This window comes from Aotus nancymaae, unplaced genomic scaffold, assembly GCF_030222135.1.
Source record: "Aotus nancymaae isolate 86718 unplaced genomic scaffold, 86718_ANA_hifiasm-v0.15.2.pri h1tg000064l_1, whole genome shotgun sequence".
In the NCBI taxonomy this organism is placed as follows: domain Eukaryota; kingdom Metazoa; phylum Chordata; class Mammalia; order Primates; family Aotidae; genus Aotus; species Aotus nancymaae.
The window spans coordinates 9,373,594-9,517,772 of NW_026988479.1; the positions used below are offsets into that span (position 1 = coordinate 9,373,594).

Sequence of the window (144,179 nt, forward strand, 5' to 3'; positions counted from 1 at the left end):
TTTTCAAAGACTCTCTGATACTTATCCTAATGTCATCATGTTCTAGCCTAATGAGTAATTTCCTTTTTTTTCTTCTTTCTTTTATTTTTATCTTCTTCTTCTTCTTTTTTTAAGATACAGGGTCTCACTATGTTGCCTAGTGGGACCTCGAACTCCTGGGCCAAACAGTCCTCTTATCTCACATTTTTCATTTGTTGTTGCTGTTCTTCTTCCCTCTCTCCCTCCCTCCCTTCCTTCATTCTCCTCCTTCCCCTCCTTTTTTAAGAGTTAGGGTCTTGCTACATTGCCCAGGCCAGTCTCAAACTCCTGGGCACAAGTGTTCCTTGCACATCAGCCTCCCAAGTAGCTCAGGGACTACAGGGGCACACCACCACACCTGACCTTTTTATTTTGATGTAAGAAACTCATTACTTCAACCATTTTCTTAAAAATAGTGCTTTGTAAAAAAGATTTACAAGATAGAATCATATGTGGAAAATAAAAACAGACCAGAAATAAAACTCAAACACACTTGCCAGACCAGTACCTTTTGACAAGTATTATTAGCCAATAAAATATCCATTGTACCAATGTATTCATTGCTGAAGTTTCATTATATTATTGGCAAAAAGTTCACATGTCATTAGCAATTATGTAATAATTGATCATTACAATAATTAAAATAAGTACCAAAATAGTATGCGCAGGCTCCTACTTATAGAATAAGGGGACAACTTTCTGTCCCCATATCCACACCCTTGGGTATGGTCTTCAACTAAAATGTCAGACAATACAATCAAGGGCAAGTTACATAAAAAGAGCTATAACCTTTGCAAAAATTACTTTAAAAGTACTTTAAAATTTTTAAGATAAATGTCAGTATGTTAGTCAATAGATCTCCATTATTCATAATAGTGACTAGATCTCCTTTAAGAACTCTTTTTTTCTGTTGTTTGTTTTTTGAGACGGAATTTTCTCTTGTGGCACAGGCTAGAGTGCAATGGTGTGATCTCGGCTCACTGCAACCTCTGCCTCTCAGGTTCAAGAGGTTCAAGAATAAAGCTGAGAAATATTGATTGCTTATTTAATGTTATATCTGGTCTATGATGACACTGAAACTGTAGTATGTAAAGAGCTGAGCACACTGCCTAGGACATGGTAACTGTATAATGAATGTTAACTGTAATTACTTTTTATTATTATATTTTTTCTTTCTTTTTTTTAGATAGGGTCTCAACCTGTTATCTAGGCTGGAGTGCAGTGATGCAGTCTCGGCTCACTGCAAACTCCACCTCCAGGGTTCAAGCCATCCTCCCACCTCAGCCTCCTGAGTAGCTGGGACTTTAAGCATGTGCCACCACACCTAGTTAATTTGTATTTTATGTTGCCCAGGCAGGTCATGAACACTGTGGCTCAAACAATCTGCCCACCTCAGCCTCCCAAAGTGCTGGGATTACAAGCATAATCCTGAAATGCTTGAAGTTCTAGTCACCCTCAAGGAGTCAAAGAGAATCCTTGAGGATTACAGACATGAGCTACTGTCCCCATCCTATTATTAGACTTTTCATTCATGACATTTATTAAGTCTACTATCTTCCTAGTCAATACCTGATACAATAAATCAATAAATTTTTGTTAAACTGAATATTTCTGTTATGTAAAAGTAACCTATACAGCAATTTTCCTGCTAGTAAAATATCCTAAAAAAAAAAAGAACACATTAACTCATAATGCTTACTTTTCAATAAATTCATCTCTAGTAAAATACTCATGATGCAAAAGATCACTAGATGATATCCTGTCAGCAAGATCAATTTGTAATCAAGCCTAGAAAAGGAAAAAGATTTTAATAAGTGAGCTCTCAACAGGGCTCCATATGGTAAAAATTAAATTTATTCGATAAATTAAGAAGTAATTATCCAGATCAAAAGGCATTCTTGAAAAGATGGAGTTAGACCACAGGAATTTCTGGTAGTAAGTTCTGACTGTTTATTTCCCTAAGGAATTTGCACTTGCAAAAGATTATTATAGGTTAAATGTCCCATGATTCTAGCCAAAACAGAGGTCAGTCTGTTTCTGCTGAAATTAGCAAAATTTAATTAGACCATTTTGATCCTCTTTTCTGCCCTGTGAGGTGGAAAGTTCATGGATAATCATTTGCATTTTACAGATGTAGAAGCATGATTACTAGTTTGCCAAACATGAGTTTTAACCCATGTTGTTTTATTCCTAATCCAGTGCTCTTTCTATAGCATAATACAATTTTGCAAATATTCAAGTCCCTAAATCTTTCAATAATCCATTATTAAAACAGCTCTTTTCTGTTTCCCTGCCTTGGTATAGAAACAAACAAAAAATGGAAGGAAGTTTTGAATGTTAAGTTGTACATAATAAATTTATATGTAGTTAAATAACAATAATTATAAATAGAACATATTTCTTTAACTAAAATATTAAAGACAGATTTTGAATAAAAGGCATCTGCTTTATAATTTTCATTCTTCCTGTGAAAGGAGGGAAAACATAATAACAGTTAACTTCTTTTTTGTAGAGATGGGAGTTTCATTATGTTTGAGGCTGATAAACTCTTGAGTTCAAGTGATTCTCCTGCCTCAGTCTCCCAAAGTGCTGGAATTACAGAAGACAGTCACCATGCTTGGCCTTTTAAAATTTTTTGAGAGACAGCTTCTTACTCTGTCACCCAGTCTGGAGTGCAGTGGTGCAATTATAGCTCACTGGAGCCTTAAACTCCTTGGCTCAAGATATCCTCCTGCCTTAGCCTCTTGAGTAGCTTAAACTACAGACACATGCCACCATGCCTGACTAGTAAATTTTATTGATGCTTACTACATACCAGACAATGTTCCAGCTTTTTTCTTCATTCCATCCCAACAACAACCCTACAAAGTATTATTATTACCCTCACTATACAGAGAAGGAGACTGAGGCCCAGAGAGATTAAGTAATTTGTCTAAGATCTCATAAGCACAGGAGCCACAACTAAAATCCAACAAATCCAAGATAATTGTATATAATATTATGTTTCTGTTTATTTCAAAATGCATATTCAGGTTGATTCAAAGAAAAAAATCTAGCGATCTGCTGTACAATAATGTGCATGTAGTTAAAAATACCATACTGTACACTTAATAATTTTGTAAGAAGGTAGATTCCGGCCGGGCGCAGTGGCTCACACCTGTAATCCCAGCACTTTGGGAGGCTGAGGCGGGCAGATCATGAGATCATGAGGTCAGGAGTTCAAGACCAGACTGGCCAACATGGTGAAACCCCGTCTCTACTAAAAAATACAAAAATTAGCTGGGTATGGTGGCTCATGCCTGTAATCCCAGCTACTTGGGAGGCTGAGGTAGGAGAACTGCTTGACGGGACCAGGGAGGCAGAGGTTGCCGTGAGCTGAGATTGCACCATTGCACTCCAGCCTGGACTATAGAGCGAGACTCCATCTCAAAAAAAAAGAAGGTAGATTCCATGTTAACATTATGAGTTTTTTTTAAAAACCAAAATAAAAAACACTGATTTACAAAAGAGAATTATTAAGTCTATCACCTACTTAGTGATGTGGCAATACCTAGGTCTTTAAAACTGCAACTACTTAAAAATATGTGCTTATTTTAGAACATAATAGTAATGTATCACTAAAATGTAATAAGAAAAATGCTAAAAGGTCTGACCAAATCATAGAGGCAAGCAAATTAGAGGCAGTCCTTCTGTGAACATAATTCAGGGAATTTAAATATATGCCCTACTTTGGAAAATGTAAAATATGACACTTTGGGAAACAGATTGGCAGTTTCTTTAAAAATTAAACATATGCCTACCCATGACCCAGCCATTCTGTTCTTAGATATTTCTGCAAGAGGAATGAAAATACATTGTGTGTTCCACACAAAGATGAACAGGCATGTTCTCATGGCAACTTTATTTGTGAGAGCGAAAAATGGGAAACAATCCAAATGTCCATCAACAGGGAAGGGATTTTTAAAAATGTGGCATAGTCATATAATGAACCACTACTCTGCAAAAAAAGGAATTGCTGATACATACAAAAACATGAATGAATCTCTCTAAACCATTATGCTGACTGGACGAAGTCAGATATAAAAGAGTACCTACTGTATGATTATGTTTATATAACATTCTGGAAAATGCAAACTAATCTATGGGAACAGAAAGCAAATCAGTGGTTATCTGGGGACAGAAACAGAAGAAAAGACGAATTGTAAAAGGACACAGTGAAATTCTGGAGAGTGATTTAGATGTTAGGTTGTGTGTGTGTGGCTGTGTGTGTGTGTGTGTTAGGTATCTTGATTACGGTGGTGGTTTCATGTGTGTATACATGTATCAAAACTCTTCAAATTATACATTTTAGGTACGTGTAGTTTACTGTCCATAAATTATACTCCAATACCATTGTTTAGAAAATTTATATCTAGGAAAAATACATGCCCTACATCAGATATTCAAATGTATTTTAAAGTTACAATAATAAATCAAAGTTGTACTACTTCTAGAATAAAGAGAAAAATCAATGGAACAGAAACACACTACACATGTATAAGCATTTCGTCTAAGATAAAAGTAGCATTCCAAATCATTGGATGATTCTAATTGTTAAAAAAAAAAAAGCATATTGCAAGTCTTGCAAAAGTATTACAAAACTTATGACAAAAGATTAATGTGTTTTTTTCACAAATCAATAAGATAAATATTTTAGTTGACAAATAGGTTAAGGATTCCTTTCTCCTTTTTTTTCTTTTCCTTTTTTTTTTTTTGAGATGGAGTCTTGCTCCTGTCACACAGGCTGGAGTGCAGTGTGCAATGTCAGCTCACTGCAACCTTCACCTCCCAGGTTCAAGCAATTCTCCTTCCTCAGCCTCCCAAGTAGCTGGGATTACAGACATGCACCACCACACCCAGCTAATTCTAACTCCTGACCTCAGGTGATCCACCCGCTTCGGCCTCCCAAAGTGCTAGGATTACAGGCGTGAGCTACCCCACCCGGCCTCTGTTTTTCTTTTATTTTAGACAGAGTCTTGCTCTGTCACCCAGGCTACAGTGCAGTGGTGCAAGCATAGACCACTGCAGTCTCAAACTCCTGGGTTCAAAGGATCCTCCTGCCTCAGCCTCCCAAATAGCTAAGACTACAAGTGGGTATCATGACACCCTACAATTTTGTTTGTTTAGAGACAGGATCTCACTATATTGCTGAGGCTGGGTCTGGAACACCTGGCCTCAAGCCATCCTCCTCCTGCGTTGACCTCTCAAAGTCCTGGGATTACATGCATGAGTCACCATGGCTGGCCTAAAGATTCTTAAAAAAAGAAATGGAAATAGACAATGAATATTAGCATAATGTTTCTCTCTCCTGTAATGACATAAATACAATTAAAAAAAAAATACCTCCCAGCTACTCAGGAGGCTGAGGCAGGAGGATTGGTTGAGTTCACTAGCCTGGGCAACATAGCAAGACCTCATCTCAAATAACAATAATAATATCCAATGCTAAAGTAAGAGCGAGGATATACATAAGAAAAAATATCTATGAAAGAAACAGCAAAATATCAAAACTTCTAAAAAATATAAATCCTTTGGCTTACTAAATCCACTTTTAATATATGCATTTTCTAAGACAGAGTCTCACTCTGTTGGCTAGGCTGAAGTGCAGTGGCACAATCACAGCTCACTGCAGCCTCAACCTCCCAGGCTCAAGCGATCCTCCCACCTCAGTCTCCCAAGTAGCAGGGACTATAGGCGCATGCCACTGTGCCCGGCTAATTTTTTATTTTTTGTAAAGACAGAGTCTCCCTATGTTTCCCAGGTGGGTCTTGAATTCCTGGGCTCAACTGATCCTCCTACCTCAGCCTCCCAAAGTGCTAGGATTTATAGGCATGAGGCACTGCTCCCGAAACCTCTTCTAGTAATTTCTCCCAAAGAAATAATAAAACAAATGCATATAGACAAGTATAAAAAAAATTTCATTGTCATATCTTTACCAATAGTGGGGGGAAAATGAAAAGTAATTCAAATGTCCAAAAACGCAAAATTAGATAAACTAATTGTATAGTCGTATAATGAAATACTATGCAACCACTGAAAACTATCATATAGTTCCTTGTTTATTAACATTGTAGTATGTTTAAATATACTGGTAAGTAAAAATAAACAAGTTATATAGGAGTGTGTAAAGTAAGACACCTTTTTAAAAGCATAAATTTCTATGCATCTATTTGGTTGGGAAAACTTTAGAAGCCTATAAACCAAATTGATAATAGTAATTTTTTTCTGGTTCATGTGAATTGGGAAAATCTGAACTTCTCTTTTTTGCTTACTGTGTATTTTATATTTCTCTATAATTATTATGTATTTCTTATATTAGGTTGGTGCAAAAGTAATTGCAATTCTTGCCATTACTTTCACAATAAAAATAAATAAATGAGTTTTGTACTAAATATGTTGGTACATTTATTACCTAGTTTAAAAAAATTTTGTGTTTTTATTTTTATCATTTATTGATTTATTTTTGAGACGGAGTCTTGCTCATCACCCAGGCTGGAGTGCAGTGGTGTGATCTCAGCTCACTGCAACCTCCACCTCCAAGGTTCAAGTGATTCTCCTGTCTCAGCCTCCCAAGTAGCTGGGACTACAGGCACACACCACCGCGCCCAGCTAATTTTTGTGTTTTTAGAAGAGATGGGGTTTCATCATGTTGGTCTGGGTGGTCTTGAACTCATGACCTCAGGTGATCCACCTGCCTCAGCCTCTCAACGTGCTGGGACAACAGGCATGAGCCACTGTACCCAGCCAGTTTAAATAAAATGTAAATTTTGACCAGGAACAGTTGCTTATGCCTATAATCCTACTTTCAGAGGCCAAGGAGGAAGGATTACTAGAGGATAGGAATTTGAGGTTGCAGTGAGCAATGATCACACCATTGCACTCCAGTCTCGGCAACAGAGTGAAACTGTAAAAAATAATTAACTAATTTTTTTTTTAATGGGGCCTGGCACTGTGGCACATGCATGTAATCCCAACATTTTGGGAGGCTGAGGCAAGTCGATTGTTTGTGCCCAGGAGTTTGAGACCAGCCTGGGCTACGCGGAGAAACTCAATCTCTACAAAAAAATACAAAAATTATCTGGCATGTTGGCATGTACCTGTAGTCCAGGCTACTCGGGAGGCTGAGTTGGGAGGATCAGTTGAGCCCGGGAAGGCGCAATTTCAGTGAGCTGAGGTCACACCATTGCACTCTGACCTGGGTGAAAGAGTGAGAGCCCATCTCAAAAAAAATAAATAAATAAAGGCCGGGTGCGGTGGCTCACACCTGTAATCCCAGCACTTTGGGATGCCGAGGCAGGTAGATCACCTGAGGTCAGGAGTTCGAGACCATCCTGACCAACATGGAGAAACCCATCTCTGCTAAAAATACAAACTTAGCTGGACATGGTGGTGCATGACTATAATCCCAGCTACTTGGGAGGCTGAGGCAGGAGAATCGCTTGAACCCGGGAGGCGGAGGTTGTGGTGAGCAAAGATCACGCCACTGCACTCCAGCCTGGGCAACAAGAGCAAAACTCTTGTCTCAAAAAAAAAGTGGGGGGCCAGGCACGGTTGCTCACGCCTGTAATCCCAGCACTTTGGGAGACTGAGACAGGAGGATCATGAGGTCAGTCAGGAGTTCAAGACTAGCCTGGCTAACATAGCGAAACCTCGTCTCTACTAAAGATGCAAAAATTAGCCAGGCATGATGGCACGTGCCTATAGTCCCAGCTACTCGGCAGGCTGAGGTGGGACAATCACCTGAGCCCAGGAAGTGTGCCATAATTGCACTACTGCACTCCAGCCTGGATGACAAAGTGAGACCCTGTCTTAAAAAAATTAAAATTAAAATTTTTTTAAAATCCCATAAATCTTGAAATTGTAATTTCAAGACTAACCATCATAATGTTCTGGTGGCCAAAGCAGATCATCAAATAATTAAACTCTCATTAAGTATACTCTTTTTATTTTGAGACAAAGTCTCATTCCGTTGCCCAGGCTAGAATGCAGTGGTACAATCTCGGCTCACTGCAACAACCTCTGTCTCCTGGATTCAAGTGATTCTCATGCTTCAGCCTCCTGAGTAACTGTGATTACAGGTGCCTGCCACCACACCTGGTTAATTTTTTTTGTGTATTTTTAGTAGAGATCGGGTTTCACTATGTTTGTCAGGTTGGTCTCCAATTCCTGATCTCAGGTAATCTGCCTGCCTCAGCCTCCAAAGTGTTGGGATTACAAGTGTGAGCCACCATGCTCAGCCTTCATCAAACATGTTCTTGAGCACAGCTATCTGGCTATCTATTCTTATTTTCTTTAAAAAGAAAGGTGGTTGGCGAGACACGGTGGCTCAACGCTTGTAATTCCAGTACTTTGAGAGGCTGAGATAGGCGGATCATGAGGTCCGGAGTTCAAGACCAGCCTGGCCAAGGTGGTGAAACCCGATCTCTACTAAAAATACAAAAATTAGCCGGGCGTGGTGGCAGGCGCCTGAAATCCCAGCTACTCAGGAGGCTGAGGCAGAGAACTGCTTGAACCCAGGAGGCAGAGGTTGCAGTAAGCCCAGATCACACCACTGCACTCCAGCATGGGCAACAGAGAGAGACTCTGTCTCAAAAAAAAAAAAGGGCCATTTCTGAGTAAACAATTTTCTATTTTCAAATGCTTTAAAAAACCAACTGACTCAACTCTATTTAAAAGTTCTTATATAGAGGTGCGAATATTTGTAGAAGCCTAATTTAAAAACAACTTTTGAACAAACTGAAGTACATTCCTAATGCACTATTTTTCTTAGCATCAACCGTCAACATATGGCTTAGCTATTTGCATCCTAGCAAAGAATTTTCTACCTTCTTTATCAGCCCAAGGCACCCATCTGCTGCTATCAAAACAATATGCTTCCCTGTTCTTATACAGAAAAGCAAAATATGAAAATTAAGCAGAATTGATCTGGTAATATTTATTTTACACATGTAACTCATGTTATTTCAGTAATACCTACCTACTTTCAAAATGATTTTATGGAGTAAATCCAAATCAGAGCTACTAGGAAGATAGGGTTTTCCAGTGGGCATCTCAATGATCATACAGCCCAAAGCCCAGATATCCACAGGTCTCAAACAGATCAGAAAAAAAAATCACTTTTTCATGTAGAAATATATAAATATATTCTTAAAAATACGTTTAAATAAGGCCAAAGCCAAAGAAACAAGTGGTATCATTTGTAAGTTTTTCTTGTAGACCATATACCAGCTTTATAAGAATTGTTAACTGCTATATTGGTGAGGCTACAGGAAAGAAATAGTCCCATGTACTGTTCTGGGAGTATAAACTTATACAACTTATTTGGAGGAAAAATTGGCAAAAGCCACCAAAATTTAAATTGCATATACTTTTGATTGTATAACTTTATTCCTAGGATTTTATCCTAAGATATACTCACATGTGTATACAAATATAAATATGAGAATTTCACTGCAGCACTGTTTGTGGAAGAAAAAGATTGGAAACAACCAAAACATCCATCTGTAAGGGAATGGCTAAGAAAATTTTTGTACAACCACACAATAAAATATTCATCTGTTAAAAATGATGAGGTAGTTCTATCTATATATGCAGAAATAGAATGATCTCCGAGATAAATTATCAAGCTAAAAAAGCAACATTCATGAAAGAAATCAAAGATCTAAATAAATGGAAAGATACTCCATGTTCATCAATACTGCATGTTACTCAATCTTGTCAAGATGTCAGTTCTTCCAAGCTTTATGTAAAGAGTCAATGCAATCCCAATCAAAATCCCAGTAAATTAAAAATTGATAATTATATGAGGTAACATACATATGTCAATTGGCCAAATTTAGTCATTCTACAATGTATATATACCTCAAAACATTATGCTGCATACAATAAATACATACAATTTAATCTGTGAATTTAAAAAAAATCCTAGGAAATTATTTTGTAGATATTGACAATTGATTGCAAAGTTTATATGGAGAAGCAATAGACTCAGAACAGCCAATACAATATTGAAAAGAACAAAAACTGACACTACTTGACTTCAAGATGTTGTATAGAGCTACAATAAGCAAGATAGTACGGTGCTGGTGAAAGAATAGCCAAACAGATCAAGGGAACAGAATAAAGAACCCAGAAAGAGACTTGCACAAATATACTCAACTGATTTTTAATAAAGGAACAAAGGCAAATGAATAGGAAAAAAAGATAGTCTTTTCAGCAAATAGGGCTGGAACATACAAAAACCGAATCTAAACACAGACCTTACGCCTTTCACAAAAATTAACTCAAGATGCATGATAGACCTAAATATAAGATGCAAAACTGTAAAACCTCTAGACAATCACATAGGAAAAAATCTAAATGGCCTTGGTTTCGGTTAATGAGATTTTAGATACAACACCAAAAGCGTAATTCATAAAAGAAAAAATTGATAGGAGGAACTTCATTAAAATAAAAATTTCTGCTCCATGAGAGATAATGCTATGCAAATGAAAAGACAAGCCACAAATTGGGGGAAAATATTTGCAAAATAATATAGAATTTGTATCCAAAACACATAAAACTCTTAAAATTCAAGAGAACCCAATTAAAAAATGGGCAAAAGATATGAACATACATCTCACCAAAGAAGATATAAAGATGGCAAATAGGCAAATTAAAAGATGCCCAATATCATATGTCATCAGATAATTCCAAATTAAAACAATAATGAGTTACCACTACACACCTATTAGAATGCCTAAAATCCAAAATACTGACAACATCAAATGCAGGTGAGGATGGAGAGCAACACGTTCTCTCATCCAATGCTGGTAGAAACACAAAATTCTACAGTCACTTTCGAGGACAATTTGACAGCTTCTTACAAAGCTAAACAGTCTTACCATACGACCCAGCAATTGCTCTCCTTGGCATTTACCCAAATGAGTTGAACACTTAAGTCCACACAAAAACCTGGACATGAATGTATATAACAGCTTGCTTCATAATTGCTAACACATAGAAGCAATAAAGATGTCCTTCAATAAGTGAGTGGATAAACAAACTGTGGTACATATATACAATGGAATATTATTTAGCAATAAAAGAGAAGTGAGCTGTCAAGACACCAAAGAAAAGGAGGAACTTTAAATATATATTGGTAGGTCAAAGAAACCAGTCTGAAAAAGCTACATACTGTGTGATTCCAACTATATGACATTCTGGAAAAGTCTAAAATATAGTGACAGTAAAAAGATCAATTGCTGCCAGGAGTTCTAGGAGAGGGAGGGAAGAATAAAAATGAAGCACAGAAGATTTTTAGGACCACAAAATTATTCTGTATGATATTATAATTATGGATACATGACATTCTACATTTATCAAAACCCAGGAAATACAACACAGAGTAAACTCTAAAGTAAACTATAGAATTTAGTTAATACTATTATATCAATATTGGTACATCAACTGGATGGAACAAATGTACCACACTAATACAAGATGTTAGTAATAGAGAAATGTGTGGAGTAGGGTGGAGGAGACATAGGAAACTACAATTTCTGTTCAATTTTTCTGGAACCTAAAACTGGTCTAAAAATTAAAGTCTCTGAATATAAGCAAATAAAAAGTGGCAGGGCTTGGTGGCTCATGCCTGTGGTCCCAGCTACTTGGGAGGCTGAGGCAGGAGGATCACTTAAGCCTGGGAGATCAAGGCTGCAGTGAGCCATGAGTATGCCAATGTACTCCAGCCTGTAAGACAGAGTGAGACACTGTCTCATAAAGAAAGAAGAGGGGGAAGGGAAACCAAGATTTTATACTCTATATATAGTGTATGCTCCTATTTCTGTTCAAAAGGAAGGAGATGGAGAACTATGTGTATTTATTTGTGTATATTGTTAGATAATGAGCAAAGAAATTAAGGAATTAATTATAGTATACACGATTTTTCAGATTTACATTATAACCATGGATGATATAATAGTAACTTATAAGCTTGCTTATTTCACAAGTTTTATTTAATGAATATTAGTAAGTTTTAGTGAGAATAAATAAAATGAAGACCAAGTTTTGGATCTTTTGGTGAATACATATATGTGTATGTTCAGCTTTAACTGTTGTTTGGTAACAGTTTTCCAGAGTGATTGTACAAGTTTACATTTCCCCACCAGTGTATGTGAGTTGTAACTGTTCCACTTACATTGGTCTTTTTTTCAATTTAACCATTCTGGTGGTTATATAGTGGTACCACCTTGTGATAAAGGTTTGTATGTTTCTTATGACTGATAAAGGTAAGAGCTTTCACACTTTAAAAAGCCAAGTTTTAGCCCTCAAGCTTTAAGTTAATTATTTTTAAGTATTCTCTCCACAGAAGGCAATTTCTATGCACCTCCTCCACTACCAAAAGAGACACTAAAAACATACCTACACAAAGCAGTTCACTTTTCCCCAGCTTGACCTTAAATTTCACAGTACAGTGTAGTAAGGTAAGCCATTATCTACGGAAACTTAAAGCATTATCTAGGCAGGCCTTTCAAAGAGCAACAAAGGACAGACCATGTCTAGTTAATTATCATTGTAGCAGCAATCTTAAAGGGCCCCCCTATTTTCTGAAATATGAGCAAGTCCTAGTTAGCTATAGAGAAAACCTCTCCTCACTTCAACTACAACATTTTGCAGAAAAAGAGATGTCCAATGAAAAAAACAAAAACAAAATTAACCTACTAAGGAAAGTAAAGGTATTATACTCAAGACTTAGTCAAGAAAAGTAGATCTAAAAAAGCTTAGATCTAACATGTAGAGGTAAGGGAGAATTAAAAAATCAAACAGGGGTATGATCTTCTAGCATGACAAAATGAACAGATCAGCTGACCTACTCTCTTACTAATTTATCACTGAAACTAGTAAAACTTTTTTTTAAGACGGAGTTTCGCTCTTGTTGCCTAGGCTGGAGTGCAATGGCACAGTCGCCGCTCAGTGCCAGCTCTGCCTCCTGAGTTCGAGTGATTCTCCGCCTCAGAATTATTTTTTTAAATACAAACACTTAAAGCATGTATGTATGTATGTATAGAGAGAGTCTTTATAGTCCTGAGGCTAAGCATAAAATGAAGATTTATTTATCCTCCAAAAACTATGCAATTCAGTATAAGAAAGATGAGTCTGTTGTATTTTAAACAAGAAAACTTTTCCTTCCCCACTCTCTGCCTAGTGAGGCAAAGACTCCACTCTATGGCTCCCTCTTCCTCCAGCTCCCAGTTGAAGAGCTTTCTTCCCAGGACGAGTGCAACTTCAGCATTTCTCATAACTCTCCCAGCTACCTGTTGCTGAGGCTAAGTTCTGGGTGATTAGTGTCAAGAGGAGGGAGACCCTCTTCCAACCAACCCCTGTTCATGGAACAATGGTTCTACAATGAATGCAGTGCACAGAGAACACTGGGGCCCAAACTACACTTGCCTCACTCATAAGGCAGAGGTTTCATGCCAGGAGAAGCAAGCTTAGGGGACCTCAGGTTGCTGCTCTCCATATCCCACTAAGTAGTCAGCTCTTAAGAGCAGGAATATAACTTAGAGAGAAAAGTGCCATGAATTCAACCCAGATCCAGAAACTGAGCTCAGAGATTTTCCCTGGGGGAAGAAGCAAGCCATAAATTAGATGGCTCCTAATCTCTTTCAAAGGAATTAACATCATTTGCAACAGAATGTAGAGAAGTTCCAGCCTAAATGTGTTCTCAACAACAGTACAGAAGGTGGTGAAAGGCAACTGGGTGGAGATTCATCAATTTAATGAAGCTACAGTCTAGAGTATAGGCCAGCTAGCTTGTGGGAAAGAACCATGGAATAATGCAATTAGAAGATGCTTTCCTGGGGTCAGGACAAATATTAAATAGTGAGCACCGAAACTACTTCTTCAAAGGAGCCACAATTTGATTGGAACAGTTTGTAGAGCTATTTAAACCCCAGGGCAATGTTGAAAATAATGGAGCAATAAGCTATCAATGAATGGAGTTTAACAGCTAGGAGTAGCCATGGAAAGAAAGATAACCCTACCAATACCACTGTCATCTCAGATTGACTGTTGGCCTACCCAAAGCTGTGCCTCCCTGAGGAGCAACTAAAGAGGTTTAATACTGTGTGTTGGTTGGCGGGGAGGGGAGTGTGGCTGGAATACTGACTCCATGAAAATAATTTAGCCAGTCACTGATACAAACAAGCAAATAACAGTAACAAGTCACAGAAGGAGGGGTCCCACACCCAGAGTTCCCACAATACATTATCTAAAATAGTCAAGTTCCAACAAAAATTACATGGCATGCAAAGAAATCTATGAGATATGACCCATACACCAGAAAAAAAGCAGGCAACCCAATCTGTCTGCAAGAGTAACTAGGCTGGGTGTGGTAGCTCACATCTGTAATCTTAGAACTTTGGGAGGCTGAGGCAAGCAGATTGCCTGAGCTTAGGAGTTCGAGACCAGCCTGGGCAACACAGTGAAACCCCGTCTCTACTAAAACACAAAAGAAATTAGCCAGGCATGGCAGTGTGCACCTGTAGTCCCAGCTATTCGGGAGCCTGAAGCGGGAGAATTGCTTGAACCCGGGAGGCAGAGGTTGCAGTGAGCTGAGATTGGGCCATTGCACTGCAGCCTGGGCAACAGAGCAAGACTCCATCTCTAAAAAAAAAAAAGAAGAAGAAAAAAAGTAACTACATGTTGGATTTGGCAGAAAAATATTTCAAAAGAACACTTATGAATATGTTCACAGAACTAAGGGAAAACATGATTAAAGAAGGAAAGAAAGGTATAATGACAGTGTCATATCAAATATTAATAGAGAATATCAATCAAGATATATATATATATGTATGTATGTATGAAGAAGAACCTAGTAGAAATTCTGGAGTGGAGAAGCACAATAACTGAAATTTTAAAATTCACTAAAGGAAATCAACATTAGATTTAAACAGGGAGAAAAAAAAAAATCATGAGGCCAGGCATGGTGGCTCACACCTATAATCCCAGCACTTTGGGAAGCCAAGGCGAATGGATCATCTGAGGTCAAGAATCCAAGACCCAGCCCGGCCAACATGGTAAAACCCCATCTCTACCAAAAATACAAAAATTAGCCAGGCCTGGATGTTGGGAACCTGTAATCCCAGCTACTCAGGAAGTTGAGGTGAGAGAATCCCTTGAACCCAGGAGGCAGAGGTTGCAGTGAGCCAAGACCGCGCCATTTGCACTCCAGCTTGGGCAAAAGGAGCAAAACTCTGCCCCCCACCCCCTGCCCCAAAAAAAAGAATTCATGAACTTGAAGACAGACCAGTAGAAATTATGTAAGCTCAAGGATAGAAGATAAAAGGAATGAAAAAAATAGCAGAGACTCAGAGAAATGTGAAACACCAAAATATGTATGTATACTGGGAATACAAAAATGAGTGGGGAGAAGAGAAAAATATTTTGTAAAATAATGGAGGAAAACTGCCCACATTTATTTCAGAACAATAATCCACAAACACAGGAAGCTCAACAAACTCCAAGAGCAATAAACATAAGGAGATCCACAAACAAATACATCATACAAGATGAAAATCTTGAAAGCAGCATGAGAAAAACAAAATCACCACTTACAAAAGAACTTTGGTAAGATCAACAACAGACTTCTCAAGAGAAACAATGAAGACCAATAGACAGTGGTACAACAATTCAAAGTGCTCAAAAAACACCTGTCAACCAAAAACCCTATATCTAGCAAAGATACCTTTCAAAAATGAAGGTGAAAGTAAGACTTTTCAAGATAAACAAAAACAGAGAATTTGTTGCTAACCAACCCAACTCACAAGAAATATTAAGGAAGTTCTTAAGACTGAAAGCAAGTGACCCCAGACAGTAATTCAAATCCACAGGAAGGGCAGGTATAGTTGCTCATACCTGTAATCCCAGCACATCTGAGGACCAAGGGAAGACTGCTTGAGGACAGGAGTTTGAGACCAGCCTAGGCAATATAGTGTGACACTGTATCTACAAAAAAATTAATTAGTTGGGTATGGTGGCACATGCCTGTAGTCCCAGCTATTTGAGAGGCTGAAACAGAAGGACTGTTTAAGCCCAGAAGATTGAGGATGCAGTGAGTCATGATCACTCTGCTGCACTCCAGCTTGGGTGACAGAGTGAGATGCTGTCTCAAAAAAATTAAAAATCCACATGAAAAAACAAAGAACACTGGTAAAGATAATTATGTAATTATAAAAGGCAATATAAATGCATAATTTTTTCTTTCTTCTCTTAATTCATTTTAAAAAGCAATTATATGAGAAGACTTCAAAAAGTTCATGAAAATGGAAATAAATGATAAAAATAAAATATAAGCTTTATTCTCATTAGCTGGGCATGGTGGCACATGCCTGTAATCCCAACTACTTGGGAGGCTGAGGCAGGAGAATTGCTTGAGCCTGGAAGGTGGAAGTTGCAATGAGGTAAGATTGCATCACTGCACTCCAGTCTGGGTGACACAGTGAGACTCTGTCTCAAAAAAATAAAAAATAAATCATAATTATACTCTAAGAAAAAAATTAAAATGTAAACTTTATTCTCAATGTAAGATCCCTAAGGTTCAAGATACTTTTGTAAGCAGTAATACCAGCCATTTAGTACATCTCTAAGGAACTGAACGTCTTGGGAATTTAACCACATCAATGTAGTCCTTTTAACATTATTAACTAACTAAAGAAAAATGGGTGCCCTTTATAGACTTTTTTAAGATTAGAAAATAAAAAGAATCAGAAGGAAATAATCAGAACTGTAAAGTAGATGCCTAATAATTTCGCATCAAAATGTTTATAAAATTGCCCTTGTTTGATGAGAAGAATGAGCTGGAGCATGGTCATGATGGAGAAAGACACTCTGGTGAAGCTTTCCCAGATGTTTATTTTGCTAAAGCTTTGGCTAACTTTCAGCTGGGTGTAGTGGCTCATGCCTGTAATCCCAGCACTTTGGGAAACCAAGGGAGGCAGACTGCTTGAGCTCAGGAGTTCGAGACCAGTCTGGACAACATGGTAAAACCCCATCTCTACAAAAAATACAAAATGTAGGTGGGCATGGTGGCACATACCTGTAGTCCCAACTACTCAGGGGGCTGAGGTGGGAGAATCACTTGAACCCAGGAAACAGGTTGCAGTGAGCCAAGATCCCACCACTGCACTCCAGTCTGGGTGACAGAGCCAGACTCTGTCTGGGGAAAAGAAAAAAAAAAAAAACTTGGGTAATTTTCTTGAAACACTCTCACAAGAAGCAGATATTAATCTTTGGACATCCAGAAAGTCAACAAGCAAAATGCCGTGAGCATCCAAAAACAAACAAACAAACAAACAAACTGTTGCCATGACCTTTGCTCTTGACTAAGCTCTTCTGCTTTGACCAGCCCACTTCCAGCCCTTGGTAGCCAGTGCTTTGTCTTCAGGATCACACTAGTAAAGACAGGTTTCATCACCTGTTACAATTCTTCAGAGAAATGTTTCAGGATCTTGATGTCGCCTGCTTAAAATTTCCATTGAAAGCTCTGCTCTTCTCTGCAGCTGATCTTGGTGCAGTGGTTTTGGCATCCATCAAGTGGAAAGTTTGCTCAACTTTAATTTTTCAGTCAGAATTATATACACTGAACCAGATGAGATGTCTGTAGTGTTGGCTATGGTTTCTACCTGTATAATCCTTCAATTAGGGCAATCATCTCCTTCAATTAGGGCATGAACAAGAAAAATGTTTTCCTCACAAATTGATGTGAGTGGTCTGCTACTGCAGGCTTCTTTTTTTTTTTTTTTTTTTGAGACAGAGTCTTGCTCTGTCACTCAGGATGGAGTCCAGTGGCATCTCGGCTCACTGCAACCTCTGCTGCCCAGCTTCAAGCAATTCTTCTGCCTCAGCCTACTAAGTAGCTGGGATTACAGGCATGCACCACTACAACCGGCCAATTTTTTCTAGTTTTAGTAGAGACCGGGGTTTCACCACATTGGCCAGGCTGGTCTCAAACTCCTGACCTTGTGATCTGCCCACCTCAGCCTCCCAGAGTGCTGGGATTACAGGCGTGAGCCACTGCACCCAGCCAGGCTTCCTTTTTAACATCGTTTCCTCCCTTCTTAAAATAAGTTATCCATTTGTAAACTGCTGGTTTCTTTGGGGCATTGTCTCCATAAACTTTTCATAAAGCCAACCAAGCCTGTAATCTCAGCACTTTTGGAGGCTGATGCAGGAGGATTGCTTGAGCCCAGGAGCTTGAGACTAGTTTGATCAGCACTGCAAAGACCTTGTTTCTGTATTAAAATTTTAAAACATTAAAAATTGAAGAAAAAAAAAAGAACTTTTCATAAAACATCAATGCTTCCACCATTCTTCCACTCAAGCTTCATCATGAATTTGATGCTTGTTCTTACTTCAATTTTAGCAGAATTCATATTGTTTTGATAGAGGCTCTTTTCCAACTGATGTATTATCCTTCTTAGTGTCTCAAACTAGATCCTCTTCAGAAATGTAACAAGTTAATATAAGTTTATTTTGGTGCAAAAAAAAAATTAAAGCCATGCATAGTTTTTTCATAATATGCATTTCCATAAACTTTTTGAAGACCCCTCATACAAAATAATATGCAAGACATTACAGCTGCCTCTACCTACTAGGGAAGAAATAATATTCATACAATATATTGTTGGGCCGATAACATTACAAATGTAATATGTGTAATATATTTGCCAATGATATCAAAAAGGAAGTGAGAGAAAGCAAAACTATATTGAGTTTAGAGAAATGACTATAAAGAAAAAGTAATAATAACAACATATTATTGGGTTTGCAACATTACTAGATGTAATATGTACAACAAATAAACCACACAAAGATGGAAAAGGAAATAGAATGATATAAGAATAACTTTTCTATATCTGTATCACTGGAATTAAACTAGTATATGTAGAAACTTACTAGTTGATTCTGATAAGGTGTAAACCTTAGAGCAACCACTAAAAAGAAAAAAAAACCCAAAAATATAGTAAAGGAGGGGCGTGGTGACTCACACCTGTAATCCCAGCACTTTGAGAGGCCTAGGTGTGTGGATGACTTTAGGTCAGGAATTCAAGACCAGCCTGCCTGGCCAACATGGTGAAACCCCATCTCTACTAAAAATATAAAATTCAGCCAAGCATGGTAGTGGGCACCTGTAATCCCAGCTACTCAGGAGGATGAGGCAAGGAGAACTGCTTGAACCTGGCAGGCGGAAGTTACAGTGAGCTGAGATCGCACCACTGCACTCCAGCCTGGGTGACAGAGACTCTGTCTCAAAAAAATGAATAAATAAAAATAATAATAACATTAAATGTTAACAGATTAATCCATCCAGAGACTGTCAGCCTGGAGGGAAAAAAAAAACTCATGATCTAACTATATGCTGTTTAGGGAAGATATACTTTATATTCAATATATAAACATTGTAAGCAAAAGTTGTGAAAAAGATATATTATGCAAACAACCATCACAAGAAAACTTAAAAGACTGCCCTAATATCACACAAAATAGACTTTTAACAAAAAAAAGTTACTAGAGATGAAGAGGGAAATTTCATAATGATAAAGGGGGCAATCTATCAGAAAGCTATAATAATGATAAACATGTCTAAACCAATTACAAAATCAAGAAGGAAAGAGAAAATATGAATGACATGATAAACAAGTTAGACCTAATAACTCTCTGCAGAACACTTCACAGAACAATAGAATATACATCTATATATTGTTCTCAAGTCACATGGAATGTTCTCCAGGAGAGCCCATGTGCTAGGCCATAAATAAACCTCAGTAAATTTAAAAGGCAGAAATTACACAAAATATATTTTCTTACTACAGTGGAATAAAATTAGATATCAATTACAGGAAAAATTTTGGAAATTTACAAATATATGGATATTAAACTATATTCTACTAAATAACCAATGGGTCCAAGGGGAAATCAGAAAATACTTGGAGGCTGGGCACAGTAGCTCATGACTTTAATCTCAATACTTTGGGAAGTGGAGGTAGGAGGATCACTTGAGTACAGGAGTTTGAGATCAGCCTGGGTAACAGCGAGAACTTGTCACTGCGAAAAAAAAAATGAACAAAATTAGCCAGGCATGAGGACACACACCTAAGTCTCAGCTACTTGGGAGGCTGAGGTGGGAGGATCACTTAAGCTGGGGAAGTCAGGGCTGCAGTGATCTGAGATCACACCACCGCACTCCAACCTGGGCAACAGAGCAAGATCCTCTCTCAAAAAAAAAAAAAAAGACAAAAAATACTTTGAGATTAATGAAAATGAAGACACAACATACCATCATTTGTGGGATATAGTAAAGCAGAGAGGAAAATGAATAGCTGTAATGCCTATATAAAGAAAGATATCAAATCAGTAACCTAACCTTCCACCTTAAGACACTGGAAAAAGAAGAGCAAACTAAACCAAGCAAGCAAAAAGAAATATTTAAAAAGTAAAAGTTCATGAAATAGAGAATAAGAAAACAGAAAATCAATGAAACCAAAGCTATTTTTTTTAAATCAACAAAATTGAAAGACATTTAGTTAGAATGACCAAGAACAAAAGAGAGAAAATTCAATTTATTAGAATCAGAAATGAAAGAGGTGACATTACTACTGACTTTACAGAAATTAAAAGGATTATAAAGGAATAAATAATTGTTTGCCAACAAATTAAGATAACTTAGATTAAATGAGGTTTCCCAGAAAAACACAAACTACTGAAACTGGCTCAAGAAAAAATAGACAATCTCAATAAACTTTTAACAAGTGAAAAGACTGAATCAGTTTATTTAAAAAAAAAAACTATCTGCAAAGAAAAGCCCAGGCCTAGATGATGTCCCTACTGAATTCTATCATTTAAAGAAGAATTAATACCAAATCTTCATAAACTCTTTCAAAAAATAGGAGGAATACATCCCATCTCATTTTTTAAAACCAGTACTTCCCTGATACCCAAACCAATAGAAAAAACTACAGACAAATATCTTTTATGAATGTGAACACAAAATTATCAACAAAATACCAGCAAACTGAATCCAGCATCACATAAAAAGAATTATGCTACCGGGCACAGTAGCTCACACCTGTAATCCCAGCACTTTGGTAGGCAGAGGTGGGTGGATCACCTGAGGTCAGGAGTTCAAGACCAGCCTGGCCAACACAGTGAAACCCCGTCTCTACCAAAAATACAAAAAATTAGCTGGGCGTGGTGGCTTGTACCTGTAATCCCGTGCCTGTAATCCCAGCTACTTGGGAGACTAAGGCAGGAAAATCAGTTAAACCCAGGAGGCAGAGGTTGCAGTGAGCCAAGATGGTGCCATTGCACTCCAGCCTGGGCAACAAGAGTGAGACTCTGTCTCAAAAAAGAAAAGAAAAGAAAAGAAAAAGACTTATGCACTGTGACCAATTGGATATTGGTTCAACATCCAAAAACCAAGAAATGTAACATAATACATCAATAGAATAAAACCAAGAAAATTTTCATTTTGATCATTTCAATAGACAAAGAAAAAACATTTTATAAAATCCAACACCCTTCATGATAAAAGCACTCAACAAACTAAGAATAAAAGGAAACTTCCTCAATCTGATAAAGGGCATCTATGAAAAATCCACATCTAATATCATACTTAGACTGAGTGCTTTCCCCATAAGATTAGGAACAAGACAAGGGTGTCTGCTCTTGCCACTTTTTTTTTTTTGAGACAGAGTTTTGCTCTTGTTGCCCAGGCTGGAGTGCAATGGCATGATCTCAGCTCACTGCAACCTCTGCCTCCTGGGTTCAAGTGACTCTCCTGCCTCAGCCTCCTAAGTAGCTGGGATTACAGGCATGCACCACCACTCCTGACTGATTTTGTATTTTTAGTACAGATGGAGTTTCTCAGTGTTGGTCAGGCTGGTCTTGAACTCCCGTCCTCAGGTGATATGCCCCGCCCTTGGCCTCCCAAAGTGCTGGGATTACAAGGGTGAGCCACCATGCCTGGCCAATGCTCTCGCCACTTCTATTCAACATTGTACTGGAGGTTCAAGTCTGCACAATTAGGAAAAAGAAATAAAAGGCATCCAGACCAGCAAAAAAGCAAAACTATATCTACTCACAGACGACATTATCTTCTATGTGGAAAATCCTAAGGAATCCACTAAAGAACTATGAGAACCAATAAGCAAGTTCGGAAGGTTGCTTGATATTAAGAGTTAAGGATAAATTATTTAGGCAAATAGTGAGGGTATGGGATCCTCGGTAAGGTTTTCCTTTTAGTGAAAAGCAGCCCCAATCATTTTCTTTTCTAACCAAGAGCAGCCTGTAGAATCAAGCTGCAGACATAGACACACAAGCTGGAAGCTTGCACAGGTGAATGCCAGCAGTTATGCCAACAGAAAAAGGCTACCTGGGACTAGGCATGTTCAAAATGATGGCTCCACCTTCCCTTCTCTTTGCAAATCATGTAAGGAGAAGACAATATGGCTCCAGCCAGGCAAAGACTCCTTTTGCATAATAATATTAGGGTAGGGTAACCAGCCTTCCTCTTGCACTATGTAAATGTCACACCTGGTGGAAACAATCTGTGGGCCCTACGTAAACTGGACACCACCTCGTCAAGCTGCAGGCCAGATTCTCCTTTTGGAGGACCCTCTTTCTCACTAAGGAGAGAGCTATTCTTTCTCTTTCTTGTGCCTATTAAACCTCTGCTCTTAAACTCACTCCTCGTGCGTGTCCATGTCCTTAATCTTCTCGGCACGAGATGACAAACTCTGGGTATTTACCCCAGACAATGACACCACTTCAATATAAGCTCAATATACAAAAGTAAGTTGCATTTTTATGCCCTTGCAATGAACAATTTGAAATGAAATTAAGAAAACTCCATTTGTAATAGCATCAAAAAGTGTAAGATATTTAAGAATAAATTTTACAAAACAAGTGTAAAATGTATGCTTTGAAAACTACAAAACATTGTTGAAAAAATTAATGGAAGATCTAAATAAATGGCAAAACATCCTAAATTCACAGATTAGAATAAGAGTTAACATTTTTAAGACAGCAATAACCTCTAAACTAATCCACAGATACAATGTAATCCATATCAGAATCTCAGATGTCTTTTTGCAAAAATCGACAAGCTGATCTTAAAATTCATATGGAATTGCAATGGACCTAGAATAGCCAAAACAATCTCAGAAAACTAAACAAAGTAGAAAGACTCACACTTCCTGATTTCAAACTTACTACAAAGTAGTAGTCATTAAGACAGTGTGCAATGGCTCATGCCCATAATCCCAACACTTTTGGAGGCCAAGGCAGGCAGATTGCTTGAGCGCCATTCAAGACCAGCCTGGGCAATGTGGTGAAATCCTGTCTCTACAAAAAATTTAAAAATTAGCCAGGCTTGGTGATATACCCCTGAAGTCCCAACTACTCAGGAGGCTGAGGTGGGAGGATTGCTTGAGCCTAGAAGGTAGAGGTTGCTGTGAGCCAAGATCATGCCACTGCACTCCAGCCTGGGCAAAAGAGTAAGACCTTGTCAAAAAAAAAGAAAAGAAAAAAAGGAAAGAAAGCATATTGCTGGAACAAGGACAGCCTTGCAGATCAATGGAACAGAACTGAGATTCTAGAAATAAGCCCTTATGAAACCACCTTTGCAAAATTGTGACTGAGACAGTGAAGGAGATCTAACTTAATCAGCTCTATCTTGCTTCTAACCTTCAAGCTGTCCTTGTTCATTCCTGGACACAGGCTAGACTAATTTCATATACAGTTTAAGACAAAGACGATAACAGCCCTTTCCCAAAGCAGACTTACTTCCTGCCTGGGGACCAGATTGCCTTTGTAGGACTAACATGTAGAGTACAGTAAATTCCTCTTCAAAGAACAATATGTCAGTATATTCAGTTTCCCTGTTCTTTGTTCTCCATTTTAAAGTTTAACTTCCTCGTTCTTTACATCTCCTTGCCCCTGGTTTCAGTGAACAACCCCTTCCTCTCCTCTATCACCTGCTCTGTCCTTGATCATTTTTAGTCACCTGCTCTGTCCTTAGTCACCTGCTCTGTCTTTAGTCATCCTTAGTCACCTGCTTTGTAACCGTTCTTCCTGCCAAAACTATTCACCCTACCACTCTGGATCATACCCCTGCTTTCTTTAAAAATAGCCAGTCAGAATTAACTTAGACTGTGCAGTCCAATCCTAGCCAATAGGGGAAAGACAAAGCAGTAGGGACTAGCTGTATCAGGGATAAGACCCCCTTCCCCTCCCCGTCCGGTGTCTTGCCCCATCCACAAGATGCACCTTTCTATAGAAGTAAATTTGCCTTGCTGAGAAAATTTATGTTCCAGTGCTATTTCTTTTGTGGCACCAAAAACTTGTGGCCACAAGATTAGAAATCATGGTTTAGGAGTCACACAGCTAGAGGCTACAAGATTCTGACCCTTCCTAAACTGCTCCTAAGATCAGTGCTTGAGATATTTTGCAGACCTTGCACTTGATGGATCAGCTGGCACCACCCAGATTGATAAACCAGCTCATCTGATCTTGTGCCCCACCCCAACCCAGGAATTGACTCAGTGAAAGAAGACAGCTTCGACTCCCTGTGATTTCAAGCCTGACCAAACAACACTCCCAGCTCACTGGCCTCTCCCACCCACCAAATTGTTCCTAAAAACTCTGCTCCCTGAATGCTCAAGGAGACTGATTTGAGTAATAATAAAACTCTGTTCTCCTGCAAAGCCAGCTCTTCATGAGTTATTCTATCTCTATTGAAATTTCCCTGGCTTGATGAATTGGCTCTGTCTAGGCAGCAGGCAAGGTGAATCCCTTGGGCAGTTACACTTACATCCATGGGCAACCAAATTTCAACAAGGGGCCAAGACCATAATGGGGAAAGAACAGTATTTTCAACAAATGGTGCTGGGACAACAACTGGATAGCCACATGCAAAAGCATGAACTCTCACCTTATAGCACATACAAAAATTAACTCAAATGGATCAGACTTAAATGTAAGAGCTAAAGTCATAACTCTTAGAAGAAAATGTAACTGTAAATCTTCATAACCCTAGATTTGGCAAACAATTTTGAAATATGATACCAAAAGCATAGGCAACCAAATAAGCAGATAAATTGGACTTCTCAAAATTGGAAACATTTGAAAATCAAAAGACATCATCAAGAAAGTAAAGACAAAACCCACAAAATGGAAGAACATATTTGCAAATCACATATCTGATAAGGAATTTGTATCTAGGATATGCAGAAAATTCTTACATCTCAATAATAAAAAGACAACTCAATTTAAAAATAGGCAAAGGATATGAACAGACATTTCTCCAAGGACAATATACAAATGGATAATAAGTACAAAAAAAAAAAGACATTCAACCTCATTAGACACTAGGGAAATGTAAATCAAACCCACAATGAAATACCACTTCACACCCATTAGAATAGCTGGAATAAAAAAGTGAGGCTTCAGTGTGGTGGCTCACACCTATCACCCTAACACTCTGGGAGGCTAAGGCAGGAAGATTGCTTGAGCCCAGGAATTCAAAATCAGCCTAGTCAACATAGCAAGACCCTGTCCCTAAAAAAGAAAAAAATAAAAATTAGCCAGCCATAATGGTGCATGCCTGTAGAAGTAGGGCCAGGTGTGGTGGCTTATGCCTATAATCCTAGCACTTTGAGAGGCTGAGTAGGGAAGATTTCTTGAGCCCATGATTTCAAAACCAGCCTGGGCAACATAGGGAGACCTCATCTCTATATAAAAAATAATAGCCTGTAATCCCAGCACTTTGGGAGGCCGAGGCGGGTGGATCACGAGGTCAAGAGATCGAGACCATCCTGGTCAACATGGTGAAACCCCGTCTCTACTAATACAAAAAATTAGCTGGGCACAGTGGCGCGTGCCTGTAATCCCAGCTACTCAGGAGGCTGAGGCAGGAGAATTGCCTGAACCCAGGAAGCGGAGATTGCGGTGAGCCGAGATCGCGCCATTGCGCTCCAGCCTGGGTATCAAGAGCGAAACTCCGTCTCAAAAAAAAAAAAAAATAATAATAATAATAATAATAAAATTAAAATTAAAAAAGAAAAATTTATAAAGATAGAGAGTAGTGATTGCTTAGGGTTAGGGAGGGGGTTTGGAGGTCTAGGGGTGTCATAGACAAAGGGTATGGGGTTTTTACTGAGTTGATGAAAATTGTGGTGATGGTTGTACATATCTGTGAATATACTAAAAGCCACTGAAATTTACTTCAAATGGATGAATCATATTATATAAAAATATCTCAATTATGCTGTTTTTAAAAACAAATATAATATGGCTGACACCAGGCCTAGGGCAAAAACATGTAAAAAATGAGCCTGGACTACTATCTTGTCAGTAAGGTCACAAGGAAAGTATCAAATTCTACATACTAGGTCCTGTTAAAAGGACTTGGGAAGCCCCCTTGAAAAGGCATCCATTGATTTTGAACTTCAGTAATAATAATAATTGCGTCCAGGTTTAGACTATGATACCCAAAAGTATGGTGCTTTGGCATGACACATATTTTGAACTGAAGGAGATTAGAAGGGCCTCAGAAACAAAATGTCTCTCACCTTCTCCTGCCCTCCTTTCTCCCTCAAGGTGTATCACAGAAACCAGGATTTCTCTTCCTCTTGCCCACCTCCGGAGCAACTAGAATTCCTCTTCCCCAAAGCAAGCCATAAAACATAGAAAGGTCACTCTCTGATCTACCTCCTTTGATAACACCCTCATTCCAGAGAGCTCCTTCCCACCACACCTGGAAGGAAGGAATGCAAAACAGAGGCGGAAGAATCTGAACAAACGGGCCTTGCTGTGCTTATTACCATTAGATCTTACTCCTTTTGCCCAACCGCGTTTCTCTACAACTATCCACTCCTCTCAGAAAATTTAGCATAAAATCAGACTGTGTTCTCCCTGGGTCTTTGGGTTTTCATTTATGAAGACTTCTATGTCACATAGAACTTTGTTAAACTTGTCATGCTTCTCTTGCTAACCTGTCTTTTGTTATACGAGCATTGGCTGTGACTCTTGTTACAGATAGGCAAAAGGTATTATCTTTCTGCCCTGATAATTGCAATACATTGAAACTCATTAAATATGTTTAAGTTCATGAGTTTATAATGATATTTCCAAAAAAATTAATTGGTTGCCTTTGGAGGTCACCTTTTGGAGCCAATTCTTTAAAATGTATGAAAAAAATCAAGTATTTACCCAGTTTCTTCATATGAACTATATCATTAGGTAACCAAATAAGGGGAAATGTCTATTTATGAAAGTATTCAAATAATACATTTTAAAAAGATGATAAAGTTAAAATAACACCATTTTAGACATCCCAATGAAGTGATGGATCTAGTCATTAAGCATCAATGCTTACTAACATCACAAAAAGAGACATTCAAACATGCACCCTCTGATGAAAGAAGACAGTAACACCTACAGTCTTGCCAAAGGGACTGAACCTCAGACTAATCTGCATCAGCTGCTTATTTGCAGAAAATACAAAGGACAGATAAACACATTGAATTCCCCTATGGGAATGCAATCAACAACATTCAGATTGTGAGAAATTCAACAAAGCAAATGTTCTGAACTCCTCAACATGTAAGCTGTAAGGGAAACAAAGGGATAGAGAAATTCCCGTAGTTTAAAAGATAGCTTAAAAACATATTAGGCCAGGAGTGATGGCTCACACCTGTAATCCCAACACTTTGGGAGGCCAAGGCAGGTGGATCACCTGAGGTCAGGAGTTCAAGACCAGCCTGGCCAATGTGGCGAAACCCAGTCTCTACTAAAAATACACAAATAAGCTGGGCATGATGGAGGGTGCCTGAAATCCCAGCTACTAGGGAGGCTGAGGCACAAGAAGCACTTAAACCCAGGAGGTGGAGGTTGCAGTGAGGCAAGATTACACCACTGCACCCTAGCCTAGGCGAAAGAGTGAGACTCCATCTCAAAAAAAGAAAAACCAAATCTTGGCCAGGCGTGGAGGCTCACACCTGTAATCTCAGCACTTTGGGACGTGGAGGCAGGTAGATAACTTGAGACCAGGAGTTCAAGACCAGCTTGGCCAACATGGTGGAACCCTATCTCTACTAAAAATACAAAAATTGGCCAGGTGCAGTGGTTCACACCTGTAATCCCAGCACTTTGGGAGGCCAAGGTGGGCAGATCATCTGAGGTCAGGAGTTCAAGACCAGCCTGGCCAACATAGAGAAACCCCCTCTACTAAAAATACAAAAATTTAGCCAGGCATGGTCGTGGGCACCTGTAATCCCAGCTACTTGGGAGTCTGAGGCAGGAGAATCACTTGAACCTGGGAGGCAGAGGTTGCAGTGAGCGGAGATTGTGCCATTACACTCCAGCCTGGGCAAGAGTGTGAGACTCCATTTAAAAAAAAAAAAATTAACCAGGTGTGGTGATGGGCACCTGTAATCCCAGCTACTCAGGAGGCTGTGGCACGAGAATCATTTGAACCTTGGAGACAAAGGGTGCCATGAGCTGGTATGCCACTGCATTCCAGCTGGGTGACAGAGCAAGATTCATCCTCAAAAAAAAAAAAAAATCAAATATTTTTTAAATAAAGGCAAGGCTAGTTTTGTTGTTGGCAATGGTTTAGCGGTTTTTTTTTAGAGAGAGAGTCTCTCTATGTTGCCCAGGCTAGATAGATTGCAGTGGCTATTCATAGGTGCAAACATAACACACTATGGCCTCAAACTCCTGGGCTCAAGTGACCCTCCTGCCTCAGCTTCCTAAGAAGCTGGGACTACAGGTATGTGCGATGACACCTGTATGGCTAGAACAAGATTAGTTTTGACAAATTTACCCGTAGTAATGAAATAGGATAATATTAGGGAAAACAGAAACTGGGTGAGGAATATATGGAAACTCTCTATACTATCTTTGCAACTTTCTTGTAAATCTAAAATTATCCCAAAATAAAGTTTACTTAAAAAAAAGGGGCTAAGATGGCTATAAAAACAAAACAATAATAGTAAGTGCTAGCAAAGACAGGGAGTAACTGAAACCCTCACACTCAGCTAGTAGGAATGTAAAATGGTACAAACACTTTGGAAAACAGTCTGGCAATTCTTCAAAGATTAAACATAGAGTTACCATATGACCCACAATTCTAACTCCTAAGTATATACCTAAAAGAAATGAAAACATATGTCCATACAAAAATGAGTATACAAATGCTCATAGCAGCATTACCCATAATAGCTAAAAAGTAAAAACAACCCAAATGTCCATCAGCTGATAAAAGGTAAATAAAAAGAGGTCTATCCATTCAGTGGAATATTATTCAGCCATAAAAAGAAATAAAGTACTGGCTGGGCATGGTGGCTCATGCCTGTAATTCCAGGACTTTGGGAGGCCGAGGTGAGCATATATTATATAATTTTCCCTATATGAAATGTTCAGAATAGGCAAATCCATAGAGAATGAAAGCAGATAGGAGTGTGTCTAGGCCTAGAAGGGTTGGGAGGACATGGAGAGTTATTACTAATGGATACAGGGTTTCATTTGGGGGTGATAAATATGTTCTAAAATTGACTATGATTGTGGTTGTACAACTCTGTGAATATACTGAAAACCACTTACGTGTACGCTTTAAATGTATGATTGTATGATATATGAATCATATCTCGAAAAAGCCTAGATTAAACTAAATGGATGCACATTTGGGTGATAAAACTATCTTTAAAATGCAAGGAAATGGCCAGGCCTGGTGGCTCACACCTGTAATCCCAGCACTTTGGGAGGCTGAGGCAGGAGGATTGCTTGATGCCAGAGTTCGAGACCAACCTGGGCAACATAGCAAGACCTGTCTCCATTATTTTAAAAAATGTAAGTAAATTATTACAATAAAAGTCAATATCGTGGTTGCTTTGTAGGGAAGGGGGCATGTTACAATTGCAGTAGGGCACACAAAGGGTTTTCTGGTGTGGTGGGCAAAATTCTATTTTTGATCAGGTGGTAGAGCTATCCATTTGTTATGTGTGATATTCTGTGTCTCTGTTTTCTTTTACAATAAAAAGGTTTTTAAAAAGGACTCACTAGCAAATTTGTTTCAAACACAATGTGAAGTCTCCTAGAATCCAACTTTACCATGGGCAAGGCACCAAGTTTGGTTATGCAGAATACAAGAGATTATGCTGATTCTCAAGGAACTTAATTTTTACTGGGAGGTTAATGAAAAAGAGTTAGAGAAAGAACTAGCCCATGTTAATATTAACTGGCACAAAATTTACAGATAATGTACTAAAAGATGTAGAATAGGATTGAGGGGCTAGGGAGTGTATCAGAAAAGGAATTTAAGCTACAGTATGAACAGAGGGTAAAACTGAGACAGAGAGATCTTATGTAGGCTACATTATGCCCAGAGGCAAAAAAGAAATGAAGAAAAAACGTTTGAGGACTTTGAATAAGAGTAGATAATATAGTCTGGCTGCAGTGGCTCACACCGGTAATCTCAGCACTTTGGGAGGTCGAGGCTGGTGGATCACCTGAGGTCAGGAGTTTGAGAGCAGCCTGACCAACACGGAGAAACCCCGTCTCTACTAAAGATACAAAATTAGTTGGGTGTGGTGGCACATGCCTGTAATCACAGCTACTTGGGAGGCTGAGGAAGGAGAATCGCTTGAACCCGAGAAGTGGAGGTTGCAGTGAGCCGAGACGATGCCACTGCACTCCAGCCTGGGCAACAAGAGCGAAACTCTGTCTCAAAAAAAAAAAAAAGTAGATAATATTTATTGAGCATATATCACATCATTTAATCCTCACCACAAACCTATGAAGTGAGTCCTATTATTATTTCCATTTTATAGGTGAAGTAACTGAGGCACAGAGACAGTCTATACAGTACATCAATGGTAGGTACAGTTGAAAAGGTACCCTGGGGAATGGATTGTGAATTCAGACCACCTGGGCTAGAATCCTGGTTCTGTTCTGCTATTAACCAGCTATGTGACTTTAGGCAAATTACTTTATCTCTGTGCCTTAGTGTTCTATTATTTAAAATGAGAATGCTAATAGTGGCAACTTCATCGTAGGGTTGTTGTAAAGATTAAATTATTTGATGTATATAAAGCATTTAGAACAGTTTCTGGCAGAAGGTTAAAACCCATTAATATTGGGCCAGGTGCAGTGGCTCACGCCTGTAATCCTAGCACTTTGGGAGGCCGAGGTGGGTGGATCACCTGAGGTCAGGAGTTCAAGACCAGCCTGGCTGTCATGGTGAAACCCCATCTTTAAAAAAATAATAAAATAAAAATAAAAATAAAAAAACCATTAATATTACATATTATTATAACAGAATAATAATTTCTAGGAAAAGCACATGAGAATTACCCCCAAGTTTTCTATTAAATCAGGTATTAAGTTACATACTTTTATCTCTTTATGTTCAAGATTGATTATTTGTATTTTAGGTTGCTGTTTTGTGCTAGACCAAGATCATGCTACTTTTGAGGCACCTAAAACAGTACCATTTTAAAGTAATTTTTCCAGGAAATACTCGGCAGTTCCTACTGCAACACTGGCAGAGTAAGGTAAATGATTTCAAATCTTTGCAGAATGTAGAGGCTGAAGATAAACAGAGGAGGGAACTCTGCAAAGGGTATGGCACAGCTTAAAGCAAATATAGATACACTCTGAGGGATGCCTGCATAGGTCTTCTGGGGCTGTGGCCATTCAACCCATGAGAGTTGAATGAGCATAGCAGCAGCAGTAGCCAGCAATGCAGATACCTACAGGATCTATTACACTACCTTTAAAGGTGTCCCTCTTGTTAGCACCAACCTAGATGCAGAGGGCAGAACCTGTCAGTATTAGAGGTGATGGATATACAAGAATATACCAAGGGATAAAAGAGATACCTAGGAGGCTGGGCACAGTGGCTCACGCCTGTAATCCCAGCACTTTGGGAGGCTGAGGCTGGTGGATCACCTGAGGTCAGGAGTTCGAGACCAGCCTGACCAATATGGAGAAACCCCGTTTCTACTAAAAATACAAAAATTAGCCAGGCATAGTGGTGTGAGCCTGTAGTCCCAGCTACTTGGGAGGCTAAAACATGAGAACTGCTTGAACCTGGGAGGCGGAGATTGCAGTGAGCCAAGATTGCGCCATTGCGCACCAGCCTGGGCGACAGAGTGAGACTCCATCTCAAATCAAAAAAAAAAAAAAAGAGATAACTAGGAAAGGCTGGCAGGATCCCAAAATATACATACTTTCCGTAAGAAGTATCTTTTAATACTAATTCTGGAGCTCTATACCAGCGTGTGGCCACATAGTCCATATAAATGTCCCCAGGAGCTGCTAGTGTTTGTGCAAAATGAAAATCACAGAGCTTAGTAATTCCTGACTGGGATACTAAAATCTTCTCAGGCTTTATATCTCGATGTATAATCTAAAAAGCAAACAGCATACAAAATATATTAAAATGAGATTTCATTATCCAGAATCTCTCAAAATTTATACTGAGAAAATCTAGTTAATTAAGGTAGTAAAGCTATTTCCTTACCACATGCAAAGGGTTAATTACACAATACAAATATAGTTACATGTTTTCAATTCTTGTCCTATCATCTCAAAATAAAATGAAGCTAAGAAAACAGGCATAATACTAAAACGGCAAATCACATTCCTATAAGAAAAACCAAAAGAGCTTCATGATGCTGGGAATGGTGGCTCATGCCTGTAAACCTAGTACTTTGGGAGGCCAAGGCAGGAGGATAGCTTGAGGCCAGGAGTTTGAGACTAGCCTGGGTAACAGTGTGAGACCCGTTCTCTAAAATAAATAAATAAATAAATAAATAAAAGAAAAAAAGCAAGAAAATAACTTAATGAAATTTTACTTTCCTTTAACCTATGTCCCACTCCAGTTCCTGTCCTTTCATGTCCTTCACAGCTAAACCTCTTGAAGATATTATCTGTACTCATAGTCTTCACTTTCTGACCCAGTCACCCAAGATAATGTAACCTCCTCTTTTGCTCCTACACTGCATTAAACTTCTCTAGCCAAAGTCATCCACATTTTTTGCTACATCCAATAGCCACCTCTCCATCCATATCTTACTTGATTTCTTACTGTAAAAATATTGCCAGCTATTCCTCCATTCCTGGTTTCTGGGACCCAAAATGTTCCCAGTTTCCTCCTATCTACCTGGCAGCTCCTCTTTCTCTGTCTGTCCCTAAAATACAGAGTCCTTGTCTTAGGCTTTCATCTCTTCATATATATCACGTTTCCTGGTCAATTTCATGTACTCTCTTTTTTGGGGGGTGGGAGGGTCATTTTTGTCACTTGGTTATAGGGACAACACTCTTGGGCTTCTCCCTACCTATTGGCTGCTCCATCTCAATCTGATCAATTCTTTTTAAGAAATTATTTTTTAAAGAGATAGGGTATTGCTCCATAGCCTAGGCCAGAGTGAAAAGGCACAATCAAAGCTCAGTGCAGCCTCAAACGCCTGGGCTCAAGCAAGGAGTGCTGAGGCAATCCTACCACCTCAACCTCCTGAGTAGCTAGGAGTACAAGTGCGTGGCTGTAGCTGCACAGCCTACAGTATTAGGACTACTGGCTAATTTAAAATTTCTCTGTGTGGAGACAGGTTCTGATTATGTTGCCCAGGTGATCATGAGTGCTGGGCTCAAGTGATCTTCCCGCCTCAGCCTTCCAAAGTGCTAGGATTCTAGGTGTGACCCACCACACCTGGCCTTGATTTTTAACATTTTAATTGATAAATTAAAATTGTATATATTATGTGCATGTTGTTTTGAAATATGTATACATTGTATAATTAGCTAAGTCAAGATAATTAACATATGCATTACCTCACATACTTTTTTTTATAGTAAGAACACTTAAAATCTACTCTCAGCAATTTTCAATATAGTCATTGTTATTAACTAGTTACCATTTTGTATAATAGATCTCTTGAACTTATTCCTCCTTTCTAACTGAATTCTTGTATCCTTTGACCAACACCTCCCCAACCACCCCATTCTAGCCCCTGGTAACTACCATTCTACTCTCTACTTCTATGAGTTGCGTTTTTACAGATTCTGTATGTAAGTAAGATCCTGCAGTACTTGTCCTGTGCATGACTTATTTCACTTAACATAATGTCCTCCAGGTTCATCCATGTCATCACAAATGACACGGTTTCCTTCTTTTTTTTTTTTTTTTTTTTTTTTTTTTTGAGACGGAATTTCGCTCTTGTTAGCCAGGCTGGAGTGCAATGGCGCGATCTCGGCTCACCGCAACCCCCGCCTCCTGGGTTCAGGCAATTCTCCTGCCTCAGCCTCCTGTGTAGCTGGGATTACAGGCACGCGCCACCATGCCCAGCTAATTTTTTGCATTTTTAGTAGAGACGGGGTTTCACCATGTTGACCATGATGGTCTCGATCTCTTGACCTTGTGATCCACCCGCCTCGGCCTCCCAAAGTGCTGGGATTACACTTTCTATTTTTATGGCTGAATAGTGCTCCATTGTGTATACATACCACATTTTCTTTATCCATTCATCTTTAATGGACACTTAGGTTGATTTTGCATCTTGACTATTGTGAATAATGCTGCAGTGAACATGGGAGTGTAGATTTCTCTTTGACATACTGATTTAATTACCTTTGGATATATACCCAGTAGTGGGATTGCTGGATCATATGGTAATTATATTTTTAATTTTTGGAAAAGCCTCCATATTGTTGTCCATAATGACTGTATTAATTTACATTTGGCCCAACCGTGTTAAGAGGATTCTCTTTCCTCCCTGTCCTTGCCAACACTTTTCTTTCTTTTTTTTTTTTTCCGAGACAGAGTCTTGCTTTGTCACCCAGGCTGGAATGCAGTGGCGTGATCTCTGCTCACTGCAACCTCCTTATCCCGGGTTCAAGCGATTCTCTTGCCTCAGTCTCCCAAGTAGCTGGGATTACAGGCACATGTCACCATGCCCAGCTAATTTTTGTCTTTTTAGTAGAGACGGGGTTTCACCAGGTTGTCCAGGCTGGTCTCAAACTCTGACCTCAAGTTATCTGCCCACCTGTCTCCCAAAGTGCTGGGATTACAGGTGTGAGCTGCTGTGCCCAGCCATCTTTGCCCATTTTTTATTTTTTAATTTTTTTAAGGACATAGGGTTTCACCATGTTGCCTGGGCTAGTCTTGAACTCCTGGACTTAAGCTATCCTCCCACCTCGGCCTCCCAAAGTGCTGGGATTATAGACATTAGCCACTGCACCTGGTCCTTTGCCCAATTTTTAATCAGGTTATTTGTTTCCTTACTATTGATTTATTTGAGTTCCTTATATATTCTAGATATTAACCCCTTATCAGATGTATGGTTTGCAAGTATTTTCTCTAATTCTGTGGGTTCTCTCTTCTCTCTACTGATTATTTCCTTGGATATGCAGAAGTGTTTTTTGTTTGATGTAATCCCATTTGTCTGTTTGCTTCTGTTGTCTGTGCTTTTGGCTTCATATCCAAAAAAATCACTGCCCAGATCCAATGTCATAGAACTTTTCCCATGTTTTCTTCTAGTAGTTTTACAGTTTCAGATCTTACATTTAAGTCTTTAATCTATTTTTAGTTGATTTTTGTATATGGTTCATCTATTCTTACAGCTTTAGTAACTATCCATATATTACTGATAATTTCAACATTTCTATGTCTAACAGATATTTCTCCTGGTTTCCACAAGAAATGAAAGTCCACAATAAATCCCAAAAAAACTGAGTACAGGCCCTTTAAATTCAGCAAATCTAAAACTAAACACATCCTCTTCTCCTCCAAACCTACTTGTTCTCAACAATCTGCTATTCCAGTGAATGGAACCACCACTGACTCCATGATGCAAGTCAGAAACCAAGGGCATTTTTCTCCCTGCCCACACTCCCGTAACCTATCTACTGCTCTTCCTAGTTCAGGTCTCCTCAGCTGTCTCACAAAACTAATACACAAGTTTATCAACTGGTCTCCCTTAATTCACATTTGTGCTCTCCAATCCAGTCTCCACAATGAGGTCTTAATACTATTTTACAATCAGATGTGTGATCATGCCACTTCTTTTTTTTTTTGAGATGGAGTCTTGCTCTGTTGCCAGGCTGCAGTGCAATGGTGCAATCTTGGCTCACTGCAAACTCCACCTCCTAGGTTCAAGCGATTCTCCTGCCTCAGTCTCCCAAGTAGCTGGGACTACAGGTGCCTGCCACCACGCCAAGCTAATTTTTATATTTTTAGTAGAGACAGGGTTTCACCATGTTGGCCAGGATGGTCTTGATCTCTTGACCTCATGATCCGCCCGTCTTGACCTCCCAAAGTGCTGGGATTACAGGCGTGAGCCACCTCACCCAGCCCGATCATGTCACTTCTTTGCTTCGAGGTTTCCTCATCCTGCAGGATAAATTTCAAACTCCCTAAAATGGCTTAGAAGGCCTTGTGAGGTTTGGCCCCTACTTACCCTCTTAACCTCGGGACTCTATCTCAAAGGAAAAAAAAGGTATCACTTCACACATTCTGCCCACTATATACCCACTGACCTCCTCCTCAGTGTTCTAAACATGGGGCAGAAAGATCTACAGATCCACCCACTTAATACCCTGACAGTTTCACTTGCTTTGTCACCCGGGCTAGAGTGCAGTGGTATGATCATGGCTCACTGTAGCCTTGACCTCCAGGTTCAAGCAATCTTCCCACCTCACCCTCCAGAATAGCTGGGACCACAGGCATGAGCCACCACACACCCAGCACATCTTAAAATTTTTTTGTAGAGATGAGATCTCACTATGTTGTTCAGGCTGTTCTCAAACTCCTAGGCTCAAGCAATCCTCCTGCCTCAGCCTCCCAAAGTGCTGGGATCACAGGCATGAACCACCATATTCGGCCCATTTTCCCTTTCTAGCAACTAACACTATGACTACATTTAGAATTATCTTATGCTTGAAAACCAAGCACTCTCTGAGTTCCAACTTTTAAAATTCTATGTTTCGATGACATCCTCCTTGGTCTTTCATCATCATGTTGAGACCTCCATAAAAACAGTTATCTCACTCCATTTGTTTAGGCTTCTTTAATATTTCTCATCAATGTTCTGTAGTTGTCAGTGCATAGGTCTTGTCAGATTTTCCTCAATGTTCCTGAAAATATGTGATATTCTTTGGTGCTACTATAAATGGTATTTTTAAATTTTAGATTTTTGTCATTAATAAGTGAAAATACAATTGACTTTGGCATACTGATCTTGTATCCCACAATTTTCATAAATTTAATAGTTCTATTAACTTTGTTGTAGATTCCATAGGATTTTCTATATAGATGATTATGTCATCTGTGAATAAAGACAGTTTACCCCTCAAAAAAAAAAAGGTATCATTTCATACCCACTAGAATAGCTACAATAAAAAAGACAATGAAAAATATTGGGAAGAATGTGAAAAAACATGAAACCCATTGCTGGTGGGGATTTAAAATGATACAGTCACTTTGGAAAAAAGTTTGGCAGTTTCCTTTAAAAAACATAACTAGGCCGGGCGCGGTGGTTCACGCCTGTAATCCCAGCACTTTGGGAGGCCGAGGCGGGTGGATCACAAGATCAAGAGATCGAGACCATCCTGATCAACATGGTGAAACCCCGTCTCTACTAAAAATACAAAAAATTATCTGGGTGTGGTAGCACACGCCTGTAATCCTAGCTACTCTGGAGGCTGAGGCAGGAGAATCGCTTGAACCCAGGAGACAGAGGTTGCAGTGAGCTGAGATCTCGCCACTGCACTCCAGCCTGGGCAACAGAGTGAGATCCTATCTCAAAATAATAAATAAAATAAAATAAAAAACTGTACCTCAATAAAGCTAGTAAAGAAAAATAGTTCAGAAATACATGTTGAGTGAAAAATAAATACTTTTTTAAAAAAAAAAAGAAGGCTGGACATGGTGGCTCATGCCTGTAATCCCAGCACTATGGGAGGCTGAGGTGTGTGGATCATGAGATCAGTAGTTCAAGACCAGCCTGGCCAACATGGTGAAACCTTGTCTCTACTAAAAATACAAAAATTAGCCGGGCATGGTGGCATGCGCCTGTAACCCCAGCTACTCAGGAGGTTGAGGCAGGAGAATTGCTTGAACCTGGGAGGCAGAGGTTACAGGGAGCCAAGATCGTGCCACTGCACTCCAGCCTGGGTGAGAGAGTAAGACTCGGTCTCAAAAAAAAAATTGATATAGTTCTTTGCCATCATAGAACTAACAGTCAATTGGAAGAGAAACACCTTACTGCATATAATCACAAGTAACACAAGTGCTACAAAGGAAAGGAACATAGCATTATAATAATTTAAATGGAGACATGACCCAGTGACAGATTAGGGAAGATGTCCCTGGGGAAAACTCCACTTTCATTAAGATCTGAGGGATGAGCAGAGGTAAACTAGGAAAGATTGGAAGAAAGAGAAATCCAAGCTGGGCGTGGTGGCTCATGCCTGTAATCCTAGCACTTTAGGAAGCCGAGGTGTGTGGATCACCTGAGGTCAGGAGTTCAAAACCAGCCTGGCCATCATGGTGAAACCCCATCTTAGAAAAAAAAAAAAAAAGAAAGAAAGAAAGAAAAATCCAAGAAGAGAGAATCATATGTGCAAAGGTGTTGTGTTAGGAGGAAGCATGGTAAAAAAGGTATTTATTGAGGCTAGGCGCAGTGGCTCATGCCTGTAATTCCAGCACTCTGGGAGGCTGAGGCGGGTGGATCACCTGAGGTCAGGAGTTCAAGACCAGCTTGACCAACATAGAGAAACCCCATCTCTATTAAAAATACAAAATTAGCCCAGTGTGGTGATGCATGCCTGTAATCCCAGCTACCCAGGAGGCTGAGGCAGGAGAATCACTTGAACCTGGGAGGCAGAGGTTGCAGTGAGCTGAGATCACGCCATTGCACTTCAGCCTAGGCAACAAGCGCAAAACTTCGTCTCAAAAAAAAAAAAGGAAGTTATTTATTGAAAAGTTATATCGCAATTCTGAGATGATTTCAGATGAACTCATTGATTTATTGTTATAAGTTTCTCTTTTATAAACAGCAATTAAAATTTTGGAAATCTTTCTTTTCACTGTCACTTTCCTCTTCTGATCCCCTAATTCCATTTAACAAACAAATGTATGCATGCATATACATGTGTACACATATCCATAAATATAAATATTTGTTATCTGCTTCCCAAACACAATTAGACTTTCCTCATTCTTCAGTATTTCCTAAGCACAAGCTTTAAGAATTAAAGCTAAACAGCTTTACACTAAGCTGCTGTGGAGAGACAGCATGGTAGAAAGGAAAGAGTATGGACTGTAGAAGGAATCTAATTCCCCTCTTCCATCAGTTATTAACTGTATTACAGCAGTCGCCAACCTTTTTGGCAACAGGAACTGGTTTTGTGGAAGACAGTTTTTCAACAGACCAGGCTGGGGGATGGTTTCAGGATGCTTCAAGTGTATTATATTTATTGTGTACTTTATTTCTATTATTATTACATTGTAATATACAATAAAATCAGCATACAACTCACCATAATGTAGAACAGGGGGAGCCCCGAACTTGTTTTCCTGCAACTAGATGGTCCCAACTGGGGGTTATGGGAGACAGTGACAGATCATGAGGCATTATAGTCTCACAAGGAGTGCACAACCCAGATCCCTTGCATGCGCAGTTCACAATAGGGTTCACACTCCGGTAAGAATCTAATGCCTCCGCGGATCTGATAGGAGGCAGAGCTCAAGTGGTATTGCGAGAATGGAAAGCAGTTGTAAATATGGATGAAGCTTTGCCTGCTCACCCGCCACTCACCTACTGTGTGGCCTGGTTCCTAACAGGCTGCAGACTGATATTGGTTGTAGCCCAGGGGTTGGGTACCCCTGCTGTTATGGTATCGGGAGATTCATTTATTAACCTGTGAATTTGTTTCCTTGGTTACTATTTATAAATTCTCATCGGTGGCTCATGCCTATAATCCCAGCACTTTGGGAGGCCAGGCGGGTGGATCACTTGAGGTCAGGATTTCTAGACCATCCTGGCTAACATGGTGAAACCCCATCTCTACTAAAAATACAAAAATTAGCTAGGCATGCTGGTGGGTGCCTGTAATCCCAGTTAGTCAGGAGGCTGAGGCGGGAGAATCACTTATTTTTTTTTTTTAAGATGGGGTTTCACCATGATGGCCAGGCTGGTCTTGAACTCCTGACCCCAGGTGATCCACCCACCTCGGCTTCCCAAAGTGCTAGGATTACAGGCGTGAGCCACTGCGCCCAGCCAGAGAATCACTTAAACCTGTGAGGTGGAGGTTGCAGTGAGCTGAGATTGTGCCACTGAACTCCAGCCTGAGTGACAGAATGAGACTCTGTCAAATAAATAAATTAATTAAATTAAATAAAGATAGGTTGGTCGCAGTGGTTTACACTTGAAATCCTAGCACTTTGGGAGACCAAGGCAGGCTGATACCCTGAGGTCTGGAGTTCAAGATGAGCCTGGCCAACAAGGTGAATCCCTGTCTCTACTAAAAATACAAAAAAAATTAGCCGAGTGTGGCAGTACATGCTTATAATCTCAGCTACTCAGGAGGCTGAGGCAGAAGAATTGCTTGAACCTGGGAGGTGGAGGTTGCAGTGAGCTGAGATCATGCCACTGAACTCTAGCCTGGTGACAGAGCTAGACTCTGTCTCAAGAAAAAAACAGAGTAGGAACCAAGTATTTTACTTAAGGCTGTATCCCCAGCACCTAGTATAAAAAATGTTTATCAGTAGATACTCAATAGAAATTCTCACTATTTCTTAAAATATATCGATATATCTTAAAGCAATTCCCATTTCTAAATTCAGTTATTGACAATGGCACTTCTCTGGCTCTCAGTTAAAAATACTGCAATACTACGAAAAATACAAAAATTAGCTGGGCAGGATGGCAGGTACCTGTAATCCCAGCTACTCAGGAGGCCAAAGCAGGGAGAATTGCTTGAACCCAGAAGGCAGACGTTGCAGTGAGCCAAGATCACACCACTGCACTCCAGCCTGGGTGATAGAGCAAGACTCCGTCTCAAAAAAATAATAATAATAATACTGTAATAAACTCTCTGACTTCACCCTTTGTTTTCAACCCTCTCATATCTAATTAGTTCCCAAGTCCTGTGATTTTCCCTCTGAAATCTTTCCATCCTCTCCCTCTGCCATCTTTCCTCTCCTTCCCATTGCTACTATCTTAGTCCAAACCCTTAACCACCCACACGTCTAGACTGTCACAACTTCCCACCTGATCTCTCTGGGTCTCTGTCTACTCATATCTTCCACTCTTGCTAAAATAAAATCCGGTTTTGTTTTCATCCAGTCATGGCAATGCTCAAGAACCTCCAATGGGTCAGGTGTAGTGCCACATGCCTGCAGTCCTAGCAACTTGGGAGGCTGAGGCAGGAGGACTGCTTGAGCCCAGAAGTTGGAGGCTACAGTGAGCTATGATCATGCTATTGTACTCCCATCTGGGCAACAGAGCAAGATCCTATCTTAAGAAAAACAAAAACAAAAAAAACAACAAAATCTTCAATAGTTCCCCAGTATGCTCAGGAAAGAGTTCACCCTCTTATAGATAAATTTCAAGGTTCTGGAAAATCTCTCCCCTGAGAACCTGTGTAATCTTATCTTCCTCTACCTGTTGTTCCCTGTAACCTGACTTAACAACTCTCTCTGAAGTTAAGAACAACTTGGACACAGAGGGAGGTGGGGGAAAGTCTCTTGGGTAACTGCCAAACTTCACCCTCATACAATGGGCCCCAATAAAACAGTGTGCCTTAATAAGCACATTCCTTTCCCTTCAAGTGCACTAAGACAGGGAAGCTAAAAGCAGACTTGGGGGATATGCCTGCAGCTGCAGAAAGATGGATGGGAAAAGACACCCAGCTCTCCCTCCCAAATAAGCACAACAAAGAGGCAAAGAAGCAGTCTAAGTGTCTAATAAACTCTCCCACCCTGAATCCTTAAAAACTCTTAGTCTGTAAGAAAGTGAGCTCTGACCTAACTTGGCCAGAAGCCTCTCTCAGGTTTATTTAAAATAAACCTATCCCTGTTGACTGAAAAGTCACCCTTTATGTTTCTCTCCTCTTTCTTTAATTCTTACAGTGGTGTGAGCCTGTAGTCCCAGCTATTCAGGGGGCTGAGGCAGGAGGATCACTTGAGCCTGGGAGGTTGAGGCTGCAGTGAGCTGTGATTGGGCCAATGCCCTCCACTGTGGGCAACAGAATGAGTGAGATCCTGTCTCAGGAAAAAAAAAAAAATCTGTGAAGTGCTGCGCCTATAGTCCCAGCTACTCAGAAGGCTGAGGCAGGAGGATCACTTGAGGCCAGGAGTTCATGGCTGCAGTGTGCTACCATTGTGCCTGTGATTAGCCACTGCACTCCAAACTGGGCAACATAGAGGGACACGGTCTTAAAAAAAAAAAAAGTGGCCAGGTGCGGTGGCTCAAGCCTGTAATCCCAGCACTTTGGGAGGCTGAGGTGGGTGAATCACGAGGTCAAGAGATCGAGACCATCCTGGTCAACATGGTGAAACCCTGTATCTACTAAAAATACAAAAAATTAGCTGGGCATGGTGGTGCATGCCTGTAATCCCAGCTACTCAGGAGGCTGAGGCAGGAGAATTGCCTGAACCCAGGAGGCGGAGGTTGTGGTGAGCCGAGATCGCGCCATTGCACTCCAGCCTGGGTAACAAGAGCGAAACTCCGTCTCAAAAAAAAAAAAGCCTGACAGGTTAGCTTGTGAAAGTTATGGGGGTAGATAGGGCCTTGTAGAGCCTGGTAAGGAGTTTGGATTTCACTGCCTGGAAGTTCTCTCTTCTAAACCACTGCTTGGAGTACTGAGTAGTCCTGGCTGGGAGGCAAGCAGGCATCATAAGAGATGCAGAAGAAATGAATATTAAAATTACTAAACTTGGCCAGGCACAGTGGCTCACGCCTATAATCCCAGCACTGTGGGAGGACAAGGTGGGCAGATCACCTGAGGTCAGGAGTTCAAGACCAGCCTGGCCAACATGGTGAAATCCCATCTCTACTAAAAATACAAAAATTAGATGGACGTGGTGGTGGGTGCCTATAATTCCAGCTACTCAGGAAGCTGAGGCAGGAGAATTGTTTGAACCTGGGGGGCAGAGGTTGCAGTAAGCCAAGATCATGCCACTTCCCTCCAGCCTGGGTAAACAAGCGAAACTCTGACTCAAAAAAAAAAATTACTAAACTTATAAGTCATAGTAATCTGTGAGTTCCCTTTTCCTTGGATGTAATGTTTAAAGAAAAAAAAATTTTAATAAAAAATAAAAATCTGTGAGATACCACAGTATCATTTTACAGATGAGGAAAATGAGACTCAGAGAGGTTAGATAACTTTCCCAAGATCACAGAGTCACCTTTGGTCGCACAAGTTGTGCACTGCAGAAGTTGTGTGTTTTTTCATAGTGAAAAACCAGTAAGGTCAAAACTCAGGATGGTCTGATTCTAAAGACTGTATGCTCTTAACTGTCACGTTATACCGTAGCCTCCCCATGGATTCAGCTGGCAAAGAAATTACAATCTGAATTCTAGTTGCTATCACAGCCATATTTTTCAAAGTCACAAAATGAGATGCATTATTAGCAAGTCAGACAGGTAGAGATTAAGATATCAAATCTATAAAACCCTAGGATATACAGTTGTGTATGTGTCATCTACCTAATAAAATTACTTCTGGCCAGGTATGGTGACTCATGCCTGTAATCCCAGTAGTTTGAGTGGCTGAAGCAGGAGGATTGCTTGATCCCAGCAATTTAAGACCAGCCTGGGCAATATAGAAAGACTCTGCCTCTAAAAAACAATTTAAAAAATTTAAAAACAAATAAAAATATTATTTTTCAGGCTTTTAGTGTTATTTCCTGAATATATATCTAATTTTCCAAAAAGTAGAGCCACAATGAGAACAAAAGAAGCTCCATAAAAACCTGTTGAGCTGGCCAGGCATGGTGGCTAATCCCAGCACTTTGGGAAGCCGAGGCAGGTCGATAACCTGAGGTGCAGAGTTCGAGACTTGACCAACATGGAGAAACCCATCTCTACTAAAAATACAAAATTAGCCTGGCATGGTGGTGCATGCCTGTAATCCCAGCTACTTGGGAGGGTGAGGCAGGAGAATTGCTTGAACCCAGGAAGCAGTTGCAGTAAGCCAGCCTGGGCCACAAGAGTGAAACTCCATCTCAAAAAAAGCAACAAAACAAAACAAAACCCTGCTGAGCTAAACACTTAGGAGGCAATGCTAAAGTCAACATTAAAAATCAGAATAGCTGATCTCTTCTTTTCCTTGATTTTTCATAGGTTAAATGACAATGCCTCATACCTCTCAGCCACTTTATACCTCCTTTCTTCCCCTAAAGGCATCCACATTAATTAGCTATTACCCTGGCCTAATTTCCACTTCCTAATGCTAAACCTCCCTTAATTTGAGCAGCTCTCCATTAAGCCACAGCCTTGACTTCCAATGTTTTAATATAATTCCTCTAATAATGGTGGCCCAGTTGATTATTGATTCTACTAAACATAATTATTGATACTGCCTTTACCATCCCACTTGGTCTACTTTATAGTTAGAATTACTGAGTGCTCAATATTTTTGGTTCTGAAACTAAAATATAGTGCCCCCACCATTCCCTATCCCATTTTCAGGATGTCTATTATTATTGTATAGAAAAAGAATGTTAGCAATCTTCATGAAAATAAAACAATGTATAAGGAGCATTTATGATTCATACTCATCCTACAATTTGTCTTATTCTAAAGCACTTACATTATTACTGTGAAGATATTCAATTGCTCAAAGGATCTGGAAGAGGTATTTTCTAAGTCGTTTACTCTCTAGTCCATGACAATAATGTTGTAACTCATCTAGTAGTATGTGGTTAATAAATTCAAATACCTAGTAGTATGTGGTTAATAAATTCAAATACCAAATGAATTTTCTTTTTCTGTCTAAAAACTTCAATCAGATTGACCAGGTTTTCATGATGAAATCGTTATTGACAAAAGAAACAAAATAAATTTTTAATTATTTCAAGCATAACAATTTGTACATATAACACCTAAAATTTTGAGAAAAAAAAAAAAGTAATATTCTCAGCTTTGTTCCATGCATTTCTTTCTTTTTTTTTTTTTTTTCTTTTTTGAGATGGAGTCTCACTCTGTCACCAGGCTAGAGTGCAGTCGCACAATCTTGGCTGACTGCAACCTCCACCACCCTGTTTCAAGCAATCCTCCTGCCTCAGTGTCCTGAGCAGCTAGGATTACAAGCGTACACCACCACACCCAGCTAATTTTTGTATTTTTAGTAGAAACAGGATTTCCCCATGTTGGCCAGGCTGGTCTCGATATCCTGACCTAAGGTGATCCTCTTGCCTTGCCTTCCCAAACTCCTGGAATTATAGGTGTGAGTCATCATGCCCAGCCTATGTTCCATGCATTTCAACTGAAATTTCTCAACCAGTTTGCTTCCATTCCTATTTTAAGAAAATTTTAATACATTTTATAATCAATATTTATAGGACAAAGTGAGATATATTATTTTATGTCAAGTTGGTATTTGGTTGCTTGTGAAAATAACTTAATGTATATAACTTAGTATTCTGTTGAGAGATATCTTGCTATTTTTAAATTTGGTTTGTGGTTAAGTTTAACACCCGAAATTTAAAAGGTCCTATGTTTTCAGATGAGCATGGATTTCAACACGATTAAGTATGTGATCTGAATTTATATAAGTTAATTATTCTTTAATTTTGATCCTAAACTCTAGAAAGTAAACCGTAAGTTCTAGGGGACATCATAAATTCATTAGACTATATCAAAAGAACATCAAAATATCTGCAAAATCTTCAGATATGTGAACTACCAATTTATAACCACAGAAAGTTTACATAATTATATAATTATTTGCGGGTAAATGTTTGTTTGTTGTCTGTACTCTTATTAAACAACTAACCACCTTTTCAGACTGGTAACAATTATTGCTAATTTTAAAATGTCAATGATAGCCATGTATCAGCTTAGGAAACAAATGAGATTTAATGTTGTATGCTACTTATTTTATTTTTTATCACACTGACTTAATTACAATAAGTTCTGAAATATTTAACCACTTCGTCCAAACTATCAAAAATATATGTTTATTTGGCTAAAAATGAAGAAGTACTTCTTTAAAAAAAAAAAAAGAAAAGAAAAGAAAAGAAAGACTCTTGCTATATTGCCAGGCTGATCTCAAACTCCTGGCCTCAAGAGATCCTCCTGCCTCAGCCTCCCAAGTTGCTAGGACTACAGGCATGAGCCACTGCTCCTAGCTTTAGAAAACTATACTTTTATGAAAATATATTTGCCTTTATTCCAATGGCACAATGTCAATTATTCTACTTCTCTGTAACTGATGAAGAGATGAAAGTCCTTAAAACATGACTAGAGACAAACATCCAAAATATAACACCAGATTCCTTTCCTTTTTGCTCCAAATTTCCCTGGTTGGCAAGATGCCAGAGTGCTGAAGCAATAGCATACTGGCAGCAGTGAAAATAACTGACTGCTAGCTGGGCACAGCAGCTCACGCCTGTAATCCCAGCACTTTGGCAGGCTGTGGTGGGCAGATGACCTGAGGTCAGGAGATCAAGACCAGCCTGTTCAACATGGTGAAACCCTGTCTCTACTAAAAATATAAAAATTAGCCCAGCATGGTGGTGGGCACCTGTTATCCCAACTACTAGAGAGGCTGAGAGAGGAGAATTGCTTGAACCTGGGAGGCGGAGGTTGCAGTGAGCTCAGATCACGCCATTGTACTCCGGCCTGAGTGACAAGAGTGAAACACCATCTCAAAAAAAAAAAAAAAGAATTGACTGCTTTTGGACACTACAATATTAACTCTCTACTTATGGAAAATTATGGTTTCCTATCCAGTCTTTATTTTAAAGGCAAAAGCAGTGAAAGCAGGGAAGGGTTAATGTGAATAAGGATTATGGAAGATCCATTCAGGGATGAAGAATTAGGTACAGTATTTACTCAGATAAACCATGAAATGAAATCCCTAGAAATGCTCCAGTACCCCTCTTCAAGTTGTTTAATTTTGTTTTTCTCCATTACTAGACAACTTTTTTTTGCAGATATTCTCACTAATTGCTCATTTATTTAATGAAATTCTAGCATAAAAATTTAGTTCAAATTAAATCATGACAAGTTTTTTAGACTAAGAATATTAACTAATCCAAGAAATCTCTAGTGAAATTAGATTATATCAAATTTAATAAAAAGCCAATGAGAGCCAGGCACAGTGGCTCACACCTGTACAGCACTTTGGGAGGCTGAGGTGGGCGGATCACCTGAGCCAGGAGTTCGAAACCAGTCTGGGCAACATGGCAAAACTCCGTCTCTACTAAAAATACAAAAATTAGCCGGGCATGGTGACACATGCCTGTAATCCCAGCTACTCGAAGGGTGAGGCACAAGAATTGCTTGAACCTGGGAGGCAGAGGTTGCGGTGAGCCAAGACTGTGCCACTGCCCTCCAGCCTGGGCAACAGAGTGAGACTGTCTCGAAACCACAACAACAACAATAACAAAAAGCCAATGAGAATAGTTAGGGTATCTCAAAATTATCTGCATAACAGTTGTAAGAGTAAAATGCACATTCAAGTTCCTCTCTGTATTGTCACATACTCGTTACAATATGTGACAATCAATTTACTTAATCAATTTACAAATGGTTAAGTAGAAAAAAATAATGAGTTTAAGTGCAACAGTTGAAGAAAGAGCAAGACATACTGCCTGGGGGGAAATCTCCTTCTAATTAGATTTTCATTCCAGTGCACAAAAACTCCCTTATTTATAGTATTATTATGTTTCAGGTCATCAGGACAGAACTGATATCTTTCACAAAATCATAACATCTTTACTGACTTTAACTTTTCATTGTCTAGAAATAGAGCTGGCTGGGCACGGTAGCTCACGCCTGTAATCCCAGCACTTTGGGAGGCTGAGGCCAGAAGTTTGAGATCACCTGAGATCAGAAGTTCAAGACCAGCCTGGCCAACATGGTAAAACACCGTATCTACTAAAAATACAAAATTAGCCATGTGTGGTGGTGCATGTCTGCAATCCCAGCTACTAGGAAGGCTGAGGCAGGAAAATCCAGGAGGTAGAGGTTGCAGTGAGCCAAGATGGCACCATTGCACTCCAGCCTGGCAACAAGAGTGAAACTCTGTCTCAAAAAAAAAAAAAAAAGAAAAAAAGAAATAGAGCTGTTTGTTTGTATTTATTTAATTAGAGACAGAGTCTCACTCTGTTGCCCAGAAAGGAGTACAGTGGTGCAGTGGTGGCTCACTGCAACCTCCCCCTCCCGGGTTCAAGCGATTCTCCTGGCTCTGCCTCCTAAGTAGCTGGGATTACAGGTACCTGCCAACATGCATGGCTAATTTTTTGTATTGTTAGTAGAGACAGGGTTTCACCATGCTGGTCAGGCTGGTCTCAAACTCCTGACCTTGTGATCTGCCTGCCTCCACCTCCCAAAGTGCTGGGATTACAGGTGTGAGCCACCGCACCTGGCATAGAGCTGTTCTAATAATCCACAGATGCCTAATATATTTCCTGTACTTTGAAAGCAAATTAGGCCAGGCACAGTGGCTCATGCCTATAATGCTAGCTGTTTGACAGGCCCAAACAGGAAGATCGCTTAAGCCGAGAAGATGCAGGCTGCAGTGAGCTATGGTCATGCCACTGTGCTGCAGCCTGGGCAACAGAGTAAAGTGCTGGGATTACAGGCGTGAGTAAGACTCCATGGAAAGAAAAGAAAAGAAAAAAAAAAGAAATGAAGAAAGAAGAAAGGAAGGAAGGCAAGCAAGCAAATTGATCCACTATATCTCATAGACTTACAAAGAAAGAAGAAAATATTATTTTTGTATCAGATAAAGACAGATAAGAACATCTGTTGCATACAAAACATCTATACTACATCGTCAAGATCATAAACCTTAAAGAATGTAGATTCCAATAAATAGAATATATACATATTTCAATATTTTTTAAATCATTGGTTTTCTACCCAGTCTCCAAAGAACGTTAATGCTCCTTTCTCCACATTCCTCAGTTGTTTCCCCTGGGTTGAACTGTCACACCTTCATAGGATTCTATCCTCTTCCCTGATCTCTCCTGATACTGTTCCTCATCTCTAAAAGCCTACTGGTCATTTTTTCTTAAATGTACTCCTGTCACCTCAAATTCAACATTTCTAAAATTGAAGTAGTTCCCAAACCATTTCTGGGTCTTCCATATTTCTATCAATTGTAGCAATCACTGAACCTAAAAGAGACCTTTGACTCCTGCCTTTCTATAGCTTTCCACACTCTTTCGTGTCTTCTTTTTTCTTTTTTCTGAGACAGAGTTACTGTCACCCAGGCTGGAGTGCAGTGGCAGGATCTCAGCTCACTGCAACCTCCACCTCCTGGGTTCAAGTGATTCTCGTGCCTCAGCCTCCCAAGTAGCTGAGACTACAGGAGCACACCAGTACACCTGGCTATTTTTTTTTCTTTCTTTTTTTTTTTTTTTTTTGAGATGGAGTCTCACTCTGTAGCCCAAGCTGGAGTGCAGTGGGAAATCTCAGCTCACTGCAACCTTTGCCTCTGGGACTCAAACGATTCTCCTGCTTCAGCCTCCCAAGTATTTGGGACTAGAGGCATGCGCCACCACACCTGGTTAATTTTTTGGTATTTTCAGTACAGATGGGGTTTCACCACGTTGCCCTGGGTGGTCTCAAACTCCTGAGCTCAGGCGATCCACCAGCCTTGGCCTCCCAAAGTGCTGGGATTACAGGTGTGAGCCACCATGTCTGGCTTTTTTTTTTTTTTTTTTTTTTTTTTAAGTAGATACAGGGTTTCACTATGATGGCCAGGATGGTCTTGAACCCCTGACCTCAGGTGATCCACCCACCTTGGCCTCCCAAAGTGCTGGGATTACAGGCATGAGCCATTGCACCTGGCCTCATGTCTTCTTTTACAATATACCATGTTCTAACTTTACTCTCCATTCACATTGCTGCATTTTAGCAAGGGCCCTCAGACGTTTCCTAAAATTCATTAATTGAAGAGAACCTGTTTTTACTCTCAGTCCTCCAATCCATTTTGCACAATAGCGCTAGATTAAAACTTACATTTCTTTACACTGAATTCAAAACCTTCACTGACTTTCCACCTCTTAAAAATCAAGTTTTGACTTCTTAGCTTAAAAGACTTTAAAATTTACCTCCAATTTACTGTTCTAATGTACCTCTTTCCAATTCCACTCAGAAAATTCTACAGGCAAATGTCTTTGCTTTTTGTGCTTTCCACTTTGCCCTTTATCCTTTGTCCCTTTTTAGTTTCTTTGAGTTTATGTTGTTCCTCTAACCTAGAAAACAGTTTCTCCCTCTTATCTAGACCCTCCACATCCTTCAAAGCCTAATTCATGCCCCATTTCCTCAAAAAAACTTTCCCTACAAGGGAAAGGACTTTGTGTTGATTTCCTGGCATTTATTACAAGCCACTTTTTATTCAGTATTACTTTTATATACTCTCCTTTCTGATTATAGAAATCTTTAAGAGCAGGAAGTATCTTTTACCTCCTTAGAGTCTCACTACTACCTAGCACCATGCCTTGCACAAAGCAGAAATTTTTATTAAGTATTATACTTGAATATTTCTGAATAATTATTAAACAATATTGGCATAGCTTTTGTTACATACCCAAAACACATATATCTTGTTTAACTACAAAATTACACAATGTAGACAAGATAGAGTATCACTCTTGTTTTTATATAACATGAATCAGTACATGTGTGAACTAAAATATTTCATGCAACTTTTCATTCCATAACAATTTTTCTTTTGACTTAGATGATTAAGGCAAAAGAAGCAAACCTTTAGAAACTTTCTCTCATCGCAATTTTGTTCGCATATTTTTCTGGTCTCTGATAAAATATCTTAATGGCCACTATCTGCCCAGTATTCTTACGTTTCTATTTCACGACTGTTCCGTAACTTCCCTCTTCCACTTTTCCAAGGGTTTCATATATCTCCATTTTCAAGCTGGGCTTTTACTACTTTATAGAAATGAAGAAAGAAAATGGAAAATGTTAAACGTTTATACTTTTATTTATTCAAACTAGATAATCATATCCACAATAAACCCATAGTTTCAAATAACAGAGCCATTAAACAAACAAACAAAGGAATCTTTTCCACTGAGCTTTTTTGTCTTTGGGAACTAAAGACAACTTGAGTAAGGTGTCCTTCTGAGGCTCCAACTCTCACCAGAACTTAGGGGTACTCCTGCTGTCTCGGTCATGCCCATCAACATCTTGAGATTACCTCACTATAAGTCACCATCCATCAAGCATGGGGTTCCCACAATTCCTGTCACGTTCCTGTCAAATAAGAAGTTCCCGCACTACAGTAGTCGCCTACTTATCAGGCCCAAGGTCACAAAAAAGACCGGTCCCGCCCTCAATTCAAACTAGACGTCTTAGGATGCCGGACCGGCGTCACGCCCCACGTCCAGCTGTCGACTTTATCCAAACAGCTGCCGCTGCCTCAGCCCATTCATTCTGTGGTCCCGCTGGCCTGGCTCTGCGTAGTTCCAGTGGGGCCACGAAACACTGACCCTACTTTGTCGGTTAGGTCCTAGCCAAGGCTCCGGCCACTCGCTACCATGGAAACGGCGGTGGCGGTTGCTGCGTTCTAGCCCTAGTGCGCAAGACCGGAACGTGATCAAGGTCCCGACCCGGAAGGGAAAGTGAGAAGAAACGGAACCTGTTCTGGGTAGGTGTAAGGTGGAAGAGTTCTTGGGAATGGGGTGGGCAGTACAGGTTGCTGTCGCAGCTGAGCCTCCTTACAAGGTTACTTTTGAATGGAGGTGGGGAGCGTCCGCATTTTTTTTTTTTTTTTTTTTTGAGACAGTCTTACTGTGTTGCCCAGGCTGGAGTGCAGTGGCGCAATCTCGGCTCCCTGCAATCTCCAACTCCCGGGTTCAAATGATTCTCCTGCCTCAGCCTCCCGAGTAGCTGGGATTACAGGCACGCGCCACCACGCCCAGCTAATTTTTGTATTTTTAGTAGAGACGGCGTTTCTACCGTGTTGGCCAGGCTGGTCTGGAACTCGGACCTCAGGAGATCGGCCCACCTCGGCCTCCCAAAGTGCTGGGATTACAGGGGTGAACCGTCACTCCTGGCCAACATGGTTCTTAAAAACTTCTTGAACACATACCATATGCCTTTAAATTTTTTCCAACTGTTAGTAATCTTTTTGTTTTGTTTTTTTTTAAAAAAAAAAAAAAGAACCCTCCCTCACCACAAGTCAAACTGTAGGCAAGTAAGTAATTCGAAGGGCTCTACCATATAGGAAGTGATGTACAAGGGCACAGAAATAGAGGCCGGAGTCTAATTGCTTAAGTAGACAGAGTTCAGCTGGAGTGACAGTCCGTAATGAACAACCACCACATCACTAGAGCAAGTCCCTAAGGAGTGCTTTTTTTAAATATTGAATAGAGCTTTTTTTTTCCTTTTTTCTGTAAAATGAGTTAAATGTAAAAGGCGAAATCTCGCTATGCTTCCCCTAAATAAGAGAAAGCATTAATTCTAGTCCGGTGGGTCTCACTTCATCATGCATATTTAAATCACACCTGGAGGGCTTTTAAATACAAAAAATAGCTGGGCATGGTGGCGCGTGCCTGTAATCCCAGCTACACAGGAGGCTGAGGCAGGAGAATTGCCTGAACCCAGGAGGCGGAGGTTGCGGTGAGCCGAGATCACGCCATTGCACTCCAGACTGGGTAACGAGCGAAACTCCGTCTCAAAAAAGAAAAAAAAAAAAAAGAAAGCAACTCACAATCCCCACGTCCACACCCGTGCCCAGAGAGCCTGATTTAATTGGGATAGCTTAAATAAATTAGCATTTTTAAAGCTTCTCAAGTTTTCTATGCTGCTAGGGTTTATATTCAGAGAAAGGAGAAGTGGTCATGGTTTTCATTGATCAGCTAAAATATTCAGAATTCCTTTGAACATTATTGAACCACAATATAAAATGCCATCTATAAGTAAGAATGTCACAGTAAATCTTACAGTGGGCTCAAACTTGGCATAAGCATATTATTGTGGGCTAAATATTTGCAAGGAGGCTGCACACAGTGGATCATACCTGTAATCCCAAGGAGGCCAAGATGGCTAGAGCCCAGGAGTTCCAGAGCAGCCTGGGCAACAGGGCAAAACCCCATCTCTACAAAATTTAGAAAATGTAAAAATTAGCCAGGCGTGGTGGTGCACACCTGTGGTTCCAGCTACTTGGGAGGCTGAAGTGGGAGAACTGCTTGAGCCTGGAAGGTCAAGGCTGCAGTGAGCCCTGTTCGCGCCACTGCACTCCAGCCTGGGTGACAAAGCGAGACTCTGTCTCAAAAAATAAAAAGAAAAAATTTTCCCAGGAGAAAAAAACCAAGTGGAGTCCCTTCCCTGCCCTCAGTGAGTTCATAATCCAGAGCTACAGAATTGATAACAGCATACAATTGATAGCTTTAAAATTATTCCTTCTACAAATAGGTTGTGGCAGGCCTGGTTAACCAGGACAGCCAGCGATTCTTGCTAATACACAATTGTAAGACTTTATGATGCAGATTCACTGAATTAGTCAAAAATGTTATTTCATTTTGGAAAATAATAAACTGTTTCCAAAACAATTGTAAAGCTCTGTAGTCACTGAATTCCTTACCTCTCTTGCCTCCAGTTCCCATCTTCAGGACTTCGTTGGTCAGTCAGGAGGATTCTGAGCACATTTGTATCCATTTAGGAAATTCTTCAGCTCAACAGGGAAAGGGACGGTAGAAGGAGGACCTCAGCATTGTCCTAATCTTGCCCATAGTTCCATGGAACCAGAAAGGGTTAACTTTTTCCACTTTCCTTGTACCTCCCTTTCTGCAAACCCTGAATTGTCTCTGCTTTCAGTGACTGCCTTGAATGATAAATTACAAGGTTTTTTGGTTTTTGGTTTTTGCTGGTTTTTTTTTGAGACAAGGTCTCAGTGGCATGATGATGGTTCACTGCAGCTTCAACTTCCTCAGCTCAAGCGATCCTTCTGCCTCAGCCTCCCGGGTTGCTGGGACTACTGGTGTGTGCCTCCACACCTAGCTAATTTTACTTTTTGCAGAGACAGGATCTCCTGTTTTGCCCAGGCTGGTCTCAAACTCCTAGCCTTCCAAAGTATTAGGATTACAGGCATGAGCTAATGCCTCAGCTCATGGGGAATATTTTTAAGATATAGTTTCTCTTGACCATTTTTCTCCATGTAACCCTACATGTGTATCTTTCTCTTTTGCTATTGGAAGGGTTAGGACTGCAATGGCAGAAAGGCAAAAAAATTAAGAATGTTCAGCTTTTGACTTAGAAAACACATTGTGAATGTTTAACAGGACCTATCAAGAGTTAGGCCTGGCTAACTCGATCACCAAAGCAGTCACTGGAAGCAGAGAGAGAATTCAGGGTTTGAAGAAAGGAAGATGCAAGGGAAGTTGGAAAAGTTAACTCTGCTTCCTTGTAACTATGGGCAAGGTTGAGGCAGTGCTAAGGTCTTCATTCCACCTTCCCTTTTCCTGTTGAGCTGAAGGATTCCCCAAATGGATACAAAAGTACTCAAGAGTCCTTAGTATAACAAAGGCCTGAAGGTAGGAATTGGAAGCAATAGAGGGAAGGGCAGTAACTAAGAAAATATTCAAGGTCTGTGGGAGGTCAACACTTCTGAACCCCCTGGCGATGGGGGGGCACTTCTGGCCTATTTGCACTTTACTTGCTAGTGTGGAAAACCTGAAGTTATCTCAGGCTAGATTTATAACCCTCACTCATGTCTAAGGATCTCTCCCCCAGGTATGAATCATATTTGTAGGTTTCTTTGACAACCAACCACTCATTGATATGCCTGGAAGTCTGCACCCCCACATTCCTTAAAAATACAATGGTACACCCCCCCATAGGTGTAAGGTTTGTTCTCGCGTAGTTAAAATGAAGAAGAAACTGAGGCCAGTACAAGAAGATCCAATGCGAAGGAATTTATTCAGGCTCGCGGACGAGGTACCGCGGTCCGACAGGAGGGACCGGAGAAGTCGCGCGGACTCCTCTCAGACGTGGGGTTTTATAGGGAGTGGAGGCGTTTGGTTGTGTCCAAGGTGAGTGGGGCCCGGTTGGGACAAAAATGGCAGGGAGTGGGGCCCGGATGGGACAAAATGGCTGGTGGGGAGTGGGCCTCCGATGGGACAAAATGGCAGGCGGGGAGTGGGGCCCAGATGGGACAAAATGGCAGGCGGGGAGTGGGGCCCGAATGGGACAAAATGGTATCGGGCAGGTCCTGGCAGGGCTTTTTTCCGGGCTCCCGGTGGGGGCGGGGGGGGGGGGGTGTGTGTCCAAGCTCGGGGCGAGGGAAGGAGGTGTGTGCGCCAGCTCCCAGTGAGGGAAGGGGGTGTGCCGGAGCTCCCAGGGAGGGAGGGGGTTGTGTCCGAGCTCCCGGCAAGGCAACCGGCCTTACAATAGGCAAGTCCCGGACTCTGACACATATCTTCAAATGAAAGCAGACCCAGAAAGGAAAAACTGCATAATACACCATCCTTTAATGTTTGCCCAAAATTTCCAATACTAGAAACCCCACTGCAAAGCTGAAAGACTATTTGGTAGCTTCAAGGAAGCATTTCAGGAGATTGTTGTGTGGGCCTCAACATTCAATGCTGCCTTAGAAGATCGTGCAATCCTCTCACTCTTCTTGCCCCAATACCAGAGTTGATAAGCCACTGAACCAACCAGAGGGGAATTATTTTTGGTCCCAGTTTAAAGAAAACAAAACAAGCTGTTGATTCTGCCATGACCTCTTGGGTAATGTTGTCTCTAACCTGTAATAAACAGGAAACAACTAATAAAGATATGTCCCTCTTAAACCGGCTTCATAGACCTGGCTGAAACTCACATCCAGGCGAGGCTTTCACGTGACCCGTTCTAAACGCGTCATAGGGACACGTGGTTCTAGATACTTCTCCCCCTCCCCTTCAGGGGTGGGTTGTTGACAAGGCCACGGTCAGTCACGTGATCTTACGTCATCCCACCTCCTTTCCCTGAAATCTCTGGCCCGGATGAGTCCCCCTGTCTCCACCCCGCCGAGCCTAAACTAATAACGGGGAGGGAGACAGGATAGTGTTTCGGTTCCGTGGTCTCTGAATCCACAACCTCTAGTGTGAGCACAAAGTACACAAACTTGTCGATCATTTCAGGAAGCCCAGGCTGAACCCAGCCCCCGAGAAGGGCTCAGGGAGCGCGCGCTCCCGCGTCCCACCCCCTCCTCCCCCAGCGCTCTTCTGTGGTAGCGGCGGAGGGCGGAGGGATCCGGAGGCGGCGGAGGGAGACGTCATTGCAGGGTTGTTTGTCAGTCTCGGCGGCGGCGGCGGCGGCGGCTACCCACGGTGATTTGGCCGCCGCGCCGGGGGGTGGGGGGGCTGCGCGGGACTCTTTTCTTTCAATCTGACCGCAGGGCAGCTGGGGAGCATGTCGACCCCGGCCCGGAGGAGGCTCATGCGGGATTTCAAGCGGTAAGGGCCTTCACCTCCGCCTAGATGACGGCCCCTCGAAGCTGCGGGGCTGCAGGGTGGGGATCCCGGACACCTTCCCCTTGTGACCCTCCGAGGGCCGGCTGTGGGCCCAGCGGAACTGGCGGAAGCCGGGTCCTAGCCTCGGCTTCCACTCCCTTATCCTTGCTTCTCGCTCTGGCGACCGAATAATTTCGATACTCCTTCTCCCCCCGAAAAGTAAAACGGTGTCGATCGACTGGCCTAGGGTTCCCTGCTGCCCATTTCGGCCAGCCGCCCGGCGATCAGACTTCCTCCACCCGCCCCTGCACCCTGCGGCGCCCCCTTCTTGTCCTCTCAAAGCGAGCTCCTGCGGGAGCTTGTTCCTCGCCGGCTGCACCAGTCAGCTTTGTTTCACCGCCCCGCCGTCTTCTCCGAGGAGCCGGGTTGGGGCGAACCCTTCCCCCTCACGCCCCAGTCCTTTCCATTTCTACCGTGAGGGTGGGGTCCAGTGCCTGAGGCCCGGAGCTTAACCCATCCCCTGAAATCCGACTCTGTCCCCGCCCGCCTGAAAGGACCTTGGGAACTGACTTGGAGATCTGGGACCTCAGAGCTGGCCACCCCGGCTGCCAGTACCTTCTGGAACTCAGCTCTGGCTGGTGAAGAAAGCCCTATCTATAGCCTCCCGAGTCTGGAAAAATGCCTTCCCTTAGACTGGCGCTAATTTGATACTCCCTGGGCCTCCTTTGGTAAATAAATAGGGTTTTGTTAGGAGGTATTGGGGTTGTGAGGAAGAAAATGATTACTTAGAGACATAGTAAACATAAGTGAGAAAACAGCATTTTGATACTCTGTACATTTTTCTTAAATTTTTTTTCTGGGGATACCTGCCCTAATTGAGACAAAATGTCTGGCCTAAAAACTTAGATTTGTCGCTCAGGAAGTCGCCTCTCAACTCAGCCATTATAAAGCCTATGTGAAGCATTTGGAAGCCATCCATTGTTTTGGGCTTTGGCCAACTTATTTAATTCATTGGTAGCTTCTCTTAGCCATTTAAAGGTAGGCGTCAAGCAGTGCAGTTCTTATGAGGCTTCTGTTCGTGGTGGCCTAATTTGCTTGAAATTGACTAAAAACCATTTTTTTAATGTGGACTAGTTGCAAAGTGTGATGCCCCATGAAAACAACTGCATATGTATTTGTCTGTATAATGTAGCATTTTTAATTGAGGCTACAGTCTCTGAAAGGAGATGCCCTTTTTTTGTGCAAAAGTCATCTTTCTAAAGCTTGAAATCAGTGTATTTGCTTGGCACTCGTGACTAAAATTCAAATAGTAATTTAGTTCATGTCATTGTCGCCCTGGCTCCTTACTGTAATGCTCTGCTTAATTCTGGGTTGAATATATGACACCTTTTGAAGTTTTCCAAAGGTCTGCAGGTTACAAGAATTTGACTGAGGAATGTTGGAAAGCCTTGTATTGAGTCTCCTGATCTGAGAGGTAGACTTGGTGTTAGTGCAGAGCCTTAAAATAGGGACTGGCGGAAAACCTACTGATTACTTTTTAAAGCCATTGCTGTTTGAAGCAAAAGGGATAATGTAAATCTGCCTAATACTTGTTTCGTAATTAATGTGTTTTCAGTCATTTAGTGTTTACACTGAGGTTTGCTTTTTTTTTTTTTTAGCCATTTTGCAGAAGTACCTGTGGTTAAGACACACAGTCTTTGGATGTTTAGAGCAGCAAAATCAATAGTTCTATAAAAATATTATTTGCTTTTGAGGTTTTAAACTTTTTTTGGTTTAAGAGGACGGTCTGTATGCATCAATTCTTGAAGAGATAATAATCTTGATAATATTGAAAGAGGGATGATTCTCAAGCCTTTTACATTTTTAGATAATTTGGAGAGGTATTTAATAAGTGTATATACCTGGTTAATATATTTAAGTCATAGGATTCATTTTCGTTTACAATAACAAGGAAATGGAGTTAGTCTCTGTGTCACAATAGATGGTATAGTGTCTGTAGGTGTTTATGTGGCCTCCTTAGTGGCCTTAATGTTCAACTTTCTAATTACCACTATGGATTTCTAGGTTACAAGAGGACCCACCTGTGGGTGTCAGTGGTGCACCATCTGAAAACAACATCATGCAGTGGAATGCAGTTATATTTGGGTGAGTTGAACGGTTTATAATAGATGTGTGTTGAATCTTTAAGTGAATATATAACAACTGTCTAGGAAAAGAAACTAGGGTAGAATGAGAAATCTTAAGGACTAAAACTACAAGATAAATTTTTTTAATTAGAATTTTAGCTCATGCCCAGGAGGATCGCTTGAACCCAGGAGTTCATCACCAGCCTGAGCAATATAATGAGACAGTGAGTCTCTCTCTCTCCCCGCCCCCCAAAAAAGGAGTTTTGGCCCAGCCTGGGCAACATAGTGAGACCTCATCTCTACAAAAAGTGTAAAACTAGCTGAGCATAGTGGTGCACACCTGTAGTCCCAGCTACTTGGAAGGCTGAGGCAGGAGGATCACTTGAGCCCAGGAGTTTGAGTGCCATGATTATGCCACTGCACTCCAGCCTGGGCAGCAGAGCCAAGACCCTGTGTCTCAAAAAAAAAAAGGAAAAAAATTTCAGCAGTTATATAAAATTTATTTCCTCTTTTATTACATAGGGTTTTATAATCACTTCAGGTTTTACTTTTAAAATGCTATTCAAAACTAAATGGAATGGAATAATAAAGGAGAAAAGATAAATTATTTTGTATAAAATATACCATGCAAATGCTCTCATTCTATTGGAGCTATTACAAGATTTGGAACCAAAAATATTAAGAACTTCTACTGTGGCAAATATTTAAGTGAAAATGATTCACAGCCCAGTGTGAAATAGCAGAATGCAGCCATTTGAGAAGGAGTCGTAAATTTTACCTACTACATATGTTGCATATATGCTTTTTAATTTAAATTTTCCTAATGCTTTTTCTTTGGTTTTTCTAGACTTGATCTGTTTTTTTTTTTTTTTTCATTCCTTTGAAACTTGAGATATGCATTAAAAAGTAAAAGGAATATGTTGAGAAACAGAATTCTGATACTACAGATCAGCTACAAGAGTCTACATTTAAAGACTAGTGGAAAATGAGTGAGGTTCACCCTCATAAAGCACTTCTATTATATTCAGGCTATTATCTGGCTACTTTGAGATTCTGAATATGCCTTGCAAGTAATAATTAAACTATGCTGCTGCTTAGGAAGTATGAAATTGGGATGTGGGGGCAAGGATCTGAGCAAGAGAATCTGGCTTTTTGGTGACAGCAACTATGCTTAGCCTATTTCAACAAGCGTTATGCATCTGTTGGAAAGCAGGACACTTGGGTTTAGCATCATAACTAAAGAGTATTGCTTTCCATCTTATTGCTGTAAAATGAAAAGATGACTTTTTCTCTTAAGAATATACATATGTGGCCAGGCGTGGTGGTTCACACCTGAAATCCCAGCACTTTGGGAGGCTGAGGTGTGTGGATCACCTGAGGTCAGAGTTCAAGACCAGACTGACCAACATAGTGAAACCCAGTCTCTACTGAAAATACAAAAATTAACCAGGTGTGGTGGAGCATGCCTATAATCCCAGCTACTCGGGAGGCTGAGGCAGGAGAATCCCTTGAACCCAGGACAAGCAGGTTGCAGTGAGTCGAGATCACGCCATTGCACTCCAGCCTGGACAACAAGAGTGAAACTCCTTCTCAGAAAAAAACAAAAAACAACAACAAACAAAAAATATACATATGTACAAAATGACTGGTCAGTATTAATGAACTGGAAGTTTTTTGTGGTAAAATTATGGGCAAGTTTTTTTGTTTGGTTTGGTAAAACCACCCTAAAAAGAAAGCTTAGAATGAAAGTTGTACTTTATGCCTGCATTTACGAAAATCCAGGGCTAAGGTGTTATTAAGCTGTATCTTAAAACTCGACAAATCATCAGAATGGGTCCCTCTTTTTCTGTTGGAATTTATCATTTCCACTCTTGAAAGTCAATAAAAAGCAGAATGAGAAACTTCTTTTAATCAGAAATCTTCTTGTTTTCAGACCAGAAGGGACACCCTTTGAAGATGGTAAGTCATACTCATTATGTTTTCTGTAGTGTTATGAGGTTGCTTTTTAGTAGAAAATTGTAACACCAACGTATCCACTTGAAGCCGTTTTCTATGGTTAATAGGCCAAGTTAAAATTTAGTAAAGCTGTGCAGAATTTATACTTTATAAGGGACTTTTTTCCCCACATCAGCTTGGTCACATCCATTGGTAAAGTAACCAATATTAAAGGTTACTTAAAGGCCAGGCACAGTGGCTCACACCTGTAATCCCAGCACTTTGGGAGGCCAGGGCGGGCAGATCACAGGGTCAGGAGATGGAGACCATCATGCCCAACATGGTGAAACCCCATCTCTACTAAAATACAAAAAAAAAAATTAGTTGGGCATGGTGACGTAGTCTCAGCTACTCGGAAGGTTGAGGCAGGGGAAATCACCTGAACCCAGGAGGCAGAGATTGCAGTGAGCTGAGATCAGGCCACTGCACTCCAGCTTTAAAAAAAAAAAAAACAAAGGTTACTTTAATATTTTCCTGTAGAACTGTAAGCCTGGATGGCAGTGTCTATGTTGAGAATAGTTTAAATTTAGTTGGCTTTAATAACCATATCTCTAAGGTGAACCTCAGAAGAGTAAATCATGTTTTTTACTTTGTTATCTTTGATACTTGATATGGTGTTGAGCTGAAATTTTTCTTAAAACATACGTAGCTGCCAGTAGCTTCAAGTACTACTAGCATTTAACACCCATAAGTAGTTATCATTTTGCATAATCTTATGCATCTCAAGTTGGGTATTTATATCAGGAGCTAGGAAAATGGGAAACTCGTTCTAATAATGTGTTTATAATTGAGCTTATCAAATTGATTTTAACCAGGTACTTAGATTTTTCCTAATTACAGTGTTGGATTTTAAGAAATTATCAAACAGCTTTGTTATTAACAAAATGACTTCAGAATTAATCCATCAAAAATATTTATCCAAGAATACTGACTGCAGCGCTTGTTCATAAGGACGTAACCTGAATGTCCAGTGGGAGAAATGGCTAAGCAAATTATGATGTATCTGGACTCTGGAATATGTACCTGTTAAAGAATAAGATTGATTTGGACAGATGTCTTTAAGAGGACAAAAAAACTGAAGGATAATGTTTGTTGTAGCATCACATTTTCAGTAAATATATACATATATGTGTGTCTGTGTTAAAGGGTTATATACCAAACTGTTATCAGTGATTATCTGTAGGTGGGGGAAAGGAGTTGAACGAGGAGGTACTTAAGGACTTCACCTTTTTTCTCTACATCAAGGATTCTCAAGTGTGTGTTCCATAAACCCCTTGGGGTCTCAGAGACCCTTTCTCAGAGACCCTGCAGTCAAATCTCATCATACTAAGAATGTTGACATTTGCACTGATGGTACAAAACCAGTGGTGGCTAAAAACTACACCTAAGCAGTTTCCTATCTTAGAACAAATCAAGGCATTAGATGGTTGCACCAAACCATACTAACAGTGATTGTATTTGCATTTTAAAAGATGCCAGTTGGCCAGGCACAGTGGCTCACACCTGTATAGCCAGCACTTTGGAAGACTGAGGCAGATGGATTACTTGAGCCCAGGAGTTTGAGACCAGCCTAGGGCAACCCATCTCTACAAAAAATTAGCCAGGAATGGTGGTACATGCCTTTAGTCCCAGTTACTTGGGAGGATGACCTGAGCCCGAGAGGTCAAGGCTGCAGTAAGCCCTGATGGAGCCACTGCACTCCAGCCTGGGCGACAGAGTGGGACCCTGTCTCAAAAAAGAAACTGCCAATTTTTCTTAATTTCAAGGCATTTTTATTAGTATTATGAAGCTCTGGATCCTTGAGTATCTATCTTTTTGTTTGTTTGTTTGAGATGGAGTCTCGCTCTCTCACCCAGGCTGGAGTGCAGTGGCTCAGTTTTGGCTCACTGAAACCTCCGCCTCCCAGGTTGAAGTGATTCTCCTGCCTCAGCCTTCCAAGTAGCTGGGATTACAGACATGTGCCACCATGCCCAGCTAATTTTTGTATTTTTAGTAGAGACAGGGTTTTACCATGTTGGCCAGGCTGGGGTCTTGAACTCCCAACCTCAGGTGATCTGCCCACCTCGTCCTAGGCGTGAGCCACTGCGCCCGGCCCGAGTATCTATCTTTTAATATTCTGTATGATGAAGTGAGATGTATGAACAAAGCACTTCTGCATGTCATAGTATGATAGTTGTCTGGAAGAAAAGCACTTGTGCAGTTGTTTGAGTTGCAATTTGAACTACTTTTTTCATGGAACATTTTTATTTGAAAGAATGACAGACAAGCTGTGGTTATTTATGTTTAAATGTATGGCAGACATATTCTCAGAAGTGATGTAATAAGCTGGGCATGGTGCCGCACGCCTATAATCCCAGCTACTCAGGAGCCTGAGGTGGGAGGATCGCTTGAGCCCAGGAGTTTGAGGCTGCAGTACGCTATGATTGTGCCACTGAACTACAGCCTGGGCAACAGAGCAAGACTCTGTCTCAATTAAAAAAAAAAAAAAGTGTGGCCAGGCACAGTGGCTCATGCCTGTAATCCCAGCACTTTGGGAGGCTGAGGTGGGTGGATCACCTGATGTCAGGAGTTCAAGACCAGCCTGTCCAACATGGTGAAACCCCATCTCTATTAAAAAATACAAAAATTAGCCTGGCATGGTGGCGGGTGCCTGTAATCCCAGCTACTCGAGAGGCCACCATTGAACTCCAGCCTGGACGACAGAGCAAGACTCTGTCTCAAAAAAAGAAAATACTCCTTTTTTCAATTACATATTTGTGTGAGCCTAGATTTTCTTCTTATACTTAAACAAGATATTGTAACAGATTGAGTGCAGAAGCAGATAAAAGAATCTAGCTGTCTTCTGTTAAACCAGTCATTAAAGAGACAGTTGCAAAAATAAAACAATGCTTACACTTATCACTAACTTGGGGAGAAATATAATTTTCATTTATATTATGTGTAATGGGTTTGCAATGTAATCTAACTTGTTGGGTTAATGTGTAAGGAGTTTGCAGTTGTTTTGTTTGTTTTTGTTTTTGAGACAGTCTCACTCTTGTTGCCCAGGCTGGAGTACCATGGCGCGATCTCTGCTCACTGCAACCTCCGCCTCCCGGGTTCAAGCCATTCTCCTGCCTCAGCCTCCCGAGTAGCTGGTATCACAGGCACATGCCATCATGCCTGGCTTATTTTTGTACTTTTAGTGGAGATGGGGTTTCATCATGTTGGCCAGACTAGTCTCGAACTTCTGACCTCAGGTGATCCACCTACCTCAGCCTCCCAAAGTGCTGGGATTACAGGTATGAGCCACCGCACCCAGCTGTAGTTATTTTTAATGAAGAGTTTCTAAGTTTTTTTTTTTTTTTTTTTTCTTATTGAAATGGAGTCTTACTTTGTCACCCATGCTATAGTACAACGGCGTGCTCTGGGCTCACTGTAACCTCCACTTCCTGGGTTCAATGGATTCTCCTGCCTCAGCCACCCAAGTAACTGGGATTACAGGCGTGCTTCACCACGCCCCACTAATTTTTGTATCTTTAGTAGAGATGGGTTTCACCATGTTGGCCAGGCTGATCTCAAACTCCTGACCTCAAAGTGATCCGCCTGCCTCAGCCTCCCAAAGTGCTGGGATTACAGGCGTGAGCTATCGCGCCCACCCCTGAGTTACAGTTTCTAATACAACAAATATCAATAAGTATATCCTGTGGTGTATTGGAGGCAGCCTATACTGATTCATGAGAGCCGGTTGTTAACGTTATTTTTGCAAACTGGTTATTAAAAAGGCATTCTTTTAAAATAATATAAAAACTCAGTTTTCAGAAATTAGAAAGTGATAAATACACAAGCCTCATCACCTTCTAATTATTTTGGCATATTGTACTACTTTGGTGCTCTTAAGGTTATTACTGATTTTGTATCTCTATAATAGAAATACTATAAAATGGTATGCTATTGCATGCATCTCTTACCAGCTTCATGTTCAGTTAGTTCACATTGAAGTGTGGTCCTGGTAGGACTAAGAGGGTAAAGAGGTCCTTCAATCAAAAAGTTTAAGGATAGCTATGCTTCATATGTGGTTTTGCCTGAAATTTTACACTGTACAGCTGTTATTTTTGTAATTAAAATTAAAATGAAAACTTAAAAAATATATAATTAGGCTTAGGGCTAACTTCATAGAATGTTTCAGAGTTTCTCTATTCTATTAATATGTGCCAAAATACAAAATAGAAATCACTTTAGGTTGCTTGTATTTTTGGCCTTTCCAGTCTCAAATTTCCAAACAACTTTTAAGTATGGAGTTGAAGGTTGTATGACAAAGATAGGACCGTGATAATATAATATAAAATATTTACCTAGCTGTGAGCTATAATCCTAATAGACTAAAGCCAAGAGCTTATAATGCAGGCCAAGAAAGACTGTTTTGTTTTTAACTGTGCATTGATGAAATAAGGAAAGAACCTAGTAGAGATATATGGACTGGTTTCAAGTTTTATTGACTTCATTAGGATTAAGTCCCAGCTTCCTGAATATGTTCAAGGGGTTGTAGTTAGAGGACTTCCTCTAAAGAAACGGCATCTGGATAGTTAAGTAAGCCCAAAACAAGTCTATAAAGACAAACTGTTAATAGTGGTTAAATGCTGATTTAGACTGACCAACATGTACCTTGTTGGCGATAACCAAAAGTAGGAAATGACACTAAAGCTTTAATGATTCTTGGCATATTCAAATGGAGTAATTGGTGTGGAGATAGAATCAGTCTATCACATAAGTACCCACACCTCCAGTATGAGTCTTTTGCCATGTGGTAGTCAGCCCCTTTCAAAATCCTTTGACTGTCCTCCGTTCCAAACTATGATAAACTATTTGTAGTTCTTCAAATATGCATTTTAAATCTTGGTAGCTAGGGCCCAGTTGCCTTCCAAAAATGTGACAGTTAACACTCCCACCAATAGCAACATGAATGTGCTCGTCCCCAACTGCTTGCCAATGCTGCGTGTTAATCACTCTAACATAAATAGAGTATATTTAGCATGTTTTGTGTGCTGAACCAAAGTTGACATACTAACTTATATGTGGTTGTGCAGAAACCAGTATGCAGTTGAGAACTGATTGATGAGATAAAAAGTTATGCTTTTCTTTACTATAATTGTTTTGTTTTCTCTCTAGGTACTTTTAAACTAGTAATAGAATTTTCTGAAGAATATCCAAATAAACCACCAACTGTTAGGTTTTTATCCAAAATGTTTCATCCAAATGGTAAGTAGCATTTTTTAGATTTTGCAGATCATAGTGGGGGAAAGAGTTTTGCTTCCCTCCTTTTAGCTCTTGCCCCTTACTTTTCACTAGTAGGGCTCACTCATAGGTGTTGCTTCTGTGTCCCTGTTAGCCATGTTTTTTGTTGTGGACTTTTGGTTTGTTTTTTGTTTCTTCAGAGACAGGGTTACACTCTGTCTTCCCTGATAGAATGCAGTGGTGTCATCACAGCTGTTATTCAAACTCATGGGTTCAAGTAATCCTCCTGCCGCAGACTCCTAAGCAGCTAGGATGACAGGCATGGACCACCATGCCCAGATAATTTTTTTTCTTTTTCTGTTTTGTAGACACAAAGTCTGTGTGCTGCCCAGGCTGGTCCTTGAACTCCTAGCCTCAAGCAGTCCTCCCACTTTGGCCTCCCAAAGCACTGGGATTTCAGGAATGAGCCACGTTTTCTAGCCTTTGTTTCTGTAGTGGAATCTTATCAAGCTTTCAAATTTGAGGTCAAGTTGTTTTAATAACTCCTGAATTAAAGTAATATGTGGTTGGGCATGGAGACTCATACCTGTAATCTCAGCACTTTGGGAGGCCAAGGTGGGAGGGTTGCTTTAGCCCAGGAGCTAGAGACCAGCCTGGGCAACATAGTGAGATCCCGTCCCTATAAAAATTTTAAAAAATAACAGGGCACGGTAGCATATAGCTGTAGTCTCAGCTCCTCATGGAGGCCGAAGTGAGAGGATCACTTCAGTCCAGGAGGTCAAGGCCACAGTGAGCCATGACTGTGCCACTGCACTCTAGCCTGGGCAACAGAGCAAGATCCTACCTCAAAAAAAAGTACAGTTTTGCTTATACAAAATTGGAGTCCGTGGCCACGCTCAGTGGCTCATGCCTATAATTCCAGCAATTTGGGAGACTGAGGCGGGTGAATTGCTTGATCCCAGGAGTTCCAGACCAGCTTAGGCAACATAGTAAAACCCCGTCCCTACAAAAAAATGCAAAAATTAGTTGGGCACAGTGGTGCATACCTGTATTCTCAGCTACTACGGAGGCTGAGGTGAGAGAATTGCTAGAGCCTGGAAGGTTGAAGCTGTAGTGAGCCATGATTGCATCACTGCACTCCCGCCTGAGTGACAAAGCAAGACCCTGTCCCAAAAAAAAATTGGGATCATGTTATATATAAAGTGAGGTGATTTTTTTTTTTTTAAATACGCTGTGAACATTTGCCCTTATTAAATATTCTGGGCCAGGCACAGTGGCTCATGCCTATAATCCCAGCATGTTGGGAAGCCGAGGTGGGTAGATCACAAGGTCAAGAGATCAAGACCATTCTGGCCAACATGTTGAGACCCTGTATCTACTAAAAATACAAAAAATTAGCTGGGTGTGGTGGCCTGCACCTGTAGTCCCAGCTACTCAGGAGGCTGAGGCAGGAGAATCACTTGAACCTGGGAGGTGGAGATTGCAGTGAGCTTAGATCACACCACTGCACTCCAGCCTGGTGACAGAGCAAGACTCTGTCTAAAAAAAAATAAGTAAAAAAATTCTGATACATTATTTTTAATGGCAAAATGTTCTGTTACATAGATCTTATCATATTTTTAACCAGTGTCCAATTGTTGATAGTATTCAATTGTTTATGGCTTTAAATAGCACTTTGAACATTCTTAAAACTGTTAAATTTTTTTGCTTTTTTTTTTTTTTTTAATTTTTTAAGATGGGGTTTCACCATGTTGGTCAGGCTGGTCTTGAACTCTCAACCTCAGGTGATCCTCCTGCCTTGGCCTCCAAAGTGCTTGGATTACAGGTGTGAGCCACTACGCCCAACCTAAATTTTTTTGTTTTTTTTTGTTTTTTTGAGACAAAGACTTGCTCGGTCATGCTGGCTAGAGTGCAGTGACGTGATCTTGGCTTACTGCAACTTCCACCTCCTGGGTTCAAGCGATTCTCTTGCCTCAACCTCCCGAGTAGCTGGGACTACAGGCTTGTGCCACCTTACCTGGCTAATTTTTGTATTTTTAGTAGAGACAGACTTTCACCATGTTGGCCAGGCTGGTCTCGAGCTCCTGACCTCAGGGGATCCGCCTGCCTCGGCCTCCCAAAGTGCTAGGATTACAGGTGTGAGCCACTGTGCCTGGCCTCAAAATAAGTATTTTCAGATACCAATTATTATTTTGACTGAGTTTTCTGTTTGTTTTTTTAATTGCTGCATAACAATTAGACTAAGTTTTTAAAGTGAGGATTATTGGGTCAGAGGCTTTTATGTTTTTAAAGCTTTTAATTTCGTTTTTCATTTTTTTCCTTCAGTAGAATTGTTCTCAGTTTCACTCAGTAGAGTAGTTACTATTCTTCATTAAATGATGGCTAATTCCTTTGTAATAAATTTGGTCTTTCTTGACATCTTGCTGTTTACATATATTAATTACATTTATAATTCTGGATTATAAATTACCATGTGAAAGAGCTTTTCCAAATTCTTGAAGCTCCTCTTCAGTCTTGAAGCTTCTCTTCTGCCTTTGCTTATTTAAATGTGATATTCCCCATCAGCCAACTCACTTTGAGGAAGAACATTTTCAGAGGTCCTCTTGATTATGTCCCTTGTGCTGCAGAATACATTATAGAGCTCCCTACCTAAAGGAGAGATGTGTTTTGTGTCTGGAATCAAGGTGACTTTCCAGTGATAAATACAACCTTTGGTGCTTCATTGCTGTGAAGTTGCCTTTTCCTTCTAGCTGCCATTTTTGCTTTTTTTTTTGGTCCAAGACAGGTTTAATTTTATTTTCTGTTTCTCCTTTTAGGGAAGTTCCCAAGTCATTTACCATTTATTCAACTGTAGCTTTGTCTGGCTTAGACTCGTTATTGAATCAAAACCAAACCAATTATGGTAAGGGGGGTCTTTAAATCGAGGTAGGAAACACTGTAGAATGAGTAAGGGGTATAAATCTAGGGTTATGAACTTAAGAAATTCAAATTTTTAAGAAAACTGTATTTGGTTTTCACAAACAGCATGGATTCCATTTTTACTATGAGTACTTTTTTATAATTTAATTTTCTGGTTTAATTTTTAAAAAACATTTATTGAAATATAATTTACACACCAAGCTGTTCACTTAAATTATATAGCTCATATAGTTTTTAGCATAATCAGAACCATCACCATGACCACTTTAAAAACAACAAAAAGCCCCATAACTATCTCTTAGCAGTCTTAGATTTGACTATTCTGGACATTTCATATAAATAGAATCTTATAATATGTGGTCCTTCGTGACTGACTTCTGTCACCCAGCATAAAGTTTTCAAGGTTCATCTATGTTGTGACATAGAGTATCTGTAATTCATTTTTTATTGCTAAATAATATTCTGTGGTATGGATCTTCTGCATTTTGTTTATCAATTCATCAGTTGATAGATAATTTGAGTTCTGGTTTACTTTTGGATTCTCAAAAATACTCAGAACTTTAAAATTGTTTTATACTTTTATGGGTTTTACAGAGGTGCTAATTTTTGCTTTACATGACTAAGTTTGGTGTTTCTGTGGGAGAGACAGTAGTTGGCTATATTTCTTTGAAGGTGAGAGATAGATCTACTAGGCTAAGGCCAACGATTGGGAGTACTGAGCATGGATGGTAAATGAGGCCACAGGAGTGAATAGGATTGCCCAGAGTATGTATAAAGGGTAAGAAGGAAAAGGGGAGCGGGGCGCGGTGGCTCACGCCTATAATCCCAGCACTTTGGGAGGCCGAGGCTGGTGGATCATGAGGTCAAGAGATCAAGACCATCCTGATCAACAAGGTGAAACCCCGTCTCTACTAAAAATACAAAAATTAGCTGGGCATGGTGATGTGCGCCTGTAATCACAGCTACTCGGGAGACTGAGGCAGGAGAATTGCTTGAACCCAGGAGGCGGAGGTTGCAGTGAGCCGAGATCCCGCCATTGCACTCTAGTCTGGGTAACAAGAGCGAAACTCCGTCTCAAAAAAAAAAGAAGGAAAAGGGCCTAGGATAGAGCCCTGAAGAATAATAGCATTTAAGTGTGATTTGCACTCCCACACCGTTGTGAAGTGATATCTGTAACATTTAAATGCATTTACCCTTTGTCTTATATAGCAGTTCACGTCTAGAAATTTATTGTACAGATAAATAGTCTCACAGTTGGGCAGGTATTTACGTTAATTGTTTGTATTTTCACAGAATCAGTCTAAAATGGGAAGAACCTTCCCACATGTTTAGGACTTTTAATACCTGTTAGTCACTTTATTTTTAAATGAAAGGAATGTATACTCATTGCACAAATAAATCATAAACACAAGGAAGAGTAAAGAAAAGAAGATCAGGTGGGCACCATGGCTCACGCCCGGAATCCTAACACTTTGGGAGGCCAAGGTGGGTGGATCACAGGTCAGGAGTTTGAGACCAGCATGGTGAAACCCTGTCTCTACAAAAAAAAAAAAAATTAGCTAGGCATGGTGGCACATGCCTGTAATCCCAGCTACTCAGGAGGCTGAGGCAGGAGAACTGCTTGAACCCAGGAAGCAGAAGTTGCGGTAAGCTGAGATTGCGCCACTGAACTCCAGCCTGGGCAACAGAGTGAGACTCTCAAAAAAAATAAATAAGATCATCTGGCCAGGCACAGTGGCTCACACCTGTAATCCCAGCACTCTGGGAGGCTGAGGTGGGTGGATCACCTAAGGTCAGGAGTTCAAGACCAGCCTGGCCAACATGGCAAAACCCTTTCTCTACTAAAAATATAAAAATCAGCTGGATGTGGTTGTGCATGCCCGTGATCCCAGCTATTCGAGAGGCTGAGGCAGGAGAATCACTTGAACCTCAGAGGCAGAGGTTCCATCTCAAAAAAAAAAAGCCATGTGTGGTGGCTCACACCTATAATCCCAGTACTTTGGGAGGCCAAAGGCGGGTGGATCACCTGAGATCAGGAGTTTCAGACCAGCCTGGCCAATGTGGCAAAACCCTGTCTCTATTAAAAATGCAGAAATTAGCTGGGTGTGGTGGCAGGTGCCTATAATCCCAGCTACATGGGAGACCGTGGCAGGAGAATCGCTTGAACCTGGGAGGTGGAGGTCGCAGTGAGTCGAGATTTGCACCATTGCATTGCTCTCCAGCCTGCACAACAAGAACGAAACTGTCTCAAAAATAAAGGAAGATCATCCATCATCCTACTAGTATATCCACTACTTATATTTTGACATTAAGTCTTACAGATATTTTTGTGACTACATATACTTTAAATGAAAATATTTATATAAAACTTCTTAATCAAAATAGGGAATAATAAATAATTAAAAACTTTTTTTTTTGAGATGGAGTTTCACTCTTGTTGCCCAGGCTGGAGTGCAATGGCGCAATCTCAGCTCACTGCAGCCTCCGCCTCCCGGGTGCAAGCGATTCTCCTGCCTCAGCCTCCTGAGTAGCTGGGATTAGAGGCACATGCCACCATGCCCGGCTAATTTTGTATTTTTTAGTAGAGACGGGGTTTCTCCATGTTGGTCAGGCTGGTCTCGAACTCCCAACCTTGGCCTCCCAAAGTGCTGGGATTACAGGCGTGAGCCACTGTGCCCGGCCTTAAAAACTTACTTTTAAGGTATTATTCTGTGGATGTCTTACTATATAAACAGTAGATGTGTACCATTTCTGGTGACTGTGTTGGTATTGGTTATATGAATGTACCATTGTTTATTTAGTCAGCCCCCTCTCAGTTCCCTCTTTATGGAACACAAGGTAGTTAGTTTCCAGTTTTTCACTTTTTTTTTTTTTTTCTTTCTTTTGAGACAGAGTTTTGCTCTGTCGCCCAGGCTGGAGTACAGTGGCACAATCTTGGCTAACTGCAGCCTCCGCCTGCCAGGTTCAAGCCATTCTCCTGCCTCAGCCTCCCGAGTAGCTGGGACTACAGGCATGCACCACCATGCCCGGCTAATTTTTGTATTTTTAGTAGAGATGGGGTTTCACTATGCTGGCCAGGCTGGTCTCAAACTCCTGACCTCATGATCCGCCTGCCTTGGCCTTCCAAAGTGCTGGAATTACAGGCATGAGCCACTGCGTCTGGTCTTTCACTCTTATAAATAGTATTATAGTGAACATTCTATAAGTCAATCTTTGTGCATGTCCACGTTTATTTCCTTAATTTCTAGGAGTATAATTGCTATGTCAAAAATAAGCAGTTTTTTAAAAGCTTTATTTCAGAATATTTAGAAATGTGGAATTTAAACAGATTGTTAAATGATATGTGTTGAAGAAATTTAACTCAAAGCCTATTGATCATAAGGTGCTGTCTTAGTTCATTTTCTGCTACAACAGAATAGCAGGGACTGATAATTTATAAACAATAGTAGTTTGTTTGGCTCATGGTTCTGGAAACTGGGAAGTCCACGAACGTGGCACTGGCACCTAAGCAAGGTCCTTGGTGCTGTGACATCCCATGGTGGAAGGCAGGCAAGTGAGCACACAAGACAGAGAGAAGAAATGGAGCCAAACTCATCCTTTTATCTGGAGCCCACTCCTGCCATAATTAATCCATTCATTGAGGGCAGAGCCCTCATGACCTAAGCACTTCTTAAAGGTCCCACTTCTCAACACTGTTTAAAGGCAATTAAATTTCAACATGAGTTTTGGAGGGAACATTCAAACCACAGCAAGTGCAAAATAAGAGACCTTAGTTTTAAGACAGGCTTTCCTGTGATACACAAGAGTTTAGTACCTAATATTTAAAACTTCTAAGCCAAGCATTCTGTTCGTTATAAAGATTTCTCTTAACTGTTAGATATGACAAAGTGAATGTGTAACCAATTTTAATGTTGTCTTTGCAGTGTATGCTGATGGTAGCATATGTTTAGATATCCTTCAGAACCGATGGAGTCCAACATACGATGTATCTTCTATCTTAACGTCAATTCAGGTAGGTGTGTGTTAGGATGTATTACAATTTGTCATTATTCTGTAGGATACAGTCAGCTCCTTTATGAGCACTCTAACCTCCTTAGAACCCAGGTAACCATGGCAGAGCTTGGACAAGAATCCATGATTTTCAGCTAACTTCTCTTTCAGTAGTGCCTACATGGAATCCAGTCCACAGTCTCTTTCCTAATTGTGTAAGTTACATGCTCTCACATGTCAAACTTAATTTGTATCTATGAAGCATAGCCAAGTGTTGTGGAAAAGAAAAAATTGCTTGGAAAAACCATAGGGACCTAAAGAAACTGCCAGGTGCAGATAAGCATTGAGTATGTTACCATCAAAGAAATTCTGTTTTAAAAAAAGAAAGGAAAAGTAATGTAACCATTTGCCAAAGCAGTCTGGCAGAATATTTCAGAATAGATATTTGAATGAAAATTTAGGAGGGATGGAGTGAGGGGTGTTTTAGTTTTGTAGATTTGAGAGGAGCAGAAATAATATGTTGACTTGTGATGTTCTTTTTAAAGTTTTTTCCTCACACTTCTTTAATTCTGGTAATCTTTTTTTTTCTCTTCTTTTCTTGAGACGGAGTCTCGCTCTGTTGCCCAGGCTGGATTGCAGTGGCTTGATCTCGGCTCACTGCAACCTCCACTTCCCGGGTTCAAGTGAATCTCTTGCCTCAGCCTCCCGAGTAACTGGACTACAGGCACGTGCCATGATGCGTGGCTGAGTTTTTGTGTTTTTAGTAAGACGGGCTTCCACTGTGTTAGCCAGGATGGTCTCGACCTCCCAAATTGTTAAGATTATAGGCATGAGCCACCGTGCCTGGCCGATTCTGGTCACCCTGTAAGCATTGTTTTTCAACCTTCCTATCTCATTCCCTTCCTGCTAAATGTATATGTTTTGTTGATGAAAGGAAACAAGACTTACCCCCAACTTTTACTGTCAGACATTTACGAAGTAACTGCAGTAATAGAGTTTAACCTTAGACAGTGTTAGTTACTGTGAGATTTATTGGTAGTATATGTTAACCAAATTAAGCTATTCAGTTCCTTGGTTTAATGAGAAAGTCTCAATATGCTTAAGAATATTCTTTTCTGATTTATTTGAAATTATAGGGTTTTTTTTTCTTTTTTTACTTTTTTGAAACAGAGTTTTGCTCTCTTTGCTCAGGCTGGAGTGCAATGGCACAATCCTGGCTCACTGCAACCTCCACCTCCCGGGTTCAAGCAGTTTTCCTGCCTCAGCCTCCCTAGTAGCTGGGATTACAGGCAATGCCACCACGCCCGGTTAATTTTGTATTTGTAGTGGAGATGGGGTTTCTCCATATTGGTCAGGCTGGTCTTGAACTCCCAACTTCAGGTGATCCACTCGCCTCAGCCTCCCAAAGTGCTGGGATTACAGGCATGAGCCACCGCACCCCGCCTTTTTTTCTTTTTTAATAGGATTAGGGTATCCTGTGTTATCCAGGCTGCTCTTGAACTGCTGGGCTCAAGGGTTCCTCCTGTCTCAGCCTCCCAAAGTGTTAGGATTACAGGTGTGAGCCACTGTACCCAGCTGAAATTAATTATAGGCCTTAAGGCAGTTGAGAACTTTATTTCAGAAGCTTAAGTTCCTTAGCAGCAAGAAACCTCATAGTATTTATAAAACCATTTCTAAAAGTATTTAGACCAAAAATTATATGACATGTTGATCTCTGAAGTAATTTGTTTCATATAACTTCTCTGTAATATATTCCATATCTGACCTCTGTTAGTATAAAGAATAACTATGCAAATCTGTTTTTTCTTCTCTTTTCTTCTAGTCTCTGCTGGATGAACCGAATCCTAACAGTCCAGCCAATAGCCAGGCAGCACAGCTTTATCAGGAAAACAAACGAGAATATGAGAAAAGAGTTTCGGCCATTGTTGAACAAAGCTGGAATGATTCATAATAGACAACTGGTCTGTTAATCTTTTTCATCATTGTTGTGTATAATTTACCTCTCAGTAGAAAGGCTAACAAATTTTAAGTGCCACAGGTTTTAAGGATTCTGCAGAAAAAAAAAGAAAAATGTCCTTCAGTTTAGAACCTACAAAAGCTTGTGTATCTTGATTAATGTACTTTTTATTGCATGGTGTGAACTAAGTTATTGCTGCATAAATTTGTAATATATCCTGTTTGTATTTTTTTCCAAGTGTATAATGTTGGTGTGGAGTTTTCATGACAGAATATACACATTTTGTAAATCTGTACTTTTTCAAATATTGAATGCCTTATTTTTGAATTCTTTAGATTTTTAAATTGGAGAAAAGCACTTAAAGTTTTTTATATATGAATATTACATGTAAAGCTGTTAAAATACATAACTTCAGTGCAAGAGACTTTGTCACTTATTTCCTTATGTGCGTAGGAGGGGTTAATAAGTCTCTGGCTCTCCATCAGCTGATAGTTTCATTTACAATTTCAAAAGAACATTCATTTTATCAAGGATGTCTTCAAATTGGATTCTAAATAGCAATTATAATCTCCAACTTTCTTTTGAATGTACCTATATTAGTTTCAGTTGAATAATTCTATACATAACTGGTTTGATTCTGTCCAACTCTGTTACAGTTTCTTCATGCATTACTTACTGTTAAACTGTACCTTTTGCAGTTTCACAGTTGGCACCTCTACCATGAGCAGAGAACTGATGCAACTTGTTTTGCTGCTTGGTAGCACTTTAAAAGGTTTTTGAGAGGCCAGGTACAGAGGCTAACGCCTGTAATCCCAGCACTTTGGGAGGCCGAGGCGGGTGGATCACCTGAGGTCAAGAGTTTGAGACCATCCTGGCTAACATGGTGAAACCCCATCTCTACTAAAAAAAATACAAAAAATTAGCTGGGCATGGTCTCACATGCCTGTAGTTCCAGCTACTTGGGACGCTGAGGCAGGAGAATCGCTTGAACCCAGGATGCAGAGGTTGCAGTCAGCTGAGATTGCGCCACTGCACTCCAGCCTGGTTTACAGAGTGAGACTCCATCTCAAAAACAAAATTTTAAAAAGGTTTTTGATTAATGAAGAAAGTAAAGCCATAAACATTTGTCAGAAATTCATACCCCCAAGTATTAGCAATGAATTGGTTCCATTGGTTTGAGAAAGGCACATATTTGGAGGGAAATCTTGGTGTAACTTAAATATTTGAAAATTACCTTTAATGCAATGCATATCTGTTTATTCTGGGAAATGTTTTAATGCCAGGGCCTGCTGAGTTGCTGCTGGTTGTGGAGATTTTTTTTTTTTTTTTAATCTCCTGAGTTGTAAAAGTTGTACTGCATCTTAGTTTACTGGTTAAATTTAAAACACAGTATTGTAGAAAGCTAATACAAAACTATCCTATGCCTTCAAATAGTATAGAAAATGGAAAATATACAAGTAAATTCTGTTGAACCACCTGTGTAGTCTCTCTAGTAGTTAAAACAGCTATTTCAGTAACCTCAAGAGTTTCTTGTCATATCCATAAGATTGAGTTACAGCATGGCAATATCTGCAAGCTTCTAATCATTTATGCAAAGTTTAACATTTGAATGGATAAATGCTTATAGGCCAGGCCACGTGGCTCCCACTTGTAATCCCAGCACTTTGGGAGGCCAAGGCGGGAGGATCACTTAAGACCAGGAGTTCAAGGCCAGCCAAGGCAACATAAAAAGACCTTGTCTCTACTTAAAATTTTTTTTTTAATTACTTGGTCATAATGGCACTTGCCTGTAGTCCCAGCTACTCAGGAGGCTGAGGCGGTAGGATAGCTTGTGCCTAGGAGGTTGAGGCTGCAGTGAGCTGTGATCATTCCATTGCACTCCAGCCTGGGTGACAGAGCAATAGCCTGTCTTTAAAAATAAAAGGTATTACTTGGCAAATTCTGGGGTAAGTGTATGATCTGAGGGAACTCTGATACAAATGGGAATTCATTAACTGGGATCAGGGCTCCCAAAAAGATGCTTTTTGTGGTGCTTTTATAGTTTAGCTCCAAAACAAATTATGGACATTCACTCCAGTAACTCCTAGATCATGCAGTAGCTATGAGGGTCTGCCCTCTTTTTTTTTTTTTTTAAGAAAGCTAGGTGGCTTTTTAAATTTTTTTTATTTATTTTTTAATTTTATTTATTTATTTTTGAGACGGAGTCCTGCTCTGTCACCAGGCTGAAGCGCAGTGGCGCAATCTTGGCTCACTGCAGCCTCCGCCTCAGCCTCCCGAGTAGCTGGGACCACAGGCGTGTGCCACCACGCCCGGCTAATTTTTTTGTATTTTTAGTAGAGATGGGGTTTCACTATGTTGGCCAGGACGGTCTTGATCTCTTGACCTCGTGATCCACCCACCTCGGCCTCCCAAAGTGCTGGGATTACAGGCGTGAGCCACCATGCCCGGCCTAGGGTCTGCCCTCTTATTTCATTAAATGCTATCTGGTTACTACTTCAACATCCATTTTTATCTTTAATCTGTTTTTGCCTTTCCAGTTTAAAACAGTAATATTTCAAGTATTGGTAGATAATTATAAACAAGTTACATGTTACTTTGAGTTCTAACTCCAAAATTCGACATATGCATAAAACTCAGCGTCCACATTGCTTTTAGAGAAAATCCTTAAGAAGGTTCAATCTGTACGTAACTCCTCACTTTTTTCTTCAACCTTGGAACAGATTCCTATTTCTTTGGTTAGGTACCAGATATAAATCTTCGATTTACAAAATTGTGTCATACAAAAAGTGTTTAAACTCTAGGTCAGTTTCATAAATGTATGGTAGGGCAAGAAGCTAGAACTAATTTATGTTGGTACAAAGTTATATTGATGGATTCATGTTAAAGTTTACATGCATGTGTGATACAATTCCCTGTAACAGTACCCCTAGCACAGAATAATCTGTGAAAGGCACTATTCTAAGCACTTTTAACACATATTATTTCATTTCATATTCACAGTAACTGCCAAGCATGGTGGCTCATGCCTATAATCTCAGCACTTTGGCAGGCCAAGGCAGGCAGATCACGTGAGGTCAGAGGTTCAGTATCAGCCTGGCCAACATGGTGAAACCCCGTCTCAACTAAAAATGCAAAAATTAGCCGGGCATGGTGGCATGTGCCTGTAATCCCAGCTACTCAGGAGGCTGAGGCAAGAGAATCATTTGAACCTGGGAGGCAGAGGTTGCGGTGAGCCAAGATTGCACCATTGCACTCCATTGTACTCCAGGCTGGGCAACAGAGACTCTGGCTCAAAAAAAAAAAAAAAAAAAAAATGATAAAACTAGGCACAGATAGATGAAGTAACTTGCTCGAGATCAACCAGCCAATTGATAGAACTGGGATTTGAACTCTACATCCCTATGTGTCATATCCAGAAATGAATTATCTTTTTTTTTTTTGGCAGGTGGATCACCTGAGGTCAGGAGTTCAAGACCAGCCTGGCCAATATGGTGAAACCCTCCAGAAATGTACTATCTCTTAAGAGCTATTTTAAGAGGTTGAGATTGCTTGTAGAAATTCTGCAGAACTTCAACATTTATCTCAATTTGTGGAAATACTTTAACTGATTTAGTTTTATACAGGCTTATAACTACTACAATGAAAAGGTTTCCTGTTTTTTGAGATAGGGTCTTGCTCTGTTTCCCAGGCTGGACTGCAGTGGCTCCAGGCAGCTCACTGCAGTCTCAACCTCCCAGGCTTAAGCAGTCCTCCCACCTCAACCTGAGTAGCTGAGACTACAGGTGCATGCCACCACGCCCAGCTAATTTTTTACTTCTGTAGAGACGATGTCTATGTTGGCCAGGCTGGTCTCAGAGTCCTGGGCTCAAGTGATCATCCTGCCTCAACCTCCCAAAGTGCTGGGATTACAGGCATGAGCCACTGTACTTAGCCCAAAGGGTTTTCTTGACTACCATTTTCCACTGACTTTAGGAACACTTTCTGGTTTCTGTATAAAGGACTGACTTACCAATAAGCCACATTTTTCCCCTTCCCAGAAATATCCTTGAGTCTGTAGGATTTCTCCCCTCCACCTCCCCCACCAAGTTTCATTAATATGAATAACTTTGGAACTAATTTAAATTCACACTCATGTAGGTGGAAGATAGCAGAGAAGTAAGTTATTAAAGGTGTGATATTAGTAACAGTCTGTTTAATGCTCATTAAACAACGTTAACTGCCTACTTACTCATTTAGTACTCTTTAAGAGAGAACCCTGAGGATCCATAGTGTACTTCAGAGTTATGTCTAAGGTGTTTCATATCTCAATTCTCCCAGGTTTTAGGAGGTAGGGATCAAATTTTTGAGTCTTGATGGTGTTTATGACAATTTCTTTTCCATTGTATTCAACAATGCAGAGTTCAAGTGGAATCTGAGTTATGTGAGAATCATGTATTTAAATAGAAAAGTGAATAGTTGGAAAGCTGTTAAAGTTAAATGAATTTATCTATAGGACAGGGGCCTTATGTCAAGATGGTAGCTCTATTACTTTAGTTCCCATCTGGTTAGTGGGGAATGAACTGTTAGCAGATGGGGAAAAGATTAGTTATCATCAGTCATTCTAGTATAGATATTAGAAACAAAGACATTAGAAACTAAATTTTATTGTTGAAAGGACTTCTTTATCATTTGAACAAAGAAGACACAATTAAATGTGTGCTGTTATTCCTTCAATGAATTTTCCTCACCATCACTACAGCTTTTTAAAACAATTCTGTCAGCTGGGCGCGGTGGCTCACGCCTATAAACCTAGCACTTTGGGAGGCCAAGGCAAGCAGATCACAAGGTTAGGAGATTGAGACCATCCTGTCCATGGTGAAACCCCGTCTCTACTAAAATACAAAAAATTAACCAGGTCTGGTGGCATGTGCCTTTAGTCCCAGCTACTCAGGAGGCTGAGGCAGGGGAATCGCTTGAACCTGGGAGACAGAGGTTGCAGTGAGCCAAGATAATGCCACTGCACTCCAGCCTGGTGACAGAACAAGACTCCATCTCAAACAAAATTTTGTAACAAATGCCTTGAGGTTTCAGTGCTTCTTGTGTTCACAGGATGGCCTAGGAATTTTTAGTTGAGCCAAAAAGATGAATGAGCTGTGCCCATTACCTTGTTGGCTGTTTGACTGCTCCACAGTTCAACATTAGCTCCTTGATGGCTGAAATCAGGAACCCTGGAAGAACTTGAGCTCCAGAGGTCTCTTTGGCATATGGAAGATTCACACTTGTGTGAGAAACTTGCATATGAAGTGACTTTCAGGAAGCAAATGCTAAAGCTTGGCCACATGTTGCTTTTTTGTTCATCGGTGACTTCTGGATTAATATATTTGGGAAGATTCTAATATTTAATAGAGTAGGCTCTGTCTAGAGAAAGCAAAGTAAACTTTAGCCAATTAGAGAAAGTCTTGTTTTTTGTTTTTGTTTTTGAGATGGAGTCTCATTCTTGTTGCCCAGGCTGGAGTGCAAAGGCATGACTTGGCTCACCACAACCTCCACCTCCTGGGTTCAAGCGATTCTCCTGCCTCAGCCTCCTGAGTAGCTGGGATTACAGGCATGCGCCACCACGCCTGGCCAATTTTTGTATTTTTAGTAGAGACGGGGTTTCTCCATGTTGGTCAGGTTGGTTTCAAACTCTTAACCTCAGGTGATCCACCTGCCTCAGCCTCCCAAAATGTTGGGATTACAGACATGAGCCACCACGCCTGGCCAAGAAAGTACTTATATAATAGTGACAGTCTTGGTTACAAGTATGATACTTCTGTAGTCTTTTAGGGGAGGTTGACTCCTCTGAAATCTTTTTTTTTTTTATTTTTGAGATGGAGTTTCGCTCTTGTTACCCAGGCTGGAGTGCAATGGCACGATCTTGGCTCACCGCAACCTCCGCCTCCTGGGTTCAGGCAATTCTCCTGCCTCAGCCTCCTGAGTAGCTGGGTTTACAGGCACACACCACCATGCCCAGCTAGTTTTTTGTATTTTTAGTAGAGACGGGGTTTCACCATGTTGACCAGGATGGTCTCGATCTCTTGACCTCGTGATCCACTCACCTCGGCCTCCCAAAGTGCTGGGATTACAGGCGTGAGCCACCGCGCCCGGCCCTGAAATCTTATTTGGAAGACAGATTCATAAAGTGCCACTGGGCTGGGAACTCCTGTAATGGGAATCAAAGCCTGTCTCTGAAAATAACACCTCTAGTCATTTTTCTGGAATGAAGGAGTTGTTCTCTACTGTGTCATTAAGACTGCCAAAATGTAAACATAAAAGCACTTGAGGCTGGGGGTGGTGGCTCATGCCTGTAATCCCAACACTTTGGGAGGCCAAGGCGGGTGGATCACCTGAGGTCAGGAGTTCAAGACCAGCCTGGCCAACGTGGCGAAACCCTGTCTCTACTAAAATAGAAAATTAGGCATGGTGGTGGGCACCTGTAGTCCTAGCTACTCGGGAGGCTGAGGCAGGAGAATTGCTTGAACCCGGGAGGTGGAGGTTTCAGTGAGCGGAAATCGTGCCATTACACTCTAGCCTGGGCGACGGCATGAGATTCCATCTCAAAAAAAAAAAGAGCAAAGGGTTGGTTATGCTGCTTTATTTCTGAAGCCTAAGGGATATATTGCCCTCTTCCTTTCCCCCTTTACAAAGAAGATCTTTTGCCAATACCATAACCCACCAGAAAAAGAGAATGTCAAACAGAAAGGTCTGAAGGTCTTTGGTCCCTGTATAAAGTCATTGTATAAGTTTGTTTTTTGTTTCTTTTTAATTAATTTTTTTTTTTTTTAGAGACAGAGTTTTGCACTGTTGCCCAGGCTAGAGTGCAGTGGTACAATCTTGGCTCACTGCAACTTCTGCCTCCCGGGTTTAAGTGATTCTCCTGGCTCAGCCTCCCAAGTAGCTGGGATTATAGGCACCCGCCACCATGCCTGGCTAATTTTTTTATTTGCAGTAGAGGCGGGGTTTCACCGTCTTGGGCAGGCTGTCTTGAACTCCTGACTTCATGATCCACCCGCCTCGGCCTCTCAAAGTGCTGGGATTACAGGCGAGCTACCGCACCCAGTCCATTGTATAAGACTGAGTTGGAAATTTTACCTTTTTGTGTTGATGCTAATACAAAGAAAACAAAGAACAGGAAGTTGCTTAGCTGCTACCTCATTTTAAATCTGAGGGATGTTTTCCCCTTCCTATAGAAAAAGATACTTTTGCTTGGCCTAACGACCATGGCCTCTTAAGAAATATTTGTAGGCTGGGCACAGTGGCTAACGCCTGTAATCCCAGCACTTTGGTACAGAGAACAGGGTGAAACCCAGAGACTTCAGCCCATGTTACTAGTTTCAGCTACAGGTGTGACATAGCACTCCAAAGAAAAGCTAAACTGGTAACCTTGCTGTGCAGCAGAGATTTTTGGTCATAGGACTATTCCTGCATGGGCCACAAGGCTGTGGTTTGAGGTGGAAACTCCCTGGAACATCAGCTGGCAAGTTATTTTTAGAATAAAGACAACCTTCTGCAAGCCTGCCAAGGTAATACTGGGGCCTGGAGGTAGTGAGTTTGATAAACTGATCTGTAGGAAAAAGTTCCTATCTCTGGCTTTTGTTAGTGCTCATGCAGTTCTGTTTTTGTTTTTTTGGTGGAGATAGGGTCTTGCTACATTGGTTCTTTGACTGGAACTGGGTTTCCTATTGCACAGGGCAGCTTGAGAAAAGACAATAATCACTACGGCTTCCTCTCAAAACCAAGTCAGGGATTAGGCTGTAAGAACAACAACATAAGACCAGGCACGGTGGCTCACACCTGTAATCCTAGCACTTCTGGAGGCCAAGGTGGGCGCATCATGAGGTCAGGAGTTTGACCTCAGCCTGGCCAACATAATGAAACCCTGTCTCTACTAAAAATACAAAAACTAGCCAGGCATGGTGGCACGTGCCTGTAGTTCCAGCTACTCAGGAGGCTGAGGCAGGAGAATCACTTGAACCTGGGAGGCAGAGGTTGCAGTGAGCCAAGATCGTGCCACTGCACTCCAGCCTGGGCAACAAGGGCAAAACTCTGTCAAAAAAAAAAAACTCGCAGCTAGGCGTGGTGGCTCACACCTGTAATCCCAACACTTCGGGAGGCCGAGGTGGGCAGATCACAAGTTCAGGAGTTTGAGACCAGCCTAACCAATATGGTGAAACCCTGTCTTTACTAAAAATAAAAAAAAATTAGCCGGGCGTGGTGGTGCACACCTGTAATCCCAGCTACTCAGGAGTCTGAGGCAGAAGAATTGCTTAAACCGGTGAGGCACCGGTTGCAGTAAGCCAAGATCATGCCACTGCACTCCAGCCTGGGCAACAGAGCAAGACTCTGTCTCAAAAAAAAAAAAAAGCACTCCAGGACAAGCCTTCTGCCACATAGCAAGTGCTGGAGCAAAGGCTATGCTCACAATGAAAGGTGCATACCCAGAGGCTGCACAAGCTCCAGATCTCCTAGATCGAGCGGTACAGGGGTTACAAGGCACTTAGTATTGAGGCACAGTTGTGTCAGGGTAGGGTGCAGTGGTAACTTGAGCTCTGGCCAAGGTTTGCCACCTGGTAACCCTTTCCCCTGGAGGTTTTGCTACTTCCCCCCTCCAGAACAGCCTGGTATTTCAGTTGATGCTGCATTGCTCAGTGCCTGCCACCACTCATCAGTCAGCCACATTTACTTAGGATCTAATGGGTGCCAGGTGGCATGTTGGGCTCTGCACCACAAATTAAACCGAAAAGGTCCACCCTTTTGCAGCCCTCTGATGGAGCCTGGTTGCCTGGGATGATTGTGGACACCTGTTTTGTGTAAATCTAAGTTAGTTGAAAAGCTTTCCTATCTTGCCTCCTTGGGCTTAGAGGGGAGCTAGGGCAGGAATGAAGCAGTGAGAGCCTAAGTGCCAGGTGCTCATAGACATTCATTTTTCCACTGAATCCTCCAATGTTTGAAGTAAGAATCATCCCCACGTTGCAAATGCCTACACTGAGGTAAAGTAACACTCAATATGAAGGAATATCTACCAGCTCACATCTATTAGGGACAATTCAACATTCTTACTATGAGAAAGTGTCAGAAGGAATGGAAAATGCAGCCCTAGAAGGATGAGATTTTGGTGCCAACTTTCACAGCAAAGCAAGAGCTTCAGTCACCAGGCCCACACAGCTCAAGGTTGACCTCTTTACTGTTCATTGCCTCTCTTATTAGGTGAGGACCAAGGCCTGCCTCGTACCTCTAACAGCAACATTCTCCAAGGCAAATGAGATTGGAGGGGCCACACTCAAGGATACTTTTGGTTCACTGGTTCATTAGCCTATGAGGCTGGGAAAGAAAGGACTTGGGTTAGGACCAACTGGTTTATATTCTAAAGAAGCGTCCCTGTCTGACACAATGTCAAGGAAAAAAGCTCTTGCTCAGACACCCAGGTCTAGTTTTAAGCAAGAATAGGGGCTAAATAGTGTCAATGTCACTCAATTTTTTTTCCTCTCCCCACCTTTCTTTTTTGAGACAAAGTCTCACTCATTGGCCAGGTGGCTCTGTCATGGCTCACTGCTATCTCAACCTCCTGGCCTCAAGCAATCCTCCCACCTCAGCCTCCCAAGTAGCTGGGACTACATACAGGTGTGCACCTCCATGCCTATTTTTTTTTAAAAATGATTACAAAATTTTTTAAATTGTAGAGATGGGGTCTTACTGTCACCTAGGCTGGTCTTGAACTCCTGGCCTCAAATTATCCTCCCACCTCAGCCTCCCAAAGTGCTGGGGTTACAGGCATGGAGCCTCTGCACCCAGCCTCAATTTTTATTTTCTGTTCTTTGATTTCCAAGGAAATCTGTTCAGATAATAGTCTTTTTTTTTTGGTGATACAGAGTCTCGCTCTGGTGCCCAGGCTAGAGTGCAATGGTGCAATCTTGGCCCATCACAACCTCCCCCTGCCGGGTTCAAGCAATTCTCCTGCCTCAGCCTCCTGAGTAGCTGGGATTACAGGCGTGCACCACCACACCCAGCTAATTTTTGTATTTTTAATAGAGATGGGGTTTCACCATATTGGTCAGGCTGGTCTCGAACTCCTGACCTCGTGATCCACCCGCCTCGGCCTCCCAAAGTGCTTGGATTACAGGAGTGAGCCACCATGCCTGGCCTCAGATGGTAGTCTTTTTACCCCACCTCCTCATTTGGTCCAGTGTGTGTTGATGAGCAGGGCTTCAGGCCCACATATCACTGACAGGACCACATGCAGGGGACTCTGACCCTATTGCAGTCATTGTGAAAACCTTCCAAACCAAAATGAGAAGGGTAGCCAACACCACCACCACCTAGCCCTGGGAGGCCCAACTTTAGAAACGGCAGAGTGAGCTGTGCACACATGCATCTGTAATCCCAGCTACTCCAGAGGCTGAGGTAGGAAGATGGCTTGAGGCCCAGAGATCAAGGCTATAGTGTTCTGTGACTGCACCTGTGAACAGCCACTGTACTCTAGCCTGGGCAACATAGCAAGGCCTTGTCTCTAAATTAAAAAACAAAACAAAACAGGCAGAGTGAACTTTGGGGAAGGAACAATCTTGCCTGGCTTTTCATTGCATACACACACACACACACACACACACACACACACACACACACACACACAGACACACATACACATATCCAATGACAGTAGAGATTTTTTTTGTGTGCACTCAATATTTGTTGAATGAAGTTTCCATATGACCAAAAGTCTTTAATAAGTTCTAAAACTCTTGCCTCTGAAGATCTGTGTTTACTCTTATTCCTACAGAAAGGCATCCCTAAACTAGTCAAGAATAACAGCCACAACTAGATGTTATAGGGCACACAGGTCTCAGATACCAGAAGCTGACAGTCTCCTTCCAGACATAAGGGGATACTCAGCAGAGATTCTTTAGAGCTGGAGAATTAGAAAACACCAAATTATCTGACATTTAGGGTAACACAATTCTCATATTTTAGATGGGATAGTATTTAATTACACACTGCAAAGCATCAGAGGATGGGCAGTGACAGTTAACGTGATTCCTCTTAGTGTCTATACGTAGGCCGCTGATCCAAATGGATCCTGAGTTCAGACAGAATCCTTACCTCTGATAAGGCAGAGGATTGATCAGGTAGTTCACAGACTCTAAGGAATCTTTCAGAAAGCAGTTTTCTAGGTGTCGTTTGGATTTTTTTTAAAAAAGTTCTCGTATTTACTACTTGTCCCTTCCTATGATCTCACTCTATCTTCACTCCAAGTCTTCAGTAAGACTCTGTATATGAACTTCTATGTGATATGAGGTCCTGTTTCAAGGCTAACAGTGGGCCATCTTACCTATACCACAAGTATTGCTGAAATGTAGACATTTAGATTTCTTTGCCACTTTCTATTCCAGAAATACATAAGGAATGAAATTCTAAAATACTGGTTAATTTTAAATGTGAGATAGCCACAGACGTTGTAAAAGACAAGAAGAAAAACAGGCAGTTTAAGTGAAGAAACAATGAGAGAAAACTTATTAGAAAATTAAAATAAAACTTGATTGTAATTAACTAGAGAAGTCTTCAAAAACAATCTAAAGGAGGCCAGGCTTAGTAGCTCCTGCCTGTATTCTTAGCACTTCAGGAGGCTGAGGCAGGAGGATAGCTTGAGGCCAGGAGTTTGAGGCTGCAGTGAGCTATGATTGCGCCACTGCACTCCAGCCTGGGTGATAGAGTGTGAGATCCTAGCCCTGAAAAAAAAACAAAAATAAATAAAAGTGATTGAGGGGAAATCACTCCACAATTTAAACTTGCTTTATGCATGGATGCATTACTGAAAGGCTATTATTATCAGGGCATCATATCATATAAAGAAATGGAATTCATGATGAGAAACCTATGAAAAATGCATTTTCTTCTTTTTTTTCATAGCTTCCTACTCAGACTGTAGGAAAATGCATTTTCAAAGTGAATAGTCACACTGACTTTTACCCATTTTGTAATTTAATTTTTTTTTTGAGATGGAGTCTTGCCCTTGTCACACAGGCTGGAGTGCAATGGTACAATCTCAGCTCACTGCAACCTCTGCCTCCTGGGTTCAAGTGATTCTCCTGTCTCAGCCTCCCGAGTAACTGGGATTACAGGCGCCCGCCACCACGCCCAGCTAATTTTTGTATTTTCAGTAGAGACAGGGTTTTGCCACATTGGTCAGGTTGGTCTCGAACTCCTCACCTCATGATCCACTCGCTTCGGATTCCCAGAGTGCTGGGATTACAGGTGGCAGCCACTGTGCTTGGCCATGATTTAATTTTTTAGGCCTCCCAAATTTGTACAAATAATCAGAATAGAAAAAAGGCCAGGAGTGGTGGCTCACGCTTGTAATCCCAGCACTTTGGGAGGCCGAGGCAGGTGAATCACAAGGTCAGGAGTTCGAGACCAGCCTGGCCAACATGGTTCTGAAACCCTGTCTCTATTAAAAAATACAAAAAATTAGCTAGGTGTAATGGCGGGCACCTGTAGTCCCAGTTACTTTTGAGGCTGAGGCAGGAAAATCACTTGAACCTGGGAGGTGGAGGTTGCAGTGAGCCAGGATTGCGTCACTGCACTCCAGCCTGGGTGACAGAGTAAGACTCTGTCTGAAAAAAAAAAAAAAAATCTAGGCTACGTTTGAGGAAAAGAAGAGGCTCACGAGCATTGTGCTTGGCCCTCTAACATTTACTACCTAATCCTTGCCCTAGCTCTCTGTGGTAGGTATTTCTGTGATCTCCATTTTCCAGGTAAGTTTCAGGAGAGAATTGGCTTGTCTTCAGATTATAGATCCTAGGTCCTGACTTCTTCACTCAGTCTACCCTTCATGGTCACTAGGGACACTGCAGCTAGAAGCCTCACAAAGATGTGGCCCATCCAAGCTGTGTTGCCTGGCCTTCATCTCGAGCAGTGGGCAAGAGTCTTGTCCCACTTCTCTGTCCCCAGACACCATGCTCCTCCAACAAGCTCTCCTTTTCAGCACCTCTGGTTGTTAATTACCTGCATTCACCAGTAGATTAAGGCAGGGTCCATTGTCTTATTTGCCACTATCCCTAGTACCAACCACAGTGCCTACCACTGTTGAGTGACCACGCCTGTGATAAACTTACACTACTGCCCCCCAAATGAAGCCCCTTTCCCAGTATTTATGCCTAGACCTATCTACTTAATGGCAGGGACTAAACAAGAAAGAGGAGAAGAGAGGGAGTACAGAACAGACACTTAGTTGAGGAACATTAACACCAAAATTTCAGAGCAAAGCAGGACTGCAACAAGTTTGGTTTTGTTCTTTTTCTTTTTTTTGAGAAGAAGTCTCACTCTTGTTGCCCAGGCTGGAGTGCAATGGTGTGATCTCAGCTCACTGCAACCTCCCCCTCCCTGGTTCAAACAATCCTCCTGCCTCAGCCTCCCAAGTAGCTGGGATTACAGGCACCTGTCACCACACCTGGCTAATTTTTGTATTTTTACTAGAAACAGGATTTCACCATGTTGGCCAGGCTGGTCTCAAACTCCTGACCTCAGGTAATCCACTTGCCTCAGTCTCCCAAAGTGCTGGGATTACAGGTGTGAGCCACCATGCCCAGCCTGCAACAAGTATTTCTTAAAAGGCTATATGCAAGGTGGTTCCTCAAGTCTAGAAGACCCAAGCCTCAGGCTTCCTTCAGAACAGCAGCCTGGGAGACAGAGAATTTACAAATCAACTGGCTGACAGGACAAACCCTGGACTCTTGTGTCAATGAATTTTAAACTAAGGCCAGATGCTTTTTGGTAGGCTGTCTCTTTCCATGAGCTGGTGGGTACTTCAAGTCTATAATTTGATTCTCATTTCTTAAAAAAAGGTAAGTATGTATGGTAGCTGGGTATAGGTATGGTATAAACTTCAGGTGGAAATAAGGAATTAAAGGATCTGATTTGCCTTGGTGGGGGAAGAAAAAGGCCATAAAACAGAATCACACTTAAAGGTACATTGTTGAAAAATCCAAACTATAAAATTCATTACCTGCCATTATTACATCAACCACAAAAAGGCATTTTATTACGTTTCTTTCTTTGAGACAATGTTTCACTTTTGTCGCCCAGGAGGGAGTGCAATGGTGTGATCTTGGCTCACTGCAACCTCTGCCTCCCAGTTCAAGCAATTCTCCTGCCTCAGCCTCCCAGGTAACTGGGATTGTAGACGGCCGCCACCATTTTTTTTTTGTATTTTTAGTAGAGATGGGGTTTTACCATGTTTGCCAGGCTGGCTGTCAGTTTACCTCAAACTCCTGACTTCAGGTGATCTGCCTACCTTAGCCTCTCAAAGTGCTGGGATTATTACAAGCATAAGCCACTGCGCCCAGCCCCAAAAGGCATTTTAAACAAAAATTCTGACATTTAAAAACTTAAAACATATCGCACCACTGCACTCCAGCCTGGGCAACAGAGCAAGATTCCATCTCAAAAAAAAAAAAGAAAAAAACTGAAAATAGGAGCCCAGGAGTTCGAGGCTGCAATGAGCCAATGCTGCACCTTTGTATTCCTTCCAGGGCAACAGAGTGAGACCTTGTTGGTAAGAAAAAAAAACCCAAAACTGGAAATAGAAAAGAGGGCTTTTACAATGTTGATGAACTCATCTTAGAGTGCATGATTTATAAATACATAAATATTCATGCATACTTTTACAGTGATAACTACTGGAAAAATGAGAATGTTAAAAAAGCCAATCTAGACAGAGTCCTTCTCATTCCACCTCCCTCTTTATGTTGGTAATACCAGGAGTCTTAAGAGAGCTGCTGTGGTCTATGTCACATTCATCCCAGCCTCCTTTCTAATCCTGTAGCTGATGATGGAAATGTGATAAATCTTCTGGCTTAGCTTTGATTCTGGGAAAAAAAGAAAAGAGGTTATATAACCATGTAGTCCAGTGAATCAAATTCATCTTCATAAATTAAAATATGGCAGTGATGTAATATTTATGTACTATCCAGACAGTAAGTATACTCAGAAATTATTAATATTCTACAACATACAGAAAATTCGGCAAAACATTGACCACACCATCAATTTAGAAGCCAGAACTTGATTTTCCTGTCCTGTCACTTGCAATCTATAAATGTTCACAATTTAAAGTGATAATGGAAATGCTTAAAATACAACTTTTCCTGGCATGCTTTGCAGTGAAAGATTCTAAAAGCAGAGTCACACAAACACTTATTGTTCTAAATTAAAAGCAGTCAGATTCAGGTAGTAATTCACAACATTTCACATTGAGTCAGGATATTTAGATGTGAAGGTTATATATTTCTGGATTTCACACTATTAGAAACTGTAAAAGCATGTCTTCAAATAGTGGTGAAATGAAGCAGAGCTATTCTTTCTGGGTACTCTCTAGCACCTTTGGTAAATTTAAACTTGGCTTTAGACAACTTTTAAGCAGGGTGTGAAGAAATCACTTTGGCTGTCACCTTATATTGAATGAATTTCCTTAACATTTAGCAATGCAAGTGAATCAATCTGAGAGTCTTTTTAGTAATCAGAGATTTCAAGGTATGACCTATTTCCTAGTTAGACTAGTCAGTCTTTTTTTTTTTTTTTCTTTTTTGAGACTGAGTCTCACTCTGCTGCCCAGGCTGGAGTGCAGTGGAACGATCTCAGCTCACTGCAACCTCTGCTGCCCAGGTTCAACTGATATTCCTGCCTCAGCCTCCCAAGTAGCTGGGATTACAGGACCCTGCCACTGTCCCCAGCTAATTTTTGTAGTTTTTAGTAGAGATGGAGTTTCACCATCTTGGCCAGGCTGGTCTTGAACTCCTGACCTCACAATTTCATCCACCATGGCCTCCCAAAGTGTTGGTATTACAGGCGTGGGCCACCATGCCTGGCCCCAGTCTTTTTGAGATGAAAAAACAAAACTCCTCGGCAAAAGCAAATTATAAGACTTTCTCCATTTAGGAGAATGCAGTATTACCTCAAGAAACCATCTTAAGTCCAAAGAAAAAAAAATCCCCTAAGCAATCTCTTAAACGATAGGACAGACCAAGGCTATGGCAGCTGTGTGCTGGTCTGGGCTGCTGCCACTGGTCTGGGCTGCTGTGACACCGTCTTTTCTACAGGTGTTTGCAGGTGAGCCACTACTGACTCATGAGCTCCAGACAAGACTGGTCTGTGGGATCAGACACACCTTTTCTGGCTTCTATTTCTAGTGGATAAAGAGTAAAAGACAAGTAGCTCCAATAAGTGTTTATCTTGGGGTACAACAAAACCTCTGATTTAACTAATCTGACAGGCTGATTTTTTTTTTTTAACTTTTCTTTGAGATGGGGTCTCACTCTGTCACCCAAGCTGGAGTGCAGTGGTGCGATCATGGCTCACTGAAGCCTCAACCTCCCAGGCTTAAGTGATCCTCCCACCTCAGCCTCTCCAGTAGCTGGGACCACAGGCATGTGCCACCATGCCCAGCTAGTTTTTATTTTTTGTGGAGACAAAAGTCTCACTATGCTGCCCAGGTTGGTCTGGAATTCCTGGGCTCAAGCAATCCTCCCACCTCCACTTCCCAAAGTGCTGGGATTACAGGCGGAGCCACACGGCCAGGCTGATTTTTTTAATACTCACCAACATTTGCACCATCTTAGAATCACAGTCACAGGTGCTTCCACCAAGGGAGCAGCAGTTCTAGTACCTCAGCGCTTACCAAGATGACACAATGCATAAAAGATAACTTCTTGAAATGCAGGCACACTTGTTTTTCTAACTTTTCCTTCAAATTTCTTTTGTGTGCGTTTGTGTGTGTGAGACAGAGTCTTACTCTGTTGCCTAGGCTGGAGCACACTGGTGTTATCTCAGCTCACTGCAACCTCCTCCTTCCAGGCTCAAGCAATTCTCCTGCTTCAGCCTCAAGAGTAGCTGGAACTACAGGCACATATCACCACACCCACCTAATTTTTGTATTTTTAGTAGACAAGGTTGTGCCATTTAGCCAGGCTGGTCTCGAACTCCTAGCTTCAAGTGATCCTCCCACCTCAGCCTTATAAAGTGCTGGGATTACAGGCATGAGCCACTGCACCTGGCCTTTCAAATTTCAGTCACTTTTCATACTGCCATTTTCCCTCTTGGGATAAAAATGTTCTCAGAAAAAAAATGGACCAAGTAATTATGTTGACAGCTTCTTTCTTTGAGTCAATAATGATAGCTTCCTAGTCAATCACTCCTCTTTCTTCTTGGTTAAGACATTCCTTGGAAATATTAACTCTGACAATCATAGCAATGACACTCTTCCCGAGTCAGCTGCTGCTCTTTGTTAATTATCGCTCATTAATAGGTAAGCTGAGCAACCACAAAGGCTGCTAGCAGGAGCCTACGATGGTGGTTAATCAAGATTGTTTACTCAATATATCCCCCCCTTTCACAAGAAAAAAAAAATCATATACTGCAACTGTCCAACAAATCCCACCTGTCAGAAACCAATGTTCATTTCTTTTCTCAGACTTAAAAAAAGAGCTGGACAGATTGCAGAGATGTACTTGCCTCAAAGCTGCAGAATAGCCATAAAGTATTTTTAAAATCTTAAAGAGTGGCTGGGCACAGTGGCTCACACCTGTAATCACAGCACTTTGGGAGGCTGAAGGTTGGCGGATCACCTGAGGTCAGGAGTTCAAGACCAGTCTGACCAACATGGTGAACCCCTTCTCTACTAAAAATACAAAATTAGCTGGGTATGGTGGCACATGCCTGTAATAACAGCTACTTGGAGGCTGAGGCAGGAGAATCACTTGAACCCGGGAGGTGGAGGTTGCGATGAGCCAAGATCACACCATTGCCCTCCAGCCTAGGCAACAAGAGCGAAACTCCATCTCAAAAAAAAAAAAAATCTTAAAGAGCTTATGTCTCCAAGTCATCATTGCTGTCTGTCCTGAGATACCAACAATGCCAGGCGATTTATTTCCATTTGGTAGCTAGCTTTAAAACCCAACTAAACTTTAATTTTAGAGCTAAAGATCAATTCTGGGCAGAGCAACAACAGATGTTTTCAGGTGTATGGCTTGACACCAGGAGTCTGTCTATGGGTTGGCAATGTTGCCTAATGTTTATCAACCTCCTCTATCATGTGTGCAAAAACTGCAGGCAAAGGACAAAACTGCTGCAAAGTCCTCAGGGCTGTCTTTCCAGTGGCCTTAAATGGAAAGGAGACAGCCTTCAATACCACACAAATTGGTCATGGTACATAGCTTAGATGACTTGTTCTCAGAATTGGCTTATCTAGAAGAGTCTATGGCACAGTGACTCATGCCTGTAATCCCAGCACTTTGGGAGGTCGAGGCAGGTAGATCATTTGAGCCCAGGAATTTGAGACCAGCCTGGGGAACACAGTGAAACATGGTCTCTACAATAATTAGCCAAGCATGGTGGTGCAGGCCTGTAGTCCCAGCTACTAGGGAGGCTGAGGTACAAGGATCACTTGAGCCTGGGAGGTCACGGCTGCAGTTAGCCTGTCTCAAAACAAAACTGGCAAAACTCTATGTACCCTCTAAGTATCTCACTTTTCAGGATCAGCCGAGTTTCACTTACAGTGGCATCAACAGACTAAAATTAAACCTGGTTACTTAAAAAATAAGTTTTATTTGAAGGAAGTTGCAACACACAATTCAAATATGCTGTAGAAGTATGGCCTCTATATATGGTTCTTCCATGTAGCTAACTGCTAATGATGAGTAAGATGGCGGCACTGATTTCAAGATGGTAATTTCATGCCCAAGGACTTTTCTCTGTAGGCTCACACTGTGCAGTGACAGTGTCAAAAATGAACATCCCAGGGCAGGGGCTGTGTACATTTTTGAGATATAAGACCCCTTTAGAATGTTTCAGAAAGACCCTTCCTAACACACACACACACACACACACGCTCTTCACACTGGTCTACAATAATGTTTGGGATGTGCCAAACCTCCTTAGTCTCTTACTGGGGTCTACAGACCAAATGTCATTAAGTGTTCTTATCTCTTATACCCAGCGTGACTGGAAAGAGTTCAGCTGCCTGGGGTGAAACAGAAAACATACAAGACAGAGAAGTACAATGTAGAACCAATGTAAGAAAATCAGAAAACCCCTTAGGAACAAAAAGCAATTAAAGAATCTACCACTAGCAGTTAAAAAATAAAGGCTCAGCTGGGTGCAGTGGCTCATGCCTGTAATCCCAGCAGTTTGGGAGGCTGAGGTGGGCAGATTACTTGAGGACAGGAGTTCAAGACCAGCTGGACAACATGGCAAAACCCCATCTCTACTAAAAATACAAAAATTAGCTGTGTGTGGTGGTATACGGCTGTAATCCCAGCTACTAGGAAGGCTGAGACAGGAGAATCGCTTGAACCTGGGAGGCAGAGGGAGCAGTGAGCTGAGATCATGCCATTGTACTCCAGCCTAGGCGACGAAGTGAGACTTTGTCTAAAAAGTAAACTAAAAATAAAGGCTTACCCCATTCCCTGCTTACCTCTGCTCCTGCTCCAGCTCCATGAGGTATACTCCAGTAGCTAGAAACTATCTAGCCTCTCCCTGGCTGGGCCCCAAGAACCTCACTAGGACACCCAAGGACTGCCCAGTTATTTTTTTAAGTATTGTATGAGAAGATCCAAAAAGCCACGAACTCCCAATTCACATTGCTCCCTGGCCAAAAACAGTAATCCTATTTTAGCAGCTGATTTTATTTATTTTTCAGGAGTACTGTGTTAACAGCTGATTTTAAAAACATAATAGCATATCAAAAACCAACCTGAAGCTTTTCCCCAGGTTCAGATTAAAACTAGAAGAATACTTTTTTAAGAAAAACAAACCATCCTGAAAATCAAGTGAGATGTGCTATTTGGGGCTGAAATACTTTCTGAGCAACTGAGGATTTGACAGAAGACCTCTATATGTGCCCACCTCCCAAGACAAGACCTAAATGTGGAGAGAGGAGCTCACCTATGCTTCTAAGGGCAGAACTGAAAAGGGGCCAGCAGCTTTTTACTCTATTGCTTCAGTCTATTTTCTCAGTAGTTTCTGAGTACCTTCTCTGGGATATAACTATACTAGGTTTGCGCGTTCTAAAGACTAAATAAAACTTTAGACACCATCTCATCCCTAAAGGTCACAACTGCTTTAAAAGAAGCCTGGATAAAATGCCAAAGGAACTCTGGAAGATAAGCGAGCAATTAATTCTGCTGTCTCAGCAGACAAATGTGAAATAAGCATGTATTGGGGGTGATTCTGAAAAGTATTAATAGCTGGGATGCCCAGTCCCATACTCAGAGGTTCTTTGTGCCACACTCTCTATAGTCCCAGCTCCAGGGTCCAGATTCAAGACTCCAGGCAAGACTCACTGTAAAAAGCCCATCACCTGAGATCAGACCCCACAGGATAGAGAACAGCTATGGTAACAACAGTGCTCCAGCCACATTCCTATCAGCAAATCAGAGAAGCCAAACAAGTCAGCTCAACACTCACACCTGGGTAAGGATGAGTTAGTCACTCTATTACCAACAAGATTTTTTAACAAGTAAGAAACTTCAGTATTCTAGCCAACATTTTTTTAAACATCAAGCAAAAATCTCAAAGTAATATTCCTAAACAACTGGAAGAGGTGAAGTTTATGTGTCACCTCATCAACAATGCATAATTTATCACCAAGAGTTGTTAACTAGTTATGAAGAGGCTTATACCAATTATGGGGAAATAAAAATGAAAGGGTATAGGTCTTTGGGGTAGTGAACAAGAGCATTCAAAAACAATATACTCTAATATAGTGTCATCAAAGCAGGGACTGTTAACTCTACACCATTTCATCACATGCACTTGGAAATCCAATTTACCTTTTTCATTAATTCACTTCTGGTAGTAAATTGTGGCAGGTCTTCCACTTCAATCCCATCAGCCATTTCCATCACCTTGTCTAAAAGGTCTTTATTGTAACTGCACAATAAAAAGTAGTGAGGTAAAAACCTTGGAAGAATTGTCACTGTGGATTAACAAGAAATTGCAGGTTGCTCAACCACAGAATCAACTTTCGGAGAACTGATCTGATAGTGCAGGGCAAACCTATACATGTTCAGCACAAGGTTAGTGAACATTTCTTTTTTGTTTTTTTTTTTTGAGATGGAGGCTTGCTCTGTTGCCCACACTGGAGTGCAGTGATGCAATCTCAGCTCACTGCAACCTCCACCTCCCAGGTTCAAGCACTTCTCCTGCTTCAGCCTCCCGAGTAGCTGGGATTGCAGGCACCTGCCAACATGCCTGGCTAATTTTTGTATTTTTAGTAGAGACGGGGTTTCACCATGTTGGCCAGGCTGGACTCCTGACCTCAAGTGATCCTCCCACCTCAGCTTCCCAAAGTGCTGGAATTACAGGCGTGAGCCACCACACCTGGCCCTGTGAACACCTCTTGCTTGTAGATACAGGAGTGAACTTTAGGAATGCCAGTAGAGCAGATGTTTCAAGATTTACAAGAACAGAGGCACTGTACATCCAGCAATACATATTCTCAGATACAGGATGAGGGCAAAAGTATTTTTATTTTTTAAATACATGGAATGTTAGTCTAACAAAAACATTATTTATTTGCCCAATTCTCTGACATTTGCCTAACCATAGATCCTGTAAACCAGGATTTCCAAGGAGAACCTAGAAGGCAGGAAAAAAGGATGAGTACCTCTGGCATTGCTTCTCTACATACTGTTCTAATAAACCCCAACATGTAAAGCAAGACCAAGTGGCTTAGGCCTGGAGGGGCCAAGTGATCAGAGTCAGGCAGCTATAATAGAAGATCAAGCCAAGTCACCCTATTTTCCTAACATAATTTCAGGAAAAATGAAGCTAATAGAGAGCCTCAAGATTTGCCACCTTCTTCATAGAGGGGTGAAGGGAATGCCTTATCAGGCACTTCAAAAGTGGGCCTCTGTCCTTTTGGTGCAGCAGACAGGATGCAATGGGCTTTGGGACCTTGCCAAAAAGGCATCGGCCATTTTCTTAAGAGGGAAAGCAGAGAGGTGAAGCTGGTTCCTACTTAGGACCCAATGGGCTGTGGAACGAGGAGAAAAAGCCACAGGATACAGATTACATCCTGTCATTAGTGGTTAAAATCCACCAATCTTGCCAGAAGCTGCATGACCCCAGGTATATCACTTCCCTTCCTAAGCTTTTTCACCTATAAAATGGGGATCTCCGTTTTTGTCTCTGCACGTTTGCCATGTGAATGACAGGAGCTAATGGACTTGGAACGCACCCTGCATAGGTGATGGTTTGAGCTAATAATAGTAGTAATACAAATAACAATAGCAACTTTTTAGCTCGCCATGTATTTAGCTCTTCACCCTTTAATTATTACAGTCATCATAACTACCCATTTACCAAAAGAGAAAACTGAGGCTCAAGGATAAGGATCTTTCCAAGGTGCCTCCTAGGTGGAAATCAGCCTTCGGGCCGGCCAACAAGAATGGAAGTTGGGCACGGGTTCAGTCTGGGGCAGAGATTCCGGTCAGGGGTGAGCCCTGGAAGAGGGCTTGAGGATCGGAAGGCAGGGGACAGTATCAGCCGGCTGGCAGGGGTCCGCACCTGCAGCCCAGGAAGAGGTGGTTGGCCCAAACCATGGAGAGGGACAGCAGCTGGTCCAGGCGGCCACCGCCGTCAGGCGGGTCGCGGTAGTCGGGCAGGTGGCGCAGGATGAATTCCATGCGGGCCTTCCATTGCTTCTCGCTCTCTGAGTAGGAGCGGAACTGCTCCGCGAAGTCGGCCGCCTGCCGCACCCCCGAGACCAGCTCCTCCACTGCGGCGGCCGCCTCGCCACCGACCATGGTGCCAGCCGCAGCCGAGGACCAGATAGCCCGCCGCCTTCCCGACGAGCACTGCGCCACCGCCTGCCGGCCAGAGGAGCCCTGTCAGCGCACGACTGCTCCAGAAGACCAACCTGGAGCGCCCTCGCCCGGAGCGGCGGCCTGTGGGAGCACAGAGTGGCTCCTGGCTCAGATTGCCGCAGCCCGTGGCGCCTGCCCTGGGTCTACCCAAGGCTGCAAGGGCCCTTTGCGGTCGACCCTGCGGGGAACCGGGTTGGGGGGAGGTCCTAAGCACAGAGTCTGGGCGCCCCCTTCCAGTTGGCAGCTGGATGCCAATTAGAGCTATGCTGTGTCCTTCTTGCCCTGGGAGTTCCCCGGGCACCGCCTCATCCCGAGCGACATCAGGGGGCCCGGGTCACAGATGGATAGGATGCCCTCAGTTCTGGGGACTTACACACGTAGCTGCTTTGATCGACTTCCAGGGTGTCTACACCCATCCAGGTTGGGGCCCTCTTTCCTGGAGCGAGTAATCCATCCATCTGGTGAATACCTGCCTGGCACATTGCTAGGTACTGCAGAGGCAATGAGAGCACACTCGGGGCCCTGCTCGGATGAACTTTACCATCGAGTGGACGAGCAGACATTAGTGACATAATTGCTCAAGTAAATGGAGAATTTCAACTTTGACAAGTATTAGTAAAGAGAAGCCAAGCGTGCTATAACCATGAATAAGCAAGGGACCCAATCTAGTCTTGGGGTCAGGGAAGTGATCCTGGAGAACTGAAGAATGAGGAGGAGTTTTCTGTGTAAAGGGGAGTCGGTCAGAGCAAGAGAGAGCCTGGCCTGGTGAGGCAATTGCAAGATAGTGGGTAGGAGGGGTTGGGGGCCAGGGCAGGTAGAGAATGGAGAAGATAGCTTTGCGCAATGGCAGTATCGTAGCCAATGAGGTTTATCCGAGGTGCGATTATTGCTAATTGAAAATTTTTCCCAATACCCCGCCGTGACGACTTGCAATATAGTCGGCACTGGCAATTTTTGACAGTCTCTACGGAGACTGAATTTAAAAAAAAAGAGAGAGAGAGAGAGAATGGAGAAGATGAGGTTGTAGAGGTCAGCAAGGCCAGTAGGCCAGGCAGGGATCCTGGCTAGATCCCAAGAATGGGGAGCCACTGAAGGATTTTAACCAGAACAGTGACACCTGTGTTTACAAAAGATGTTGGAAGGAGCCAGAAAGAATGTGTACAGAGGAAATGAGCAAGTTTGGTTTTGGTTTTAAATAGAGACAGGGTTTCACCATGTTGCCCAGGCTAGTCTCAAACTCCTGATTTCAAGTGATCTGCTCCCCTTGGAACAGATCCATGATCTAGGGCTCCAGTGCAGGTCCTGTATTGTGAGTGGGACCTGTGGGGAGAGCTGATTATGTACTGTCTGCTGCTTCTGCAGCTTATTTTGGGGCCTCAGGGTCCCAGAAGTCAGCAACTCAACAGAGCATGGAAATACAGGGCAGTGTGAGTAGACTGAGCCTGAAGACCCAGCACCAAGCTCAAGGATATGGCGTTATGGCTAACAACAGGGAGGCATGATAGTCATGCTCGTGTGGGCAGACAAAGTGTCAGCAGGACCTGTGAGACGAAAGACAGAGTCAGCAATCAGGAATTGGTGCACAGTCCTGGAGATCCTAAAAGTGAGTGCAGATCACATGTCCTGAGGGGCTTGTTAAGATGACAGACTCCCCCAGCCTCACCATGGAATGTTCAGAATCAAGGCTCCAGGTATTTCTGCTTCCACCAGCAGCTGACCAAACTTAGAAAAACTCATAGTTGTTGAGGGTTCTCTGAGCAAAATTCGTGGTCACCTGATTGTACAGTACAGAGACTGGCTCAGATATAGGAACCCAGGCTCTGCAAACAGCAGCTACAGTTACACAGCCAACCATGCCTATGGGGTGTGAAAAAGCTAAAGGTCATGCAGCAACTACCTTATTTAGCATATCTGTGACAATTATGGAGCATATGCATATACATAATGTACGTACAAACATATTCAGACATGCATACAATTGTAAACCCAAAAGTACACAAATAGGCATTCCTTTTTTTTTTTTTTTTTGAGGCAGCGTCTCACTCTGTTGCCCAGGCTAGAGTGTTTTGGGGCGATCTCAGCTCACTGCAACCTCCGCCTCTCAGGTTCAAGCGATTCTCCTTCCTCAACCTCCCGAGTAGCTGGGACTACAGGTGTGTGCCAACATGCCCGGCTAATTTTTTTTTTTTTTTTTTTTTTGAGATGGAGTCTCATTCTGGAGCCCAGGCTAGAGTGCAGTGGCGCGATCTTGGCTTGCTTCAACCTTCGCCTCTTGGGTTCAAGCGATTCTCCTGCCTCAACTTCTCAAGTAGCTGGGACTACAGGCACCCACTACCATGCCCAGTTAATTTTTGTATTTTTAGTAGAGATGAGGTTTCACCACATTGGCCAAGCTGGTCTTTAACTCCTGACCTTGTGATCCACCCACCTCAGCCTCCCAAAGTGCTACGATTACAGGTGTGAGCCACTGTGCCCAGCTGTGTTAAACTTTTTGAACAAACTGTTTTCCATAGTGTTGGCACCATTCCACAGTGCTACTGGTAATGTGTGAGGGTTCCAATGTCGCCACATTCTTGCCAACACTTAGTATTTTCCCTTTTAAATTTTTTAAATTATAGCCATCCCGGGGGTACAAAGTGATACATAATTGTTGTTTAGATTTGCATTTTCCTAATAACTAATGATGCTGAGCATCTTTCATGTGCTTATGGCCACGTGTATATCTTTTTGGGGACATTTCTGTTCAGATCGCTTGCCCCCTTTTTTCCTTTCTTTTTTCCCATTGTTAGAGTTAATTTTTTGCCTATGAAATATTTCAAACATATGAAAAATTATGGAGGATAATGTAACAGACACCCCATCACCTGCTCCCACAACATGAACCTTTTCCCATATTTGCTTTGAGGTGTTGTTGTTGCTGCTGTTTAACAGACTTTATTTTATTTACTTATTTATCTATGAGATGGAGTTTTGCTCTTGTTACCCAGGCTAGAGTCCAATGGCATGATCTCAGCTCACCACAACCTCCGCCTCCCAGGTTCAAGCAATTCTCCTGCCTCAGCCTCCCAAGTAGCTAGGATTACAGGCATGTGCCACCAGGCCCAGCAAATTTTGTATTTTTAGTAGACAGAGTTTCCACCGTGCCCGGCCTGACTTTATTTTTTTCAGAGCAGTTTTAGGTTCAAAGCAAAACAATAAAGGTGTCAGGTGCATAGCTCATGCCTATAATCCCAGCACTTTGAGGGGCCAAGGCAAGAGGAATGCTTGAGCCCAGGAGTTCATGACTAGCCTGGGCAACATGATGAAACCCCATCTCTACAGAACTACAATTACTTTACTAACATATTCAGACATGCATACAATTGTAAACCCAAAAGTACACAAATAGGCATTCCTTTTTTTTTTTTTTTTTGAGGCAGCGTCTCACTCTGTTGCCCAGGCTAGAGTGTTTTGGGGCGACACTGGGCGTAATGGCACGTGCCTGTAGTCCAAGCTACTCAGGAGGCTGAGGCAGGAGGATTGCTCAAGACTAGTTCAAGGCTACAGTGAGCTGTGATTTAAAAAGAACACTAAAGGATATAAGATTTTACTCCTACTTTCAACCTAACAAGTATCCGTACCACAATTTCAAAGGATGCGGGATAAAGACACAGATCCTGAGACAGAGACAAAGAGCGTTATAGTTCACAGCACAACAAGCAGCGTGAGCTTCATGTTTGCCCTAGTTCTCTTTGTTCCCCAAGTCCCACAGGGGCTATGCCAAGGGAGCCAGTGAGATGAGGTATACACAGTAGGTTTGTGTCACAGCTGAGGAACCCCAAATTGAAAGAACATTAATAATTAATAAAAGACTACAGGCATATTTGCCCAACCTTTTCTCCAGAGCAATTACCTTTATCTGGGCAGTAAATAAAATTGCCCTTTGCTCAGGAGATAGACACTGTCTCCAGGTTGTTTCAAGGACAAACATCCTTTAAAAGATAGTAACTGACTTTTTTTTTTTTTTTAGTATTTTTTAAAAATGGACACAGGGTCTCACTGTTTTGCCCAAGATGGTCTCAAACTTCTGGCCTCAGGCAAACCTCCTACCTCAGCCTCCCAAAGTGTTGGGATTACAGGCATGAGCCAACATGCTTCCCTGTGTCTTGTGTCTAACTCTTAAGATGTGCAAATAGGCTGGGCACAGTGGCTCACACCTGTAATCTCAGCACTTTGTTTTTTGTTTTTTATTGAGATGGAGTTTTGCTCTTGTTGCCCAGGCTGGAATATAATGGTGCTATCTTGGCTCACTGCAACCTCCACCTCCTGGGTTCAAACAATTCTCCTGCCTCAGCCTCCCAAGTAGCTGGGATTACAGGCATATGCCAACATGCCTGGCTAATTTTTATATTTTTAGTAGATACGGGGTTTCGCTATGTTGGCCAGGCTGGTCTCAAACTCCTGACCTCAGGTGATACACCCGCCTCGGTCTCCCAAAGTGCTGGGATTACAAGCATGAGCCACCATGCCCAGCCAATCTCAGCATTTTGTGAGGCCGAGGTAAGAGGATTGCTTGAGTCCAGGAGTTTGAGACCAGCCTGGGCAACATAGTGAGACCTGTCTCTACAAAAAAATGAAAACAAAAAATTAGCCAGGTGTGATGTTACATGCCTGTAGTCCCAGCTACTCAGGAAGCTGAGGTGGGAGGATTGTTTGAGACTGGGAGGTTAAGGCTGTCATGAGCCATGATTGTGCCACTGCACTTCAGCCTGGGTGACAAAGTAAGAACCTGTCTAAAAAAAAAAAAAAAAAAAAAAAAAGACAGGCACAGTGGCTTAAGCCTGTAATCCAAGAATTTTGGGAGGCTGAGGCAGGTAGATCACCTGATATCAGGAGTTTGAGACCAGCCTGGCCAGCATCATGAAACCCTGTCTTTACTAAAACTACAAAAATGAGCCAGGCATGGTGGCAGGTCCCTGTAATAATCCCAGCTACTTGGGAGCCAGAGGCAGGAGGAAAGCTTGAACCTGGGAGGCGGAGGTGGGAGTGAGCTGAGATCACACCACTATACTCCAGCCAGGGCAACAGAGCTAGACTCTGTCCCCCCCCAAAAAAAAACGAAAGCAAAAACAAAGTACAAATATATGAAAGGCCCGTGGAGAATTCTGTCTCCATATACGTTGAGATTCTTTTTTCTTTTTCTTTTTTTTTCCATATGAGTATCTAATTGTTCCAGCAGAATTTGTTGAAAAGACTATTCTTTCACTTGATTGCCTTGGTAACTTTGTCAAAAATCGATTAACCACATATATGTGTGAGTCTATTTCTGGACTCTGATTCTGTTCCATCGATCTATGTGTCCATCCTTTTGCTAATACCATATTGTGGTATGTGTGGGTTTTGTTGTTGTTGTTGTTGTTTTTGAGACAGAGTCTGGCTCTGTTGCCCAGGCTGGAGTGCAGTGGCACGATCTCAGCTCACTACAACCTATGCCTCCCAGGTTTAAGCAATTCTCCTGCCTCAGTCTCCCCAGTAGCTGGGACCACAGATGTGAACCACCACGCCTGGCTAATTTTTGTATCTTTAGTAGAGATGGGATTTCACCATGTTGGCCAGGCTGATCTCAAACTCCTGACCTCAAGTGATCCACCCACCTCAGCCTCCCAACTTGCTGAGATTTCAGGCGTGAGCCACCACACCCAACCCATACTGTGTTTATTACTGTAGCTCATGAGTTTGCAAATGTAAAGGGTGGGCTACATATAATTCCTGCTACATACTTTTTTTGTTTCCTTTTTCAACCATTTAAAACTGTAAAAAGCAGTTTTAGCTTATAAGCCCTGCAAAAACAGGCTGCAGGCTAGCCTGTGGGCCAGTCTGCCAATCCTGCTATAGATCTAAGGTAAGTCTTAAAATCAGGTTGTATGCATTCTCCAAATGTGCTCTTCTTTTACAAAATTGTTTGGCTGTTCTGGCCTATTGCTTTGTGATATAAATTTTAGCATCAGGCTGGGCGTGGTGGCTCACGCCTAAAATCCCAACACTTTGGGAGGCCGAGGTGGGCAGATCACAAGGTCAGGAGATGGAGACCATCCTGGCTAACACGGTGAAAGAGGTCTCTACTAAAAATACAAAAAATAAGCTGGGCGTGGTGGCACGTGCCTGTAGTCCCAGCTACTTGGGAGGCTGAGGCAGGAGAATTGCTAGAACCTGGGAGGCAGAGGTTGCAGTGAGCCAAGATCATGCCACTGCACTCCAGCCTGGGCAACAGAGCCAGACTCCGTCTCAAAAAAAATTTCTTTTTTTAATTTAGCATCAGTTTCTAGAAGTACAGGCTGCTGGTATTTTAATTGGGATTGTATTTAGTCCATAGATCAACTTGGGGAGAATGAACATCATTATATCAAATAATTATATAATGATGATGTAATTATCATCATTGTATCTATGTATTTAGCCCTTCCTATTGTTGTGGTATATTTTTAAATCCAATGAAACGTTAGATCTTTCATATATTTACCACCTTATTTGTTATCCATTCCTTATCTATCTCTTACACTCCATCTGGTTTCATTTTCCTTCTACCTCAAAATTCTACATTAGAAATCCTTAGACTGGGCAAGATGGCTCATGCCTGTAATCCTAGCACTTTAGGAGGACAAGGTCGGAGAATTGCTTCAGCCCAGGAGTTCAAGACCAGCCTGGGCAACATGGTGAGAGTCTGTCTCTCTAAAAAATTAATTTAAAAAGGCTGGGCATGGTGGCTCACACCTGTAATCCAAGTACTTTGGGAGGCTGAGGCAAGTGGATCACCTGAGGTCAGGAGTTCAAGACCAGCTTGGCCAACATGGCGAAACCCCATCTCTACTAAAAATACAAAAATTAACTCGGCATGGCAATGGGCGCCTGTAATCCCAGCTACTCAGGAGGCTGAGGCAGGAGAATCGCTTGAACCCAGGAGGTGGAGGTTGCAGTGAGCCAAGATCACACCATGGCACTCTAGCCTGGTGACACAGGGAGAGTCCATTTCAAAAAACAAACAAAAAAATACCAACAACAACAACAAACCCGTAAACATTATCTCATAGTTTTTGTGAATCAGGAATTCAAGACTGGCTTAATTCATTTTCTAGTGCTTCAATTATGAGAAGGTTTGTCTGGAGCTGGAGGATCTACCTCTGAGATGGTTCATTCACATGACTATTTGCAGCAGATCTCAGTTCATTACTACATGGATTTCTCCACAAGACTGCTTGAGTGTCCTCAGATGGCAGGGGGTCTTCCTTGAGAGTAAGTGAACTAAGAAAGAGCAAGGAAGAAGCCACACTATCTTATGACTTGGAGTCACAGGTCACATGCCATCACTTTTCACTTACTCTATTCATTGGAAGTGAGTCACCAAGTCCAATACACATTCACAAGCAGGGAAATTAGGCTCCACCTTTTGAACAGAGTGTCAAAGATTTTTGAATATACTTTTAAACACCACACCTTTTCTTTTCCATATTTTATTCTTTTGAGACAGGGTCTCACTCTGTTGCCCAGGCTGGAGTCCAGTGGCACATTCAAGGCTGAGTGCAGCCTCAACCTGCTAGACTTAAGTGATACTCCCACCTCAGCCTTCCAAGTAGCTGGTGCACACCACCATGTCCAGCTAATTTTTAAAAATTTTTTGTAGAGTGTATTAGTCTGTTTTTACACTGCTGATAAAGACATACCCAAGACTGGGAAGAAAAAGAGGTTTAATTGGACTTAACAGTTCCACATGGCTGGGGAGGCCTCAGAATCATGGTGGTGAAAGGCACTTCTTCTTACATGGCGGTGGCAAAAGAAAAATGAGGAAGAAACCCCTGATAAACCCATCGGATCTCATGAGACTTAGTCACTATCACAAGAATAGCATGGGAAAGAATGGCCCTCATGATTCAATTACCTCCCCCTTTGTCCCTCCCACAACATGTGAGAATTCTGGGAGATACAATTCAAGTTGAGATTTGGGTGGGGACACAGCCAAACCATATCATACAGACAAGTTTTCACCATGTTGCCCATGCTGGTCTCCAAATCCTGTGCTTAAGCAATCTTCCCAAAGTGCTCAGCCTTCCAAAGTGCTAGGATTACAGGCATGAGCCACCTCAACCTTCTTCTCTTCTTTGTTCTTCCTCCACCTCCTCCTTCTCTCCCTCTCTCTCCTTTCTTTTTCCTCTTTCTTCTTCCTCTTCCTCCTCCTCCTCTTCTTCTTCCTCCTCCTCCTGTTTCTCTCTCCTTCTCTTTCTCCTCCTCATTCTTATTCTTCCTCCTCTTTTCCCTCTTCCTCCTACTTCTTCTTTTATTTTTTAATTTGAGATGGAGTTTCATTCTTATTGCCCAGGCTGGAGTGCAATGACATGATCTCAACTCATTACAACCTCTGCCCCCCGAGTTCAAGTGATTCTCCTGCGTCACCCTCCCGAGTAGCTAGGATTACAGGCATACACCACCATGTCTGGCTAATTATTTATATTTTTAGTAGAGACGGGGTTTCTCCATGTTGGTCAGGCTGGTCTAGAACTCCCAAGCTCAGGTGATCTGCCTGCCTCAGCCTCCCAAAGTGCTGGGATTACAGGCATGAGCCACTGTACCCGGCGTCTTCCTCCTATTTCTAAGATTACCTTATAGAATATTCCTCACTAATCATTTTCATTATAGACCTAGAAATCCTAAGCTAATTATAGATATTCTAGCCAGGAGTGATGGCGTGTACCTGTTGCCTTAGCTACTTGGGAGGCTGAGGCAAAAGGATCACTTGAGCCCAGGAGTTCATGCTGCATTGACCTATAATTACATTACTGCACTCCAGCCTGGGTGACAGAGCAAGATGGACAGAAGGAAGGAAGGAAGGAAGGGAGGGAGGGAGGGAAAGAAAGAAAAAGTAATTTTGCATTTTCAGTATTTGTAGATAACCATGATTTCCTATATAGAATTATTATTTTTTATTATTTATTTTTTTTTTTGAGACAGTCTCACTCCATCACCAGGCGCCAGGCTGGAGTGCAGTGGCGCGACCTCGGCTCACTGCAAACTCTGCCTCCCGGCTTCAAGCGATTCTCCTGCCTCAACCTCCCGAGTAACTGGGCTTACAGGAGCCCGCCACCAGGTCCAGCTAATTTTTGTATTTTCAGTAGAGATGATGTTTCACCATGTTGGCCAGGCTGATCTTGAAATCCTTACCTCAGATGATCCACCTGCCTCAGCCTCCCAAAGTGCTGGGATTACAGGCGTGAGCCACTGTGCCCGGCCATAATTCTTATTATATTTTTGTTCTGATGGAGTCAGAACATGCTACCCTAAAACATGGCACCGTGGCATTTAAAAAGCAGGAGCAGGAAGGTCACTCTCACCTTTCCTTCTCCTCTACCTTCTCCCCTGAAGCAGGTCATAAAACCTAGGAAAGTTACTCTTTGACTTTCTCCCGCCCTTCTCCCCTGAAGCAGGTCATAAGACCCTTATTCAAGAGGTACCCTTCCTGTAGCCAGAGGAAAGGAACATCTTTATTTCTGAAGACACAAAGAAAAAGAATCTGAACAAACAGGCCTTACTAGGTTTCACTGAGTTTATTATCATTAGATCATACATTTTTTTGTTTAAACAGATTCTCACTCTGTCACCTATGGTGAAGTACAGTGGCAGTCACAGCTCACTGCAGCCTTCATCTCCAAGGCTCAAGCAATCCTCCCACCTAAGTCTCTAAATAGCTGGGACTACAGGCCATGCCACCACGCCCAGCTAATTTTTTATTTTTTGTAGAGATGGCTTCTTGCTATGTTGTCCAGGCTGGTCTGGAACTCCTGGGCTCAAGTGATCCTCCTACCACAGCCTCCCAATTGCTGGTATTACAGCCATGAGCCACTGTGACCTGCTGAGCATACCCTTTTGTCCTCCAATCATATTACTCCACAACTGTCCACTTTTTATCAAACCTAAGCATACAAGCCAGGCAGACTACCTGAGACCAGGAGTTCAAGACCAGTCTGGCCAACATGGCGAAACCCCATCTCTACTAAAAATACATAAAGAATTAGCCAAGGGTTGTGGTGCATGCCTGTAGTCCCAGCTACTCAGGAAGCTGAAGGACAAAAATCACTTGAACCCGGGAGATGAGGTTGCAGTGAGCTGAGATGGCACCACTGCACTCCAGCCTGAGCGACAAGGAGAGACTTCATCTCAAAAATAAAAACAAAAGAGGTCAGGCACAGTTGCTCACGCCTGTTATCCCAGCACTTTAAGGGGCTGAGGTGGGCGGGTCACAAGTTCAGGAGTTAGAGACCAGCCTGACCAACATGGTGAAACCCCATCGCTACTTAAAAAAAAATAATAATAATAGCCAGGCGTGGTGGTGGGTGCCTATAGTCCCAGCTACTCGGGAGGCTAAGGCAGGAGAATTGCTTGAACCTGGGAGGTGGAGGTTGCAGTGAGCCAAGATTGCGCCACTGCACTCCAGCCTGGCGCCTGGTGACAGAGCAAGACTCTGTCTCAAAAAAAAAAAAAAAAAAAAAAAAAAAAAAACCAACCAGCAACAACAAACAGGATCCACCAAAGAAAACAACTGCTTCCCATCACCTCCCAGATATTTCATTATCTACTGCAAAAAAAAAAAAAAAGAAGACCGAGGAATATGATCACACCTCAATGGACTTTTTCACAAGATCAGGTCTGTTTCTAGGGCTCACTCATATGCAAAGAGGACCATTTACAGCTTAGTTTATGTTCTCCAAGGTCCATTCATTCTCCCTAATAATCATTTATTGCCCCTTGAAAGGATTACCTAAATTTCCCGACTATGAATAAAGTTATATAAGCATCTGGGGGCATCTGGGCACCATAAGATTATCTGGGTAATCACTTTGTGATCCCCAATTTCCCCTTCTCATCAATTTGCATGCCTTTTTCTTCTATTAATCTGCCTTTTGTCAGTTCATTTTCAGTGAAACTTCAGAGGGGGAAGGGGGAAGTTTTCCCTCTTCACCTCTGCAAGCTGAACTTCTATGGACATACAGGGGTTTTCCTTTTTTTTTTTGGTTCTGTCCCCCAGGCTGGAGTGCAGTGGCACCAGCCTCCACCTCCCAGGTTCAAGTGATTCTCCTGCCTCAGCTTCTGCAGTAGCTGGGACTACAGGAGTGCACCACCATGCCTGGATAATTTTTTTTAGCACAGACAGGGTTTTGCCATGTTGGCCAGGCTGATCTCAAACTCCTGACCTCAGGTGATCTGTCCTCCTTGGCCTCCCAAAGTGCTGAGATTACAGGTGTGAGCCACTGTACCCAGCCCAGGGTTTTCCTAATTTCTGATTCAAAAGAGTATGCACTTTTTTTTTTGAGACCAAGTCTCTCTCTTGTTGCCCATGCTGGAGTGCAGTGGCATGGTCTAGACTCACCACAACCTCCACTTCCCAGATTCAAGCTATTCTTGTGCCTCAGCCTCCCAAGTAGCTGGTATCACAGGCTCCTGCCACCAGGCCCGGCTAATTTTTTTTGTATTTTTAGTAGGGACAAGGTTTCACCATGTTGGTCAGGCTGGTCTTAAACTCCTCGGCCTCCAAAAGTGCTAGGATTACAGGCGTGAGCCACCGCACCCCGCCTTTTTTTAAAAAACTGGGGACACACAGCCTTTGGTGGAAGCTCACTGCAGTTTTGATCTTCTAGACTCAAGCAATCTTCCTACCTGAGCCTGCCAGGTAGCTGGGACTATAGGCACGCCACCAAGCCCGGCTAATTTTATTTAAATTTTTCAGGCTGGGCGTGGTGGCTCATGCCTGTAATCCCAACACTTTGGGAGCCAGAGACAGATGGATCAGCTAAGGTTGTGAGTTCGAGATCAGTCTGACCAACATGGAGAAACCCCATCTCTACTAAAAATACAAAAAATTAGCCTGGCATGGTGGTGCATGCCTGTAATCCCAGCTACTTGGGAGGCTGAGGCAGGAGAATTGCTTGAACCCGGGAGGTGGCGGTTGTGGTGAGCCGAGATCGCACCATTGCACTCCAGCCTGAGCAACAAGAGCAAAACTCCATCTCAAAAAAAAAAGTAAAAAAAAACAATTTTTTTTATAGAGACAGGGTTTTGTCATCTTGCCCAGGCTGATCTCGAACTCAAGCAATCCTTTTGCCTCAGCCTCCCAAAGTTTGGGGATTACAGGTGTGAGCCACGTGCCCGGCCCTCATGCACACTTTTAAAGTTTTTATTATGCTTTGCCGAATTATCCTCCAGAAGGTTTATACCTAAGTTTCCATACCTGCCAGTTGCAGGCTTACTCTTTAAAGCTGGTTAACAGCTACAGCAATCATTACTCTCACATTCTTGAATTTCTAGACTCTTTTAAGCAGCCTTTCTTCTCTTTGTGCAGCCCCCGAAACTCCATGGCTGAGGCTCAGTAGGAGCGCGTGGTCCAGAGGCCCAGGCACTGAATCGCTAGGCTAGAAAACAGCTGGCCCTTATTTATCCTCCAGCATTTTCAGCTGTTCTGTTCCGATTTTGATCCATGCAACGCAGGGGTTGGGGGGGCACTCCAACAGGTGAATCCTCTCCCACTCCCAGAAATGGCTCAAGGGGGCCTCCTAGTGGGTGGCGGGACCACTGAGCCATGGACCCCAGGGTCACCTTTCTTCCCACCACAGTCAAGCTCAGCACATAACTTAAACACATAGTGGTCCCAGAAGTGTCAAGGAGAAAAAAATGCCCATTTTTTTTTCCCTCCATACACATCAAAACTGTTCTAATATAGCCAAATGAACTGGAGAAGCAGTTTTATTCTTGCCCTTCCTGCGTTGGAAAACTGAAAATGCAGGTGCCATGAAAATACTAAATGAAGGCAGGATGCAGTGGCTCATGTCTGTAATCCCAGCACTTTGGGAGGCTACAGTGGGTGGATCACCTGAAGTCAGGAATTCGAGACTAGCCTGGCTAAAGCGGTGAACCCCCATCTCTACTAAAAATACAAAATTAGCCAGGCCTGGTGGTGGGCACCTGTAATCCCAGCTACTTGGGAGGCTGAGGCAGGAGAATCATTTGAACCCGGGAGGCAGAGCCTGCAGTGAGTCGAGATCAGGTCATTGCACTCCAGCCTCGGCAATAGAGCAAAACTCCACCTGAAAAAAAAAGAAAAATACCTATGTGGAGAGTGCTCATGGAGCAGGGTTTCCAGCCTTTCATAAAAGCTTTCAAACTTTGGGATCTTCAACTCTTACAGAAGTATCTAAGCCAGGTGTGGTTGTGCACACCTGTAATCCCAACTACTTGAGAGGATCCCTGGACTCAAGGCCATAAGTCCAAGGCCAGCGTAGGTAGTGTGGCAAAACTAGTCTCTAAAAAACTAAATAAATAAACGCAAGTTCTAAGCTGGGTGCAGTGGCTCACGCCTGTAATCCCAACACTTTGGAAGACCAAGGAAGGTAGATCACTGGAGGTCAGGAGTTTGAGACCAACCTGGCCAACACGGTGAAACCCCGTCTCTACTAAAAATACAGAAATTAGCCAGGCATGGTGGTGAGTGCCTGTAATCCCAGCTACTCAGGAGGCTAAGGTGGGAGAATCGCTTGATCCCTGGGGACAGGGAGCTGCAGTGAGCCAAGATCATGCCACTGCATTCCAGCCTGGGCAACAGAGTGAGACTCCATCTCAACAAAAACAAAAACAAAACAAAACAGAAATTCTGACTATTCCTTTCCTAGGGCTTCTCCAGCATCCCGACCCACCAACAGCACTGGGCTTTCACAAGGACAAATAATTCGCAAAACTTTTTGGGGAGTTTACTTATGATAATTGCCTTAACTTAACATCACAAGGCAATGGAAATTGCACTTCCCTAAGGCTTCTTACTGCAGGAAGTTACCCAGCTCCTCACTGCAAAGGTAGTGACAATTAAAATCAGGTTGGTTAGCTTCTGTCTTACAAGGCTTGTCTGTTAATCCATTACTTGTATTACCATAAAATGGCATTTCTATATCAAAATCCATGAATGTTTTAACCTGTTGTAAACATAAGCTTTTTTTTTCTGTTGAATCAGACAAGTCTTTTCTCTGCCAGAAACCTTAAAACTGGTATTCTTAAAACAGTATTCTACTAGCTTTTACTGTACTGGATGGATGTTCAGCTTGCAGATCACAGAAAGTCAGTCCTTCACTATTTTGCTAGCCTGAGGCCATACCAGGAGAACTTCAGTGTGAGTGCCTTATTTTAAGCCTGCTAGCATCGGTGAACTAAAGTGCTCACAGGAAGACGGAGGAGGAGAACTGCAGACCAGCTTACATGAGGAGCGGAGCAGGCAGTTCCAGAGGCCCTGTAACGTCTTCAGACCTTTGAAGACTGTTTTGTAGAAGATGACTTGTTCTTCCTTAATTTCCAAGGCAAGCATAGGACTAGAGAGCTACGTAAAGCTAGATTTTGTCTTTAAATGGAAGAGCTTTAAACAATTAGAGCTGTCTGAAAGATACAAAGACTTCCTTGGATTGAACTGAGTTCCTAAATCATTGGGAGGATTCAAAAGAATGGTCATCTCACAGCTCTACAATAAATGCATGATTGAACATGATTAAATATTTTACATGATTATTTTACAATTTAAAAATATTTATATGGCCAAAGCCATTTGTTTTTAGAAAGCTTTGAAAAATGTAAGCAGGCCGCGCAGTTATAATCCCAGCACTTTGGAAGGCTGAGGCAGGTGGATCACCTGAGGTCAGGAGTTCGAGACCAGCCTCACCAACATGGAGAAACCTCGTCTCTACTAAAAATACAAAAAAATTAGCCAGGCATTGTGGTGGTTGCCTGTAATCCCAGCTACTCAGGAGGCTGAGGCAAGAGAATTGCTTGAACCCGAGAGTTGGAGGTTGCAGTGAGCCAAGATCGCACCATTGCACTCCAGCCTGGGCAACAGAGCGGGACTCCATCTCAAAAACAAAAAAAAAGAAGAAACTGTTTAAGCAAACTTTAACATTTTTATTTTATTTTATTTTTATTAAAATAGAGACAAGGTCTTACTGTGTTGCCCAGGCTGGTCTCAAACTCCTCAACTCAAGCAATCATCTCACCTCAGCCTCCTAATAAACAAATTCTTGTTATTCTGACCACTAATTTGTAGAATAGAACCACGTGGCTAATCATCTTAATCCCACGCGGGTTTCTGAAACTGTTGCCTGGCTGGCTGTTGTTGACACTGTAGGGGCGAAGAGGGAAAGCTTCCCCCCTTACCTTCTGAAGGTTCACTGAAAATGACAAAAGGCACTCTTTCACCAAGGACCCACCAACACGGGCCACATTCAAACCAAAACTGTGAAGAAGGCAGCCCGGGTCATCAGAGAAAAGTACTACACGTGCCTGGGCAACGACTTCCACACGAACAGGCGTGTGTGTGAGGAGACTGCCAGTATCCCTAGCGAGAAGCTCCCCAACAAGATAGCAGGCTACGTCACACGTCTGATGACATGGATTCAGAGAAGCCCAGTAAGAGGTATCTCCATCAAGCTGCAAGAGGAGGAGAGAGAAACGAGAGACGATTATGTTCCTGAGGTCTCAGCCCTGGATCAGGAGATCACTGAAATGATCTGACATTAAGGAAATGCCGAAGCTTTTGGATTTTGGCAGTCTGTCCAACCTGCAGGTCACTCATCCTACAGTTGGCGTGGATTTCAAAACACCTCAGGGAGCTGTATGAATCTTTTCTGCAATGCTGTATGATTTTCAGTAAACCTGGGACAACGGAATAAAAAAAAAAAAGAAAATGCCAATAAGCAGGAAGGAGAAAAAGGCATACAGATTTATTTACCATGCAGGGCACAGGGGAACTGCATGAGAATGATTACCCAATAACCCAATGAGGTCTAAATGTTAATAGACACTTCTTCATAGAGGAAGGAGAGATGAGAGTGTAGGAGTAAAAGATTTTTAGTGGAGAATGAATGGACCCAGAAGGCAGACTTGATCTTGTGAATGATTCTGGCAATTGAATGGGGCAGGAGAACAAACAATGGTTTGGGATGAAGATTGTCTGGGCTGTAGCTATGGTGTTTTATGTTGAGTCTCTTTCTCTGTGATAGAAGTTTTAATTTTCTCTGGCTAACGAAATTTCAGGGAAGGGATCAAAGGCAATTGTGTTCCTCTTTGGGGGCCCAGTTTTTAGGCTGATAAGGGAACTTCAGAGAACTGCTTCATTCTGTGCTTTGGGAGAGACAGGATCAGAGAGACAGGGAGGTAGGGGGAGGTCAGGGGGAGACCCTGCGCTGAGGCTTATTTCTGAGGCCTTTCAATATTCAAAGCACTCAGCATGCTGAAGCGTCATATTTTGGGGTATGGCTTTCCGTGTTTTAACATCTGCTCAAAAAAAGAAATGATTAATGTCAAAACAATAAAAATGCTTTATATTTATATTCTTCTGTATTTGTAAATATCCAGATTTTAGCTGTTTCTCTTTTACCATATAAACTTATGTTTATGTATTTCCAAATTACATATTTATATATTCTGGAGATGATTTTAGCTTTCAGGAGGGCTCATCTGTTTCCTTAGTATTTTTTTTTTTTTTTTTTTTTGAGATGGAGTCTAGCTCTGTTGCCCAGGCTGGAGTGCAGTGACACAATCTCGGCTCATTTCGACCTCCACCTCCCGGGTTCAAGTGATTCTCCTGCCTCAGCCTCCTGAGTAACTGTGATTACAGGCGCATGCCACCACGCCAGGCTTATTTTTGTATTTTTAGTAGAGACAGGGTTTCACCGTGTTAGCCAGGATGGTCTCGATCACCTGACCTCATGATCTGCCCGCCTCGGCTTCCCAAAGTGCTGGGATTACAGGCATGAGCCATTGTCCCCGGCAGTTTCCTTAACAGTTAATTATCTTAACACCAAAGGATAGCTTCCTAAGCATAAAAGGGAGAAAATTCTTCCATTCCTACCTTTAGCCATCAGTGGTAGAGATCACTCCACAATCGAAGAACAAAGTCCTCCTCTGAGAGTGAAACTCTTAAATAAAGCACGTTGTAGACCAGATTAAGCAATTGTGTAAGAAATTTGCCTAAAGAGATAGCTTTTTCCATAAAAAGCAAAAGGCAGTGACATGGATGTCATCTCACTCCTGAATTTAGCTAAATTGAGGTCACTTCTCATCCTGCCCTGCCCGCCGCCCCCCCAGGAGGAAGAATGCATCCCGGGCATGGTGATAGCCTGCAGAAGCCTTGGGCTCAGCTCCTAAGCCCTCAGGACAGATGGAGAGAGGAGGACCAGATGAAGGGGAAAGAGGCGGGGAGGCCGATGTGCTGCTGCAGGTGACGGGGCAAGACCTGCACTACATATGCTTCTAGGCTCCCAGAGACTGGCCAGAGGCTGACTGGCATCACACCATGCACATCTGTACTAGATACCAAATCACCGCTCAGTGCTCAGCCTCGACCAGAAAGTTTAGTCAGTTAGTTGTGAATATTAATTGCAGAAGAACTTCCTGGTTTCAGTATCTCTCTTTGGCCACAGTCCTAGCTTGTGGGATTAGAGAAAACAAGAGTCCACTTTTTAGGGTTCTAGATTTAGCAAACAAATAGAATATAAACATACAAGAGGATGAGTTAAATTTGAATTTCCGAAAAATAATAATTTTCTTAGTGTAAGCATATACTAAATATATTTTATCTGGCAACTCTATCATATTTTCCAATCAAGAGTTAAGCACTGGGGGGACTCCATGTTTGAGTCCCCTTCCATGAACACTCCCTTCGTGGAAGCTGTCTTTCTCTCTCCTGGATTTTCCCTCTGGAGTCCCCTTCCACACTCTCGTGGAAGCCTGTCTCCCCCGCCTAAACTCCATCTCTCTATGCCCTTCCACTCAGTGTGGAAGCTGCTTTCCTCTCCTGGATTCCATCTTTCTGGATTCTCTCACTTAGTCTGAGAGTTAGCTGTTTCTTTCTCTTTCTGTTTCTCTCTCTCTTTAAATAAATCACTTTCTGCAAACAAACAAAAAGGCTGGGCTCAGTGGCTCACGCCTGTAATCCAGGACTTTGGGAGGCTGAGGTGGGCAGATCACCTGAGGTCAGGAGTTCGACACCAGCCTGGCCAACGTGGTGAAACCCTGTCTCTATTAATAAATAAGGAAATAAAGAGTTAAGCGCTGGTGCTGGGCCCAGTGGCTCACGCCTATAATCCCAGTACTTTTGTAACAGGAGTGGCCTCGAAGAAAACCTCTTAGCACCGAACTGGGGATGGAAGTGGCAGCTTTACTTGGCCGGGAGCTGCAGGTGGCTCAAGCCTAACAACCAAGCTCCTCGACAAAGAAAGTCGTGGCCCTTTCAAAGGCTTACAGTCTAAGGGGTGCACGTGTGAGAGGGTCGTGATCAATTAGGCAAGTGTAGGGCACATGACTAGGTAAGGGTCTGAGTAGTTGAGCAAGAACAATGCCTTCCGGGGTAATTCCTCCATCCCATGTCTGCGATCTATAGATAGGACTGTGGTTAGGAGTAGAGGGTTTAATCTTTAACCTCTAGAGCCAGTCAACGGTGTCAACCAGTCCTTCCACTGACCTCATCTGGCTGACCTTTAACTTTTACTTCCTCCTTTTCTCCAAGCACAGGCTCAGAGAAGGGAGTCTCTTTCCTCACTTTGGAAGGCTGAAGAGAGCAGATCTCTTGAGGTCAGGAGTTCGAGATCTGTCTGGCCAACATGGTGAAACCTCGTCTCTACTACAAGTACAAAAGAAATTAGCCAGGCATGGTGGCATGTGCCTGTAATCCAGCTATTTAGGAGGCTGAGGCAGGAGGATCACTTGAACCTGGGAGGAGGAGGTTGCAGTCAGACGAGATCAAGCCACTGTACTCCAGCCTGAGAAACAGAGCGAGACTCCATCTCAAAAAAGGAGAAGATAAAGAGAAAAGTCAGCAGAATGAAAATAAATCAGAGACGTAAGTAATCAGTGACTAACACTTTTTGCTATTTTGTTTTTCTCAGTTTAAATTTTTCTTTTAAAAATTACCTTTTGGGCCGGGCCTGGTGGCTCACGCCTATAATCCCAGCACTCACAAGGTCAGGAGATCGAGATTATCCTGGCCAAAATGGTGAAACCCCATCTCTACTAAAAATACAAAAATTAGTTGGGTGTGGTGGTGCACACCTGTAATCCCAGCTATTTGAGAGGCTGAGGCAGAAGAATCACTTGAACCCAGGAGGCAGAGGTTGCAGTGAGCCGAGATTGCATCACTGCACTTCAGCCTGGCAACAGAATGAGACTCCGACTCAATTAAAAAAAAAAAATTACCTTTTGTTGCCAGGCACAGTGGGTCAGGCCTGTAATCCTAGCACTTTGGGAGGCCGAGGTAGGTGGATCACGAGGTCAGGAGTTCAAGACCAGCCTGACCAACATGGTGAAACCCTGTCTCTGCTAAAAATACAAAAAATTAGCCGGGTGTGGTGGCGGGCACCTGTAATCCCAGTTACTTGGGAGACTGAGCGAGGAGAGTTGCTTAAACCAGGGAGGCGAAGGTTGCAGTGAACTGAGATTGTGCCACTGCACTCTAGCCTGGGCAACAGAGCAAGACTCCATCTCAAGAAAAAAAAATTACATTTTGTTTTTGTGAAAATGATGTAACTGCGCACAATAATTAAAAAGTCAAAAGAGGCTGGGTGCAGTGGCTCATGTGTGTTATACCAGCACTTTGGGAGGCCAAGGAGGGAGGATCACTTGAAGCCAAGAATTCTAGACCAGCCTGAGCAACATAGCAAGATCTTGTCTCTAAAAAAAAATTAGCTGGGAATGGCAGTGTGCACTTGTAGTCATAGCTACTTCAGGGGCTGAAGTGGGAGGATTGTATGAGCCCTGGTGTTGTATGTATGATCATAGGTGAGCTACAATCCTACCCCAGCACTTCAGCCTGGGTGACAGAGCGAGACCCCAACTTAAAAAAAAAAAGTCAAAAGTACTAAAAGTCATGTGATGAAAAACAGCAGTGCAATGTTCTACCCAATCCCATTCAATCCCACCCTGTTCTGATCCCTAGAGGTAGACAGCTCATCTCTTTCCATTGTTTCTTCCAGTTTAAACCACCTCCAATATTCCTAAAAATGCCTATACTGCTATTTGTTGATTTGTCCGTTTTGGACATTACCCTTTTTTTTTTTTTTTTTTGAGACGAGTCTCGCTCTGTCGCCCAGACTGGAGTGTGAGTGCAGTGACACAATCTCAGTTCACTGCAACCTCCGTCTCCTGGGTTCAAGCGATTCTCCTGTCTTAGCCTCCCAAGTAGCAGGGATTACAGGCACCTACCATCAAGACCAGCTAATTTTTTATTTTTAGTAGAGACAGGGTTTCGCCATGTTGGCCAGATTGGCCTCCTGACCTCAGGTGATCTGCCCACCTCAGCCTCCCAAAGTGCTGGGATTACAGGCATGAGCCACCACACCCCGCCAGCATTACTCACTTTCTTGTGATTACAGGAGATGAGAATTTTTTTTTTAACCCGTGACCACCTGCATCCTCCTTTCCCTCCACCCATCTTCCCAGCACTGTTTATTAAATTCTGTTTAATTCAGTCTTTGGTTAAATCAATATTCAATGTTTACATTATCATGTCTATGTAACTTTTTGTTTTTTTTAGACAAGGTCTCACTGTGTTGCCCAAGCTGGTCTCAAACTCCTGGGCTCAAGTGGTCCTGCTTTGGCTTCCCAAAGTGCTGGGGTTACAAATGTGAGCCACCACTTCTTTCCTATGTACATTTTCGGTGTTGCACTTATTTTCTTTTACAGTTTATGCATGTGTGTCTTCATAAGTATGAATTGCCTCATTTTTATTTATTCAGTTTTTGAGAAACCTATTACTGCAGATGGTCCCGAATTTACAATGGTGTGATTTACTGCGTTTTGACTCTAAGATGGTATGAAAGCAATAACTCATTCAGTAGAAACTGTACTTCTAGTACCTGTGGGTAACACCTCCCCATGGGCACCAAGGAAGGAGAACTGTCCAGACCCCAGGCCAACCAGTGCCTGAAGAATATCTTAGTTTATAGTGTTATTGCTCAGCTGTTTCCTTTATATAATCCTGCATATATAATCATATATTAGTTTACAGAATTAGTGCTTGAAGTATAACTTACTGCTTACATATATCTAGTTTATATAATCATACTTAATACTTAGATCTACTTAGTTCTATATAATCTTTCTATATAATCATGTAGGTATTGTAGTCAGAGCTGTATTGACACATTTAGTGCTGATTTATATAATCCTTCTAGATAACTATATAGTAGTTTGTAGTAGGAGGAATGCCCAGAGCAGTCACAGAACAGAAGCAGTACATGGGAAAACAGCCAGAGCAGTATGAGAACCAAAGATCCAGGCGGTGGCGTCCCTGCCTGAAAGGGCATATGCTGTATGGCAGGCTTGGAGCAAGTGCCTCTCCTCCTGATAAAGGAGTTGTAGTACCTTTCATCCAGTTCCTGTGGAAAGTAGGCCTCAGGCTTGAGATCCTGAAAGTAACCGAGGGAGAAGAACCCCTCTGGTGTGACCAGTCACAATGGCTGTACACCCTGTCAGTCTTTTCTTACTTCTGTGCTAGCTCAAATCATCCTCCAATAAATATCTTAAGAGAAGAGCACAAGTCTGTCAGCTCCCACTGCATTAAGCTTACAGTATCCTTCTATTAGAAATCCTTTGAAGTCTCCAGCCCCCAGATAAGGAGTGTTGCACACAGCCCACCTCCTTGCCTTGGTGACCTAATGGGGGTGGACCCCTTTTCTGTACATGACCCTCTACTACTGCACACGGCACGGCCCCCTGCTGCGCATGGCCCACCTCTCTGCCCAGGTGACATAATGGGGTGGTCCCTTTGCTTGTGACTCACATGATTATATATGCCCTATTACTAAGCCTATAGATGATGACCTCACGCATGACCCTGCCCCCTGCTTGTACCTAATAAATACAGATGCTCTTGGGCATTTGGGGGCCGCTGCTGATATCCACTCACAGGTGGTGTGGCCCCCCCGAGTCCACATGCTCTTCACCAGTTCTTCAGTGTCCTGTCTCTTTACTTCTTAGATCCTGCACCTCAACACAGCATGAGGGACACCCCACGACCCTGTGGGGCCTCCACAGCCCTATAAGTAGCCATGTAACCATTCTATTTTTCACTTTCAGTACAGTATTTAATAAATTACATGATAATTTATTAAATAATAAATCAAGTTTATGAACACTTTATTATAAAATAGGCTTTGGTGTTAGATAATTTGGCCCCAGTGTAGGCTGTCAGCATTCTGAGCACATTGAAGGGAGGCCAGACTAAACTGTGATGTTCAGTAGATTAGATGTATTCAATGCATTTTTGATTTATGATATATTCAACTTTTTTTTTTTTTAGATGGAGTTTCACTTTTATTGCTCAGGCTAGAGTACAATGTGATCTCAGCTCACTGCAAACTCTGCCTCCCAGGTTCAAGTGATTCTCCTGCCTCAGCCTCCTGAGTAGCTGGGATTACAGGCGTGCACCACCACATCCAGCTAATTTTGTATTTTTAGTAGAGATGAAATTTCACCGTGTTGGCCAGCCTGGTTTTGAACTCCTGACCTTAGGTGATCCACCTGCCTCAGCCTCCCAAAGTGCTAGGATTACAGGTGTGAGCCACCATGCCCAGCGATATATTCAACTTATAATGGATTTTTTTTTTTTTTTGAGATGGAGTTACACTTTGTTGCCCAGGCTGGAGTGCAATGGCACGATCTCAGCTCATCGCAGAGCCTAGGCTCACTGCCTCAGCCTCCCAAGTAGCTGGGATTATAGGCATGCGCCACCATGCCTGGCTAATTTTGTATTTTCAGTAGAAATGGGTTTTTTCCATGTTGGTCAGGCTGGTCTCAAACTCTTGATCTCAGGTGATTAACCGCCTCGGCCTCCCAAAGTTCTGGGATTCCAGTCCTGAGCCACCGCACCTGGCCTATAATGGGTTTATTTGGACATAACCCCATCACAAGTCGAGGAGCACCTGTAATTCTCAAAACTCTCCAACAGTCTCTCAATATCATTTTCCACCTACTCACACCTGTGGAGTAATCCCTCTAGCTCATCTTTCTCCTGACGTCTTCTACCCTCTAGCTTGAAGGCCTACTGCCTAGCTGTTGGCCAGGATCTCCTTCACCATCATTGTAGGATCCTCTGGCCTCTCAGGCACAGCTTCCTCATTCTTTTTTTTTCCTCTAGACAGATTCTCACTCTGTCTCCCAGGATGGAGTACAATGGCACGATCTCAGCTTACTACAACCTCCACCTCCTGGGTTCAAGCATCTCTCCTGCCTCAGACTTCTTAGTAGCTGGATTACAGGTGTTCACCACCATGCCTGGCTAATTTTTTTGTATTTTTACTAGAGATGGGGTTTTCGCCATGTTGGCCAGGCTGGTCTCGAACTCCTGACCTCAAGTGATCTGCCCACCTCAGCCTCCCAAAGTGCTGGGATTCAGGCATGAGCCACGCACCTGGCCTACAGCTTCCTCCTTCTTAGAGTTCTTAGATTACTCTCTTATTTGGGTAGAGGACTTCCTGAGAGAGGGAGCCTGACATACAAACTATTTGTGATCTCCGTTTTCTGAAAATACTTTTTTTTTTTTTTTTTTGAGACGGAGTTTCGCTTTCGTTACCCAGGCTGGAGTGCAATGGCGCGATTTCGGCTCACCACAACCTCCGCCTCCTGGGTTCAAGCAATTCTCCTGCCTCAGCCTCCCGAGTAGCTGGGACTACAGGCGTGTGCCACCATGCCCAGCTAATTTTTATATTTTTTTAGTAGAGACAGGGTTTCACCTTGTTGACCAGGATGGTCTCGATCTCTCGACCTCGTGATCCACCCGCCTCGGCCTCCCAAAGTGCTGGGATTACAGGCTTGAGCCACCGTGCCCGGCCTGAAAATACTTTTTTACTGTACCAGTCCTCCTGACTAATGGTTTGGGCTTAGATCTTTAGGCTGTAAATCGTTCTCACTCAGAATTCTGAAGGCCTCGCTCCATTCTGCTCCTGAGAAGACTGCTGCCATTCTCATTCCTGATCCTTTGGATTGACCTGTTTTCTTTCTGGATCCTTTTAGGGTCTTTTCTTTATCCCTGGTTTTCTGCCAGTTCATGATAATGAACCTTGAGATATAAATCTTATTTTCTCTCCCTGAGGATTTTATACATTTAAAAAGTTTTCTTCTCCTCTCTAATCATATTAAAAGATTATGTGCTGAAGAGATGACTAGATGGATGGCCAGCCTGCTTGGGCAGAACCTGGTGAATGGGGCACTTCCCTGTGCAGGGTGGTTGCCCCTGAACAGGTGGTTGCCTCTTCCATCGAAGGCCCCAAATGCCTGTATCTATAGGTCTTCGCTTTGAGCCTGCTCAGTTTCTACAGAAAAGGGTTCTTCCGTTTTCAGGTGGTGGTTGTGGAGTAGGGGGCAGGTTGGGAAGAGTGAAGGGGTGAGAAATGTGCCAGCTCTGAGGTTATCTAGAAGCAGGGTGAGGAAAGGGGCTGAGAGTTTCAATTTTAATATCTAGATTTCCTTTTGTTTCCCATATTTCCAGTTCTACATCCCATACCTGCACTTCTGCCCGATGTGCTGATCCAAATTCCCAAGGGAGTAAACCTCAGATCTCCATCAAGAGTGGGCAGAAGCAGACAGCCCACTGCCCACCTGGGCCTCTCACCTGGCTCTTAGGCAGGCACCACACTCCCGCCATTCACAGCGCGGTCCTGTCTCCCAGCAGCTCCACCTGCCTCTCTCCTCCCCTCTGCAGGATCAGGCCTCAGCTCCCTCCACGCCTCTGTGTGACTCACCACTCCTTCCTCTGCTTCCCACCTTCCAAAAATGTGGTGACATCCTCCGTCTGCTGCTGTCTCCTCTCCTATTCTCAGAGACCTCATCAGGTTTTTTTTTTTTAATCTTTTTTTCTTAACTCTTTTTACTCCTGTGTAGTTGTTTTTAGTAGGGCTTGGGAGGGAGCAGACAGAGATTCACGAGAGACTCCTCTGCCCCATTTAACCAGAAGTTCTTTTGCATCAGTTTTCACTCTGAAGCACTTTCAGGGGATACTTTCCAGGCTCTGTTCTGAAATCTTTCTTTCAGTCAACACAGTTGCTTTTTATTTTACTTTGGGGTAGATGTTTCTTTATGGGAAGTGGATCAAAGTCTCAACACACACTTTGTTTAAAGGTATTGGTAAAATACTCTCGACCTTTTGAACAATAGCAACAAGACGCAAATGTGCCTGTCTGCTTTTGTCTTGGAATAGGGGATGGAGAAGCTAGAGAGGCGCTTGGCAGCATGGCCTTTGCCCCAGTGCTCGAAAGTCTAGTCCATCTCCTACGCGTGAATGAAAGCAATGGGAGCTGAAATATCATCTCCTTTGAATTCGCTGTGAGCCCCACTTCTCTGCTCTCCTGTGTTTACACATTACTGCTATTGTGTTCCATCTGCTGGTGGATCTCCTTTCATCTGCAGGCCACACAAAACCCACTTCATGTAAAGCTGAGGACACTTTAGCAGTCATTCCTCTTATTGAAGAGCTCACAGTCTTAGAGAAGGATCACTGCCATTTCAGTGTGCTCCGCTGTGCCCTGATACAGAAAGTCCAGACAAGTGACGGCAGGAAAGCCGGGATGGGAGCCCGTGTCAGGGAAAAGTTAGTAGGAGAGTGATTGGACCAGATGGATAGGGCTTTGAATGCCACACCAAGGTCTTTGGACTTTTCTGCAGGCAATGGGGAGCCACCCAAGGATTTTGAGCAGGAGAGTAACATGAGATAAACTCTGCTTTCAGAAAATTAAGTTGGCCAGGCGCTGATGCCTGTAATCCCAGCACTTTGGGAGGTCGAGGCTGGCGGATCACCTAAGGTCAGGAGTCAAGACCAGCCTGGCCAACATGGCAAAACCCCATCTCTACTAAAAATACAAAACTTAGTCAGGTGTGGTGTCAGCCGCCTATAGTCCCAGCTACTTGGGAGGCTGCAACAGAAGAATTGCTTGAACTCTGGAGTCAGAGGTTGCAGTTAGCCAAGATTGCACCATTGCACTCCAGCCTGGGCGACAGAGCAAGACCCTGTCTCTAAATAAATAAAAATACAAAAATTAGCTGGGTATGGTGGCAGGCACCTGTAGTTCCAGCTACTTGGAAGGCTGAGGCAGGAGAATTGCTTGAACATGGGCATGAAATTGCTTGAACATGAGGTGGAGTTTGCAGTGAACCAAGATTGCGCCACTGCAATCCAGCCTGGGCAACAGAGTGAAACTCTGTCTCAAAAAAAAAAAAAAAAAAAAGAAAAATTAAGTTGATAGCTGTAGGTCAGAAGGTTCAGAGAGGGAGAGGCTAGAGTCCAGGGGGCTCTAGATCAGATCACTGGGGGAGCTTTGTAAAAATCCACCCCTCAGCCTCTGCCCTTCAAGATTTTGTTTCAGATGGTTTGAGGGAGGGGAACTAGGAATCTGCGTTCTCAAAACATTCCACAGGTGCAGAGGCCATCGTGACAGGCTGCTAAAGGGGACCAGACCCCAAATGTGGGGCTGAGAGTCTAGGGAAGGAGAAGGGAAATAGACTGTGGGAGGCTCCCCTGAGGGGACTCCCACCTGGCCTCTGCCTGTTTGGGGGCCTCAGGGGAAGAAGACATGAAGAAGACCATAAAATTGGGCCAGGAGAGCTGCCTGAAGACTGGTGCCTGGCCTGCAAGGCAACCTTAGAAGAAAATCAGATTTGGGAGATGATGACATGGGACATTCCGGGTGACAAAGGGGCCTGGGGCTTGGGGGATGGTGAATCTGTGAGCATCTGGCTCCTACTTACAGTGATGGAGTATGTGAAACTGGGAAAGGAGACTGCCATTCACATCCCTCAGTCAAACATACGTAGATATATGCACGGACACAAACACAGCCTTCTTCTGAAGGAGTCAGAAAGGTGGTGGTTCAGAGACTGGGCTCTGTAATCCAGCAGCCCCAGATTGAAATCCTGTCTCTGGGCCGCACGAGGTGGCTCACGCCTATAATCCCAACACTTTGGGAGGCTGAGGCAGATGGATCACGAGGTCAGGAGATAGAGACCATCCTGGTCAACATGGTGAAACCCCGTCTCTACTAAAAATACAAAAATTAGCTGTGCATGGTGGCACTTGCCTGTAATCCCAGCTACTCGGGAGGCTGAGGCAGGAGAATCGCTTGAACCAGGGAGTCAGAGGTTGCAGTAAGCCGACATCGCGCCACTGCACTCCAGTCTGGTGACAGAGCAAGACTCCATCTCAAAAAAAAAAAAATCCTGTCTCTGTGGCTCTGGCTGAGTCACCTGTCCTCTGTGAGCAACAGCTTCCTCATCTATAGAAAGAAAATGTTGCTGGCAGTTAACTCAATATGGCTTTGTGATGACTTGATGAGATGCTGCATGCAGAGGCTGGGCACAGTGCCTGACACACGGGGAGACTATATGGAAGCTCTAAGGGTAATACTAAAAGATGCAATCTCACTTCTGAAGCCAGAGAGCCATAAAGTATTTCATTCAGAGTGCAAGGAGGTAAGTCCACAGGAAGACATGAAGCCTTTCTTTTTTTTCTTCTTGTTCTTGTTCTTTTACTTTTTGATACAGAATTTTGCTCTGTTACCCAGGCTGGAGTACAGTGGTGTGATTTTGGCTCACTGCAGCCTCCACTTCCCAGGTTCAAGCGATTCTCATACTTCAGCCTCCTGAATAGCAGGAATTCATGCCCAGCTTATTTTTTGTATTTTTAGTAGAGATGGGGTTTCACCATGTTGGCCAGGCTGGTCTCGAACTCCTGACCTCAAGTGATCTGCCTGCCTCCACCTCTCAAAGTGCTGGGATTACAGGTGAGAGCCACCATGCCTGGCAGGCATGAAGCCTTTCATCTGCTGCTACGCATTCTGTATGGCTTTCTCTGGGTGTGTGTTTGGTGAGTCTTTTGCCTTTGGTTTCTAGGACTCATAGATAAATGACAGACCCTTCCTGCTGCATTTAATTGGAGAGGAGCACAGAGACCTGGGATTATAATTATGACGTCTTAAATGTCAAGTGCTTCAGAAGTCTGCTGTTGCCCTCACTGTCACCCTGAACAGCTCTGGGAACCAAAACCCTGCAGCCACCTAGAGCATGCCCTGAGTCTCTCAGCCAGGTTTCACCTGGGAAATCTGAGTGACAGTGACGTGCAGGCAGCTGGAAGACGCACAGTAAACCGAGGAGCCTGTGATGAGCTCAGAGGAGGTGAGTTGATGATCTGCTATTTATAGCCCCACTAAGAGGCTCTGGCGGCCAGCTCCATGTGAGGCTGGTTGGAAATGATGCCTTCGCAGAGCTGAGAGCATAAAATGAAATTGGTGATTCATGGGCAGCAGCCACTTGAAAATACGAACACTCCTGCGTCCCCGGCCCCACCGGCCTTTCACACCCATTTGGAAGCGTGTTGAGCAGAGCTGCTAGCCTGCTGCGTCCTAGTCTGCATGTGTTTGGGCAGGATGTGAGGATAGGCAGGTTCTGCCCCAACAAGGAGCCTGCAAAGGGCAGCAGTACCCCTGGGAGCGCTCTGAGAACCTGCACCCACCCCCCAGAGCCCTTGGCTGGAACCCAGGGCAGGGCTGAGTAAGAGGCAAGCCCTGGGAGGACCTGCGGTCACAGAGAAAGGACACTTCCTGCTCCTGCCCTCTGTCTCCAGGGGCGACGCTGGCAACAGAGCAGCTTTCTGATGACGCTTGTTCTGCTGAACATACAAAAATGTGCAATGAGGAAATTCTTGCAGCTTGACATTCCCCCCACTTCCAGTTCCACAGCCCAGCACCTGTCACCTGAAATAGCTATTGTTTATTTTCCTCAGTAACATCTTGGCTCCCAGGCCAACATCTACTTGGAGACCCCAACTCAACTCACCCTATGTGAGGAATGCACTGGAGGTCTCTTAGTTTCTTGCAGTCAAACTGGATGTAAAGGGCCAAGCCAGGATAAGGAGGCCAGCTGAGCTCTGAAACCAGATTGTCTGGGTTCGGATTCTTTCTCCACACTTTCAGCCACGTGGTTTCGGTCAAATAGCCCTCTGAGATTCAGTTTTTCTCATTGGTGAAGTGGGGATAATTACAGAACCTACCTCACAGGGTTGTTGCGAAGGGTGACATGTGGATAGTGGTTAGCCCAGTGTCCAGCACGTGGACAGACTTGATACTGGATACTGCTGCTGCTGCTGCTTTTGCTGTTGAAGTTGTTTTTACCACTGGGTTTTGGTCCCTGTACTGATAGCACTCCTTTGCACACAGTCCATAGCACTGAGGTACCTCCTGGAGGTGGTGTCTTGAGGCCTCGGTGGAGACCCTCTGCCCATCACAAACACACCCCATATGAGGCTGCCCAGCGCAGTGGACTTCACCCCAGAGCATCTCAGCCCCCTGCTTGACCGGCCCCTGACTTTACCTAGAAACTGCGTGCCTTTCCCCTGGGGCTGGGGCTGGGTCTTGCTGTGGGTTGACCACCCTGATGCTTCTGCTCCTCTATGTCCTGGGGTGGCCTTGGGGGCATTAACTGTCACCATCCAGTGGAGGGCTTCACCTGAGGGTCCCAGGTGCTAACTTGAGGTCTGTGGCCAGCAGGCAGCCCACCTAGGGAGGGCCTGGATGACTGGCCAGATGGGCCGCCTCGCCTACAGGCTGCACTTGCAGCAAAAAGTGCTGATTCATGGAGACTCATGAGGCCTTGGCTATCTGTACATTCTCCATCTCCAGCTGTCGGCCAAAACGTAATTGTAGTTGTCACTTTGGCAGCGAGATGCTATGATGTGTCCTCTCTCCACAGCAGTGAGCTTTGGGGAGGTAGGAGGGATATGCAGCTGCTCCAGTGGAGACAGCCATTCTGGAAAGCGGTCTGCACACCCAGGTGCCATCCCAGGAGTGGTGTGAGCAGCAGGGTGAGGCCCTACATTAGAACGGGCACTGGTGTTGCCTGTGTCTGCATCTACAATAATGCAATTCTGATGACATCAGTGAATAACAGAGAGGCTGCCATTGAAATGAGGCATTGTTGGCAGCAATGAGGACTTGGAAAACAGCCATCAGACTTATGCACAAGTCAGAATCCCTGGTGTGTGGGGTGATTAAGTGGTTAGACTTATTCACAAGACTTATGCACAAGTCAGGCCTGCATAAGGCCTGCATCAGACTCATGCACAAATCAGGCCTGGTGTGTGGGGTGAATAAGTGGTTAGACCATGGGGTACATGGTGTAGGGAGATGGTGCCAGAGACGTAGCTAGGACCAGATTGAGAAGCAAGGGACTCAAAGACCAGGCCATGTGGCTTTGACTTGATCCTGGACATAGGAAAAGTGATGTGATCAGACGCATGGGGGGGTCTGGGCTCAAGCATCCTTAAGGGGTGGCGCTAAGGGTAAGGCTCCCCCTCCCTGCAGCAGTTGGCAAGCAGCGGCTTGCTGCTTGGGAAGGTGTTTACCCCTCTGAAGCACAAGTCCCACACTCAGAAGGTGCCTGAGACTGTGTAGGGTAAGCATGGGAAGGGCCGGTCCCAGCCAGAACAGCTGAGTGCACGCAGTGAGCAAGGGAATGCACCAGGCTCATGTCTTCCCTCTTCGTCTGTCCTTCTTGGCCAGGAGTTCATTAACGAAGCCCCTGTGTGCAGATGTGCCAAATGTGAGGACTGCACCACTCAGGCCAAAGGTCAGGGAGGCTCCTGGGACTGAGAGATGACCCCGCTGGCTGTGGATGCAGCCTCCCTCCCTGCTAAGGAAACAGCAGAGGCAAACATCCAAGCTTGTCTGATGGAGGAACTAGAAGAAAGATTCTATCCTTATGTACTCAAATACTGATTTATAGGTTGGTTAATGGAGATAGAATACTAAGTGTTGGGAGCCGTTACCAGTCAAGGACCCACCCATGAGCATGGAAGCCAGAGCATATCTGGACCATCATGTAAGTCAGGAGGAAGACACGATTCAATTGACAAAAATTTGTGTACCCGCCTCAGAAGTGCATTATTGTGCAAGAAATGGTTTGGCAGTGACTCTCCCCTTTCAGCTGCAAGCCATCAAGGGCTGAATGCCTCTCCAGTTGCCGGGGGAGGAATGGCTTGTAGAGCGGATGTTCCCAGTCTGGCAGAATCTTCTACCAAGTGTTCCCTGAGTTGGGCTGCCAGGGGGCAGGTGTTGAACGGTGAGGAAGTCCTCTCACCTGAGCAGCTTCTGATGCAAGAGGGGTGTTGTGGGTGTCTGGAACCCTATGCCTGTGGGTGGAGCGTGAACTTATCCTCTTCCCTGAGAGTAGGCGGTATGTCATAACCACCTCTGGTTGCCCATGGCTGGTTTGGGGCAATATGCCAAGATGTAGCTTTGCCTATTTGGTTTGCTTTTTCCTTTAAAATTTACAAAAGTTGTGCCAGGCACAGTGACTCATGCCTGTATCCCAGCACTTTGGGAGGCCAAGGTGGGCGGATCAACTGAGGTTGGGAGTTCAAGACCAGCCTGACCAACATGGAGAAACCCCGTCTCTACTAAAAATACAAAATTAGCTGGGTATGGTGGCACATGCCTGTAATCCCAGCTACTCTGGAGGCTGAGGCAGGAGAATAGCTTGCACCTGGGAGGCAGAGGTTGCGGTGAGCCGAGATGGCGCCCTTGCACTCCAGCCTGGGCAACAAGAGTGAAACTCTGTCTCAAAAAATAAATTTATGGACCAAGTGCAATAGCTCAGGCCTGTAATCCCGGCACTTTGGGAGGTAGAGGGGGTGGATCACCTGAGGTCAGGAGTTCAAGACCAGCCTGGCCAACATGGTGAAACATCGTCTCTACTAAAAATACAAAAATCAGCCAGACGTGGTGGTATTCTTTGTCTATAGTCCCAGCTACTCAGGAGGCTGAGGCAAGAGAATTGCTTGAACCCGAGAATCGGAGGTTTCAGTGAGCCAAGACTGTGCCACTGAACTCCAGCCCGGGTGACAGAGCAAGACTCCATCTCAAAAAAAAAAAAGAAAAGTCCAAACAACTAACGACTATACATACAGTCTCCCAAGTAGCTGGGACTACAGGCAAGTGCCACCACACCCAGAAAATACTTGTATTTTTAGTAGAGATGGGGTTTCAACATGTTGGCCAGGAAGGTCTCGATCTCTTGACCTCATGATTCACCTGCCTTGGCCTCCCAAAGTGCTGGGATTACAGGCATGAGCCACTGCACCCAGCCAGAATGCTTTTTTAATATAGAAAAGTTTTGTGTGTGTTTTTTTTAAAACCACATGGCCAATAAACCTTTACCTGGACGTCTTCCACTGAGATTCTATTAACATAGCAAAAAAATTAAAATGGTACAAAAGGAAAATGAAAAGTAAATGGAAATTTACTCACTCCCTTTCTCCACAGATAATCACCAACAATTTTTTATGTATCTTTCTAAATTTTCTTCTCTGCATCTCTAATTTTTTTATTGTTTTATTTTATTTAAGATACAGGGCCTTGCTCTGTCACCCACACTGGAGTGCAGTGGCACAGCTGTAGCTTACTGCAGCCTCAAACTCTTGGGTTCAAGCGATCCTCCCACCTCAGCTTCTCCAGTAGCTGGGACTATAGGCGTGTGCCACCAGTAATGGTTTATTGGGCCCAGTCCAATAATGTTTTGAAAATGAAGGCTGGGCCTAGTGACTTATGACTGCAATCCAAGCACTGTAGGAGGTTGAGACAGGAGGATTGCTTGAGCCCAGGAGTTTGAGACCAGCCTAGGCAACATAGCAAGACCCTGTCTCTATGAAACATCAAAAATTATCTGGGCATGGTGGTGCATGTTTGTAGTCCCAGCTACTTGGGAGACTGAGGTGGGAGGATCACTTGAGCCCAGAACTTGGAAGCTGAAATGGGCTATAATCACACCACTACATTCCAACCTAGGAAACAGAGCAAGACTTTGTCTCAAAAAGAAAAGAGAAGAAAATGAGTATGTGGTTTTGTCTATATTTATTGATAAAATTTAAAAAGTTAATGTAATCATCATGACTCTCATATGATACAAAATTAATATGTGTCAAGGATTTAATTTTGCCAGGCATGGTGGCCACGCCTGAATCCCAGCACTTTGGGAGGCTGAAGTGGGAGGATCACTTGAGGCCAGCAGTTCAAGACCAGCCTGGGCAACATAGCAAGACCCTGTCTCTACAAAAAATAAAAATAAATTTAAAAATTAGCTGGGTGTGGTGGTACACACCTGTAGTAGTCTCAGCTTCTGAGGAGGCTGAGGTGACACGATCACTTGAGCCTAGGAGTTCCAGGTTACAATGAGCTATGACTGTGCCACTGCACTCCAGTCTGGTGACAAAGTGAGACCCTATCTCGAAAAAAAAAAAAGGAAAAGGAAAATTAAGATTTAATTCATGAGGAAACCAGTAAAATACTACAACCAATTCAAAGGAGAACTCAAAGTATCACAAATACTAGTCAGATAAAGAATGTTGATTTTAGAAATGAATGCAAAATTTGTCAGTATCCACGAGGCAATAGTCAGTTGTAATTCACCAGACACAATTTGCATATCTGTGAACAGGAATTATTTGCATTGCTATGAAGTTTCTACAATTTAATTTATATCTCGAGAGAGTTGAGAAATAGTCTTGTCAAAGACAACAAAAGAGTTGGGCACAGTGGCTGACGCCTGTAATCCCAGCACTTTGGGAGGCTGACCTGGGTGGATCACCTGAGGTCAGGAGTTTGAGACCAGCCTGACCAACATGGTAAAACCCTGTCTCTACTAAAAGTACAAAAATTAGCTGAGTGTGGTGAGCGCCTGTAATCCCAGCTACTCAGGAGGCTGAGACAAGGAAATCACTTGAACCTGGGAGGTGGAGGCTGCAGTAAACCGAGATTGCACCATTGTACTCCAGCCTGGGCAAGAGGAGTGAAACTCCACCTCAAAAAAAAAAAAAAAAAAAAAAAGACAACAAAAGCCAGAGATAACCTAGATGAGTAAGTTATTCAGGACACCCGTAAGTTTCAACGTCATTCACAGTTTCTTCCTACACTTGTAATTGGCTCCCTACATACCTCCCTCCTAGGATTTTCCCTCTGCATCTTCCTACTGCCCAGTTTGAACCAGCTGACCCAATCCTTCCTCCCATATTATGGTGATGGCCCAGGGCTGAAAGCCTAACCTGGGAAAACGTGCTCATCACCTAGGCTGAGCCAAACAAGTGCTCCCAAGGCTTGGACACCACTTTTACAGTGGTGGGCACTGGCACCGTCAGACTCAGGCAGGCAGACCCAGGGCTGGTGGTCACAATGGGACTTGTAAAAGATAGCCAGGCATTTTCTGTAAAGGGTAACAGATTAGGATTACAAAGAGAAAAAACTGTAGTCCAGCAAGAAAGAGAGTGCCTGTCCAATGAGCTTGCAGTTCCTGGGATGACTTTCTGCATTTGGGTTCCATAAGACCCCCTTTATGTCTGAATCAGCTTGGGTGGGTGTCTGTTCCACTAATTGCCTATCTGAGAGAATAGCTGATGTACAAGATGCATTACGACCTAAAGGGCTAAGGTGTACGTCTCAACCCTCCCAGGATCTGTGTTGGCAACACAGGGCCTTCTGTCAGCCCTAGAAGGTAGGGGCAGGGCGGTCTGTGACCCTGCAGGAAAAGACAAATACTTGATTTGCTCTACACCATTTGACACCCACCTCATCTCCTGTGAATAGACTTTCTTATCTTAAAAACGGGGACAATGTCCTTCCTGCTTGCCTCCCAGGGTCCCTATGGAGCCCAGTGAGAACCATGGATGTGAGTCTACTGCGAAGGCCAGTCCTGAGGTGGGAGCTGAGCCCACAGCTTTGGTAGGGCAGGAGAGCTTGGCTCGATGTGAAAACTGCTTTGGGACTGGGCGCAGTGGCTTATGCCTATAATCCCAGTACTCTGGGAGGCTGAGGTGGGCAGATCACCTGAGGTTGAGAGTTTGAGACCAGCCTGGCCAACACAGTGAAACCCGTCTCTACTAAAATTACAAAAATTATCCAGGCGTGGTGGCATGTGCCTCTAATCCCAGCTACCTGGAAGGCTGAGGCAGGAGAATCACTTGAACTCAGGAGGCAGAGGTTGCAGTGAGCTGAGATCACGCCACTGCACTCTAGTCTGGGCGACGGAGAGAGGTTCCGTCTCAAAATATGCATATATATATAATAAAAAATAAATGTAAAAAAGGGGCTGGGTGCAGTGGCTCCCACCTGTAATCCCAGTACTTTGAAAGGCCAAGGCAGTGGATCGCTTGAGGTCAGGAGTTCCAGACCAGCCTGGCCAACATGGTGAAACCCCATCTCTATTAAAAATACAAAAATTAGCCAGGCATGATGGTGGGTGCCTGCAGTCCCAGTTACTCAGGAGGCTGAGATGGGAGAATCACTTGAACCCAGGAGGTGGAGGTTGCAATAAGCTGAGACCATGCCATTGCACTGCAGCCTGGGCAACAAGAGTGAAATTCTGTCTCAAAAAAGAAAAAAAAGAAAAGTGCTTTGGGATAAAAGGTTTTTTGCAAATGGCTAGTCATGATTAATTGATGGGGAGACTCTCAAGCAAAGGATCATATTTCACATAAAGTGTGTGTGTGTGTGTGTGTGTGTGTGTGTGTGTGTGTACACATATAGACATATAACTTGGCTCTCCTGAGAAGTAAATGTTCATTCAGTGTAAGGCAAGATAGTATAAGGCAAGTATATCTAAATCAGAGAGGTCCAATCTTTGGCTTCCCTGGGCCACATTGGAAGAAGAAGAACTGTCTTGGGCCACACATAAAATATAACACTAACAATAGCTGATGAGCTTAAAAAAAATCATAAACCAAATCTCATAATGTTTTAAGAAAGTTTATGAATTTGTGTTGGGCTGCATTTAAAGCCATCCCAAGCCCAGGCCATGGGTTAGACAAGCTTGATTTAAATCCAGGTTTCCCATCCTTTAAACAGGTAACTTTTCACCATCTCCATTTATTCAGTGAGCATTTTTTTGGGCACTTGCTGTATGATAAGCACTGTACCCAGCACTAGGAAGCTGAAATAAAGATAGGCAGCCCCTGCTCTTGTGGTGTTGGGAAACAAACATACAGAAAGTGCTTTACTACGGAGTATGATAACCACAGACAGAAGAAAACAAAGGATGTTATAGGAGCACCAAGGAGGGGCACTCTCCCATGAGCCCACTGTGGCATCAGAGTCCGCAGGGCATGCGCAGAGGAAAGTCTGTCATTTCTCTTCTTTTCTTTTTTTCTTTTTTTTTTTTTTTTTTGAGACGGAGTTTCGCTCTTGATACCCAGGCTGGAGCGCAATGGCGCGATCTCGGCTCACCACAACCTCCGCCTCCTGGGTTCAGGCAATTCTCCTGCCTCAGCCTCCTGAGTAGCTGGGATTACAGGCACACGCCACCGTGCCCAGCTAATTTTTTGTATTAGTAGAGACGGGGTTTCACCATGTTGATCAGGATGGTCTCGATCTCTTGACCTCGTGATCCACCCGCCTCGGCCTCCCAAAGTGCTGGGATTACAGGCTTGAGCCACCGCGCCCGGCCCATTTCTCTTCTTTTCTTTTTCTTTTTTTTTTTTTTTTGAGACAGAGTCTTGCTCTATCGCCCAGGCTGGAGTGCAGTAGCATGATCTCGGCTCACTGCAACCTCTGCTTCCCAGGTTCAAGTGATTCTCCTGCCTCAGCCTCCTGAGTGGCTGGGACTACAGACGGGCGCCACTACACCCGGCTAATTTTTGTATTTTAGTAGAGACGAAGTTTCACCGTATTAGTCAGGCTGGTCTTGAACTTCTGAGCTCGTGATCTGCTGGCTTTGGCCTCCCAAAGTGCTGGGATTACAGGCATGAACCACCATGCCCAGCCTGGCATTTCTTTTTTTTTTTTTTTTTGAGACAGAGTCTTGCTCTGTTGCCCAGGCTGGAGTGCAGTGGTGTGATCTCACTCACTGCAGCCTCCGCCTCCTGGGTTCAAGCAATTCTCCCACTTCAGCCTCCGGAGTAGCTGGAATTACAGGGGAGTGCTACCACGCCCAGCTATTTTTTTTTTTTTTCGTATTTTTAGTAGAGACGGGGTTTCACTATGTTGGCCAGGCTGTTCTCGAGCTCCTGACCTTAGGTGATCCACCTACCTCAGCCTCCCAAAATGCTGGAATTACAGGTGTGAGCCACTGGGCCCAGCCAAAAGCCTAGTGTTTCTTGAGAGTAAGGGAGGTGAGTTGAAGGGGGCAGGGAGGCCAGTTACATGGGGTCCTGGGGCCCTCAGAGGGGAATCTGTGCTTCACTTGAGGAGGATGGGGTTTAAGAAAGTGAATGCTGTGGTCAGAGCTGTACTTTAGAACAGTCACTCTGGCTGCCGGTGGAGAACAGGCAGGAGGGACAATGCACAGGAGGTATAAAGACCACTCAGGAGGCAGCGGCAGGCATCCAAGCCAGAAGCGATCACCTGGCCTGAGGAATGGGGTGAAGGAACCAACTCAAGAAATGCTGGGCCAGAATTTCACCTGAAAAACAAGACAAAGAGAACCCTCGGGTTTTCAGTCAGATCCATCATATGGTTAGAGTGTAGCCATCATAGGAGGAAGAACCCAGAACTAGCGGGTGGGCTGGGAGATGATGAGCTGTTTAAGACTTGGTGAGTGTGAAAGAGCTGCAGGCATCCAGGAGGGAGCACCTGGCAGGCAGGTAGATACACAGGTCTGAAACGGAGGGAGGGTTTGGGCCGCAAGGCTGGAGAGAGGAGGCTGGAGTCAATGTGCTGTGAACAAGTTTATAAGAGTGTGGTCGGGGAGGAGGCAAGAGGGGAAAAGTGCAGGAAGGTCATGCCTCTTGACCCTAAAATTCTCACTTGCTGAGAGTAAGAGTGAGGGGAGGGGCTGGGGCCAGGAAGGGAGTGTTTAGAACATTTATTATCAGAAACAGGAGCAAAACAGACCCAGGCACACCTATGACATCTAAGAGGAGTCAGGGGACTAGTTCTGGCCAATGGAATGTTGATCAGGGATGACATGTCACTTCCAGCCCAAGAGAGCTAAGAAGTAGATGTGCCTTCTCCACCCTTCCTTGCCCCTTCTCCCAGTTCTATGCCCCTTTGTTATAGAGTGAATGTTTGTGTCACCTCCCAAAATTCATATGTTGAACCGAAATCCCCAGTGTGATGGTATTTGGAGGTGGGGCCTTTGGGAGGTGATTAGGTTTTTTGAGGGTGGAGCCCTCAGGATGGGATTAGTGCCTATATAATAAGAGGCCAGTGGCTAGACATGATGGCTCACCCCTGTAATCCCAGCACTTTGGGAGGCTGAGGTGCCTGGATCACTTGAAGTCAGGAGTTTAATACCAGCTTGGCCAACATGGTGAAACACCGTCTCTACTAAAAATATAAAAATTAACCAGGTGTGGTGGTGGATGCCTGCAGTCCCAGCTACTCGGGAGACTGCGGCAGGAGGATCGCTGGAACCTGGGAGGTGGAGGTTGCAGTGAGTGGACGTTGCACCATTGCACTCCAGCCTGGGCAAGTGAGTGAGACTCTGTCAAAAAAGGAAATGAAGAAAGAAAGAAAGTGGGGGGGAAGGAAGGAAGGGAGGGAGGGAGGGAGGGATGGAGGGAGGGAGGGAGGGAAGAAAAAGGCCCAGCACAGTGCCTCATGCCTGTAATCCCACCACTTTGGGAGGCCAAGGTGGGAGGATCACCTGAGGTTGGGAGTTCGAGATGAGCCTGACCAACATAGAGAAACCCTGTCTTTACTAAACATACAAAATTAGCTGGGCATGGTGGCACATGTCTGTAGTCCCAGCTACTCAGGAGGCTGAGGCAGGAGAATCACTTGAACCAGGGAGTTGAAGGTTGCAGTGAGCTGAGACCATGCCACAGCACTCCAGCCTGGCAGAGCAACACTCCATCTAAAACAAAAAAAAATTAGCCAGGCATGGTGGTTCATACCTGTAATCCCAGCTACTCAGGAGGCTGAGGCAGGAGAATCACTTGAACATGGGAAGCAGAGTTTGCAGTGAGCCAAGATCATGCCATTGCACTCCAGCTTGGGTGACAAGAGCAAGACTCTGTCTCAAAAAAAAAAAAAAAGAAAAGAAAAGAAAAGAAAAAAGAAAAGTCCAGAGAACTAGCTTGTTTGTTTTCTACCATGTGAGAATGCAAGAAGTCAGTAGTCTGCAGCCCAGAAGAGGACCCTCACCACAACTTGAGTGTATTGGTATCCTGATCTCAGACTTTTAGCACCCAGAACTATGAAAAATACACTCCTAAGGCCGGGCACAGTGGCTCACACCTGTAATCCCAGCACTTTGGGAGGCCGAGGTGGGTGGATCACCTGAGGTGATCAGCCTGACCAACTTGGCGAAACCCCGTCTCTACTAAAAATACCAAAACTAGCCAGGCATGGTGGCACATGCTGTAATCCCAGCTACTTGGGAGGCTAAGGAAGGAAAATTGCTTGAACCCGGGAGGCGGAGGTTGCGGTGAGTCGAGATTGCACCATTGCACTCCAGCCTGGGCAACAAGAGCAAAACTCCATCTCAAAAAAAAAAGAAAGAAAGAAAAAGAAAAATACATTTCTGTTTTTCATGAGCCACCCAATCGATGATATTTGTTATAGCTGCCTGAATTGACTAAGACAGCCTTGGAAACCACATATTGGAGATGGTAAAGCCACAGTGTGAGAAGATCCTAGATTCCCGAATCATCACTTGGAGGACATACACCACTGATCAGGAACATGCATTTTGTTTTTTGTTAGCGAGAAATCAACTATATTGTAGGAGCCAATATACATTTTGGGATTGCTTGTTACAGCATTGAGCATTACCCTCACTAATCTAGGGTTTAAGAAAATGGATGGTTGTTCAGATGGCTCAGAGGGGTCCGGGCTGGGGAAACACTCAAGGCCTCTAGGGTCAGAAGGTCTTTGTTAAGGCCGAAGAGCAGAAGTGGTGGGAGGAATGGAAAAATCAGAAAGCATATGCCAGGGCCTCTGGCAGAATGCAAGCAACTAAGATTTCAGAGAGAAGCTATCCCACTGGGGCAAGAGCCAAATGCGAGAAGGTGGGGAACATTAGGCAGTGCTTGGAATTGTGATGAGTGAGATCAGGAATTGTGTCAGCTGGTTAGTTCACAGGGATGTTGGAGTCTGTGATGAAGCAGAATGTGAGGAGGAGAGGAAACCTCAGAGGAGCTGGCCATTGTTCAGGGACCTGCAATCAGGGACCTGGGAAGGACTGCTTTAATGAAAGGCATGGGCTAGCAGGATTGCCATCACTCAGTCTGTCAGCTGCCGTGGCTGAGTGGATCTGAGCAGGGAGTATACGAATTGCTCAGGAGACCACCTGAGATGCACACCTGAAGGCTGGTTCCTGAAGCGTCACCTGCAAATGATGTAGGCCAACTCCGTCCAGAAACAGCCAGACCCACAGCAGAGCGCTGCCTTCAGCTGGTAAAGCGCCATGGCACTTCCCAAAGTACCTTATTCACAAATGTGTCTGGGCCTCATGGACATCCCAGGGAGACCCAGAAGGGAGTGACGTCTCCCTGCGCCAGGTAAGGTCACCTAAGAGAGACCACACAGGAGAGGGTGGAGTCAGGGTCTCCTGACCCTTGGTCTGTGGGTCTCATTATAAAATTCCTTTTGCAGACATTTCTGACATAAACTGCCCATCATCTTAGGAAGATTTGGGCTTCAACGTGCCATTGGCAGCAGGGACAACTGAGACAGCCTCCAAAAGGCATTTCCAGCTGGCGACTCTCAGAAGAGTTTCTGAATGAATGCTGCCAAACCAGGAATAGGAATAGGAGTGTCAGAAAACCCAAAATAATAGTTATGAAAACAAGAGGAGTTTATTTCAAAAAAAAAAAAAAAAGCAGATGAGGTTAGAGGTAGGTGTCAAGGGTTGCTAGGCCCTCCACAGTTTCAGAAGGCCAAGGTTCCTTCTGTTTCATTGTTCTCCTCTGTTGTTGAGTAACAAGTTAATTCAAAATGCAGTGGCTTAAAACAACTATAAACATTTATTATCTTGTACTTTCTGTGGTTGGGATTCGAGAGTGACTTAGCTGGGTGGTTCTGGCTCAAGCTGTCTCATGAGGTTGCAACTGGAATGTCAGATGGAGCTGTGGTCATCTGAAGGCTTCACTGGACTGCCACACTGCTGGCAAGTTAACCCTGGCTGTTTGCAGCAAGTCTCAGTCCCTCACTGCCCGTAATCCTCCACTGGGTTGCTTGAGCGGGCTTCTGCTAGCCTAGAACAAGTGATGCAGTGAGGGCAAGGCAGACGTTGCAATATCTTTTAGGATGTCATCCCAGAAGTCACTTACTATCACTTCTGCAATATCCTGTTGGTTACACAGGTCAGCTCTATTGCATGCAGGAGAGAACGAACAAGGACGTGAATCACTAGGGGCCATCTTGGAAACTGGCTACCACATCTGCCATCCTCAAAGCATGTGGCTTCATCCTCATGTTCGAAGATGGCTGCTCGAACTCCGACTATCGCATCATAGACAGTGCATTGTAGCTAGTGGGAAGAAGGAGGAAAGGAAGCAGTGTGTGATTGTCCGAAGTTGGATGTGCCATTCTATTTTTGTCTCACTGATCAGAGCTTAGTTGTATATTGATAGCTGCAAAGGGGGCTAGGAAATTTAGTATTTATTTTGGGTGGCCATGTGTTCAGCTAGACCAGATATTGGGGATAACTGGTGTCTCTGCCACATTAGCAATGTTCCCGCGTGTATCACACAGGATGAGGTGTGAGGGAAGAAGCACAGACAACATTACTAGCTTGAGTTACTGACCTGGCAAAGGACTTACAACCCATTTTTTCTGGGAAATAATTGTGTGCGTGTGTCTGTGTGTGTGTGTGTGTGAGATGGGGATGGGGGAGGAGTGCAAACTGTGCTTCAGCCCATAATTAGTGAATTTCACTGTAAAAAGAAAATATCCTTAGAGGAACTCAGGAGATAAATAAGCGTAAACAACAGACCCAGTCCTACAAGCCCAGCCAACGGTGCTCTTAAAAATTAAGAAGCTCCAGAAAATGAAAGATCATCACAGGAGGCATAGTGAGGGCAGCCTCATTCTATCCCCAGACCTGCAGGTTTAAATAAATTCCAGGCAGCCTGATTTACTGATCCAAATGCAGAAACACAGATGGGTGACTCCGCCAGCTGTGTTTTTAAAAGATCATATGATTCCTGATCAATGAACCAAAGAGACTGAATGCAGAAGTATTTAGAGCTGAGCTGAGGATTTGCCCAGAGACCTCTCAGAAAGCAGAGCCAAATCTTGAGCAGCCAGCTAAGTGCTGACTCAAGCTAGGGATGAGGGTAAGGAGGGTGTTGTATTGGGCAGCAGAAGCCTAGCTGAGTAGAAGATGAGCCATCAGTCAGCCAGAGAACTCTAAGGCGAGAGAAGTCCACAGGAAGAAAAGCTGCCCTGGCAGAAGGAAAACAAGGCTCTGGCTTGGTCAACTGGCCAGTGACGAGGGTACTGTGATCCTAGAGGAATGCAAAGTCTGGAGCAAGAAGCCTGGGCTAGGGCACCCAAAAGGACAGCAGGTACTGCCAAGTTCCTTCTGGCAGGGGCTGGCTTTCTCCTTGCTGCCACATTCTGTCTGGACAGTGGAACCTTATCTTGAGCTGGATGTGGACTGAGGTCTCAGTAGGACCTTCGGCATGGAGGGTGGCTGGGGACCTCCCACCTGCCTGGCTAGTCCCACAGTCTCTGCCCATGGTTGGGGGTATTGGCCCAAGTTGGATGAAGTCCTGGGTCCTGCATCCCTACTTGGTCATGTCCAGATGGGACTGTCAGGACACCTGGGCAGCCAGCATGCTCACTCACTCACTCAGGCCACAACCTATGCTCCTTACTGGACGTGGGTCGTCAGTCATCACTGCACTCCTGCTGTACAAGGGTCAATTTCCAGTGCAGTGAGGGGATCACTAGAACTCCCAGCCTTCCCACTGTGCCTTGGCCTGAGTCTCAAGTTCACCAATAAGGCCTTGGAGGACGTCTTCAGACTCCTAGTTTGAGGGCCCTCTCATGAAAGATATCTCCAGGCATGGCTGAGGTCAGGCCCCACCTTGGGCAGAGGAGGATGCAGGGAGTAGTGAGGAAGGGAAAGCAGCTGGAAGGGCCTGGAATTGGTCAGGCAACCTGGGACTATGCTTCATGGCTCTGTTGTAGCAATGTGTATTGAGCAGCAGCTCACTGGGGAAGACACTGGGCTATATCCTCGGGACACAGAGGGGAAGGCTCCTATAACATCACCCCAGACACATCAATAAAGCAAAGCAGCAGAGGGTGCAACATGCAGTGATGGGTTAAGTACAAGGTCCAGAAAGAATGTGGGAGGGGAGTGTGCTGGCAGAGTAGTACAGGGAAGCTTCACAGAGGAGGTGACACCTGCAAGAAGGAACAGGAGGCGGAGGGGCAACCCAGGCAGAGGGAAGGGCAGGCCCTGAGTTCTGAGCTGGGTGACTGCCTGGGGTAGAGGTAAGGGAATCTCCTCACCTGATGTGTTGACTGTGCTCTGAAGTTTCTGGGCTCCTTCAGGGTGGAATGTGGCCTTGATCTCTCTTCACTAAGCAACTCAGAAGAGTCAGGGGAGGGGAGGAGATGCTTCCTCTGCAGGATTTGTTGCATTTCCTTTTATCTTTGGGTCTTTGGTACCTGACTGTGATGGTGAAGTTACCGTAAATTAAGAGAGAAGAGGGGCCAGGTGAGGTGGCTCATGCCTGTAATCCCAGCCCTCAGGGAGGTTAAGCTGGGAGGATTGCTTGAGGCCAGGAGTTCAAGATCAGTGCAGGCAACATAACAAGACCCTGTCTCTACAAAAAATGAAAAAGAAAAAAAACAGCTGGGCGTGGTGGTACACACCTAGTCCTAACTACTTAGGAGGCTGACGCTGGAGAATAACTTGAGCCCAGGAATTCAAGGTTGCAAAGAGCTATAACTGCACCAGTGCACACCAGCCTGGGTGACAGAACAAGACTCTGTCTCAAAAAAAAAAAAAAGAAAAAGAAAAAAAGAGTGAAATTTGTTTGATCTTGGAGAATCTGTCCAAGTCCACCATTCCTTTTCCATGTAGGTTCCCAAGTGATTCTGGATGGGCCCTTAGGCCTGATTGTTCCCAGCAGCCTCGGATGGGGCAGGAGGCAGGGCTGGGAGGCACACTGGGTGGGGCACTCTGCAACTCTCTCCACTGTTAGACACGGTCCCCTGAGGTCTCAGGGCCTCTCCAGAACACAGGGGAACCCCCAGTGCCACCAAAGCACCCACCTTGCCTCTTGCAGCCAGCCTTACAGCATGAAAAGACTGATGTGGCTCATGCTGGCACATCATGTGTGCCCCGGTCACACTTTTTGTGGTGTGCATACTTGCCTTTCTTTCCTCTAGGCCCCAGGAAAATGTGAGATGCAAATAAATCACCATGCAAATCCAAAACAAACAGCAGCTCCGGAGCTATTTTATGAAGGTAGAAGGAATCGCAGGTCCTAAGTGGTCCAGCAGGCCCCACCCTGGGTCACGGTGGGCAGGTGGGCCCAAGAGCCATGCTGGGATGGCACCCCGTCTCTAGCTACAGGTGGCCCAGGAACTTCAAGTATGGAGCTGCCAGTGCCCAGAAAGGCTGCAGGAGGATTTACAGTGCAGGTGGAGAATGGGACCTGCCCTTGGTCGCTAGTCCCTGGACAGCCCATCTCTTTCACCTGGGAATCTCTTTCTCCTGGTTGTTGCTCTTTCCACTGGGATGTGCAAATTGCCTCCTGGCAGGCTTGGTCTCTCTCTTCCTTCTGCCAGTTCCAGTCCAAAGGCCTTGCTGAGGTCACATCCCTCTGACTCAGACACCCTTTAATTACAAACTCCTCAGGCTGGCATTTAAGGCTTCACCCACTATGGTACCAATTCACCTCTCACCAGTCCTCCAGATCATCCTCCCCCAGCTGTGTATGTATGTGCCCATTCTTTTTATACTCTCCCTACAAAGCTCTCCCATCTTCAGTTCCTGGATCTTGCCTTTACCTGGTCCAAAAACCCCCTTATGGGGGCATTTGCTGTGACACCTGGCCCACCTAATCAGGCCCCACTGTCTCACCTATCAAGTTTTCCTTGTCATTCTCTGCTCTCTGAACCTATGGCCTAAGGGATGGAGCTTTTTACTAGATTTGCATATTTAATTATAGAGTGATACATGCTTGTAAAAACATTCCCACATTACAGAAGCATACACAGTAAAATAAGTGTCATCCCAACTCTCTATTCCCTAGAACTCACTACAGTTAACAGCTAAGCCTGCACATAGACCCTTGTTTTACCAGCATGGGAGGGGCCCTTGGGGACCTTCCATAACTACTTAAGCTAGTGGTAGCAGGGAAGCGGTGGGGATGGACAGACTTGGTGAAGGTTTTGGAGAGTGGAGACCTGGGTTGAAAGGAAATTCTCAAGGTTGTTCTGTGGGACCCCTTAATTTCTTTTACAAGTCAGTTCAAAGAACAGAGCCCCAGGGAGCCATTCCTGGTTGTGTGGGGATATTCATTCTCTTCTCCCAAGAGCCAGAAACTCAAGTTCAAAAGGCAACCAGGTCTCTAAAGAATTCCCTTGGCCTAGCACAGCCTGTCACTACAAGCCCAGATGGAGCTGAAGTCTAGCAGTCTTAATGGGGTGGTCGCTCAGTCAGATGGAGAGAGGCAGTGCTGGAACCCAGGCCTTTTCTTCTCCAACCTGGGCCCTTGTCTGTCCCCTGTGGGCCCCTATGTTCTGGCTGGTCTTCCTGGAGTACCCCTACCCAAACAACAGAGACCCCTGCATGCCCTGCTGGCAACACAGTGATTCTCTTTACAGTGTGGCCCAGAGAAGAGTTCACCTTCAGAAAGAAATGGCCCTGCCCTCCTTAGAATAGGATCTGAGTGAAGAACAGAGCTGTGCGGGCATCTCCTTCATGAGAGACTCCAGCGCATGTTACTAAGGAGTGTGAGGGGCAGGGGACACATGCCTTCCCCAGATAACCTCAGGGACCACATCCCTCCTCCACACTCCAAGTCAAATATTTATTGAGGCGAGAGAAGGGACTGGAGTACTCCAAGTTGTGAACACCTAATCCCAACTTGGAGATGTGATGGATGGCTCTCCCAAGGTGTCAGTATCTAAACTTATACTTGAAAGATAAGAAAAGGCCAGGCATGATATCTCACGCCTTTAATCCCAGCACTTTGGGAGGCCAAGGCAGGAGGATCACCTGAGGTCAGGAGTGTGAGATCAGCCTGGCCAACATGGTGAAACTCAGTCTCTACTAAAAATACAAAAATTAGCCAGACGTGGTGGCACACACCTGTAGTCCCAGCTACTCAAGAAGTGGAGGAAGGAGAACTGCTTGAACCCTAGAGATGGAGCTTCCAGTGAGCCAAGATC

At 43.1% G+C, this 144,179-nt stretch overlaps 3 protein-coding genes, 1 long non-coding RNA gene, 1 other non-coding gene and 1 pseudogene across 6 annotated transcripts; 3 read left to right on the top strand and 3 right to left on the bottom strand.

The window, feature by feature from the left end:
* Positions 1 to 1,713: 1,713 nt before the first annotated feature.
* Positions 1,714 to 51,209, bottom strand: CDKL3 (cyclin dependent kinase like 3). The gene is given in 7 exon segments (XM_064366230.1): positions 1,714 to 1,794; positions 9,039 to 9,147; positions 32,331 to 32,509; positions 44,917 to 45,045; positions 45,077 to 45,141; positions 46,210 to 46,224; positions 51,059 to 51,209. Coding segments are annotated over 7 exon segments (729 nt in total).
* A 698-nt stretch (positions 51,210 to 51,907) lies between these two features.
* Positions 51,908 to 75,356, top strand: UBE2B (ubiquitin conjugating enzyme E2 B). Of its 2 annotated transcripts, XM_064366328.1 has the most exons (7): positions 51,908 to 51,948; positions 55,142 to 55,333; positions 58,799 to 58,879; positions 60,794 to 60,819; positions 66,001 to 66,090; positions 72,909 to 72,997; positions 74,798 to 75,356. In XM_064366328.1, the coding sequence occupies exons 2-7, from the start codon at positions 55,170 to 55,172 to the stop codon at positions 74,924 to 74,926; spliced, it is 579 nt and encodes a 192-aa protein (XP_064222398.1). In that variant the 5' UTR covers positions 51,908 to 51,948; positions 55,142 to 55,169; the 3' UTR covers positions 74,927 to 75,356. The 2 variants fall into 2 exon arrangements, with proteins under 2 accessions (XP_064222398.1, XP_012295859.1); XM_012440436.2 differs by lacking the exons at positions 51,908 to 51,948; positions 55,142 to 55,333 and adding an exon at positions 56,626 to 56,737.
* Positions 75,357 to 85,912: 10,556 nt separating this feature from the next.
* Positions 85,913 to 97,773, bottom strand: CDKN2AIPNL (CDKN2A interacting protein N-terminal like). The gene is made up of 3 exons (XM_012440359.3): positions 97,508 to 97,773; positions 95,770 to 95,869; positions 85,913 to 89,811 (listed from the first exon to the last, which is right to left on the bottom strand). The coding sequence occupies exons 1-3, from the start codon at positions 97,744 to 97,746 to the stop codon at positions 89,800 to 89,802; spliced, it is 351 nt and encodes a 116-aa protein (XP_012295782.1). The 5' UTR covers positions 97,747 to 97,773; the 3' UTR covers positions 85,913 to 89,799.
* On the top strand, positions 97,745 to 113,473 carry LOC105715677 (small ribosomal subunit protein eS17-like; annotated as a pseudogene).
* On the top strand, positions 98,639 to 98,779 carry LOC135270689 (U4 spliceosomal RNA). The gene has a single exon (XR_010338821.1). It is a non-coding gene; the product is annotated as a U4 spliceosomal RNA (small nuclear RNA).
* Positions 113,474 to 113,555: 82 nt separating the features above from the next.
* On the bottom strand, positions 113,556 to 116,960 carry LOC135270625 (uncharacterized). The gene is made up of 3 exons (XR_010338766.1): positions 116,905 to 116,960; positions 114,707 to 114,773; positions 113,556 to 114,132 (listed from the first exon to the last, which is right to left on the bottom strand). It is a non-coding gene; the product is annotated as an uncharacterized LOC135270625 (long non-coding RNA).
* Positions 116,961 to 144,179: the final 27,219 nt, after the last annotated feature.

Excerpts from the sequence above, each read along its gene's own strand:
- UBE2B (XM_064366328.1), top strand. The coding sequence starts at position 55,170 with ATGAAGAAGAAACTGAGGCCAGTACAAGAAGATCCAATGCGAAGGAAT. Across the intron at positions 60,820-66,000 it reads AGGGACACCCTTTGAAGATG|GTACTTTTAAACTAGTAATA; the intron begins GTAAGTCATACT and ends TTTTCTCTCTAG. Across the intron at positions 66,091-72,908 it reads CAAAATGTTTCATCCAAATG|TGTATGCTGATGGTAGCATA; the intron begins GTAAGTAGCATT and ends TTGTCTTTGCAG.
- CDKN2AIPNL (XM_012440359.3), bottom strand. The coding sequence starts at position 97,746 with ATGGTCGGTGGCGAGGCGGCCGCCGCAGTGGAGGAGCTGGTCTCGGGG. Across the intron at positions 95,870-97,507 it reads CACCTCTTCCTGGGCTGCAG|TTACAATAAAGACCTTTTAG; the intron begins GTGCGGACCCCT and ends TTTATTGTGCAG.